The 142,422-nt window shown below is 36.6% G+C and overlaps 1 protein-coding gene across 1 annotated transcript; it reads left to right on the top strand.

Annotated features, from left to right (window-relative positions):
- Window positions 1-41,658: 41,658 nt before the first annotated feature.
- Window positions 41,659-82,119, top strand: LOC121374629 (paired mesoderm homeobox protein 2A-like). The gene is made up of 6 exons (XM_041501735.1): window positions 41,659-41,920; window positions 48,825-48,839; window positions 63,404-63,445; window positions 75,940-76,166; window positions 78,133-78,325; window positions 81,721-82,119. Exons 1-6 carry the CDS (start codon window positions 41,659-41,661, stop codon window positions 81,915-81,917), a joined length of 936 nt encoding a protein of 311 aa, XP_041357669.1. The 3' UTR covers window positions 81,918-82,119.
- Window positions 82,120-142,422: the final 60,303 nt, after the last annotated feature.

Here is a 142,422-nt window from a genome sequence, read left to right as displayed (position 1 = left end):
GTATATATATATATACCAGTTTAAGGGACTGGTTTGTAATAATAAGGCATATTTCCCACCTAAACTCTAGGTTCAACACGTAAAAATGGACACTAAGTTTGGTTAATTTACAAACCTGTAACAAATTTGGATATAACAGATTGTAACAAGAGTCTGTGATGCTGAAATACCCTAAAAAAAACAAGACTAAAACGCGACTCCATAATCATTACTTCTCAGACGCACGTTTTCAAAACTATGAAAAATTCATTTTGTGGTATTAGAAACACCAGGATGACCAGAAACACTTCGGTTGTACGGAAATGGATAATCTAAACAATAAAATATAAGTAATGTTTGATTTCAATGATCATAAAGGGGCGGGACGAAAGCGTTCGCTTGATGTGCGGTGTCGGTCGGGGATCGATCCCCGTCGGTGGGCCCATTGGGTTATTTCTCGCTCTAGCCAGTGCACCACGACTGGTATATCAAAGGCCGTGGTATGTGTTATCCTGTCTGTGGGATGGTGCATATAAAAGATCCCTTGCTGCTAATCGAAAAGAGTAGCCCATGAAGTGGCGACAGCGGGTTTCCACTCTCAATATCTGAGTGGTCCTTAACCATATGTCCGACGCCATATAACCGTAAATAAAATGTGTTGAGTGCGTCGTTAAATAAAACATTTCCTTCCTTCAATGGTCATAAATGGCCCTAATGGTGAAAAATATGCCTTGGTGTTTAAAAACTAGCGTCTGTCCCTTTAACCATCGCTCGATATATCCAAATGACGTGTGGATATGTGTTGCTGTGTTGTTTTGAATGGGAACGACGTCGGATATCCTTACATCAAAATAAACTAGCGCATGACGTTTTTTTTATTTTCTGAACGCTGGACAACTCAAAGTGTTTTTGTTTGACGACTGTTGAATGATGCATACGTCAATTCTGAAGTGTGACCGTAGTACGTTTGCTTAAATGTCAATAAACGTAGCGCCGATACCTTGATTAATTTACACTTATCAAACTCTGAAAGTATGTGATATGAAAAATATTTATTTATATATTTATTTGTTTATTTATTTATAATTAATTATTTCGGCTTAAATTCAGGTTTGTCCGTCGTCAACTGCATAATACTTTATATGTTTGCTTCCAACATTCAAACGAAGTACCTTTTGACTGTGCATAATAAACCCTCTTGAGTTTATAATAAAGGTCCATCCTGAGTTTGTAGCCATATTATCAAGTTGTCGGCTAGTTTAATCTCTTATAAATAAACTGTACATGTTTCTTAGGCTACATATTCTTGCTTCAAATATAAATATCTGTATATGCAATATAAATACATTTCTGGCCCATTCTCAGGTCAATAGCAACCGAGTGGCCGGGTCAGGGGACTGTACCCCTACTTTTAACTACTTTATATAAATCCGTTTTAAAATATGGCTTGTGCTCCTCCCTCCCCCCCCCCCCTCCCCACACACACACTAGACTGTGTCCCTCCACTACAGATTGTGACCTCCTCCCTCAACTCCAGATATCGATCCTACGGGCCTGATTCTAATGTTTTATAGTAGCTCAAATTCCATACGTAATCATTTCATTTTTCTTCCAAATACTGAACAAAATTTTAAATAAATCCCGACAAAAGTCCAGAAAGTAGTTATCCGTATGATGCTTTATAAATCTTTAAATCACTTTAATTACGATAAATATCTGCATACATACATACACGCGCGCACATGCACACACATTATTATTATTTCAGCTCATATCCGGTATTTATTGTGTACGAATCCGAACCGATGATTTCTCGGGCGTTAACAACAAAATATTGGGGTTTTTTTTCGTGATAAGCAATAATACACAAACGTCTCCAATAAGTATTTGTTGGATGTTTACAGACGTTTTGGGTTCCTAATGATATAATAATTAATTAGAGAGCTAATTGACTTTCCTATTGTGTGGCCTCCCATTGTCAGTGCCCCGTCCCCTCCCAATTTGTAAACAGGGCTATTTTTAAGAGATCTCGCGTGAGTTTACGGTTAGCGTCTATGAGTTGCACCGCTACGCGCACACGCGCAGTGGAATACGAAAGAGGTCTATTAGTCATTGAGTAAAATACACTAAACTTCGCATGATTGAAATTACAATCATCACATATAGATACTTGTTACAACATATGTATCTACACAAAAATAGGACAAAAAACTACTACAACAACAATAACAACAACAACGCAAACAAACAAAACATCACATAAGAAATGTGAATATTAGAAACAAAAATGTAATAATGTTATTATCAAGATTTAATATTTAATAGTTCTTGTTTATTCAGTTCTTACATACATACATATATACATACATGCTTACGCGCAAACGTATGTACATATAAACACACCTAGAGATACAGTACTATATAATTAAAACAGTTTTATTTGAACCAATATAATGCACTAGACAACACAAGAAATGCAAATATTAAGTTAAAGGCATATTGTCACAGACAACTGGCCTATTTAATGGTCCAACAAAGTATTACCTGAACAAAAATAATTTGATTTGTCCCTAAATGTACTTTATTCAATCATCTTCGTAACCACCATATTCCATTTATTAATGACATTTTGTAAAAATAATTGAATTATGGCAATGGTCCATAATTCAAAAACTAAAACTGCTGAGAGGGATGACATGAATTTCACTCCATCATGGTTCAGTTAAGGTGATGCGATAGCTAGATTTGGTTTCCAACAATTAATGTGATTTTTATTTATTATCCATTTTTAGAGAAATAAGGTCCTTAAATCCGTGACAGTATGCCTTTAATTTTGTTTAATTTTATTTAAAATTACACTGTTTGAATTCGTTTAAATATATTGGTTTTGTATTGTGAACATTCTAGGCCCACTGGAACACACTATTCACCAACTTATTTATCATGACAATAACATGTTCGCGTTTCTTTTGATGTTCCGTATATTTAAAGCGAATTTCTCTCTTGTATCGATTTGCATCTTGACTTGCCCAAGTTGGCTATGTCTATAAATGTTTTTAGCTGTCCACAGCGGGATCAGCTCTGTATTTTTGAGAGCCGATCGCGTCCTCTGATTCATGGAGGCGGAGTGGGTCCCCCAGCACCAATATATGTGTAATATGCGGCGATGAAATCATTATTTCCGCTCTATGTTTAAAGTCCGGTGTGTAATTTGATGGAAACTATCCACTTTGATAAAGCAACCCATCAATTCATGATCGTGCCGTTTGGCGGTCTTTGGGCAATCGTCTGCTCTGACAAATTGTTTAATCAGACGATCTCCAGGAATCTGTCCAAACGGACGCCAAATTGCCACGGAAACTTTTCGACCACCAGTCCAGGGCGGGTCCTAGTCGTACCTGTTATTAATTTTTGCCAACAAATGTCACATTTCCCGGACAATGATTGACGGCAATCCAGTAAATCGCTTTGTGGAGGAAAATAAACTGTCTTTCGTGGCGGGAAAGCTTGGAGGCTGCACGCGCTTCACATCGGTCAAGACCTGTTAACGTCGTCTGCGTAGTATCGAAGGCGTTGCCGTTCTGTCAAAACAATGGATGGCTCTCCGCATTACGTTCTTTGAACTGTTTTCTTCATCTTAGAAGAGAAGAAAGGAGACAGACAGACAGACAGAGAAAAAGAGAGAGAGAAGAGAGAGAGAGAGAGAGAGAGAGAGAGAGAGAGAGAGAGAGAGAGAGAGAGAGCGCGTGGATCCATTCAGCTGATTGGGTTTTACTAGTTCCAACCAGTGCACCACCACAACGAGACAAAGGCCGTAGTATGTTGTTTCCTGTCTGTGGGAGTATAACCGTAAATAAAAAGTGTTGAGCGTCGTTAAATAAACATTAAAATTTAAAACCCTGTCTGTGGGAAAGTGCATATAAAAGATCCCTTTCTGCATTAGGAAAAATGTAGCGGGTTTCCTCTGATGACTACGAAAGAGATTAATCAATGTGCTCCAGTGATGTCGTTAAACAAAATAAACTTTAACTTTAAAAATTATTCCGTTGCTTTCAGTTTTCGCACCTTCCTTGTATTTGTGTTGAATTGTTTTCTTGTGAAGCAGAAGGTAAACGTATTTTTGTCACACAGAAACTAATAGGGGAGAAATGGTGGTGGGGGGGGGGGGGTGAAAATATTGGGACAGAACTAACAGACTTAAAGAAAAACGGGGGGGGAAATAATTCAAAAGAAAAACTGTTGGCAAAGTGCTAAAAATATACAGAAAAAGCTAATAATGAGAGAGAGAGAGAGAGAGAGAGAGAGAGAGAGAGAGAGAGAGAGAGAGAGAGAGAGAGAGAGAGAGAGAGAGCGTGTGTGAAAGAGAGAAATGTCATGTGTGTGTGTGTGTATAATATAAATATTACTAAAAATATGTTGATATCTCAGTGAAATAGAAAAGAAATACATACAAAGGTATACTAATGTAATTAATAAATTAATAGTTTGCCATCGATGCTATTAGTGAGTGTGTGTTGGGGCGGGGGGCACGGGCCATGCCCCACAAATCAAAGTTTGGTTTTTTACTGTATTAAATTTTATAAAATCATACATACATGCATGCATACATACATACATACATACATACATACATAAATTTTATTATTTTTGCAGCAGACGATCAATCTATGGTACCGTGCAAGAATCGCTTGAAAGACTCTACTTAACAAACGGCGTGGCGAGGGCAACAAATCTGGGTAAAGAATGAAAATAAAAAAGTAAAAAAAAAAAAACGAAAGAGAAAAAAAAACAGAGACTAACTGTGCATGAATATTTCAGTTACATCTTAGGATATTTTTGCAGCAGACGACCAGTCTATGGTACTGTGCAAGTTTGGTTTTTTACTGTATTAAATTTTATAAAATCATACATATATGCATGCATACATACATACATACATACATACATACATACATACATACATGCATACATGCATGCATACATACATACATGCATACATACATACATACATACATACATAGTGTGGATTGGCCCTCCAATAGTGGGTTCCCCACAATCTAAAATCCTGTTTACGCGAGTGGATGTCATGTTACTGAATTTATTGCCATACACATTACATGCACATGTAACAACTCCATAGTTTCACCAGTGCCCAATAAACCAGTTTATTACCTACAAGGCAAGCTGAAAGGGAGGGACATAAACGTCGGTTGACCCATGTGTAATATCATGTCTCGCGCCAACTTTCTCTGCACTGCGATTGGTGCAAACTGATACTGTTTCAGTACTATATGTGTTTTAACTACGCACTAATGTCCCAACTAAGAATTACGGTACCCATTTTACAAGAACAATCGCACATAACGTGCACACGTGCATAATGGAAAGTAAAGTTTTCATACTTAAGTCATCAGGATGATTAAAACCGCAAACCGTGTGTATGTATGTAGTGTGTGTGTGTAGTGTGTGTGTGTGTGTGTATGTGTGTTTGTATGTGTGTAGTATGTATGTGTGTGTAGTGTGTATGTGTGTGTGTATGTGTGTAGTATGTATGTGTGTTTGTATGTGTGTAGTATGTATGTGTGTAGTATGTATGTGTGTAGTATGTATGTGTGTGTAGTGTGTATATGTGTGTATGTGTGTAGTATGTATGTGTGTTTGTGTGTGTGTGTGTGTGTGTGTGTGCGCGCGAGAAAGCGCGTATGTATGTGCGGTGTGTGAATGTATGTGTGGTGTCTGTATGTATGTTGTGTGTGTAGTGCGTGGTGTGTGTGTGTATGTATGTGTGTGGTGTCTGTAGTCTGTATGTATGTGGTGTGTGTGTGTAGTGTGTGTGCGTATGTATGTATGGTGTGTGTGTATATGTAGTGTGTGTATGTATGTATGTATGTATGTATGTATGTAGGAGCCTAGTGTGTATGTATGTGTGTGGTGTGTGCGTATGTATGTGTGGTGTGTGTATATATGTAGTGTGTGTATGTATGTATGTAGGAGCCTAGTGTGTATATATGTGTGTGGTGTGTGCGTATGTATGTTGTGTGTATATATGTAGTGTGTATGTGTGTGTGTGTGTGTGTGTGTGTGTGTGTGTGTGTGTGTGTGTGAATTCACGTATTTTAATTAGTTATATCAATTTGGCTAGGGTAATTTTAAAATAATATTTATTGTTTTTATTTGTTTACACACATATAGCCTTCTCGTTAAGCATTATAAAAAATACTATACTACATGTACCTTTAATGGGCTTACTATTAGTATCTATTTTATTTTATTTTATTATTTATATTTTTTAATTTGATTAATTCCCAATATTTAGATTTCGTTTCTAAACTTTGTTTGGCTAAACGTTTGTAAAAATAGAACAGTAAAATTATTATTATTTATTGTTATCAGAAAGCACCGAACCTTTAATACAAATATATATTTAAAATTAAGGCAATACATTTTTTTTTTAATTCAAAATGTACATTAACTTAAAAATAATTATAATGATTATAACATAATTATAATATAATTATAATTATAATTATATAATAATAATGATAATGATAATGATAATGATAATAATAATAACAACAATAATAGAGAACAATAATAACCATAATAATAATATTTAAATTTTTAAAATTAATTAATTAAAACAAGTAAATATAACTGCACACACAAATACACACATACACGTACGCACGCGCGCACGCACACACACAAATACTTTAATTAAAAAATTTGGCCACATTACTAATTCGTGAACATTAAAAGGATCACGAATCAGCTATAGCTATAACTTAGATCAGTGGGATTAGGTAACCCGATTGTTTTTAGAAAAACAATGTGGCTGCAAATTTAAAATTCCTTAAGTTGTCTATTTCCCTGTAGGAAGACTTGTTTTATATTTAACCCTACCCCCTAAAAAAAAAAAAAAAAAAAAAAAAAAACCCTCCCCAAAAATCCCACTAAAAATCCCAAGAACAAACAAACAATCAACAACAAAAACAACAACAAACAAAACAAATACTACAAAACCCACAGCAACAAACAAATAAATAAATAAAATAAATAAATTAAAAATAAATAAATAAATAAATAAATAAAAATGAATGAATGAATAAATAAAAAGATAAACGCAAACAAAATTTCACTTTCATTTTTAATACATGTATGTGTTGCCTTGAAAACCGTCAGACGAAGAAGAAGAGCTAATAAACTAAATGCATTCTGAATTAGCTAAAATGATATTTTAATAAACTGACATTTTATGTGGCCATATTAGTCTAATTCAACATCAAAATAATTTCTCTTCTAACTCGATCAAAAATGAAGCAAAATCTAATATAACGTATCTCTTTTTTTCGTAACACTGTGTGCAGCATGCAATTTCAATCAGTTAAACGTAGCCTTGTTAACACATAATTGTTGATGACAACCCCAAAAAACTTAAGCACAACAATTGAATCTTGCGCTGGCACCATGACATTTATTCTTGTAAATAACTTTGGTAATCGCGTTATTTGAATTAAATGACGTTTAGTTTGCTTTCCGGTATACATTTTGATGCTAACTAAATGGAACGCTACGTTCCCAAAACACCACTGACGAGGAAGAGAATATGGATATAATTTTATTATTTTTGCAGCAGACGATCAATCTATGGTACCGTGCAAGAATCGCTTGGAAGACTCTACTTAACAAACGGCGTGGCGAGGGCAACAAATCTGGGTAAAGAATGAAAATAAAAAAGTAAAAAAAAAAAAACGAAAGAGAAAAAAAACAGAGACTAACAGTGCATGAATATTTCAGTTACATCTTAGGATATTTTTGCAGCAGACGACCAGTCTATGGTACTGTGCAAGAATCGCTTGAAAGACTGCTTAACAAACAGCGTGGCGAGGGCAACAAATCTGGGTAAAGAATGAAAAAAAAAAACCCCCAACACAACCCCAGAGAGAGAAAAAAAGAGACTAACAGTGCATGAATATTTCAGTTACATCTTAGGACATAATCTCGTATTAGAGATGTTTTCTTAATTAATAGTTGTACATGTGATTGTAGTATATGGTTTGGATTAATTGATGAAGACACCTTCACTGTCACACCGGGGTGTCTGTTAAGCAATTGCTATAGCCGTTTTTTTTATGCGTGTGTGTGTCATTGTGTGTGTGTGTGTCTCTCTCTCTCTCTCTCTCTCTCTCTCTCTCTCTCTCTCTCTCTCTCTCTCTGTGTGTGTGTGTCTCTCTCTGTGTGTGTGTGGTCTCTCTCTCTCTCTCTCTCTCTCTCTCTCTCTCTCTCTCTCTCTCTCTCTCTCTCTCTCTCTCTCTCTCTCTCTCTCTCTCTCTCGCTCTATGTGTGTGTGTGTTTGTGTGGTAAAGAACCTAACTTCAAAGCATTTTAATAGCATCTAAATACACAAAATAGTTAGAAACAACTCAACAATGTCATTTTGATTACAATCTATTAGTGGTAAAGCGCTTGGCCGATGCGCAGTCGGTCTAGGGTCGAGGGGAGGGGGAGGGGTGCATTTATCATTGCAACCAGTGCACCAAGACTGGTATATCAAAGACCGTGGGATATGATATCCTGTTTGGTGGATGGTCCTTTTAAAAGATCCCTTTCTGCTAATTAAAAAATGTAGCGAGTTTCCTCTCTAAGACTATACCTAAAAATTCCTAAATGTTATCCATCCACTAGCCGATGATTAATAAATCGATGTGCTCTGGTGGTGTCGTTAAACAAAAAAACCCTCTAACTTTTAACTTTAAAAAAACTTATTGTCAACCCTTTTTTCCTTTTAGAAATGTCAGTTTACGTCTTTGATCCATTTTATGTTATTTTCTAATTCCATTTTATATAAGGTAGCATAAGAAAACGTATTATAAATGTACATGGCAGAATGTTACATATCCTTCTTTTTCTTACCTTGATTTTTGTATTGTACATACTTTTAAAGTATACTTACTTTGATATTTGTATTGTATTGTATTGTACGTTCCCCACATCTCTTTACACTGTGTTTTTACATATATAATTGTACAAGTTTTATTTTTAATGCCCATAATTATATTGATGTACTTACTTTTGTTTGATACCTAATATCTGATCTATATTTTCGTGCTGGGGTGTCGTTAAACATTCATTCATCCATTTATTTTTTCATACATTAATTTTTTCATTCATTCATTCTTTCATTCATTCATTCATTCATTCATTCATTCATTCATTCATTCATTATTCATTCATTCATTCATTCATTCATTCATTTTTTCTTTTGATTCAGTTTCGTTGACTTTAGAACGTCTCAACCGAGATATATTATAACTTGATGTTTGACAAGTACACTTGCGCGTGAGCAGGAACTGTAGCAGGAAGAAGACGGGGGTCTAGACTGTCGCGAGCGAAGGTTATACGGTGGGCCGAGACATGAGCCCCCGGAAAATGTATTGAAAAAAAGAAGAAAGAAAAGAAAACATTTTCTCGAGCATAAACGCCTGATATATCACCAATTAAATTCAGGGTGGCACAGCATTTAACTTACTAAATGACCCAACTAAACATTACCTTAAAATGTACACATTTAAAACGTGCCCCAAAAGTAAGTTATTCAGCAGCAGCTACATATTCGTTATTTTCCTGTCCCAACCAGTGTATCAAACGCCGAAAAATGTGCTGTCCTGTTTATGGATATGACAAGGAAAAGTGTAAAGAATTTCCTCTGAAGAATACGCGCCAGAATGACCCAAAGTGTTTGACATCCAATAGCGAATGATTAATAATAAATCAGTGTGTACACTTATCAATATTTTGGTGTATACTTGAATTAACGCTTCGAAGTCATAAAGAAGAAGAAGAAGAAGAAGAAGAAGAATAAGAGCCACCCACTTCAGAAGCACAGTTAGTTAATCAGGCGTGGATCCAGGAAATATGTTGACATAGGCGTACGGGATCCAATTTTTGCAGGCTGGCTTTTTTTCCGAATTAAACGAAAATGCCCGAATCTGGATAACAACATTTATTCATAATAACATAAGTACCAAACAGCTACATGGGGTTGCAAACAAATCACTACGCATTTTTACATGCATTACAATTAACTTTAAGGGTAGAATGATGAAAATGCATGGTAAAAAGGTCTCAGGTTAACACATTTTGCCCGAATATCTGTATAAATTTTGCCCGAATTTGAGGTTTTACTCCAACACGGGGGGGGGGGGGGGGGGGGGGGGGGCGCGCAATGCCCCCTGTCTCGTACGCTTATGTATGTTGATGGGGACTAACCGGAAAAGGAAACACGACCAACTCATCAAAAGGGCATGCCAATAGTATACAAACATTAAAAGGGGTGAAAAATCAGGGGGAGGGGGCGCACTTTAATAATTTTTGTTTAGGGTTCGGGTCCCCTAATCTCCCTGGATCTGCCTCTGTTAACGTTAGCTGTTTGAAATTTGGAATTTAAATTATGTTGACAATAGATGTTATATTATTATTAAAGAAAGAATATGCGACACATTTAAGCAACTCTATTATAGCAGGACAATTACAACATCCAAGGGATATTTTTACCAGCATTTATTAAACGAGTTCAAATTACAGTCTTACCTTAAATTACCAATAGATGAACGATATTTAAAGGAAATATGCAGAATCAGAATATATGCTCATAAACTAAATATAGAATCTGGCCGATATCGTAACATCGAAAGATCAGAAAGAAAGTGTACAATTTGTAATACAAATGTTATAGAAGATGAATACCATTTAATAATGCAATACCCACGATACAAAGATTTGCGAAATAAGTACATAAAAATGTATTATCACAGGCGGCCAAGTGTTTTTCTATTTATACAGTTGTTAACTACAAGTAACAAAAAAGAACTTAATAACCTAGGAAAATATCTAGTACAAGCAAACAAAATTAGAGATCCGCTATTACAGTAAGTAAGTAAAACTTCTTTTTTTTTTTTTTTTTAGTATCCCTAATTACTTTTAAGAAAACGATACCCACCATTTTTGTGCACATGTATATATTGTATATATATATATATTTGTTTTGTATTATGTTTTGTATATATGCTGATGAGTTGTAAAACTTAAAGCTAATAAAGAATTGAATTGAATTGAAATGTTTGTAAATGAACAGCGGTCGTTAACTGAAGTGTATATTTCAAGTCACGTAAGCCGTGCGACTCTTGAGACTGTTTTTAGTAGTCAGCCCCTAGCAATCTTTTCGAACCACCTCGGTAGATCCATTCAACTTATTGTTGTTGTTTTTCTCGTCACAACCAGTGCACCACAACTGGTCAAAGGCCGTGATATGTGCTTTCCTGTTTGTGTGAAATTGCATATAAAAGATCCCTTGCTGCATTAGGAAAACATGTAGCGGGTTTCCTCTGATGACTACGAGTTAGAATTACTAAATGTTTGACATCCAATAGCTGATGATTAATTAATCAATGTGCTCCAGTGGTGTCGTTAAACAAAACAAACTTCCTAGCGATCTCTAAACTTTCCATTCAGTCACTGACGATAACACATGACCAATAAGTTAAACAGATATATGAGGGATGTAACCCGCGACTGTAATAATTAAATATTCACTCTTAAACCGTCTTGCGATCCGTTACGACGCGTAAATGGAGCTCGTCGCTGAACGCCAAGAGAAACACCTTTTAAACGTCACTCGGTGCTTCAAATAAATGCTCCACTCAAAAGTATTACAAATATCGGTACCCCAAGGACCCGGATGCTCTCGAAGCGAGTACGACGAGCGACCAGTATGAGCAGTCCCGGGTCCAGATGCGGCCTTTCAACCCGTCCATTGTGGCCAAGTCTCGTCCTGCTGCGCCCAGTCCATCAAATTACGAATGCCCATTCACACCAAGCCGGGCGTGAAACAATCAGTAAAAGACCAGCCCGAGACAGCTCGCGCTGGGGTCGGTATTCCCAAATTGTTTCTCTTTCCGTTCGCGATCACACTATCGGATATCAAGGTTTAATCATAATTAATTTTCTCTCTGTTTTCGTTGTGTCTGGTGTTCTGGAAGTTATATGCAATGAAAACCCCTACAACAATGCGTGGGGCGGAACCGGGAGTTTAACCCAGCGAATGGTTTATTCCTAGTTCGCGGTGCAGACGACTTTCGTTTACGGGTAGCTTGTTGAAGCATTTTAATTCAACCAAACCAGCATTAACCACCTAATGCGGTGTCGTAACCTGCAGATGTGCTTATAAAAGTGTAGAGGCTAAACTCAAGACTTTAATCTAATTGTTTTAGTCTAGACTATACAAAAAACTGCATCTTGTTAAAGTCTTGGGTCTCTACATTAAACTCTCTTTAAAAAAATAAAAATAAACACGAATCCTGGTTTCTTAGATAAATGACTATTTAATGACGGTGTGTGTGTGGGTGTGGGTGTGTATTTGTGGAACTCTTTCCTGATTCAGCAATGATATTGTCCTACTTCTGAGTAAACTGGCCTTCTGTCATTAGCGTAGCCAGTATAAATTTAATGTTTTATTTTATTTTATTTTATTTTATTAATATTTATTTTTATTTTTATTTATTATTATTATTATTATAATTATTATTATATTTTTTATATTTTTTTGAGGGGGGTGGGGTGGGGTGGGGGGCAACCACACTCTCTTTATGTCGTGTTATGGGGAGACAGGAAAATATAAAATATAGTGGGGGATGTGTGGCTGAAGATGGGGGTGGGGGCATGGCCTCATTGTTGACCCTCTAGCTACGCCAGTGTTTTGTTTTTTAACAATTCGTTTCAATCATGGCATAGATACAAAACACACTGAATATCCCAGAACACAGAAGAGTGGGATGTGTTCCAGCGATAAAGCCTCGCCTGATGCCGGTCGGTCTAGGATCGATCCTCGTCAGGTATGTCTCAATCAAGCCAGTGCTCCACAACTGATGTAACAAAGGTCGTGATATGTATTATCCTGTCAGTAGGATGCTGCATATAAAATATCCCTTACTGCTAATCAGAAAAGAGTACCCCATTGCGTGGCGGCAGCGGGTTATTTATGTGTTAATATAACCATTATAACCATATTATGTTCGACGCCATATAACCTTAAAGGCATACTGTCACAGATTTAAGGACCTTATTTCTCTAAAAATGTGAGTGAAATCCATGTGAACCCTCTCGGCAATTTTAGCTTTTGAATTATGAACCATTGCCATAATTCAATTATTTTTACAAAATATCATTAAAAAGTGGAGTATGGTGGCTATAAAGATGGTTGAATATAGTACATTTAGGGACAAATCAAATTATTGTTTGCTCAGGTAATACTTTGTTAGACCATTAAATAGGTCAGTGGTCTGTGACAGTATGCCTTTAATTAAAATGTGTTTAACATTCCTTCTTTCCTTCCAATATTGCAGGCATCTGAACATTTCTTGGGGCGGAACATAGCCCAGTGGTAAAGCGTTCGCTTGATGCGCGGTCGGTCTAAGATCGATCCCCGTCGGTGGACCCATTGGACTATTTCTCGTTCCAGCCAGTGCTCCACAACTGGTGTAACAAAGGCCGTGGTATGTACTATCCTGTCTGTGGGATGGTGCATATAAAAAATCCCTTCCTGCTAATCGAGGGAAGTGGCGACAGCGGGTTTCCTCTCTCAATATCTGTGTCTGACGCCATATAACCGTATATAAAATGTGTTGAGTGCGTCGTTAAATCAAACATTTCCTTCCTGAACATTTCTCGAGCGATCGTTTTGTTCGTGCAGATCTAAGTTTAGTTGAAATGAAATGGATAACCTGAAATTTCAGTTCTCAGAAGCCTTCCATATACAGTCCCATTTATTTTCTGTAAGATACTGACCGGTTATAAAACATTGGTTTGTAAACACATACGAATAATTTTGTACTTTAGCTTATTAGTGGCGAGTTCTGAAACTGACCATTCTCCTATTTTTGTAGGCGGACAGGCCGATTTTTTTTCCCCGAATTAAACAAAAGTGCCCGAATCTGGATTACAACGTTTATTCATATTCATATTAGCACTACTACTAAACAGCTATATAGGTTTGCAAACGAATCGCCACGCATTTTTACAACTGATATTTTGGGTAGAATAATGAAAGTACATGATGAAAAGTGTTCAGGCCAGCCCATTTTGCCCGAATTTCTCTATTGTTTTTGCCCCTGCGCGTGCTGTAACCTCACCGTGGTGCAGGGGTGTAACATTCTCTTTGAGAATGGCCAATACAGCACAAATTGAAGTTTAGAGTAAAATTCGGTGTCCGTAAAATTCTGTGATATTTGTATTTGTATTTTTGCACAGTTCTTTACACTGTTTTTGTTTAAACCTTGAATTTTTATATTGATGTTGATCATCACTTTATTTATTTGCATTACCATAGTTTGACACCCAATAGCCGATGTATTTTTCGTGCTGGGGTGTCGTTAAACATTCATTCATTCATTCATTCATTGTTTTTGCCAGAATTTAAGGATTTTCTCCAGGACTGTGTGTGTGTGTGTGTGTGTGTGTGTGTGTGTGTGTGTGTGTGTGTGTGTGTCTCGTACACTTATGACCATTCTGCTGTTATAACTATCGCAATTATAACCGTATGTTGAGTACCAAACAATTATAGTTTAAAATGCGCTGTCATTGTAACACGTGTTCGACTAACAGATCCTTTTTAACGACTAAACTTACATATAAAATACATTTTATTGCTTACAATATGAGGGAGCGGGATGTAGCCTAGTGGCAAAACGCTCACCTAATGTGCGGACGGTCTGGGATCGATCCCCGTCGGTGAGCACATTGGGTTATTGCTCGTTCCAGCCAGTGCACCACGACTGGCATTTCAAAAGCCGTGACATGTGCTATTCTGTTTGTGAGATGGTGCGTATAAAAGATCCCTTGCTACTACTGGAAAAATGTAGCGGGTTTCCTACTACAGTGTATCATGTACATACATGTATGTAATATGTTCCAAATATGTTTGTATTATGTTCTCAACAATCTATATAAAGAGTTTACACTTTAATTTGGTTATTGTTGGTTTTAAAATACAATTTAACACACGTGTTCACGTTGATTATATAAATAGTAAATGTAAAAATAGTTGCAAAGGCTATGTCTTTAAACCTCAGTAAACCGAACACCCCTCTAAACCGGATATTTTATTCGGTCAAAAGGGTATTCGGTTTAAAGGAGTTTCACTCTATAATAAAAATAACAAAATGACCAAATGTTTGACATTCAATAACCGATGAGTAATAAATCAATGTGCTCTAGTGGTGTCGTTAAACAAAACAAATGTTAACTTTATATATTTATACAACGTGTCTCATGTCGTTCTAATGTTTGTACAATCTGATTAAAATTAGCTCTACTGGTCTACCAGTAGATCTAACAGCATTCCGTGGACTCCCGCGTCCAGGTGACATTTAATCTATAAATAATAATTTAAATATCGACCAATTACACTTCTTCTTTTATAGAGTTATTTGGGAGCATGCAAATTCTAAAAATATCGGGCGATACTATTTATACAATAGGCGAACTTGTTGGTCTATTTCAACATTAAAAAATGGGGGCGGGGGAGTGCAGTAATAAACTCTGGATTGTACACTAGTATAAATAGATTTTATGCCAATATCATCACGGTTTGTTTTTCGTCCTGAAACAAAAGTTCAACATTAAAAATTTATATTGAAATTAGTTTCCGGCATACTTCGTAATTCACTCGAATCACTTCGTATACCCTCGGCATAATTCCGAATGTTTTTAAATTCTTTTTAAATCACTGGCATGATTTTGCAAGTAAGGTTTTGATTGGTCGAATGAAAGGTCAACTGGACATGAGCTCCAACGGGGTGCTGTTAGATCCACAGGTAATAGTAATTAACCAGTGGAGATAATTTTAATTAGATTGATATTTGTAGTAATCCAAAATTGATTTTACATCAAAATAATTTCTTACATAACCCTTAACATCAAATTTCAATAATTGAAATGCTTTATTAGTCAGGAATATCTTATAAACTCAAGACCGTCTTTAAGGGGAATGTCCTAAATTATAATCATTATAACAATTACTTTTGGCCAATATTTTTTTAAAATTAATTGTTAAAATTATAATATAATATCATGCTCGCGGGGAAAAAAAGTTCCTTTGCTCCAAATAAAATGGTCTCAAACAATTTGCAAATTTTGGAAAATAGTTAAAAATTTACTAAATTGATGACATAAACATAATATACCTGTAAACACTGTCTTGCTAAAACATTAGTATTTGAATAATCCAATGCATTTTCTAATCGTCCTAATGTTCGTAGTAGCTTACTATTTACTTTTGAATACAAATACAGTAAAGTACTCTTATAACGAAGCGGAAGTTGGTTATTAATGTGTAGGGAGATAAACGGGACTTTACGATCAGTTCGTTCTATGCAGTTGTTCGTTGTGCACATTTGCGTAAGTTGGCTATTCATGTATAGGGAGATAAACGGGACTTTACGATCAGTTCGTTCTATGCAGTTGTTCGTTGTGCACATTTGCGTAAGTTGGTTATTAATGTGTAGGGAGATAAACGGGACTTTACGATCAGTTCGTTCTATGCAGTTGTTCGTTGTGCACATTTGCGTAAGTTGGCTATTCATATATAGGGAGATAAACGGGACTTTACGATCAGTTCGTTCTCTGCAGTTGTTCGTTGTGCACATTTGCGTAATTTGGCTATTCATATATAGGGAGATAAACGGGACTTTACGATCAGTTCGTTCTATGCAGTTGTTCGTTGTGCACATTTGCGTAAGTTGGCTATTCATGTATAGGGAGATAAAATGAGACTTTACGATCAGTTCGTTCTATGTAGTAGTTCGTTCTAAACATGTTCGTTATAAGTGTACTTTACTATACAATTATTTGGTATATGTCAATTTAATTGGTCATGGTGTAAATGTTATTCTGAATGTATTTACGGATATTACGCTTTGTATTCAAACCTTTTTTTGTAGGTTTTATTACCCAGATGTATTCATATGAGCAGATCAATCTAGTTAAATGACTACAAATTCTATTGTTTTTTTCTCAAATTTCTGTTAGTAACGGAGGACTGAGAAAATCTTGCTTACACAACATTTTCAAGTGTTTGATTCTTTGAAGGATAATAAACGAGTTTTCGTGTGTTACTAAGTGTTTTTTGTTTTTCTTCTTCTGTAGTTTTCGTGTGTATTCTGTCTATCTCTTTGTTTTGATTTGGTTTATACGTTTCATTCATTCCACGCTCTTTTCTGCTTCTCTCTCTCTCTCTCTCTCTCTCTCTCTCTCTCTCTCTCTCTCTCTCTCTCTCTCATTATTAGCATTTTCTGTATATTTTTAGCACTTTGCCAACAGTTTTCTTTTGAATTATTTTCCCCCCGTTTTTTCTTTAAGTCTGTTAGTTCTGTCCCAATATTTTCACCCCACCCCACCATTTCTCCCCTATTAGTTCTGTGTGACAAAAATACGTTTACCTTCTGCTTCACAAGAAAACAATTCAACACAAATACAAGGAAGGTGCGAAAACTGAAAGCAACGGAATAATTTTTAAAGTTAAAGTTTATTTTGTTTAACGACATCGCTGGAGCACATTGATTAATTAATCATCGGCTATTGGATGTCAAACATTTGGTAATTCTGACTCGTAGTCATCAGAGGAAACCCGCTACATTTTTCCTAATGCAGAAAGGGATCTTTTATATGCACTTTCCCACAGACAGGGTTTTAAATTTTAATGTTTATTTAACGACGCACTCAACACTTTTTATTTACAGTTATATTCCCACAGACAGGAAAGCACATACAACGGCCTTTGTCTAGTTGTGGTGGTGCACTGGTTGGAACTAGTAAAACCCAATCAGCTGAATGGATCCACCGAGGTGGTTCGATTCTGCGACGCAAGCACCTCAAGCGAGCACTCAACCGACTGAGCTAAATCCATTAAATCACGGCTCTATTTGGTGATCAGCATATGGCTATTTTGTCACTAAGTCTTGTTCTAGCTCAGTCGGTAGAGCGCTCACCTAAGGTGCCTACGTTGTAGGTTCGAATCCTCTTGTAGACTCGTTTTCTGATTGTTGTTTTTTTCGTCCCAACCAGTAACTCTCGACTGGTATATCACAGGCCGTGGTATGTGTTATCCTGTCTTTGAGAAAATGCATATAAAAGATCCCTTGCTGCTAATGCAAAAATGTAGCGGGTCTCCTCTAAAACTACGTATAAACAGTTATCACATGTTTGACATCCAATAGCTGATGATTAATAAATCAATGTGATCTAGGTGTAACGTTAAACAAAACCAAAAAACATGTTCTAAGAGAACGAGCGAGAAAACAACTCAGCCACTGACTATTCCTACCAGATAGCAGCAAGGTATCTTTTATACCGGTATGTATTTTCCCAAAGCAAAAATCACGGCTTTTGATGTACAGACAATGGGACACCTGGTTGGAACCGGGGAAAATCTGACCTATCCACTAAAGGCGTTCGATCCTACGATCCCTCGCATTTCAGGCGACCACTCTACCACTGAACTACATCCACTTGCAATCTGTCATCAAAAATTGAAAACATTCTCAATGACCATTGTACTATCTCTTCCTATCTACTTGTGCTATGAGATTTTAATTAGTCGTCGATGAAAACACCTTTTATTAAAGGGTCCGAGTTCACGGGTCTTTCGTTTGAGGAGTGTATCGTCGCAGCGGCGCGCTATACCATAGGGTCGCGATCCCTAACAGGGCTTTATCACAGGGGATTTCAGTGCGATATGAATGAACTTCCACGGAGACTAAATTAGTTGATGCTGTCTTATTGAAAGAGCCATCTGTAACGTGAAAAGAACATTGTTGGAAGGGTGAAAAGAGATTAGTAGTTTGGAGTTTGATATGTGACAGACAGAAGGCTGTAGAATAACGCCCATGACGAACAGACCAGACGCGGTTCCAGGACGTCTGGTGTAGGCTCGCAGGAACCATATCGCGGGAGTGGGGGGGGGGGGGGGGGGGGGGTGGGGGGGGGGGGGGGGGGGGGGGGGGGGGGGGGGGGGGGGTGGGGGGGGGGGTGGGGGGGGGGGGGGGGGGGGGGGGGGGGGGGGGGGGAGAGATGCATATCTCTTGTGGGGAGTTTACAGCCTTTAGATTAAAGGGGGGGCGGGGGGGGGGGGAGAGACACAGTCATTTTTTAACCTTTTAATTATATAGAGTAGGACAGAACCGTAAATTTTCCCCCAAAAGCGCGCGTGTGTGTGTGTGTGTGTGTGTGGATATGTTCCCGACCACCGGTTCCTATGCGTCTGAGGTGGGGTTGGGTTGGAGTCGGGGTGAGGTGAAAACAATAACCCAATGATTCTGTTTATTTATTTCTGTATTTCGCTTGCAAATAAAAATTAAGTGACTCAGCCCTCGAAATTTGCATCGGCAATCAGCAGTGCCGCCGTAAAAATATTTTGCAAAGTTTATCTGAAAAGGCATTTTTATCATTGGGTATTTACTGTTATTATTTGTATTAAATAATCGTCACAAGATGATCTGAATTTTGAGGGCTGCAAGTGTCACAAAGTAAAATGTATATTGTAAGAATTACTGTATGTATTGTACTGATGTATTATGGTACCGTTGTTGTACACCAGCGGAAAAGGCTCAATAGAAAACAGAAGTTTGTTTTGTTTAACGACATCACTAGAGCACATTGATTTATTAATAATCGGCTGTTGGATGTCAAACATTAAGTAATTTTTTTTACATATAGTCTTAGAGAAGAAACCCGCTATATTTTTCCATTAGTAGCAAGGGATCTGTTATATGGACTATCCCATAAACAGGATAGCAGATACCACGGCTTTGATATACCAGTCGTGGTGCACTGGCTGGAACGAGAAATAATAGCTCAATGGGCCCACCGACAGGGATCGATCCTAGACCGTCCCGTCCCGTCCCGTATGCTCAATAAAGAATCACAAACAGCTGTTTCTATGAATGTTTTACATATGGTTGTTAAACACCAAAATATGTTGAGATTTTATAATAATACTGAAAGGGTTATACTATAGTGACAGCTAAACTTCACTGAAAACTAATTCTCTAACTGAATTTGTTTAAGAAACATTCATTATATTCACTGGGGAATATTAGGAATTTCAAAATCTCACCTTGTCACTAACATGACTGCTATAACTACCAAATGTACCAGTTGACATTTGTTTTGTAAATCTAAATTGTATTAAAATTAACGAGTATAAGACAAAATAAATAATGTATTGCCAAATAAATAAATGATTACATTGTTCAGTTGGAAAAGAAACATTCTATTTTCCTTTTCTTCTCGTATGAACTTAAAATATGCTATTTTAATTCCTTTAATAGCTAAAATATATAAACAAAGAAGTCATTAAAATAATAATTATGAATACAAATTAGCAAATTATATCTCCCTAATGGATTCTTTTATTGGAGGTACTTAAAAAAAAATCAACAAAAATCATCAAACCATTAAGAAATTAGGCTGTTGTTTTCCCGATGAAATCTTGCACTGAACGTAATGAAGAAAAATGCAGTCGAAAAAGAGAAAACTATTCACGCACATCATAAAACAAATACCACGACAAAAGACAAGCAAACAGTTAAACCCACGAAGGAGTAATTAAAAAGGAATGATACAAAACAAATCAGATTAACCTAACTGTCAAAGTTGTGTGTGATGATGATGATGATGACAGAGAGGGAGGGAGGGGGTGAGTAAGAGAAGGAGCGAGAGCCGAGAGAGAGAGAGAGAGATAGAGAGAGAGAAGGAGAAGATAGAGAGAGAGAAGAGAGAGAGAGAGATGGAGAGAGAGAGAGATAAGAAGAGAGAGAGAACAGAAAGTAAACTCACAGAAAGCCAGAATGGCATAGACAGCTCCAGGTGAAGACAGAGAGAGAGAGAGAGAGATAAGAGAGAGAGATAGAGTAGAGGAGAGAGAGAGAGAGAGAAGAGATAGAAGTATGACACAGAAAGAGTAAACGAAAAGACAGAAGGGCAGTACAGACATTAAGACAGAGAGAGAGAGAGATGAGGAGAGAGAGAGAGCTGTATCAAGTAGAGAGAGAGAGAATGATACACAAAATATTAAACGAAAGACAGAAGGGCAGACCAGAGTACTGAAGACAGAGAGAGAGAGAGAGAGAGAGGAGAGAGAGAGAGAGAGAGTAGAGAGAGAGAATGAGACACAGAAAGAGTAAACGAAAAGACAGAACTAAGGAGGTTGGGCATCGGGACAGAGTAGAGACAGGAAAGAGAGAGAGAGTGAGAGAGTGTGATATAGAGAGAGAGAGAGAGGAGAGAGAGAGAGAGAGAGAGAGAGAGAGACAGTCAAATCGGGAATGGGAGAGAAAAAACAGAGAGTATGTATAGACGTTTACCGTTTACCTCAGTGGGTGTAATGCTCATAATAATGTTTCTTACAACTAACAGTTAAACATGCATTAACAGAAGATCGATACATTGACGCAATTATTGAAAAAAAGACAAGGCAAACAACTTAGCCTATTTTTATTTAACATTATTGGGGGATTAAATTTTAACGACGAAATTTAATGCTTATAGAGATATTTTTGGGACGTTGGATCCTTGTGCTACGTTGCGCCCTCCCATGTTTTCTACGACACTGGTGAAATGTAAATACAATCAGAAGGCAAACAGAAACGGTCGGCCAATACATTGAAGGCCTTTAATAATTACAAGCTCAAACAAATCCCTTTGTGCAGCATTGCATAGAAACATCATTATATTTCCTGTATTACAGTCGGCGCCAAATGCCTCTGTTTGTCGGGTTTCATTCAGAGTCCATCTTCACCGATCCTTCTTTTCTCTTTTGGTCATTCCCGTTGGGCAACTAACCGGTCGCGCCACGCGCTCTTGTTTAAGTTTGCACGAGCTAGATAAACAAGAGAATTCTTCAGCGCTGGAGGGGCGATTCTTCATTGCAGGAAGTGACTCCATTTCTCACTTCTGGTGGTGCTCGAGATCCGCTGAATTCCCCGCGCTACTCCAATCTCACTTCTGAATGTGTGATTGCAAAATACTTCTAAAATGGCCATTTGTTCGAGGTGAGAGGCGCGATTGAAAATTATTATAGCATGCATCCGCGGCTTCAGGCTGATCAATACTTAATAAGTGCGCCGTTTAATTTTTCAAATCGCAATTGGATGGTGGTGGTCGGTCTTAAAGTGGGACATGCAATTAGGAAGATTAAACCGATATAAAAACTGGGCATCCGGAATTCTCATAATTGTAAATCAAAGATTCACATCAACAAATGTTAGGCTTCGGAGTTTGAATAATGTTAAATGAATTACATCAATTATGCCATCGATTCAGATGTAAAAAGTGAATTAGTCGATTGTCTTTTCGGGCAAACAATTGCTCTCCGTTGCTCCCGTGTGCCTTGGGACTTCTGGCGATTATTCCATTTGCCGTCCCGTCGAGGCAGACGGCTACCGACACTAATTAATATTTGGGGAAAGCGTCCGTTCCGCATGCACTGACGTGAGCAATAACCGGCAAACCGAAGCCAGTTTCTTTAGTTATTATAGGAACTTCAGAAATACAAATCATGATTGCAATGAGGATAGTGATGATCATCTACAAGCCAGTAAATCTGCCACTTTAATTATCGTTAAACCGTTGAAAGTTTAATTTTAATTTATGTTCGTGTTTATATTGTAATGGGATTCAAGCTCGTAGTCCTGTTTAAGCTGTGTTTTCAGGATAGTGGGTAATAGTTAATAATGGTTTGCAATTTGTATAATGGCTCTAGGCATACACATCACTAGTGTGCTATACACCCACTGAGGTTCAAAGCCACACACCAGGACACAAATACAGCGGTTAGAGACTTAAGTGGTGAGTTCAACAAACCAACATCCTCAGACATATATTTTGTTTTATAAATACAATTATACACATTAATGTAAACGACAGACATTACTATTAGGTGTCCAACGAATATCTGCACCATATAAAGAGAGAGAGAGAGAGAGAGAGAGAGAGAGAGAGAGAGAGAGCAAACGTAGTTTAACTTTTTGAGGGGTCGTTAAATCCTCACCATTGCTCCATCTATTTGTAATAAATAAAAAATAAATCATACTATATTGTTATTTTCAATGTGGAAATTACTGACGAAACAGGATCGTCTCTTCCCTAACCAAACAAGAGTCAAAAGAAAAATAAGCAATCAATGTTCAGCAACAAAAAACAAAAAAGCCAAGAGAAGATTTGGTTGATGGGGACAGATGGGCGTTTGACTCGTCGCAGACCAGAGTCAAGGAGAATGGCCAACAAGCCCCGAAAACCAATAACTGAACACAAACAGAATTTGGTTCTCAAAACACGCTTGTCCTGTCGCCGGAATATTGGATATCGCCGCAGCGAGGCGATCGCGGCGTCGCGTGTTTGCTCACTAAAACAGATCTGATATGGAGGCTTTGAGGCGCTCTCCAAGTTAAACAACCCATCTTGAAGGGAATCAACTCACTAATAAGTCTCCGTCTGAAGACCGAGTCTTCATTTACCGCCATGTTCCCCCAGACAGGTGCGCCATGTTTGCAGCAACGCCAGCGCGCGCGTCGAACGTGCCTAATGTAAATATTTGCGCGCGCGATGATGTAGTAACAAGTTCATCGTTTGACCATTTCTGCCCGCGGTTCTAATTGCTTCTTTTACATTCAGTATGACCGAACAAGTTTGCTTAAGGTCTTGCTTTGCATTTGACATTGTGGCGGAAGGGCCTCCCCCGACACCGTAATGTGTTTATGGAGATTTTAAAAGGGTCATTTCATTTGCAGTGTTAAGCTGCGCATATTTTAATGCCGGACATATCTCTTTGAATTGTGGCACTAATGGACATCGCACTTGCAGAAATTAACACCCGAGTCTGCGAATAACGCTAGCAGTGTTTGCAAACGAAACCATCTGAAAGTTCCAATTACTTTCTGTGTGTGCTTGCAATTTCAACCCCAGTCTGTTCAACAACAAACAAAAAAAACGTTATGTGAAATGATTTTTTAGTATAGCAGATTATTACCATTAGTTAAGCGCAGTTATGAGTTTGAATACTATCACAAGGATGGTCGTGATGGTGATGATGATGGTGATGGTGATGATGATGATGCTCTTCAACATGCTAGTGATACTTGTAAGATTTTAACGACACATTAAATACTGCTGCTACGTCAGTAACTACTATTGTTATTGTTGTTGATACTGCTGCTACTGCTATTTTCACTGCTGCCGCTGTTGTTAGTATTGATACTGCTACTGCCGCTGCTAATCTGTTGCTGTTACATGCTATAAATTAAAGAAAATCGTGGAATGTTGGAAAGTACATATTAAATACTTCTCGTTCATAACCGAAACAAGTAATTGACAGCGGATTACCTCTAGACCGGTGATATATTTTCGGGAAACTGAAGAATGTGTACTGTATTAGCCACTCACGAGGAAAACCTACACGGAAGCTGCACAGGGATTGAGCTATCAGGTTCAAAGCTGGCAGGGTCTGGGTTCGGATCTCGGGATGAGCTTCAGCCAAGACTGACTGCATAGCTTTGTGTGGAAGTACGAGGCTCACTAACCACTATTAATAACTATTCTGCAGGACAGAACAAAACAGAATAGAATAGAATATATGAAGAGTTTAGGCGCAAAACGCGATATATCAACAAAAAAAATTCATTTTCAGCAAAAGTGATTGTTTTAATTGGCGTATATCGCGTTTTGATAACAATTTCATAAGGATCAATCGCATTTTGCGGCAAATCAGCGGGCCTACAATTAGCAATACTGACATACAATAATGGCTTTAACTAAAAAAAGAAGAAAGAAAATGGTTTATATCGCGTTTTGCGCCTGAATTCTTCATATACTTAACGACACACCAGCACGAAAAATACATCGGCTATTGGGTAACAAACTATGGTAAAGGCAAAACATTAAGAACAAAACAGTTAAAAAGTTTAACGACACAATAGACATAACACTACATACCACAGTCTTTGATATACCAGTCATGGGGCACTGGTTGGGAGAACGTGTCTACTGAGGTGGTTCGATTCTACGACTCAAGTACCTCAGTTCCCACACCCCCACCCCGAACCGAACAGAACTGATTCACTTTAACGCCATCGGTGCTCCATTTAAGGTGATTAACAAACACTGCGATAGAAAGTACGCTACACATGCAGTGAACTCTGTCTAAACCTGTAAACCATATTTCTACCGCCAAGATCTCAAAGTCCTGTCCAGTAACAATAGCTTGGGTAACCCCTGTCTAATCCAGCACTCTGTGTATACCGGCCGCTCATTTCGTCAGTCCCACCTGAAATATAGTTTAGACAAGAATCCACTGTACGTATAAAATATTGAACGCCATTGAAAATGCAGCACCCAGTTTTCAGTTGTTATTGAAATGGCGTATGTGAAGTTGCTATAAAGCGCACAGTAACCCTGATCTTTGTTTAGAACTTTTGGGGTTATTTATTGCCTACCAGAATACATCCTGTTCTACAAAGTCAGTTAAAACTCGTTGTTTGAAAACGTATCAAACTCGCTTTCCTTCGTTAGATACATTTTAAAACAACTCGTTGTGAGATAAATGGTATCTAACGGCCACTCATGTATTATTCTCTATTTAACACCTATGGACAGATAGTCAATGTACGCAAAGGACAGCGTACCTAAACCTTCATTGCATATAAACATAAAAGTAAGCTGAAATAAATGATATAAAGTTTCCTATGAAGTGACCACAGGTCACCTATATGGAACAAATACTGTAATTTGACATCAACATGGACATGTAGTTTGTTATTTCACTTGCCTAGTATTGTTCTAGACTGAAACGTGAATAGGGGATCCCAGCATGTTTTAGTAATACACCTGTTATAACCGGTAAATACTCAAAAAAATGATTTTTTATCAATATCACAAAATTATACGAAACATCAAACAGTAAAAGATTCGTTGGTTGTTGTTAAAATTTTGTTAAAACACCACTAAAGCACATTGTTTTATTAATCATCGGCTATTGGATGTCAAACATTTGGTAATTTTGACATTTAGTCTTAGAGAAGAAACTCGCTACATTTTTCCATTAGTAGCAAGGGATCTTTTATATGCATGATCCCACAGACAGGATAGTACATACTACGGCCTTTGATATACCAGTCGTGGTGCACTGGCTGAAACGAGAAATAGCCCAAATAGGCCCTCCGACGGGGATCGATCCTAGACCGACATCGCATAAAGCGAGCGCTTTACCCCTGGCTATGTTCCGCCCCCAATCATCAATCAGTTCAGTTCACCTCGTCACAATGTGACAACCGGTAGAAAATACGATATTTCCAGGAGGAATAGCCTGTTACACATGAACAATCTGAGTTATGCAACTATTGAGATCATATACATGTACATGTATTTTCAAAAAAGAAAAAAAAGAGAACCCCCCCCCCCCCCCGAACCCCCATCCTTAAAAAAGAAAAAGAAAAGAAACAGAAACCAAAACACCAACAACAACACAACGGATAAACAAAAGTTAAAGTTAGTTTTGTTTAACGACACCACAAGAGCACATTGATTTATTAATCATCGACTATTGGATGTCAAACAGCTCATTGTTTAATCGGACTCTTTCGATATCTGGCATACAGTAAAGTGACACAGTACGATAACAGCAAAGGGTCTTTTATATGCAATTTCCTTACAAAAAGAAAAGCACATACAACAATCTTTTGCAAACTTTCATGGAATGAAAAATAACCCAATTTTCACAGAGAAAGTTGGAGAGGGGGGTTCAATCCTGTGCCCCAAAACAAAAGAAAAATATCATTTATTATAGTTCATAATGAACCATGTTCTTTTATTTATAAATCTAGTCTGTGTTTTTGTTCAAAAAGAGAAACCATCTATGATTAGTAGTGTATTTTGAAGAAGTTTTCCTTTAAACTATTCATAGCTTTTCAGAAATCTCAAAAGAAAGAAACAACCACAACCATAACAACAAAAACAGCCACAAAAAACATCAACAACAACAAGACAACTTAATCAAATCAAATCCCACAGACGACATTACTAAGCTGCTACATGCAACCCTCCAGCACATACCTTATGCAGTTTTAACTATTCTTCATGCATTTGATATCAAAGACTTGAAGGTTTCGTGAAAAATGTACTTAGTTTCGTTTGTTTAACGACACCACTAGAGCACATTAATTTATGAACCATCGGCTATTGGATGTCAAGCATTTGGTAATTTTTGACATATAGTCTTAGAGAGGAAACCCGCTACAATTTTCCATTAGTAGCAAGGGATCTTTATATGCACCATCCCATAGACAGGGTATCACATACCACGGTCTTTGATATGCCAGTCGTGGTGCATTGGCTGGAACGAGAAATAGCCCAGTGGACCCACCGACAGGGATCGACCCCAGACCGACCGCACATCAAGCGAACGCTTTACCACTGGGCTACGTCCCGCCCCACATGTCCTCAAATGCATTACGTAAGATTTCACAACCCCGATTCTCTCCGATTCCAGTCGAACCTAAAAATTAAATTGTTCTCTGTTATTTGTTTTCTTCTCCATTTTCGCATTTAAGCGAACATAAAGACTCAAAGTCTCTTTCTTTACTTTAAAGAAGCAACACCGACAACAACAACATTTAGTGCATGCCATCTCATTAAAATAATGCCACTGAATTAATCTTAAAATATGTTTTGTTTTGACGAGACAAAACTGAAAATCTATTAATTTGCTGTGTTTGACCTCAAGTGGCCCGAATCTATCATAACGGGTTTTACTGAGGGGCGGTTCAGTTGCACCGGCGATATCTAACAGATGTGAAACTCTGAACAATGGAAGGGACTGACAGGGGCGGGGTTAGTACAACAGCGAGACCGTGTCGGTCGTGTGCCGCACATTGATCGTGTGTTTCACCTTATAATTGTCAAATTAGAGTGAATTACGGCGTGTTTACTCACGCAATGCTATCGAATACTGAACCATGGTTGCATTGTGTTGTTACATTGTGTAACATGACAGTAGAGTTAAAAGTTAAAACGAACTAAAAGGCCAGCCAGCAAACCAGCCGACTAACCAACCAGACAGCCAGTTATCCATCAGTCAGTCCGCCAGTCAGTCAGTCCGCCAGTCAGTAAGCAAGTCCGCCAGTCAGTCAGTAAGTAAGCCAGTCCGCAAGCCAGTCCGTCCGTCCGTCAGTCAGTAAATCAGTCCGCGAGTCAGTCAGTCAGTAAGCCAGTCATTCCGCCAGTCAATCAGTCAGTCAGCCAGCCAGCCAGCTAGTCGTCAGCCACCCAGTCAGTCAGTCAGTCAGCCAGCCATCTAGCCATCCAGTCACCCAGTCAGTCAGCAAGCCAGTTTTGTCGCTAACTACAATATTTTTAACACCAAAAGAAACGCGAGTATAATTTTGGGTTGTAACATTAAATTTAGTTTGTTTTTTGAAAAAAAGAATTACATGCACTGAGATTCAGAATAATTACAGGTTGATATACCGTTTATCATTTACAGGCTGGGACACTTGCAAACTAATCATAACCCTGACTTCTGGTTCCCGTTGGTGTTCTTTATATAAATAATTCACAGAGGTTAAGACGGAAGAACTAACTGATTAACAAACTGACCCATTGACAAACTGACGAAAATGAACTTTTTTAAAAATCGAAAAAGAAGAGATATATAGATCCGTAGATAGATGGATGGATACATGGATGGAAAGATGAAAAGATCGAGAGATAGATAGGTAGAAAAAGAAAAAAAAGAAAAAAAAAAGAAAAGAATAAAAGATGAACATAAAAATGGTTCTTTTGTGTGACACAAAGATCGTTTGCTGCAATGTGTAAGATGTTATCGACTAACAGAGACTTTTTAACGATTGAAATTACATCAAATATATTTTTCTGCATAATATATTAGTGGATGTATATTAAACGTGTTTCTGATCGTTCTAATATTTGTACTAAATTAAATTTCATTTTATTTCTTAATATATATTTTTCGTACGTACGAAATTATTTGAAGACAAACATCCAGTTTGGGCTTTTTACAAATATTTAGACGACCAGAAACACATTAAATATAGAGACACTGATATTCTAGACAAGAAAATATATTTAATATGTAAGTTTAATCGTAGAAATATTTTATTAGTCGGAAACATCTTACAATGTAGCAAACTCAGGAATGTCTCTTTCAGTGTAACACCATATACGAAAGAAAGAAATGTTTTATTTAACGACGCACTCAACACATTTTTTTACGGTTATATGGCGTCAGACATATGGTTAAGGACCACACAGATTTTGAGAGGAAACCCACTGTCGCCACTACATGGGCTACTCTTTCCGATTAGCTGCAAGGGATCTTTTATATGCACCATCCCGTAGACAGGATAGCACATACCACGAGAAATAGCCCAATGGGCCCACTGACGGGGATCGATCCCAAACCGACCGCGCACCAAGCGAACGTTTTACCACTGGGCTACGTCTCACTCCCACATTATTAAAGATGGAGTCTGGACGATTAAATTGTTTATAAGCACGGGCCTGATATCTACGTCTCACTCCCACATCGTTAAAGATGGAGTCTGGACTATTAAATTGTTTATAAGCACGGGCCTGATATCTACGTCTCTCTCTCACATCGTTAAAGATGGAGTCTGGACTATTAAATTGTTTATAAGCACGGGCCTGATATCTACGTCTCACTCCCACATCGTTAAAGATGGAGTCTGGACTATTAAATTGTTTATAAGCACGGGCCTGATATCTACGTCTCACTCCCACATCGTTAAAGATGGAGTCTGGACTATTAAATTGTTTATAAGCACGGGCCTGATATCTACGTCTCACTCCCACATCGTTAAAGATGGAGTCTGGACTATTAAATTGTTTATAAGCACGGGCCTGATATCTACGTCTCACTCTCACATCGTTAAAGATGGAGTCTGGACTATTAAATTGTTTATAAGATGGAGTCTGGACTTTTAAATTGTTTATAAGCACGGGCCTGATATCTACGTCTCTCTCTCACATCGTTAAAGATGGAGTCTGGACTATTAAATTGTTTATAAGCACGGGCCTGATATCTACGTCTCACTCTCACATCGTTAAAGATGGAGTCTGGACTATTAAATTGTTTATAAGCACGGGCCTGATATCTACGTCTCACTCCCACATCGTTAAAGATGGAGTCTGGACTATTAAATTGTTTATAAGCACGGGCCTGATATCTACGTCTCACTCTCACATCGTTAAAGATGGAGTCTGGACTATTAAATTGTTTATAAGCACGGGCCTGATATCTACGTCTCACTCCCACATCGTTAAAGATGGAGTCTGGACTATTAAATTGTTTATAAGCACGGGCCTGATATCTACGTCTCTCTCTCACATCGTTAAAGATGGAGTCTGGACTATTAAATTGTTTATAAGCACGGGCCTGATATCTACGTCTCACTCCCACATTGTTAAAGATGGAGTCTGGACTATTAAATTGTTTATAAGCACGGGCCTGATATCTACGTCTCACTCTCACATCGTTAAAGATGGAGTCTGGACTATTAAATTGTTTATAAGCACGGGCCTGATATCTACGTCTCTCTCTCACATCATTAAAGATGGAGTCTGGACTATTAAATTGTTTATAAGCACGGGCCTGATATCTACGTCTCTCTCTCACATCATTAAAGATGGAGTCTGGACTATTAAATTGTTTATAAGCACGGGCCTGATATCTACGTCTCACGTCTCTCTCTCACATCGTTAAAGATGGAGTCTGGACTATTAAATTGTTTATAAGCACGGGCCTGATATCTACGTCTCTCTCTCACATCGTTAAAGATGGAGTCTGGACTATTAAATTGTTTATAAGCACGGGCCTGATATCTACGTCTCTCTCTCACATCGTTAAAGATGGAGTCTGGACTATTAAATTGTTTATAAGCACGGGCCTGATATCTACGTCTCACTCTCACATCGTTAAAGATGGAGTCTGGACTATTAAATTGTTTATAAGCACGGGCCTGATATCTACGTCTCACTCTCACATCGTTAAAGATGGAGTCTGGACTATTAAATTGTTTATAAGCACGGGCCTGATATCTACGTCTCACTATCGTTAAGATGGAGTCTGGACTTTTAAATTGTTTATAAGCACGGGCCTGATATCTACGTCTCTCTCTCACATCGTTAAAGATGGAGTCTGGACTATTAAATTGTTTATAAGCACGGGCCTGATATCTACGTCTCACTCTCACATCGTTAAAGATGGAGTCTGGACTATTAAATTGTTTATAAGCACGGGCCTGATATCTACGTCTCTCTCTCACATCGTTAAAGATGGAGTCTGGACTATTAAATTGTTTATAAGCACGGGCCTGATATCTACGTCTCTCTCTCACATCGTTAAAGATGGAGTCTGGACTATTAAATTGTTTATAAGCACGGGCCTGATATCTACGTCTCTCTCTCACATCGTTAAAGATGGAGTCTGGACTATTAAATTGTTTATAAGCACGGGCCTGATATCTACGTCTCTCTCACATCGTTAAAGATGGAGTCTGGACTATTAAATTGTTTATAAGCACGGGCCTGATATCTACGTCTCTCTCATCGTTAAAGATGGAGTCTGGACTATTAAATTGTTTATAAGCACGGGCCTGATATCTACGTCTCTCTTATCGTTAAAGATGGAGTCTGGACTATTAAATTGTTTATAAGCACGGGCCTGATATCTACGTCTCTCTCTCACATCGTTAAAGATGGAGTCTGGACTATTAAATTGTTTATAAGCTATTAAATTGTTTATAAGCACGGGCCTGATATCTACGTCTCACTCTCACATCGTTAAAGATGGAGTCTGGACTATTAAATTGTTTATAAGCACGGGCCTGATATCTACGTCTCTCTCTCACATCGTTAAAGATGGAGTCTGGACTATTAAATTGTTTATAAGCACGGGCCTGATATCTACGTCTCACTCTCACATCGTTAAAGATGGAGTCTGGACTATTAAATTGTTTATAAGCACGGGCCTGATATCTACGTCTCTCTCTCCACATCGTTAAAGATGGAGTCTGGACTATTAAATTGTTTATAAGCACGGGCCTGATATCTACGTCTCACTCCCACATCGTTAAAGATGGAGTCTGGACTATTAAATTGTTTATAAGCACGGGCCTGATATCTACGTCTCACTCCCACATCGTTAAAGATGGAGTCTGGACTATTAAATTGTTTATAAGCACGGGCCTGATATCTACGTCTCTCTCTCACATCGTTAAAGATGGAGTCTGGACTATTAAATTGTTTATAAGCACGGGCCTGATATCTACGTCTCACTCTCACATCGTTAAAGATGGAGTCTGGACTATTAAAGTCTTGTTTATAAGCACGGGCCTGATATCTACGTCTCACTCCCACATCGTTAAAGATGGAGTCTGGACTATTAAATTGTTTATAAGCACGGGCCTGATATCTACGTCTCTCTCTCACATCGTTAAAGATGGAGTCTGGACTATTAAATTGTTTATAAGCACGGGCCTGATATCTACGTCTCACTCTCACATCGTTAAAGATGGAGTCTGGACTATTAAATTGTTTATAAGCACGGGCCTGATATCTACGTCTCACTCTCACATCGTTAAAGATGGAGTCTGGACTATTAAATTGTTTATAAGCACGGGCCTGATATCTACGTCTCTACTCTCACATCGTTAAAGATGGAGTCTGGACTATTAAATTGTTTATAAGCACGGGCCTGATATCTACGTCTCACTCTCACATCGTTAAAGATGGAGTCTGGACTATTAAATTGTTTATAAGCACGGGCCTGATATCTACGTCTCTCTCCACACATCGTTAAAGATGGAGTCTGGACTATTAAATTGTTTATAAGCACGGGCCTGATATCTACGTCTCACTCTCACATCGTTAAAGATGGAGTCTGGACTATTAAATTGTTTATAAGCACGGGCCTGATATCTACGTCTCTCTCTCACATCGTTAAAGATGGAGTCTGGACTATTAAATTGTTTATAAGCACGGGCCTGATATCTACGTCTCTCTCTCACATCGTTAAAGATGGAGTCTGGACTATTAAATTGTTTATAAGCACGGGCCTGATATCTACGTCTCTCTCTCACATCGTTAAAGATGGAGTCTGGACTATTAAATTGTTTATAAGCACGGGCCTGATATCTACGTCTCACTCTCACATCGTTAAAGATGGAGTCTGGACTATTAAATTGTTTATAAGCACGGGCCTGATATCTACGTCTCTCTCTCACATCGTTAAAGATGGAGTCTGGACTATTAAATTGTTTATAAGCACGGGCCTGATATCTACGTCATTAAAGATGGAGTCTGGACTATTAAATTGTTTATAAGCACGGGCCTGATATCTACGTCTCTCTCTCACATCGTTAAAGATGGATCGACTATTAAAGATGGAGTCTGGACTATTAAATTGTTTATAAGCACGGGCCTGATATCTACGTCTCACTCTCACATCGTTAAAGATGGAGTCTGGACTATTAAATTGTTTATAAGCACGGGCCTGATATCTACGTCTCTCTCTCACATCGTTAAAGATGGAGTCTGGACTATTAAATTGTTTATAAGCACGGGCCTGATATCTACGTCTCTCTCTCACATCGTTAAAGATGGAGTCTGGACTATTAAATTGTTTATAAGCACGGGCCTGATATCTACGTCTCTCTCTCACATCGTTAAAGATGGAGTCTGGACTATTAAATTGTTTATAAGCACGGGCCTGATATCTACGTCTCTCTCTCACATCGTTAAAGATGGAGTCTGGACTATTAAATTGTTTATAAGCACGGGCCTGATATCTACGTCTCTCTCTCACATCGTTAAAGATGGAGTCTGGACTATTAAATTGTTTATAAGCACGGGCCTGATATCTACGTCTCACTCTCACATCGTTAAAGATGGAGTCTGGACTATTAAATTGTTTATAAGCACGGGCCTGATATCTACGTCTCACTCTCACATCGTTAAAGATGGAGTCTGGACTATTAAATTGTTTATAAGCACGGGCCTGATATCTACGTCTCACTCTCACATCGTTAAAGATGGAGTCTGGACTATTAAATTGGACTATTTTATAAGCACGGGCCTGATATCTACGTCTCACTCTCACATCGTTAAAGATGGAGTCTGGACTATTAAATTGTTTATAAGCACGGGCCTGATATCTACGATATCTCTCTCTCTCACATCGTTAAAGATGGAGTCTGGACTATTAAATTGTTTATAAGCACGGGCCTGATATCTACGTCTCACTCCCACATCGTTAAAGATGGAGTCTGGACTATTAAATTGTTTATAAGCACGGGCCTGATATCTACGTCTCACTCTCACATCGTTAAAGATGGAGTCTGGACTATTAAATTGTTTATAAGCACGGGCCTGATATCTACGTCTCGTCTCTCACATCGTTAAAGATGGAGTCTGGACTATTAAATTGTTTATAAGCACGGGCCTGATATCTACGTCTCACTCTCACATCGTTAAAGATGGAGTCTGGACTATTAAATTGTTTATAAGCACGGGCCTGATATCTACGTCTCACTCTCACATCGTTAAAGATGGAGTCTGGACTATTAAATTGTTTATAAGCACGGGCCTGATATCTACGTCTCACTCCCACATCGTTAAAGATGGAGTCTGGACTATTAAATTGTTTATAAGCACGGGCCTGATATCTACGTCTCACTCCCACATCGTTAAAGATGGAGTCTGGACTATTAAATTGTTTATAAGCACGGGCCTGATATCTACGTCTCACTCCCACATCGTTAAAGATGGAGTCTGGACTATTAAATTGTAAGCACGGGCCTGGACTATTACTCCCACATTAAAGATGGAGTTTATAAGCACGGGCCTGATATCTACGTCTCACTCTCACATCGTTAAAGATGGAGTCTGGACTATTAAATTGTTTATAAGCACGGGCCCTGGTCTGATATCTACGCCACAGCACATGGAATGTTACGGAATATTATTCACCATGAATATCACAGTGCCATTTATTACGGAAACTTGTATTAATTAAATATTGTTTTAAAAACTGTATTAGCAATCTTGCAGCTTTGCTGAAAAAAACAAGAAGTAAAATATCAAGGAACAAGTGAGTTTAGATCGTTAACAAACAATGAAACCAGAACTTATATCTCTTCTCTGCTATTGTCTGTTCAAAATGAAACCAGAACTTATATCTCTTCTCTGCTATTGTCTGTTCAAAATGCAACCAGAACTTGTATTTCTTCTCAGCTATTGTCTATTCAAAATGCACTTCATCAGTAAGCTGAAAATATATAAGGACCCATTTGTAAGTATGAATAGTTCATGTTAGGATCGAGTGTGTAACATTCAGCTTCAGATATGAGTTTAGGACTTTGTATTTCAGTAATATTAAAGGGACATTCCCGAGTTTGCTGCATTGTAAGATATTTCCGACTAATACAATATTTCTGCAATTAAACTTACATATTAAATATATTTTCTTGTTTAGAATATCAGTGTCTGTATATTCCATGTGTTTCTAGTCGTCTTAATATTTGTAAGAAGCCCAAACAGGATTTTGTCTTCAAATATTTTCGTACGTACAAAAAAAACTATATTTTAGGAAATACGATGAAATTTCACCTAGTACAAATATTAGAACGATCAGAAACTCGTTTAATATACAGCCACTAATATTTTACGCAGAAAAATATATTTGATATGTAATTACAATCGTTAAAAAGTCTCCGTTAGTCGATGACATCTTCAAAATTGCAGCAAACTCGGGAATGTCCCTTTAAATAAGACTTCATAATTATAAATACATTCTGATATACAGTTTCGTTTGTAAACAAACACATTTTTTTATGTTTAGCAAAAGTGCGGGTTGCAATTAATGATAAAAGATATTTGACAAAAGAACCTCAAATAAACAAAAACTTTAGTGATTATATATAATTTATTATGCTAACATTAGGTTTTTTTGCTATTATTTGCATAACACAATGCCATAATACAAATTTTAAAACTAATCTGATAATTTTATAAATGTGGAATTTGATGCTGAACATGTTCCACTCCTGACATGACAATATATCAATCTATAAATTATTATATACTCTTAAAAAAAATAGGGAACCTGAAATATTAATGTTAATATCAACTATTAGACCGAACATACGTTTTGACCACAGAAAAGTAAAGAACATTCAGGTCTGTTTATCAACACACAGAAACACATTCCATAGTTTGCACGTGCATCACGCAGTTGCCCCGTACAAGTGCGTGGGGTGTCATTCTCGATTTTGACAATTTCCAGGAAGGTCAATTAATCACTGTGGAACATTATTTCTGTCAATCTTTTTTATTCTGTTGATCATACAGTTGTTACTGTTTTGTTTTTAGTCATTTTTATTGTTTGAATTTGCGATTTACTGATAAAAAACCCCGTCAACTTTCAAATTTCACTTCTGACCCCAATCGTCCTTCAAGATCTTTGGTGGTCAGAAAGAAAGAAAGAAAGAAATGTTTTATTAAATGACGCACTCAACACATTTTATTTACGGTTATATAGTGTCAGACATATGGTTAAGGACCACACAAATATTGAGGGAGGAAGTCCGCTGTCGCCACTTCATGGGCTACTCTTTTCGATTAGCACCAAGGGATCTTTCATATGCACCATCCCACAGACAGGGTAGTATATACCACTGCCTTTGATATACCAGTCGTGGTGCACTAGCTGGAACGAGAAATAGCCCAATGGGCCCACCGACGGGAATCGATCCCAGACCGACCGCGCATCGAGCGAGCGCTTTACCACTGGGCTACGTCCTGTCCCTCAGTCCATGTATAAAGTACGTCACGTGATATTCGCTGCTCTATCCCTACAAAAACTGATTATATGCTTTGTTTGACTATTTTTTTATTTTTTTTTCATGATAGTATAAAATAAAACAACGTAATTCAACTTCAGATATTGATATGTCATGTTCGGGTCACAATACTTACATGTGCACATTGATTTTACAACAACTACACCCCCGCAAAAAGAAGAAGAACAACAACAACTACATTAACGGAAATCCACCTATTTATCTTTGTATATTATCATGTTATTTGTTTTTGGCTAAACTTTGATTTCATATATGTGTATGTATGTATGGATGCATGTATGCATGTATGTATGTATCCTGGTATGTATGTATGTGTGTGTGTATATATATATATACATACATACATGCATGTGTGTGCGCATGTGCGTGGGCGTGCAAACCATGTTTATATCGATCGAGTTTCTATTTACTAATAATTAAACTATTGATTAAATTCCAGACAGAATCTTTATTATCAGCTGACCTTGTTTACAAAATATAAAATTTTAAAAGCGTCTACAGCCAAAAACATCACATGTAATTAATTGTTGCATAAAAGTAACATAAAATATAACTAACAAATAAATGAAAACGTTATGAACGTATGCCTCTTTTTGAGAAACTTCAACCAACGTTCTCCTACGATTGGATACAGTAGCTTCTTTAAAGGGTGGGGTGAACAATTTTTTAACTGCGATATGAACTATTATAAACTGAATATATATCTGTATTACATTTGGCAGACGATATGCATCCATGTGCTCGCTCGATGCGCGGTCGGTCTGGGATCCATCCCCGTCGGTGGGCCCATCGGGCTATTTCTCGTTCCAGCCAGTGCAACATGACTGGTATATCAAAGGCCGTAGTATGTACTACCCTGTCTATGGGATGGTGCATATAAAAGATCCCTTGCTGCTAATCGAAAAGAGTAGCCCATGAAGTGCCGACAGCGGGTTTCCTCTCTCAATCTGTGTGATCCTTAAAGGGACATTCCTGAGTTCGCTGCATTGTAAGATGTTTCCGACTAATAAAATAGTTCTACGATTAAACTTACATATTAAATATATTTTCTTGCTTAGAATATCAGTGTCTGTATATTCAGTGTGTTTCTGGTCTTAATATTTTTCAGAAGCCCAAACTGGATTTTGTCTTCAAATAATTTCGTACGTACGAAAAAACAATATTTTAGGAAATAAATGAAATTTAACCTAGTACAAATATTAGAACGATCAGAAACACGTTTAATATACAGCCACTAATATTTTATGCAGAAAAATACATTTGATATGTAATTACAATCGTTAAAAAGTCTCTGTTAGTCGATAACATCTTAAAAATTGCAGCAAACTCAGGAATGTCCCTTTAACCATATGTCTGACGCCATATAACCGTAAATAAAATGTGTCGGGTGCGTCGTTAAATAAAACATTTCTTTCTTTCCATGCACCCTTTGGATCGTCCAATGGTTTTGAATCCCCACCCCAGCACGTACGGCTTTACTGCCTTGTAGCCTATAAAACTACAGCCGAGCTCATAAATAGAAATACCAAGTTTGACCACTGTCTTTAATATGATGACCATTTACTAACCTTACTGCTTCAAGAACCGTTAGTTAGGTGTATTTTGATGAATATTCATGAAGGACAATAATTATTCTGTTCAGCTGTATATGACAATCTATTAACCAAAGTGACTAGAGGTCACCCGCGAGTTTTATCTCACATTTGTCAACGTATATGATTTACATAATTAATACTAATTTGTCTCAATGAGACATGACATGATTTGCTTCAAATCGTCTTGTAAGTAAATATTTGAGAAATAAGGATAAGGTAAAATAGAGAAAAGTGTGAGTGAGTGAGAAAAATAGAGAGATAGATAGAGATATAGATAGAGAGAATATATATATATATATATATATATATATATATATATATATATATAGAGAGAGAGAGAGAGAGAGAGAGAGAGAGAGAGAGAGAGAGAGAGAGAGAGAGAGAGAGAGAGAGAGAGAGAGAGAGAGAGAGAGAGAGAGAGAGAGAGAGAGAGAGAGAGAGAGAGAGAGAGAGAGAGAGAGAGAGAGAGAGAGAGAGAGAGAGAGACAGAGACAGAGACAGAGAGAGGGATAGATAGATAGATAAATTGAGAAAGACACACACAGAGAGAGAGAGAGAGAGAGAGAGAGAGAGAGAGAGAGAGAGAGAGAGAGAGAGAGAGAGAGAGAGAGAGAGAGAGAGAGAATCAGTCAACCAGCCAACCAACCTGCCAGACAGAGAGAAAGGTGATGGGGCACAAAAAGAGACACCAAAAAGAGAATGAGAGAATGAGTGAAAAGGTGGAGAAAAAGGGAAAAACAGGAAGAAAGAAAAGAAAAGAAAGGATAAAAATCCCACATATAATTTGAAAAATTCTGAATGAATTACATATAAAAATTAAATATCTATCACACTGAATTTAAAAGAATATACGCAACATAATATGTCCATCTTAAAAATGGTAATATTTGTATTCTTAAATATGTTTATCTTTTTCTTCCTTCATCCATTTATACCTTAATCGTTAATTAATTTATAAATTATGTATACCCGGTATATATATATATATATATATATATATATATATATATATATATATATATATATATATATAATATCATATTATATCATATAATATGTTATATTTTCAGTGCAATCAAAGTATGTGATATTTTTCAGATCACATACTTTAAGAATTTGATAACTTTGCAAATTAGATGTAAATTAATCGAGATCACGGCACTAGTTTTATTGACATTTAAGCAAACGTACTATGGTGACACTCCATAATTGACGTATGCATTCATAGTCATCAAATAAAAACATTTCAATAGTAATTTTTCACTGAAAGCTGACCAGCGTTCAGAATACAAAAACCGTTATGCACTAGTTTAATTTGATGTAAGGATATCCAAAATGACGTCATTTCGATTCAAAAAGACACCGCGATACATATTCTTACGTCATTTGAATATCTAGTAATGGCGAACTGGAATTAAAGTTGCGACAGACAGACAGACAGATATTTTATTTAAGCCTCACCATGTGTACACAGGTTTAAAAACATTAAAATACAAAAATACAAGAATAAATAATTGCGTGTACAGTTTACAAAAACACGTTTAGTATTTAGGTTGAGATTATACGATAAAGAGATTATTACCCTCGTGTGGTTCGGTATCGTCAATATCATATATTAGGAATAAAAATAATGTTACAATACAATTTTCATTCAATATATAATATTGACTATACCGAAGAACACTGATTATAACCTCTCTCTCTCTCTCTCTCTCTCTCTCTCTCTCTCTCTCTCTCTCTCTCTCTCTCTCTCTCTCTCTCTCTCTCTCTCTCTATGTTAGCTCACTGTTGCTTGTTTACATTTTAATATTTAATAATAATAAATAATAATAATAATAATAATAATAATAATAATAATAATAATAATAAAACAGTAATACTACTACTAATAATAGTAATAATATAAATACTCATACTAATAATATTAATAAAGCTTCAGTACTATTATATTAACGAAGACAGTAATATATGAGTAATTAGTATTTTAAATATAAATGACACCGATATCCTCCGTAGCACTGAATCCAATTATATCCTTAGCTTATTTAGTGTTATTTTAAAACAATACCACAAATTTAATTTTCATTTCCATGTTTTTTCAATACAAAAGTCTCTTTGAACACCCAAAGAACTGCTGTTTTAAAACTGTGGCAAAACCCGAAACCGTCTGACAAGCAATGTAAGTCGCTAATAATAAGAGCGTAAATTTGGTTAGTGTCTCATATGTGAAAGCAGCAATTCAATTACTCTTTGAAAAGAAATTAATTACGAAAATCAGCCGGTTTGTTTTGATTCCATTGCTTGGTATAATCACACCGGTTTACAAATTTCATGCTTCAGTCTGCATTGACATCACTTCGCTGAAAAATATTTTTAATGTTTATTTATTTTTATTATTTGTTTTTGTTCGATAACATTTTAAATGTTCTTTGAAACAAGCAGGCTAACATTGTGGATGAGTTAAAGCATAAACGATAGACGCTTTTTTTTTCTCTTATTTTTTTTTCTTCTCCCTTTGAATACTTTCGTGAAAATTGTCACAGGGAAAATGCCATTCCATTCCGAGAGAAAGAGGACGTTTTGTTTGGTATCGAGAATCGACTAAAGGGGGCGGTTTCAAATCGCCCCAGTCTCCATACGTCATTTCTCTCGCGCAACGAATGGGGAAACGGAAATGGCAGGAACATTTCATATCAGAATCGCATTATAATTTAATTAAGTGCGCATACATAAGCGTATCGAAGTTAGTAAATTTCTCACTTTCTAAACTTGATGATCATTTATTGGACCGAGTCTAAATTAGATAGCAGACAGATAGAATTTAGCGGAGAGCCCTCGTTTGTCCAGCTAGACTAATCTAATCTTGGGAAATAAGACACGGCTTTCCATCGTGTGCGAGAAACCGAACAATCTTTCATTTGATAAACTCCATATTCACAAAAAAAATCTCTGTATATCTTGTTTAAGTCAGAAGACTAAGACTTTAACAATTATATATATATATATATTATACATTGAGAATATATATATACATATATATAATAAACATTTGTTGTTTGTTTTCACACAAAACACCCGTTCAAATGATGGATTACTCGTATCTAAACCAGCCGTCGTTCGACGCCACGAACTGCGGTCTACCCGGGATGGAGACGTCACTTCAGAACTGTAATATTCCGTGTTCCTACGGCGACTCCGGCCCGTTCGGCCAGATGGGTCAGACGTACAGGTACAACGGGGTAAGGACATTCCCGAGTGTGACGAACCCGAATTTAGCCGGAACCGGCAGCTGCAGCATGGTTCCCCGACCCAGAGAACACCCTCAGCCTCCCGTCTTCCCGTCTGGTAAGTAAAACACGATTGTACCTTTATATTGCGAAAGCGATTCCTGACAAAATAAGATTTGGGCATGGAAAATTGTTTTAGGTGCCACTAACTAGGTTATCTCCGTCTACTTAGTGAACTGATTGCCGGCAAATCCGATTACCAAATGTGGGGATACACAGTTTGCATAATTTTTCTGCGCGCTCGAAAAATTTTCTATTTATTTACGGAACAAAATTAATATAAACAAGTAAATTGTCGGAAAATTGAATAAAAATTCCGATTGGCGACAATTTTATGCGTTTAAGCCTCTCTTTTTTTTGTACGGTATTTTCAGGGACCCGTTGCGAAAGCGACATATGTGACAAAACAATTGAAGGCATCTCTTTGTTGCGATAATCAAATTTTTAATTTCCCCTGTTCAAGCCTTATCTAATATGCATGTTATCTTATTTTCTCCAGTTTAGTCGCAGGAAATCCAGTTTGTAGATTCATGATATTCGACGGTCGGCGAAAGCTGTTGAAATAAATAGATAAAAGAAGAAAATTTGGGGTCTTTTTTCTTTCTTAACTATATAAATAATAGAGAGCTAGAGGTGTTTTGCTGAAAGTGGTTTTAATTACGTTATCCATATAGATTCTTTTAAGAAGTTTTATTCAGAATTTTGATGATTTTGAAATATACAAAGCTGGATTATAATTACAAACAATTAAATGTTTTCAAATTTAGTTAGCTAAATTCAGTAAATTGTAAGACAATTATAAAATATATTTGTCGCGCTATTTCAATTTCACATCTATTGAGCTATTGTATTTGTTTTTATATTGTTAAAAATTATGTTTCTTAATTTTACTCTACTGTACTGTTATTGTATTATTATTATTCTGTTATTATCACCATCATCGACACCATCATTATCATCATCATCATCATCATCATCATCATCATAAACAGCGTATTAAATACATGTAATATATACGTGTATTAAAAAAACACCCCACCTTTTATTAATTATTAGTTGTTTATGAAATCTTGTTAATGAAGAATATCCTCAAATTACATATATAATATGTATTTATAAAAACCATTTATCTTAAAGAAAACGATATTAATTCCGAAAATCAATATGCGTAATAATAATTAAACCAAATGTATAATATAACTGAAGAAATGTTACACACGTTACGCAAATATTGAAATAAAATCACAAAATGATACACATCGTTTGCCATTTTTTCCCAGGGCGTAACATCATATATTTTTAGTTGTCTTGTCAGACATATATACTTGTACATGTATATAAAAATAATTTCAAGTTACGTACACAATGAATGAATGAATGTTTAACGACACCCCAGCACGAAAAATACATCGGCTATTGGGTGTCACACTATGGTAAAAGCAAAACATTAAATTTTGAATCACATTACGTACACAATAACACATCCGTTCGGTGCATAACTATGAAATACAAACTGTATAATTTTTAAAAACGATCTCAAGTTGCGTTAAGCTCTTACAATTGCGATACGATCACATTTTAATATTGTTTAATTTAAAATAAAATAATTCAGAAACTGTTATTATCATATAAACCTGATCGTACCGCAGTTACATTCACTCAGTTTAAAAAAAAAAGAGTAATAGTTTCGTTACAAACGTATGATTTATGTTTTAGTATTCTACAATATATATTGAATACATAAATAAATAAATAAATAAATAAATAATAATAATAATAATAATAATAATAATAATAATTTAGTCTTATGACTATTATTTAATATATCTTTTTTTAAACAACAGCAACATGCTATTTCTCTTCATATACAATGTCATATAAGTCAATGTTAAAATATATTTTACCAGAAAAAGCAACGCCACATTATAGATAGAACAGAACATGTTTTAATATAATACTAATTTATATTGTCATCTTTTAAAAATATTATAATGTTGTTTTTTTACCTTGTTTATTCAAAAATATACTAATATTTTTGTTAAAAAAATAATATTCGTGTCTGCTGTACTTGCATGCTATAATTTATGTTATAATTGTATTAAAGGGACTGTCATGAGTTTACCGACTAACAACTACTTTCAACAACTGTAATTACATATTAAATATATGTTATAAAATATTAGTGGCTGTATATTAAATGTTTTTATGATCGTCCTGGTGTTTTTGCTAGCTCAGACCTTATTTTATGTTTTAATATAAATGTTTTCGTACTAATGAATTTAATGAATGAATGAATGTTTAACGACACCCCAGCACGAAAAATACATCGGCTATTGGGTGTCTACATATGAATTTATTTTTTCGTACGTATGAATTCGTTTTTTTTTATCGTACGTATGAATTTATTTGGAATGAATGAATAAATGTTTGACAACAACCCAGCACGACAAATACATCGGCTATTGACTGAATTTATTTGGAGACGAAATCCAGGTTAGGCTACTGACAAACATTAAAGACTACTAGAAACACAGTGTTTATACAGACACTGATATTCTAAACAAGGAAATATATTTACTATGTAATTTTAGTCGTTAAAATATTTTATAAGTCGAAAATATTTTACAATGCAGCAAACTGATAATAGTCCCTTTAATTTGTACAATATTAGGGCGGGACGTAACCCAGTGGTAAAGCGCTCGCTTGATGCGCGTTCGGTTTGGGATCGATCCCCGTCGGTGGGCCTATTGGGCTATTTCTCGTTCCAGCCAGTGCACCACGACTGGTATATCAAAGGCCGTGGCATGTGCTATCCTGTCTGTGGGACGGTGCATATAAAAGATCCCTTGCTGCTAATCGAAAAGAGTAGCCCATTAAGTGGCGACAGCGGGTTTCCTCTCTCAATATCTATGTGGTCCTTAACCATATGTCTGACGCCATATAACTGTAAATAAAATGTGTTGAGTGCGTCGTTAAATAAAACATTTCCTTCTTCGTGTACAATATCAATTTAATCTTATTTTATTAATATTAAATATAATTAAAAAATATATTATCAGAATACGATTTAAATTTTTAAAAAGTCTACATGGCTAACAAGAAAGAAACAAAATAAAAAACAAAACAACTGCTGCTGCTGCTACTACTACTACTGTTGCTGCCGCTGCTGCTACTACTACTACAACGACGACGACGACGACCACCACCACCACCACCACGAAATTAATAACAGATACAATAAATAATACAAAATTCATAATAAAAACAATAAACTGCAAGGCTTAGTTTTTCGATCTTGCCCACGAGGCACGTGGAAATCGAGCATCAATTAAAAATGTCAGATGAACAAATGTTCCCCCAAATACAAAGAGTGATAACTCCTATCCGCCGTCCCACGGGCTTTTAAACGAACAGATGAAGCGATTTGCGTTTAACCGCGGATTGTGAACGAGAAATCCATTATGATATTGCTATGTGTAAAATGAATCAGTTAATTTATCAGTAAAACACATAAGCGGTAATCAATTTCGGGACGGTGAAATGAACATATTTTCGCCCAAAACAAATGACCCGAGTCTCGAGAGAAATCAAGCTAAATGTATCGCGTTTCACAATTGCCACGGATGTCGCTTGTAACGAATAGTTTCCCGAGTATCGTGTAATTACTGACATAAACATAATTTGCGGTTGTTAAATTAACATATTTTCATAATATTTTATTTTAAAAGTGTAATTGGGAAAAAATGTCTAAGAACGCAATAGGTTATTTACATGTTAGTTGGTTGAACAAACGTGACAAATGATAACAAATACATTACTTCATATGTGATGTTTTTCAAAAACGATCAGATTTAATGGGAAAAAAACCATTTGAAAGTTATTGTATAAATGAGATAATATATTTAAAAATATATAATTTGTAATTTTAAGTTAAATAATATTTTATTTAATCTCAGAAGTGTGTAATTTTCAATTAATAAAAAAATATATTATGTCAAATTATACAATTTTCACATATTTCAAGCTTTAATTTGTAAATTAATAGTCTGAATCAAGTTTCAAATTTTAATTTGAAACACATATTTTATATTAAGTTACAAATTTGTAAGACAATTTATAACAAGTTAAAACAATAACTATCCTTTATAAAGAAACTAATATTTTATGTAAAGTTAGAAAGTTGTAATTTTCCATTAATAAAACTTTGTAGAAAAATATCAAGTAACAGATATTTTATATCAATTTAAAAATGTAACATACCGTTAAAATGAAAATAATATATATCAAGTTGGAAGAGTGTAACGTTCCATTAATAAAATACATAATAGTTCATGTCAAAGTAAAACTTTGTAAAACATGAAATTATATTAAGTAACATATATTTATCCATCAAGTTAAAAATGTAAACTTCCGTGAATACCCCCCCCCTCCCATATTTTGTATTACGTTTTTCATTAATAAAACACATAGTATTTCTAATCAAGTTAGAAATGCAAAAATATTTCAAGTTTGAACACTGCAACGTCCAGTTAATAAAATAAATGTCCTTATTAAATGCATTGCTGCTAATAGAAAACGGTAGTCGAAGACTGACGACAGCGGGTTTCCACTCTCATTGCCTGCGTGGTCCTTAGCCATATGTCTGACGCCATATAACTGTAAATAAAAATGTGTTGAGTGCGTCGATAAATAAAACTTTTTTTTCTTCTTTTCATATCATTCACGAATATTTTCAATAAAGATAACATTATAATTAAAGGCATAGCACCTAATTCAAGCTGCCACTGGTGATATTCTTAAAGCTACCATCTAGCATCCCCATCTTATAACATCGTTTACTAATACAAAATACAAACACAGCTACAGTTTTAATAAACTCCTTCCCGCTAATTAGCGGATGAATGAAAGTTGCAGAAAATCAGTAGTAAATTCAAATTATGATATTTTGTGGTTCGTTAAAGGCACTTTATGGTTTAAATTATCAATTTCCATACATTCGAAGTGTTTTTGGTCATCCTGGTGTTTTTAATATCACAAAATACATTTCTCATATTTTTAAAAACGCACGTGCATCTGAGTAACAGTTATGGAGTCGAGTTTTAATCTATTTTTAGAGGGTATTTTACCATTTCAAAGTCACAGACTCATGTTTCACTCAATTGTAACTTGATCCAAATGTGTTACAGGTTTGTAGATTAACTAAACTTAGTGTTAATTTTCACGGGTTGAAACTAGGGTCTGTCCCTTTAAGTTTACATTTAAATTATTTTCTTATATTATATCATATATTGCTTTTATGTTCACATAATGATAAACATGGATTTTAAAATAAAATAAAAAGTTTTGCAGCTAATTTGCATAATTTTACTTTTAATTTAACTTATTTTTAAACCGTAGATATTTTAATGGTGCACCCAATTATATTGTTACGCAATTAGTTATGGCGTAAAAATTAGTTTTAATTATGATTTTAACAGTGAGGTATGCATGGGCGAATACATATTTTCTAAAAGAGATGACAAAACAAAAAGGGGTTGACAGGGGCATGTGTTCACTGGACTATTGGTACTAAAATATTAACGAGAAGCAATTCTTGTTAGATGTAGATCGTCATCAATGGTATGTAAATAGGGTGCCAGTTTGATTGAAAACATCTTTTATTGCATATAGTGTGTATATACAACATATGCCTGTCGTGCTTTGATACACAGTCTATATTAATCAGTCTCTAGTATAATGTGTATGTATAATGTATGTTAAGAATACGAAATGGTAAATGTTACGTCTGCTCAAAATCAATAGGTACCCAGTGTTAGTAAACGATTTCATTATTAGTTTGTCAGTTTGCACGCGAGAAGAGGCGTCTGGCTCTTGTGCAAATTAGATATTATGACGTGCATTTAGTTTATATTATTAAAAGTAACACAGTTAGTTTAAAGTACAGACAGCGAACTGACCGTTTGAAAACATGGTATATTTTTACCAATACCACCACCCCTCCCCACCACACACACAAAAACTGTGGCCGGGCATTGATCCTTTAGGCGGACGGAAACGAAAATCTAGGATTTATTTTGTTATGGCCAAAGCTAAAAACATAATCTGGTAATGAAACCTGGAAAATATTAGCCGTCTCTAATTTTGTTAAGCTGTTGTAGTTTTTTAAATAATATTTTTGTAGCGTTGTCTTTTAAAAATAAATTAAACCGTATAGTTTAAAAGCAAAAACCATAGTTCCCTAAGAACGCGACTTTTCTGTTTCACTCAAAAGTAAAAAAAATGTATACAACTGACGATTCGGATTCAGTTCAGTTCAATTCAATTCATATCATTTCAATTGAACTCATACCATTGCATATCAATTCAGTTATATCAAATGAATTCAAAACAAATCAAATCAGATCAATTCAATAGATATCAATTCAATTCAAGTCATATCATTTCATATCAAATGAGTTAAAATGAATCAATTCAATTAAAATCGATGCAATTTATATTATTATTTAATTCAACTCATATGTATTCAGTTCAATTTATATTAACCCAAAGCATATATATTCAATTTAATTTTAACTTTATTTCCGTATGCCTTACTGTACTTGATGACAAGTCAGTGCAAAAATGGTAAACATATTTGTGAACTCTGTAGAAACTATGAAACCAATTAGCAACACAACATGACACAACAGTAAATCTTAATTATTAAACAGGTACAATTAGGTTTGGTAGGGACGCTGCTAGTCTAATGGTCATCGTTTTTCTAAAACAATACAGATAAATTGAAATATGTTACGTAATGATTAAATTAGTTTAAAAACCTATGGTTTACAAACGTAATATAAATTGTATTTAATACCGAATTAATTGAATTGTGGGCATACACGTATAAAATGAAATTCATCTTCTGTATCGATCTCCTCTATCACTAAATGTAAAAACACGTTGCTTTATCTTTAACTTAGATAATTGTAAACGATGTTTTTCTAAAAGGAGTTTTCGTAAATATGTCCGAGGGTGAAAACATGTCAACTATGTGCTTACAGTGTCAGAGAATACATTTTGGAGAACTGTTAAGTACAACAAGAGATTTTGGATGAAACTGTCCTGAATATACTGTTTAAATTGACAGAGAAAAGTGTTTAAAACTAAAACATACTGACAATCCAAAGCATAAGCAAAACCATTTTTACTTAGTAATTCCTTGACATGATAAATTTAAATTAATTTACAACGCGGTTTACATTTAGGCACACGAACAGTTTCCAAACATCATATTTTTTACCTTACTCTCCAATAACGGTTTTTTTTTTCACATACAGCAACCAGTTTTGATTTACCTCTCAATCTTTATTTTTACTTGTATATAATAGAGAAGGTATAAGTATACACAAATTTATAATCATATTAATTTGCAAATCTTGTGATTTCAGAAAATAAAATTTGACCAGCTGGTTACAATGTTACAAAATAACAGTGGTTTAGCATAATCATTATCATGGCCGATGTTTTCCAGTCGAGTATAGAAATAGTGACTGGGTAAGGGTGTGTATGTTGATATTTTCAAATATATTTCCTGTATTAAAAAAACCTAAAAAATGTCATTATTATTATTAATAATATTTATAGTTTTGAAGTAGAATTTGCAAATATGTTAAAAGTAAAACTAGTAAAATTATATATTTAAAAAGGCTACAAGAATACATTGTATACTGTGAAATCATTTATTCTCGTGAATTTATACGTATTTTATATTTAAATGACAAATTGTAAGTATCATAAAACATAATTTAAAAAAAGAAAAGAGTTAAACTTTGTTTTTGTTTAACGACACCACTAGAGCACATTGATTAATCATTGGCTATTGGATGTCAAAAGTTTGGCAATTTTAACATAAAGTTTTAGAGGAAATCCGCTACATTTTTTCATTAGTATATATTTATATACACCATCCCACAGACAAGATAGCACATACCACGACCGTTGATATACCAGTCGTGGTGCACTGGCTGGAACGAGAAATAGCCCAAATTGGCCCACCGAACGCTTTACCACTGGGCTACACCCCGTCCCAGAAGAAAAGAAATACATGACGTATTTTGAATGTAACGAAATCTAAGATAACAAAAAGTGCGGTTGAGGACTTTTGTTTTTTTACATGCCCCTATCCTTAATAATCACGCACATTCGGAAAATTTGCTAATAGCACATTCGTAACCCAGAAACATTTACCAACTTGAGTTTTCAGTGTTATAGATAAACTATTTATATGTTTTTGGTGATTTTCCGAATAATTTATTTATATTTATTATTTTATTTTCACCGATTTTGTTAAAGATGGCAAATAATCGTGTGTGTGTGTGTGTGTGTGTGTGTGCGTGTGCGTGTCTTGGCGTATTGCGTACGAGTGTATACTTATGCTGTTATATATTGACGGCAACATCTGCGTGTTTTTGATTTTTGTGTGCGTGTGTGAACGTATGTTGGTGTATTACGTATGCCTGTCTATGTATATACATGTGTATGCGTATACGATACAGGTGTTTAGGGTCACGCCCATTTTAGCGATTTACCAACTTCTTTGTGTATATTTTGTTGTTAGGTACTGCAAAATCATTTCTTGTGTTTGTATGTGTGCGCGCATGTATATACGAGTGCGTGCTCGTGCGTTGGCGTATTGCGTGGGCGTGTCTATTATGTTATGAAGTAGGGAAATACATGTTTCCTGTATGGATGTGCGCGCGCGTGTTGGCGTATTGCGTAAGAGTGTTTATGTATATGTTTATCGATCCATCAATCCACCTAAGGAAACCTACCCATCAAACCATCTATTCACCCATACACATACACACCACTCGCGCATATATTAGATGTTCGGGACGGTTTGTTTTTTTAGTTGTTTTTTATCGTGACTGTAAAAACTGAATTAAAATAATTTAATATTGTGTATAATCTGCACCACGTAATACATAATGCATTTTTAATTGAAATTTATAATGTTTATGCAAATGTATAGGTACTATAGCATGGCTTTTACGAACAAATATATAACAAATGTGACACGCGCTCACGCGCACACCTACATCACACTAACACATAAATACACCCACGCACAATTAAAGGGACATTCCCGAGTTTGCTGTATTGTAAGATGTTTTCGACTAATAAAATATTTCTACGATTAAACTTACATATTAAATATATTTTCTTGTTTAGAATATCAGTGTCTGTATATTCAATATGTTTCTGGTTGTCTTAATATTTGTAAGACGCCCAAACTGGATTTTGTATTCAAATAATTTCGTACGCACAATTGTTTTGTTTTTTTAGGAAATAAAATGAAATTTAACCTAGTACAAATATTAGATCGATCAGAAACACGTTTAATATACAGCCACTAATATTTTATGCAGAAAAATATATTTGATATGTAATTACAGTCGTCAAAAAGTCTCTGTTAGTCGATAACATCTTAAAAATTGCAACAAACTCGGCAGTGTCCCTTTAATCGCACACAAATTCACACACGTTGCAATCTTCCTTGCTCAGAACGCCGTGACATGACTTGAAAATCGTTACAAAAAGACGGTATTAGTGGTTAAACATTCATTCACTCATTCATTCATTTCAAAATAAGGTCCTGAATGTTGATTTTGTGCAATAAATTATGAAACAAATCTGGATAAGGCTCAATTTCCAGGACTTCACAACCCTACCCACCACCCCTCAAAGCATGGGCGTCGATCGGTGGGGGACAGGATTGACGCGTCCCCCTCACTTTTCAACGCTGGGGGACAATCTATATAAGTGTCCCCCCACTTTTTCGTTTAGCAAACGCAACACCACCACCACCACCAACAAAAACAACAACAGCAACAACAAAAAAGTAAAAAAAAGAAGAAAAGTTTAACCACTAATGTGTAGCTTTATGATTTTCATTGACATTCCTTTTTCACACACACACACACACACACACACACACACACACACACACACACACACACGTCCCCCCACTTTTAAAGCCGGATTGACGCCCATGCCTCAAAAACACCAAAACAAAACTTAACAACAAAACCAAACAAAGAGTTACACCAACAGCAAACCAACCCATATAATGCATACGGGTCTATACAACAAATACCACATATTTATATTGAAACAAAAAAACCCCAAAAAACCCCAAAGAAGTTTATTTTGTTTAACGACACCACTAGAACACATTGATTTATAAATCATCGGCTACTGGATGTCAAACATATATGGTCATTTTGACACAGTCATAGATAGGAAATCCGCTACATTTTCCCATTAGTAGCAATGGCTCTTTTATATGCACCATCCCTCAGACAGGATAGCACGCACCACAGCCTTTGATATACCAATAGTGGTGCACTCACTGGAACGAGTATACTGAAACAAATGACAAATGACAAACTGAAACAAATGACTGTAAAACTTAGAAACATTTCATTTCATTTCAACTTATTTTTGTGCTTATATCAAATTGAGGTTCAAGCACGCTGTCCTGGGAAGACAATTTAGAAACGGGAGAAGTAGCGGCATACGTTTCAGCTAAATGATTAATTCTGAAATCCACACCTCACCAGTGGGAAATTTAAAAACTAGAAAGAGAGAGAGAAAAAAGAGAACAATTTCGCCGAAGAGCCTATATAATTGTCGAATCGTTTAGACGACCAAATTAAATGGTTTACAAGATCAACGGGACGCTGATTAAATGTAGAAAAAAACGTTCACACGCCAAGTAAATTAGTTAATTGAATATATTCATCAATTCTTACCAATTCAATTCCGAGAGCCCCAGCTAGAATGACGAGCCACGTTTAAGTAATTCACTTAAAGCACGCTCTTGGCGGGCGTGCTTGGCGCTAAATGTTTGTACACAGCTATAACATTAGCTTAGTGTGACGGAACGCCAGGTTAGAAAAAAACCCTCTTGTTTTCACATCTCCGTCTAAATTATAAATATTTAACTTGATGCGTAAACAAGAGTTTTTGAAAATTAATTTAGGTTAGAAAGTTGAGTACGTCTAGTTAGGTATATACTTTTCTTTTACGTTTTAATTCTAAATATAGAATCTAATGCTTCACCTTACTTAGAGGCATTTAAAAGCACATTAAAGGGACATTCCTGAGTTTGCTGCATTGTAAGATGTTTCCTACTAATAAAATATTTCTACGATTAAACTTACATATTAAATATATTTTCTTGTTTAGAATATTAGTGTCTGTATATTCAATGTGTTTCTGGTCGTCTTAATATTTGTAAGAAGCCCAAACTGTTTTTGTGTTCAAATAATTTCGTACACGTACGAAAAAATATATTTTAGGAAATAAAATAAAATTAAACTAGTACAAATATTAGAACGACCAGAAACACATTTAATATACAGCCACTAATATTTTATGCAGAAAAATATATTTGATATGTAATTACAATCGTTAAAAAGTCTCTGTTAGTCGATAACATCTTAAAAATTGCATCAAACGCAAGAATGTCCCTTTAAGAAGCGGGGTAAAATAGTTGGTGATCGTCCCCTCCCACGCACTCAAACAGGCCCTGCAAAAGATTTTTTGAACCATGTATTTTCAAGTTGTAATCCACTACCACCACCACCATTATACTTCAAGAACTAAAGGCGTTGTAAAACATTTATGAAAATAGGACTTTCCCTCTGATATTACATCTGAAATCTGAACGACAAAAGTGTTATCCACGACCAAGACCGCATCTTTGTACAATGCAGAGTCGAAAGGGCATTTGGCAAAATTGTGGTTAATTTCATGAGTCTCTTATCTAGTGCCTCGACAAAAGGACAACTGCTTCAAAGAAGATCCTTCACTAGACATTACATCCTTCCTGCAAAGCTCATGAGGCCTGCTACTACCAGGCTAGACTAACTACCAACATAGGCATACGGGCTCCCATTTTAGTAGGAACAAGCGGGATTTTACCTGAATTAAACAAAAATTCACAAATCTGCATAACAGCATTTATGCATATTACTATTACCGCCAAACAACTATAAAGGGTTGCAAACGAATCACTACGCATTTTTTTTTTTTACATGGATTACAACTAATTTTGAGGGTAGAATGATGGGAATATAATGGTAAAAAAAGGTTTCAAGTTAGCACATTTTCCCCGAATATCTGTATAATTTTTGCCCGAATTTGAGGTTTTGCTCCAGCACTGGGGTGTACGCTTATGACTACTAACACGGAGAAAGGCTTCCTGTGGCCCAGTTCTTGCATTGTACAGTGTGTTCCACTTAAATATAATACAGACCCCCCCCCCCCCCAACATATTTTTGAGAAAACAAATCCCGCTTACCAGCTAGGAAAATTATGTGGCCTTACTTACAATTTCCTGATTAAATCATTAGTTTGAATATGTTTATGGCCATCCTGGTGTTTGTATTAACTCTATACAATTGTTTTGTGAAACAGAAAAAGTACATACAGGTCTAATAAACTAGAGCCAGTGGGTCTGGACCATTAAACAATTTTTTTTAGATAATTTAAAAATATTTAAAAGAAAGTTTGCTTAATAAAAGCATGACACTTAATGATTAAAATGTAGCTAATTTCGAATGATCTGTGTTTAAATGTTTTTAATATATTTACCCTCATACATGGATATTATAAGGATTATTTTGCATGATTTGTAAGAACATTGTTACAATATTTATTTACCGTTTACTAGTACAAAAATATTAAAAGGATAAACAATTTACGTCTATTATTCATGACAATTTACATATATGTTGAATTGACAAGTTTTGTGAAAACGAAAAACACCCGAAATTCGTTGTGGGTGATTATTTGTTTTCGCATTTGTAAGATTTCCATCTAAGCTTTCATTAATTCTTTATCGACTGTAACTCATCTCGAAATAAAATGAATATTTTGATGCTTTTCATGCTTCCATTTTTTTCCAGCAATAGAATACCTCGCTACAACATTAAAATATAATCACCATGTTTGAAAACGTTAATGTAAATAGTATGTAAGTCAAATTCTTAGATTTTATATATGAATGTGTTGGATGATGGGCGTGGGGAATTGAGATTTGTGGGGAGGAGGAGTAAGGAGTTTCCTATACATGTATTTTAAAAGCAAAGGCAAGAATAATAACATTTACTTTGAAATGTTTTAGAAAAAGTTTTTATTAAATTAATATGCTGTGTTCTTCTTTTGTTTTTCGTTTTAGCGATGCGATATATTTAATATAAAGAATAGCTCAAATGAAATAATTTCATAAACAGAATACCAACTTATATTATTAAATTTAAGGTAGCCTTTGACAGATTATAAAATATTCCTCGCTATTTTAAAAACGAATGCGCATAAAAAATTCGCATGGCAAAACTGTTAAAAAACGTTCTTCACTTTCCTTGTTTTATTTGTACAAGTAATCTCAAGATCATTGCAAAGCATATGTAGGAAAAATAGACAAGAAAATAAAGAAGAAGCAATAAATGTTTTGTTTTGTTTAACGACACCACTAGAACACATTGATTTATTAACCATAGGCTATTGAATGTCCAACATTTGGTAATTTTGACGTCTAGTCTTAGAAAGGAATCCGCTATATTTTTCTATTATTAGCAAGGGATCATTTATATGCACCATCCCAGACAGGATAGCATATACCATGGCCTTTGATTGTTTTGTTCAACGACACACCTAGAACACATTGGTTTATTAACCATCCATCGGTTATTGGATGTCAAACATTTGGTAATTCTGACATGTAATTCGTACACGAAACCCACTACATTTTTTTTCAATAGCACAAGGGATCTTTTACGATTATATGCATATTCCCATAGACAGAACAGCACGGATTTTGATTTACCAAGATGAAGAAGATTCATTAAAAAATTCAGAACAACGTGTGTACATGTCATACAAATATAGCATTTCAGCTAAAACAATAACAGGAAAAATGAACTCATATACCAGTCGTGGATCACTAGTTGGAATGTGAAATACCGAGATGTATCTATAAGGGAAGGGGGAGGGGAGTCGATCCTCCGATTCACTGCACCTCAAGACGAAGTTTTACCAATGAACTACACCCCGTTTCCTGCAATAAGACGGACGTCTTGTTTAAGTCAGCGTTGTGATTACAGAAAGCTGAAGTGCAATTCGCAATAATAAGCAAACAGAAGGACCTGGGCGGAAACGATACGGCTTCGGGTGGGGTTCGGTATCACATGGGCTGGCCGAGGGCATGCGCGCCGCAGTCTTTACGTCACGCAGGGGGTCGCGCGCGATCTCGATATGGACGCAAAAAGACCAACTTAATCCCGCTAATGTACCGGGGAGACTTTGCAGTCTAATTAATATTATTGAGCCAACACGCCTTCTGCCTTGTGATCACTTACCGAAGATTAATCAGAATTACCGATGAGATAGAGACGATTGAATTTTGCTTTCATGTGTGAAAACACGGCTTGGTCTAGCTGCTCATCTCGCCGTGCCGCTGGCCCGTACAAAACGGCCATTTTGAAAACGATTAGGCGCGCGCCAGACACGGCAAATGGCGCGTGGTCGCGTGCCACGACAATCCCGCACCCGTGTTTAAGGAATCGTCGTCTCGTTAACAAAACTTTAATCTAATTGATTTCCGAACGAGTCCTACGGTCCACTGGTTCGGCGTGGTGGCGAATCAAAACGTAAAATTATGAAAAACCAGTCGAGTATACCAATTTTTATTTTTTTGGGCTCGGTTACGTTTTGGTTTTTGACGTTTGGAAAATTAATGTCACGTGGACACCACCTTGCGTGAAAAAGGAAAAAAGAAAAAGAAAGGGGAAAACAGAACAATACTATGGTCAGACAAACCACATGCGAGGTTTTATACTTCAGTAACCAAACAGAAATAAAATAAATCAAAAATTAGAACTGGAGGACTAGCTGAATAGCTCATAAAACACCAGTGTATTTTTTTTCCCCAACGTGAATGCAAATCGGAGTATCTCACACTGGCTGCACGTGCACCACGCGGAAACTTTTGACTTTCATGTTGACACAGCACGTGCTTATTTGCCGTGCACTAAAAACAGAAACGAAGACATGTGTGTGGTCGCGTGCACATTGACAACATCCGACAAAACAATTTAAACAAATAACTAAGTCTCCATAAAGTTAACCGTTAGGTGACGTGTTATATTATAGATCATACGGGCCTAGGTCATATTTTTTTAGAAGCGGTGCACGTGTTGGGGTTACACTACTACAATTACTCTTGCGCGTTTTGAAAACCGGACATCTGGCCGGACTAGTTGCTTTGGTATAGATTCACCGACACAAATGCATTTTGTTTATATATGTTCTTGTTATTACGCACAGTGCGCAACGTGGTGGTTTATGTCAAATACGGATTTTGATTCGCTGTTATATAAAAGAAAATTGATATTTGATATTGTATTACTATCCTCGATGGAGAAGTGGTTAAGTCATTGACTGTTCGCATGCCAGTACCAGCTCCAACCCAAAAATGAGTTCACAATTCAGATGGAACAAAGAACATACATACATACAGACAGACCAGGACCGTACCGGGAAGGGAGGGGGGGGGGGGGGGGGGGGGGGGGGGCACTACTTTTTATAAACAAATGAAACACTATACAAATTAAACCCTGAGATGTGTATGCTATTTTTCTGGAGTAAAAAAAAAAAGATGGGGCAATTGCCTCCCTGCCCCCCGAAGGGTACGGCCCTGCAGACGGACAGACAAGCCATTGCAACATAATAAAAAGCAACATACATACAAGCAATGAGAAAGAAAGAAATGTTTTATTTAACGACGCACTCAACACATTTTATTTACGGTTAGGCCTATATGGCGTCAGACATATGGTTAAGGATCACACAGATATTGAGAGGAAACCCGCTGTCCCCACTTTATGGGCTACTCTTTTCGATTAGCAGCAAGGGATATTTTATATGCACCATCCCTAGACAGGACAGCGCATACCACGGCCTTTAATATACCAGTCGTTGTGCACTGGCTGACAATCAATGAGAGACATACGCCGTAGATGCTTTTTACTCCATACATATTTGACGATGCACCACTAACATCCCTGATTTAGTCCAAGACAAAATGTGCTTGTTAGTTATTTGGTAGAAACAAAACTAAAAAATCCATAAAGTGAAAATCATGTAATGTATTAGGTAGATAGGTTACACAATTATCATGAATATTTGGACAGATTTAAATGTATTGACAACCCTGCTTCATAAATAAAAAAAGTACTATATTATATGCAGGGATGCTGTGGGAATATGGATATAAACAGTTAAGGGAACTTAATCAGTTGATGGTACCTTAAGTATAGAATTGCATTTCTTTTTTCGTCTTTGTTCCAAGGTATAATTAATTGATGCATAAACACCCCATATCGTTAGTAAATTTCAGGAAGAAATTACAAAAAATATATACAGGTTTTGAAAGTGGGGTAAAGAGCGCAAACATATCTTTTCCTCCCAGTGTGCACCCCCCCCCCCCCCTCCCCCGCTTCATAGCCAGTGATTTGTAGCCATATTAACCATTATTAATTCAAGCTTTGTTATTACACCGCGCATGTATACATATCAAATCCACGTTCTGAAAAGATAATAAAAAGGCATACTTTACAATATGACCAAAAACATATCAAGAGCTGTTAACAACGTGTATACTCAACAAAATTAATTAAGGGCCAGTAAATATTTTCATAGTTTTTCTTTAAATATGATAAAACCTCTAGATTCTTCCGTTGTAAGATGTCGGCGTTGTGACATGTTCTTAAACTGAATGATTTAAACAACGATTTGGAGCTGACACGTGTATCTTTATTAAGGCAACGTTTAACAAGTACTAGCCATGCACACACTAGTATTTATGTAGTTTACATAAACACACCTACAGTGAGCAAAATTATTGCTTGTATTATGGGTACAATAAATATTATTACTGAAACAATGTTTTAAAGTCATCTGTGAATAAAACTAGCTAAAACAATATGACCATAAGAAAGATTTACTAAAAGTATACCGTCCTTTAATTAATTTTGTTCAGTATATAAAACTTTTGATATCGAAGTATTTACGTACAAAATGCATATACAAAAATAGATTAGAACGTACTATTTATAATGCCAGTAACAAATAAACGGATACCAATAAATACAAATTTGATATTGCTAGTATTTCGAGATATTCGCTTTAACAAAAAGAGGCGAAAACGCTTGTCTTACAATATCTGTTAGAAATAACCACTGACATTGAGACTATTAATATTGAGATATTCACGCCTTAAAGGGAATACAACGCACAAGGAACAATAATTGTAACAAATGACTGTTAACTATAAAAAATTCGATATTAGATCGAGGTCGATGACATGTTTCTAAACATTAATCATTAGTGAGATGATAGCGGAGCGACGTGACAATAAAACCAGTCACTTTATTACAATGAGCCACGCCCACCAATACGTGGCCAGATGGGAGCGCGAAAAGCGATCCGGCCCGGCGTCTAGCGGGCCTCCCATGAATTGATATGTCTGCTAATAATTATCTCTTGCCGCTTTAACCGCGGGCATTAATTCTACCATTACAGTTCAAGTGTCAATGGACGACTCTCGTGGTCACGTGACTAATGGCGCGATACTCTCGACTGACACTTCAGGGAATTTGTTTAATTTTCCGAACCTCCCATTTTTTTTTTTTTTAATGTCATGTAGTTTCTTTTGGTCTTTTTTTTTTTTTTTTCTTTGAAAAAAAAGTTAATCACTAGCGGATTAATATGATTGCTTACGACAGTATACGTTTTGTCAATTTTAAAATGAAAATACATCCGTTCAACCCGATTGATTGCCGCCCCTCGCCATCTTGGCCACGGTTGTTTAACGCGCGTGCGTAGCAGGGGGCAAATTGGTTAAGTAGGAAATTGGGATTGATGCACAATACGAACGTGGATTTTTATCAGTGAGCGATAATTGAAATATTGGGTGTGTGGAGTGCTCGGTGAATCGGTTGAATGAATCTCAGTGGTTTAAATACAACATTTGTATTGGTAATAATTAATTAATAATTTGAAAATGCACGTTTAGATTTGTAACTGCATTAAGAAAAGGCCATTAACAATGCAACACGTAGTGGATATAAAGCTAATTATAACAACACTACCGTATGCTGGCATGCACCTGTACTTTGAAAAGTAAACAACAACAACAACCACAAAAACCACAAAAACCACAACAGCATCAACAACAATAACAATAACAACAACAACAACTGCAACAGTCAATAATAATAATAATAACATCTACAACAACAGCCATATACACACATTATCCCAAACCAACAAATTACAACAAACTACAAAACACAAAGAAAAATAAAACTAAACTTAAAAACCCCCAACAAAACAACATCCACACCAGAGACAACAGAAATAGAACGAAACACACAACAAATAATTCAATACTAAATAAATCTACCCAAAGCAACACACAAGAAATCCCTCGCAACAACAACAACAACAACAACAACAAAATATATGTCTACCTCCAAACAAAAATAAGAAAAAGGAAAATCCGACCAAAAATCTTATACAAACACTAACAATGCCTCATCATTATGAAATACCCAAATAATAATGTTTACAATAACAACAACAAACATATTTTAACTAAATTAATAATGAATATAAATAAATAAGTAAATAAACAAATAAATAATAATAAAAAATAAAAATAAATAAGGACAATCTGTAATAACTATCAGCAAAAATATAAACTGTGGTTTAAATTTTTTCCATAAGATATATACATGTATTTTGCTCTACCCAGCCCTGAATAGTTATCGCCAAAATAGAATTTCCTTAAACAGCCCCAGTAAAGACACATTTTTATTAGATGTATGGAAGGAAATAGTGTTTATATTAATATATCCGATAGTTACTTTTAAAAAAACGCGACCCGTTTTTTAATAGTAATTTTTTTCTGAAACGCCTCGACGAAAAACTCTGTCAGATGCAGTGGGCTATTTTTAGCCTATGACGCACACAGAGGGGTTATCCCAGAGTGCAAAGATTATGTTACAAAAAGACTACTTTTATTAACTGTCTAAATGGTAGGCCAATATTAGACAATGCTTATCAGAGAAGAGCCAATCTACAAACAAACATCAGTATATGTAGTCCTGCGCTAGGAAACTGATAACAAATTTACATAAACTTTATCTTTGAAAGTAATTCATATAGTACACCATTTTGTGAATAGTTGCAAACATTGTTTGAAATGAACAGACTCGATTCTACCAAACACTAAATTCACTAAACTCTCGCAACTTTGCGATCTCGCAGTGCAATGCTAAAAGACTTGCAAAGAGGATGCTTTGTTGTCTAGCAGAGGCTAAGAGACCTTTGTGAATAAGGCCTCAGTTATACAGAGTTGCAAACGAATATCTACATGGATTACAGTTGATTTTGATGGTAGAATGATGGAAATACATGGTAAAAAGGTCTCAGGTTAGCACATTTTGTCCGGATATCTCTAAACATTTTGCCAGAATTTGAGGCTTTGCTTCCTCTCTCGTACGCTTATGTGCTGCTACACGTTACGTTTATTTATAAGCCCCTGCGCGTGCTGTAACCTCACCGTGGTGCAGGGGTGTAACATTCTCTTTGAGAATGGCCAATACAGCACAATTGAAATTTAGAGTAAAAGTCAGCATCTATCTGTGATATTTGTATTTTTGCACAGTTCTTTACCCTGTTTTTGTTTGGGTCTTGAGTTGTTGTATTGATGTTGATCATCACTTTATTTGTTTGCATTACCACAGTTTGACGCCCAATAGCCGATGTATTTTTCGTGCTGGGGTGTCGTTAAACATTCATTCATTCATTCATTCATTCATTCATTCATTCATTTATTTATAAGAGACATTATTTTCCTCAGTTGCCAGGAATCAATACGAAATGTATGAACAAAAATGTTAGACAGACGAGTTCGGTCATGTACAGGTCCAAATCGAAATCTGTGTTAAGTCAAAATAAAAGCTAAACTGTTTTTGATTCAGTTTGAAGTTTACATTAAGACAAAATTATTTTAAATAATTTTATTTTAACATGATTCTGTTCGACCGAAGATGCTAAATAATAAAAAAAATCACACTGACATTTTCCTTGTTTAGTTTACAACTTTGCAGTTACTTTAAATAAATAAATGAATGAACGAACGGACGAGTTAGTCAATGAATGAATGAATGAATGATTAAAACGATTAAATGCAATTATGAGTGAATGGATGTATTAACGGATAATAACTGAATTAATAAAATAAAAGATAAAGAATAAAAAAAAATGAACTGAATGATAACCTTCATGCATACTTGTCCAATATATAAACAAAATTAAAGTACATTGATATATTTTTTTTTTTACCTCATTAAATTCGTGAAGCTTTTATTATACATCCTACCCAAAACAAAACAAAAACCAAGAACAAAACTCTCCATAAAACCCCACCTCCCCACCCACCAAAATCCCTCATACAGATAAACAATATAAAACGATTATAAAAAACCCCACACGAACAAAGCTAAACAAAAATCCAGTAAAAACAATACAAAGAAACAACATTAATAACTGTTAATTTAATGTTGAAATAAATATTACAAATAATTATCATTTGCGGGAAAACATTCCGTAAACATGTTTCTGATAATAGAAAGGGTAAAACAACAATAACAACAACAAACCCCCTCAAAAACCCAACAAACAAAACAAAAGAAATAACAATAATAAAAAACAAACAAAACAGAAACCTAAGACTAAAAGACAAAGTGGTTACTATTTTCCCCACGAATTTTCATCTGTTTCTTTAACCATATTTATGTCTGTTTTCACTTTTCACTGTGTTTATGTTTTATATATTTTTGCTTTTTAAAGCCGCTGACCGTAGTTTCCAAGGTACGTACGTTTTTGTTTTTCCAATAATTAATTTTGAATTAAAACTAAACATTAAACACCAAGGCGATCAGAAAGATACTGGATTTGTGAAAATTGATAACTTGAGGGAAAATATTATATAATGAGTAATTTAACGGCAAAAAGCTATAATAGCCTAAAACCTTGTGTCAGCGGTCCTTAACGAATTTAAAATTATATTCTCATTTGTTTTGACTTTCGTGGACAATACACAAGAAACAATTTTCGCCAATACATTATAAATTGTATATGTATTTAGACTCACGTGGCCGTTTTAACATAATTATATCTCCTGTTTCTTATGTTTTACAGAAGAAAAAAGAAAGAAAAAAGGACAAATCTTTTTTGTTCACTTAAAACATAAAACAATAAACGTAAAATGAAACCCCAACAATCACCCAAAGTCAAATACAAATCGTTACACCACTCCCACCCCCATAAACACACCAACATACAAATAAAACAATAGTCATTCAAAAACAAACCAAAACCAACCAACCAACTGTACCGAGTAACCACACTAACAGACAGACAGACAGACAGACAGACACAACACAGACAAACAAGCACACTTCGTGTAAATAGTTTAATTCGTCCACTTTTAACAACACTGCCAAGCCTTAAGTGAAAATCGGTATCTGTCCACGAGGAGCAGAAAGTTTCATAGGTAATTTATAAAATTTCGTTAAAGTTCACATGCTGCACGGGACCCATAATTGAATTTCTCACCAGCGAAACAAACGTCTGAAAAGGAAAAGTCAAGTTTAGCTTTGATGTCTTGTTGAGAAATACCACTGCCTGTTTATCAAAGATGAACACGGAACCAATTGAATTGCAGTGACACGATTTTGCCAGGGTGAAAAGGTTTGCTCTTAGCTACGGATCGAACCCTGGCTGCCTTTATTCGATTACGGGCAAATTTAGTGTTAAAGAGGTGCCAATGTTGAATATACGCGCACACTCAAATTTCATCACGATTGATTGTAGGTTTTCAGCTGGATCAGGAATAGGGTTCTGGACGGAGTCAGCGGAAGGCTTGGACGCGACGAGACTGAGAGGCGGATGGAGCCGAGGGGAGGTCTGATAGCTTCTGGATATTGTAAATTCAGTTTCCCTAGTCCTGTAAACATCTTGATTGCATTACTGGAAAATATCAACGACTTTCATTCTGATAGATTAGGTGTCATCCGTTTGGCGAGTAATTGGAAATTTATTTAATCAAACCTTAGCCAGGCATTGTGCGCCGAGTTTTAAGGTCCAACGAAAAGGAACAAGTGGCCGTTTAATTTTCCTTCCTCAATCTCAGAAGAGTTCCATATAGCATCGCTTCCGCGGACAATTACATGGTTTTATATTGAAACGCTCTCCAAGAAAATCTAATTATTTGAATATAAAACTAATATCAATATGCGAGACCCAATTTACGTCACAGTCAGTGATTCGGACCTTTTCTTAACAAAATTATAGTTCCCCTACGGGATTCGGCGGTGAAATATGGTACATTTATGCAATAAAGAGTCTGAAAAATAATTAGCATGGAGATCCGCAATGGTAGAAGGATGGCAGCGTTGTGCAAAGGCAAGTCCAGCATACACATCAAGATAAATGTCTCGTACTGCACGCTGTCTCCAGGGTTTTATCGAATTCAGCGCAGGCAGACACCAGCAGACCTGTTTCAGGCGCGCCGGCTCACTGAAATGCGCAGACTAATACAGCGACTTGGAAGAAGTGAAATAGGGATTGCTTCCTTTTAAAAAAACTACCCTAATCTTGAACGCATTTTCTTGGGAACTTAAAACTTTTTAGCGGGTGTAATCACGCGTCAGGTGGTTGGACGATTGATTGATTGATTGATTGATTGATTGCCATGAATTTGTTGCAAGAAATTATGATAATGAACAATGTTTTGAGAATTTAATATAAACTGCGAAATATATTGTCATATTTTAGAAACGTAATTATTGCTACCAAGATAGCTGCCTTTACAAACAAATCCAACAAATATCCAACAAATATTTATTTTAAAAGCTATTCTCTTTCATTCCAAGAAATGATATAATCCCGGCAATACACCTATATTTTAATGTTCTAGAAATATTAGAAAATGTTCAAAATTCAATTGGTTTACTCTTTTTCTACCCCAAAATACAACCTGAATAGCTGTTTTAAAATAAATCTACATGTAAATAATACATTTGGTTTAAAATTTAAAATAAAAACCGTACATAGAGGCTATTTCATGGGTTTTTTCGAATACAATTTTTATGTCAATGTATGATGTGTGAAAACCATATTTTCACGAATTGCGAAGCAATGAGTGAAACTATGGTTTTCACACGTCATACATTGACATAAAAATTATATTCGGAAAAAACACCATGAAATGGTCTATTTATTATATACATCTTTCCTAATTTTTGACAATATCTTTCTCTTTTTGGTAATATTTTTCGCTTATCCTATCGAAAACATGTAACGCCATGATATATTTCCAGAAAATTTACTTGACCATAGACTTTTAGAAAGAAATTTAAATAAAAATTATCTTTATTAACATTTATTTAATAATACTGCTGTACAAACATACCTGACAAAGCGATCCTCCAAAAACTAATCGAACGTCATTAATTTCTTACACTTACACTCAATGACACTACATTGTGTCATCATTATTTAGCTTCGTATTCAATTAGTTTTAGATATTTTATCGTAATTGCACTTCGTATCCCTTTTTTTTATAGGTACAGTTGTTTATTTTTCAAATACGATCAGATGCATTGATAATCATCAAATTTAACTACGAAGAAACGAGACAAAGGGAGATAATTTAATCATGCACTTTTACAAAAAAGTAAATACGATTTCTATATTTTCACTGTAGCTAAAATACAGTGAAAATATGACTTTTCACCGGATATCACTTTTATGGTTTCCGTAAATCTATATATTTCATTGCTATGTATATAGTAAAATATAATACGTTTTAATATTCTAGAAATATTATGGAATTAGTTTGTTTTATTTATTTGCTAGACTAAAATATAACTGGTACTGTTACCATGAAACATAACATAACATAGCGTATATAATATAATATTACATAATGAAAATGTATCTGTATTCTTACTGGTCGAGAATCATTCAATGACCTTTCCTAAATTAGTAATATTGCCCTGAGACAGTCCATCAAAAGAGATATTGCCACGGGAGATTTAACCAATGAAAATAAAGATGAAACAAAATTCTATCCAATTAATGACTAGGAAACGTAATTGAACGTCAACTGCTAGTTCTAATGTAAACAAGCACAGACTTGTGACAAAACGCTTTGCTGTCCTTCAACAAAAAGATAACATCTTTATTCATACGAGTTTAATTCCGCAAATACGACAAAAAACAAGGTCAGTAATCGTCAAATTGTGTAAGGAATATCTCGCAGAAACGTACATGATACATCAAAATGCAGTTGGAATCGGTACTCAGGATTTTATGTTACAAATTAAAATATGCATTTAGAGGTAATTAGGTAACTGTTCGGTATAACTGTATGTTCAGATTTATCACATTTTGTGTTTTATTTTGCTACTAATATGATTTTGACACTTCTTGCTGGTTATAATGTCTCGAATTAGATTTTTGTCTTGGTAATGTTTCAACTGTTTATTTCCGCATTCCTCTGCGTATCATACAACGTCATAGGATTACGTGACGTCACTAAATCCCATCAGTTTTAACACATTGCGGGGGAAATGTAAGCATTGGGTTATTTCGATTCTGACCAACAAAGCAGGAATGTACGAGTCTTATGGATGACATTATGTAATAAAACAATTATTGACCACATTTCGGGCAATATCTTGTTTTATGGACCGAAGAAATTGATACTGACCTCGGCCCTTGGCCTCGGTCAATATCAATTTGTTCGGTTCATAAAACATTATATTGCCCCAATGACGGTCAATAATTGATAAATATAATATAATATAATATAATATAATATAATATATAAAGGCTATTTCATGGTTTTTTTCGAATACGATTTTTATGTCAACGAGTGATATGTGAAAATATGGTTTTCACACACATCACGAGTTGACATAAAAATCGTATTAGAAAAAAACCCACACTCCATAAAATGGTATATTTATTATATACATCTTTCCTAGTTTTTGACAATATCTTTCGCTTTTTTTTTGTTAATATCTTTCGCTGATTCTATCGAAAACACGTAACGCCATAATATAGTTCTTCCAGTTGAACTGTTGTTGAAAATTTACTTGACCATGGAATTTTAAAAATAAATACTAATAAAAAGTATTTTTATTTAATTACTAAATTTTTAATTACTTAATAATACTGATGTGCAAACATACCTGATAAAACAGTCCTCCAAAACCCCCCACAAAAACAAAACGAATCGAACGGCAAGTTAAAAAACTTACACCCAACGACTGAATATTGTGTCATTATTATTTAGAATGAATGAATGAATGAATGAATGTTCAACGACACCCCAGCACGAAAAATACATCGGCTATTGGGTGTCAAACTATGGTAATGCAAACAAATAAAGTGATGATCAACATCAATATAAAAATTCAAGATTTAAAGAAAAACAGTGTAAAGAACTGTGCAAAAATACAAATATCACAGACAGATACTGACTTTTACTCAAAACTTCAATTTTGTGCTGTATTGGCCATTCTCAAAGAGAATGTTACACTCCTGCACCACGGTGAGGTTACAGCACGCGCAGGGGATCATTATTATGAATCGTATTCAATCAGTTTTAGATATTTTATTGTAATTTTTATAGGTACAATTGTTTAAATTAAATTAATTTATTTTTCAAATATGACCTGATGCATTGATAATCATCAAACTTAAACGCGTAATGATTTACAAGGGAGATAACCGATTATTGAAAGTTCATAAAAATATAAATATGATTTCTATATTTTCACTGTAACTAAACTACAGTGAAAATACGACTTTTCACCGAATATCACTTTTATGGTTTCTGTAAATCAGTATATTTCATTGCTATGTATATAATAGCATATTAAATCATATTTAGTATCATTTTGACAAATTGTAATATTTTACGTAATAATAAAAAAAGAACTTGCAAATTGCAAGCAGGAAAGGAAAGGAAAGGAAATGCGTTATTTAACGACGCACTCAACACATTTTATTTACGGTTATATGGCGTCAGACATATGGTTAAGGACCACACAGCTATTGAGAGAGGAAACCCGCTGTCGCCACTTCATGGGCTACTCTTTTCAATTAGCAGCAAGGGATCTTTTATATGCACCATCCCATAGACAGGATAACACATACCACGGCCTTTGATATACCAGTAGTGGTGTACTGGCTGGAGCTAGAAATAGCCCAATGGGCCCACCGACGGGGATCGAGCCCAGACCGACCGCGCGTCAAGCGAGCGCTTTACCACTGGGCTACGTGCTGCCCCCTGAAATTTTATATCTTTTATATATTAAATAATAAAAAAAAGAGTTTTGTTTTAAACTTTACATAAAGAAAAAGAAAACGTAACACCCTCACCCAGCCAACCCCCCGAAGAATTCAATCCCCCAAACCCCCGAAACAAAAACCATAAACAAGAAGTAGAAGATACTGATGGCCAGATGGGGAATCTGCTTTTATGAAAATAAAAATGTTTAGGCATGAAATGTTTCCACATTAACGTCTACAAGGACAAAAAGAAGAACGAGAGAGAGAGAGAGAGAGAGAGAGAGAGAGAGAGAGAGAGAGAGAGAGAGAGAGAGAGAGAGAGAGAGAGAGAGAGAGAGAGAGACCCGAAATAAATAAATGAAACGAAGATGAAAAGAAGGAAGAGAATAATAAAAAATATAGAGGGTGGATAAAAGTCACTCAATTCTGGTTTCAGATATGAATTATTAGCATATTCAAGTTTACAAGAACACGTACAAATGATGAAAAAAAGAAGAAGAAGAAGAAGAAGAAGATGAAAATGGTGGGGATGAACATTCTAACTTGAAAGATACGATATTTGTTACATAGGAATTATTTACATATTCAAGTTTAAGACAAAAAGAATACATGAAAGAAAAAAAGAAGAAGAAGAAGAAAAAAGACGAATAATAAAAAGAAGAAAAGCAGAAGATGAGGAGGATAAACATTCAAATACTTTTTTTTGGAGTAATAACGCTGTTTAGATATGAATTAGTTCCAAAGTAGATGTAACCGAAGAAGAAAAGAAGGAGAAAGAAAGATAACGATGAAAAAAAAAATCCCCGAAGAAAGAAAAAAAAAAAAAAAATGGCCAAGAACAATCTCGCTAAGACAATTTGGTTTTAAAAATTGAACGCATCTCACACATAAGGAGAAAATAATGAAAAATAAAAGAATAATGGTATAACCATGATCAGATTCAACCATTTTGTTCCGGCCTCATTGTAGTATAACGTTCTGTATAATTATACATGTGTAAACTAAAGTAAAGTTAATTTTAACCGAAAACCCTGTTAAACGAACTGCATTTAGCTAAATGTTCGGTAAATCGTTAACGCCGAAACCGCGCAACCATCGCATGTTTACAGTGTTTAATTTCGGTAATCCTATCTATTTATAATTAGTTACTCAAACTTGGTAAATGTTTCCAAACAACGAGTTCTGGTATTTCATGGCGGATCGATTTTGCTTTAGCTTTAATGAAAGCCACATGGCTGATTCTAATTACAGCGTGTCACAAGACTCCGCTTTAACGTTTGATGAAATTCGACAAGTGCAGTTTATTTTCCATTCTTCGCACGGTTTTCTGTTTGAAATACAGCGAAAAAAAAGACCCACCCAAACCTAAACAAATCCACGTACAGTTATTAAATAAGAGGACACAATTAGTTTGGTTTAATATATCAAGTAATGAGATAGGAAATATAAATTACATAGTAGACTTAACATCTGTTACAGCTATATTACAAAATCATTATCATCTGAAGTAAGATAAAACAAGAAAACGTATAGATTTTATTATTATTATTATTATTATTTAATATCTGTCTATCTAATAGCTGTAAATTATATATTTGTGTAATATGCAAACGTATAATTGTGTGTAAATTAGTCTGTTTGATTAGATGTTAATATTTAAAGAATTATATTGTTTTTAGGAGTAAGTTATCAAAAGAAGCAGCCAAAATTATTATTGCGCAATCACAGACAGAACTTAAGTAGAGCTTAAAGGAAAGATTAGCTATTTAGAACGATGTTTTTCTTTTAACATTTTGCCTAGTAATTATGAAAAAATTATATTAAAGAAAAGAGCCAAAATTGTGACTGCGTATTAGCAGAAGTTGTATATCGCTAAAGGTAAAGTAGATTTAATACTGACACACTAATGATTGTTTGTAAAGATGTTATAAATGAAGGGAGAATAATACAAATAAATAAAATTGAACAGAATAGAACTGTGCGGACAGGACAGGACAGGACAACTGGTATAAGCATGGAGTGACGTGGCAAGGAGTGGAGTGGCATGCATAACAGAACAGTACGGTAAATCTAAGGACATTTGTTTAACGACACCTCAGCACATGTTAAACTAAGACTATGTGGTGTCCAACATACGGGTATTTCCATACTTTGTCGAGAGAAAGAGAAATAAACCTAAACCCACCGCCACCGCCACCGCCACCGCCACACAGGCTACACCTATCAATAGTGTAGCAAGGGATCTTTTATATGTACTTTTCTACAGACACGACTTTACATACTACGTCCTTTGATATACCAGTCGTGGGGTAAGAATGGAACAGAGTAGAACAAAACAACAACAATAACACCGCCCCCCCCCCACCCTAAAAACCCCAACAACAACAACAACAAAAAACCCAACACCCAACTGAAATAGAATGAATAGCAAGGAACACAACATATAAAAATTGTTTGTCACCTTTTGTGAATTTATCGATGCTACGCGATTTTATGCTAAATTTGTGACTGTTATACATCGATAAATTCACAAAATGACAAACAATTTTTATAATTACGCAATTTTATACAATTTGTGACTGTTATGCATCGATAAATTCACCAAAAAGTGACAAACCATTCTATATCACACTACATAACGTAACATAACATAACATAACATAACATAACATAACATAACATAACATAATAACATAACATAACATAATATAACATACATAACATAACATAACATAACGGAACAGAAAACTATTTTTAAAAATTAAGCCAACACCTGAACAAAGAATGCATGTGAAATAAGAAAGTGAATGAGAATAGCATAGCACAGTGCAGCAGAACACAACACAGCACAGCAACAGCACAGAGTGGAATAGGTATACGATAAAATAATACTGAAATAGATTGAAAAGGAATACAACGAATTGAATATAACAGAGCAATATTAAAAAAGAACCCGCAGGAGCTTGGGACGAAATACTTAATCATTAGAATAAGAACAGAACAGATCAGAACAGAAGAAGAAAACACAATAACAAAGAGCAGAAAAAAACCCCCACATAACAGAAACGAATAAAACATAATGGAAAAAGATAATATATTAAAATTAAATTAAAACAGAAATAGAGAACAGACACAATATAAAAATAAGACTCATCTGAAATCTGCAAGTTTTTACATGTTCTTGAACAATGAAATAATAATAATGATAATGATAATGATAATAATAATGATGATGATGATGATGATGATGATGATGATGATGATGATAATAATAATAATAATAATGATAATGATAGTGATAATGATAATAATAATGATGATGATGATGATGATATGATGATGATGATGATAATAATAATAATAATGATAATGATAGTGATAATGATAATGATAAAAATAATAAAACATTGATACGAAATCAAATAAAAATATAAATTGAAAATAGAATAAAACAGAAAAAGAACTCAGCACAGAATAAAATAAAATACATACACAATAGAAAATATTGTTATCAAATTGAATCAAATAAGAGCAATAAAATTAACTACAACTGAAATAAGATCAGAATAATATGTAGATAAAAAAATTACAGAAAAGAAAGGAATTGAAAATAAAGGTACTTCTACTCTACAAGCCCACCGATTATAATAATATTACTAATACCACTATAACTACTACCACTATTACCATCACCGCCTACTACCGCTACTGCTGCTGCTACTACCACCACTACCACCACTATTACCACTACTACTACTACTTCTACTCCTTCTACTACTACTGCTACTGCTACTGCTGCTACTACTACTACTACTACTACTACTACTACTACTACTACTGCTGCTGCTGCTGCTGCTGCTGCTACTACTACTGCTACTACTCCTACTACTGCTATTACAGCTACTACTGTTACTTCTACTGCTACTGCTGCTGCTACTACTGCTACTACTACTACTACTACCACTACTACTACTACTACTCCTTCTACTACTACTGCTACTACTACTACTACTACTACTACTACTACTACTACTACTACTACTGCTGCTGCTGCTGCTGCTACTACTACTACTGCTGCTGCTGCTACTACTACTGCTACTACTCCTACTACTGCTATTACAGCTACTACTGTTACTTCTACTGCTACTGCTGCTGCTACTACTGCTACTACTACTACTACTACCACCACCACTACTACTACTACTACTACTACTACTACTACTACTACTACTACTACTACTACTACTACCACTACTACCACCACCACCACCACCACCACTACTACTACTACTACCACTACTGCTACCACCACCACCACTACTACTACTACTACTACTACTACCACTATTACTACTACTAAAATTACTACTGCTACTGCTTCTACTACTGCTACTACTTCTACTACTACTACTACTACTACTACTACTACTACTACTACTACTACGATAACAAGTACAACAACTATTACTACTACTACTACTACTACTACTACTACTAACTACTACTACTATTACTTCTACTACTACTAAAATTACTACTACAATTACTTCTACTACTACAACTACTACAATTACTACTGCTACTGCTCCTACTACTGCTACAACAACAACTACAACAACAACAACAACAACAACTATTACTACTACTACTACTACAACAACAACTACTACTAGTCGAGGTCATGGTAATATTATTACTAGAACCACATGTTCTATGATAACCATTACTTTTGTATACAAAATAAATTACTGAATGGATAAAATAAATGAATGAATGAATGAATTTATTGAATGAATGCTACACGCTAGCTAAAAATAATATACTGGTTATTGAATGTCAAACACAGGTAATATGAACAAACAGATGATCAACATCAATGTACATATTCAGTAGTTTTTATAGAACACTGTGTCAAAATTACAAATGTCTAGATCTTGTTTTGATATATATATACCCACTAAACGTTGGCATGTCATGTAACAAAATGCAACATGAAGTAAAATGTCTGTATCATTTTCCATCAATTATTGAGGACACAGGAAAACACAATCATTATTTCCGACACAGCAGACGATAATAGCTACCGATGCTGTAACAAATATATAATAAACACTGGCTCTCGTCAACTTTATTAATGATCTGCGTTTTATAAACTGAAACGCGTTAAACAGATTACGAACGATACCATCGCCTCGCAAACTTTACTAAGAGTCGTTGAACGGGGGAAAATAAAAAGACCTGTTTTTAGTAGAAGCAAAATTCAATTGTTTTCGATGGTATCGACAAAAACCAGATGTCCTTCCTCAAATTATCTAATTTTCCCGGGGTCGTCAAATCGTTCCATTTCTGCAATTTTCGTCCCACGAATAAAGAGAAACAGACGATGTTGGGGGAATTTGTTTGATAAATGGACGATAAATAAATAACCGGGATTGTCGATCATGTATTGATTGTGTAAGAACCGACATTTTTGGTGAAATAAATCCCTCTGGTGCTCATCCGTTTGGAATACTAATCGCAAATGCTCGAAGGCAAATAGCATCTGTTTCCTGCGAAAATGGATGACCAAGTTTCAAAAATAATATGTCATAGTAGTAATTGGAAGGCAGCGTTACATGATTTTTTGTTTTAAATATTTGGAGAGCATATTATGTGAAAGGTTTAATTTGTGTTGAAGTTATGAAGTATATGCGAATACGAAAACACATTATATATATAATATGAATAGATATTCATCATCATCATCATCATCATCATCATCATCACTACCACCACCACCATCATCATCGTCATCATCATCATCTTATTATTATTATTATTATTATAATTATTATTATTTACTACTACTACTACCAATTTAACCTTTTACAGCATATTTAATGTGGTATCAGTGAAAACATTTTTCAGAATAGTATTTCAAAATGAACATCAGTTACAGAAATCCATTTGAAACACTATTGCCGAATACACGTAATGTTAAGAAACCATTTCCTACCCGTTGAAACTGGACGCTGGAATAACATACCTAAAAGAAGAATTTGTACATTATATAATGTAACAGACAGCTTCCATTATATTTTCATTTGCTATGGGATTTTTTTTATAATTCAAGAGTCCAGTTTCTACATCCATATTATTATAAGCAGCCAAGTCACTTATAAATTTAAAGAACTAACGGGCAATAAATGAATCAGTACACCATCTATATTAAGGTTGCAAACAAATGACATGTTAGTAACAACTGTAACTGAAAGAAGATATTGTTCAAATTGAGAATTTTAAATAATAAAATGTGGTTTTAAACAAAAAACACAGCTTGTTTGTTTGGCAAAGAAACAACAGTTTTTTAACATTACTTGCCGTGCAATATTAAAACGAGACAGAAAACACAAAACATTGTTGCTTTTATAGGGAGACGAGAGCAGGCAATGCACATGCAAAACGATTTTCATATGCAATGCTGTGTTATTGCAATAAGCACCCAAGTTATGCTTTTTGCTGAAAACTCATTTTATTCAATTGTTTTCTGATTTGAACAAAATCTTCTTTCATTTACAGTTGCTACCAATATGTCATTTGTCCGCATACCCAATATATATGATTTGACAATTCTATAAGAAAATATTCAGTGAAATACTCATTGCGTTATTTATGACTTTCAGTATATATATATTAAAAGACATTCACAAAATTAGTTTTTAATTATTACATTAAAGACTTTCTGAAGTCTACTTAAAAATTAATGCTGGATTATATATCGAGGTAATTCAATTTTTCAGGTATATTCGGACAAGGGGATCAAACACGGGCAGGCCATATTAGAGGTGAGTTTTAGAATTTATCTACCTACCTACCTACCTACCTACCTACCTACCTACCTCTGTTGTACTTCTGTCATTCTTCTTTTCCCCTTTCTTTTTGTTTTTTCTTCATCTCTCGATATCATAACATTTGTGTTTGTTTCAGCTTTATTTGTTTCTTTTTGAATATGTTTAACTTGTTCTGTTATATTAAAACACTGACACAGATGATCAGCTTGATTAAAATTAACCGTAATTAAAATGTACTGAGTGCGTCGTTAAATAAAACATTCCTTCTTCCATTTATTTTCCCATCCTATTGTTTTTTGTTCGTTTTACCTATATATATATATATATATACATGTATATCAAAATGGCTGTTGTCGATATTATAATATTATATCATTTCTGAATTAGGATAACTGGTGCCCAATCCATTTGTATATAAAAACATTATATGCAATAAATGTGTTTTCATTAAAAAAAATCCCCATCAAAAACAACAACAACAAAAACAAACAAACAAAATGAACATTAAGAACAACAACAACAACAAAACAACAACAACATCAACAACAACACCATTAACCACTGCAAAACGAACGCCAAAAGCCACAAAGAAACCCATCCCTTCCTTGTTAATAGTTTATTATATTTCAAACAATTCATGTCCATACATTCTTTTTAATATCTTTAACCCGTCTATATACTAGTATAATGTTTTATACATTGCCATACTTCTATTAAAATTCTATTCAATGTTGATACGAACTTAGAATATTTTCATTCCCAGATGGTGACTCTCTCCTGTTATTGTCAGGTCTCCCCTACAAAATGTACCAGCACGCGCACGAAGCATCCGTCAACCCAGAGAAGCGGAAACAACGAAGGATCAGAACTACTTTCACAAGCGCACAACTTAAAGAGTTGGAAAAAGCTTTCGCCGAAACACACTATCCGGATATTTATACGCGGGAAGAAATAGCAATGAAAACGGACCTGACAGAAGCACGTGTTCAGGTGAGATCCAAATAAATGTGATATAAATACATAATATTGTAAGATATGTGACTTGGTCTCCATACCGTTGAGGTCATGACATCGGATTTAAGGCTGGTAGGGAGTGACAGTCCTCCCACGGGCAGTGCAAGCGGGGGTGAAAGATACCGTTACGTATCTCCTAGAGGAGTGGCGGTCCTCCTAAGGACGAGCACTTGCTAGTGGATCATGGAAGCAATCACGACTTTGTCTATCGTCCTTTCGACTCTGCCTTGTGCAAAGATATGATTTTGATATCTGAATACGGCTTTGTCGTTCAGATTAAAGGGACATTCCTGAGTTTGCTGCACTTTTTTTTATGATGTTATCGACTAACAGCGACGTTTTGACGATTGTAATTACATAGCAAATATGGTTTTTCTGCATAAAATATTAGTGGCTGTATATTAAAAGTGTTTCTGATCGTTGTAATATTTGTACTAGATTAAATTTCATTTTATTTTCTAAAATAGATTTTTTCGTACGTACGAAATTATTTGAAGACAAAATCCAGTTTGGGCTTCTTACAAATACTAAGATGACCAGAAACACATTGAATATACAGACACTAATATTCTAAACAAGAAACTATATATAATATGTAAGTTTAATCATAGAAATATTTTATTAGTCGAAAACATCTTACAATGCAGCAAACTCAGGAATGTCCCTTTAATATAATACAATATTACAAATGTTGTATTCAATTCACGGTTTCGGTTACACATGTGCTGGATTCGGTTTTGTAGAAAGAAATTACTTCAGATATGCTAACGGCCCAAGTGATTATACGTGATTATGACTCTTGGTGATACCAACATATGGGATTCAGAAATACTTCATGTTAATTATGTAAAAGTATCAAAACTTTCATTATGAAAACCAGCCTCACCATATTATAAACCCTTTTATTGGCAAAATACAAACTGAATCGCTGCCTTCATATAACATAAAAAGTCTGTCGCCACAATTTTAATACTTTATTACACCCTTCAACCCCCCTAAACAAACAATCAAAGAAACAAAAACAACAACCCCTTCAACCAAAAGGAAAACCCCCCAACCCATCCCCCCAAAACAAACAACAAAACAAAACAACTCAAAACACAGAAACAACAACAACAACAACACAAATAAAAATAAACAGTGTAAAAGCACAAGGTTTCTGAGTGTTGAAATGAGAATGACACATTTTTATGAGAACTGAGTTAGCTAGTAATTGTATATACAAAACGTAATGACACATTTTTATGAGAACTGAGTTAGCTAGTAATTGTATATACAAAACGTAATGACACATTTTTATGAGAACTGAGTTAGCTGGTAATTGTATATACAAAACGTAATGACACATTTTTATGAGAACTGAGTTAGCTGGTAATTGTATATACAAAACGTAATGACACATTTTTATGAGAACTGAGTTAGCTGGTAATTGTATATACAAAACGTAAAGACACATTTTTATGAGAACTGAGTTAGCTAGTAATTGTATATACAAAACGTAATGGCACATTTTTATGAGAACTGAGTTAGCTGGTAATTGTATATACAAAACGTAATGGCACATTTTTTTATGTGAACTCAGCTAATACATGTATATACAAAAAGTAATGACACATTTTTACGTGTACTCGATTAGCGTGTATAGCCATAACGTACTAAAGAACTGCAATGTGGTCGGTCAATTCTAAAGAAGAAGAAGAGGAAGAATAAGAAGAATTAGTAGTACTAGAAGAAGAAGTAGAAGAAAAATTAAATTAAATAAAGAAGAAAAAAGAAGAAATAAGAATGAAAGAAAATAAACACATCCCCCTGAAACACCCCCACACGCACCCACCCAACAACAATAACAATATCCATCAACAAACTCACGCGAGACTGCTATTAAAAACAAAATCCCCTATCGCTCCCTGATTCACGTGTTGTTTGTGTTTTTAATTTGCAGGTGTGGTTTCAAAATCGCCGAGCGAAATTCCGAAAGATGGAACGAATGAAACAGCAGCAGACGTCACAACAAAACGGAACGACTAAAGAATCCAACAGCAACAACAGCACGAGCAACAACAACAACAACAACAATAACAATAACAACAACAACATAAACAAAGACAAATCAAAACCTCTGGAAGAAACAACAGGTGAGTGATCATTCTGTAGATTTAGGAGTGTCTGAATAGGTAGTCCAGTAGCTTAGTTGATTGATGGGGACAGGGCGGATAAAAGCACCAATTTGTTTTTGCTGTTTCTGTACGTCCTATGAGCCAACCTGTCAGTGCTTTGGGACAAATTATATCTTGATTTCAAGATGGCCGCCATTTACGAGATGGTTTTGTCAATATTTTGACTTCTAAGTGCTGTCAGACCATAATTCAAACTGTTATATCCATATTTTATTAATGTGTATGATGTATCCGTGATATATCTGACAAACTGTATCTTGATTTCAAATATGTCGCTAAGCTACTGGACTAATGTGTGTTTCTGTGAAGTGCTTAACCATATGTCTGACGCCATATAACCGTAAATACAATGTGTTGAGTGCGTTGTTAAATAAAACATTTCTTTCTTTCTTTCTGTGTCTCTCTGTGTCACGGTTGTATATGATTGTGTGTGTGTGTGTGTGTGTGTGTGTGTGTGTGTGTGTGTGTGTGTGTGTGTGTGTGTGTGTTGTGTGTGTGTGTGTGTGTGTGTGTGTGTGTGTGTGTGTGTGTAAACGTGTAAAAGTATGAATGTGAAAATTTTAAATGTGTCAATGTATAAATTTGCGAACGTCTGAACGTATATATGTGTGAACGTGTGATTGTGTAAATGTGCGAGTATGTAAATGCGTATGTGTATGTGTTCGTGCGTATATTTATTTAGGTACGTATGTGTGTATATATGCTATATGTATGTGTACAGTTACATGGTCTGTGCATCTGTCTTTTTATTTGTATGTTTATGATGCGTGCATACTTTGTATATCGATTGTGTGTGTGTGTGTGTGTGTGTGTGTGTGTGTGTGTGTGTGTGTGTGTGTGCACATGCGCGTGTGTGTTTAAAATTAAGTAAATACTTGCTGTAATTTTAATTTTTACCCAAATCTGAAAACAAAAATAAACCTGAAAAAAATTAAGAATATTGCTGTTGTTGTCACTGGTAACAAAAACATATTAAGTCAAGTCTTAATATACATTTAGTTATTAATATTATTGTTATTATTATTATTATTATTATTATTATTATTGCGACATTACATTTTAATTAAATATTAATTCATATATACTATTTTGTATACATGTATTATGTTTTTATTAATATTACGCATCGTAATAACGTATTATTATTCAGCCGACACCCGACAGTGGTGTAGGAAATAAAGTAATGAAGCTATGTTTTCGTAAAACATAAACATATTCTTATTACATCGGTGGCAGCCAACACAATAGAGACCTCGAATGTAGTATTTGACGGTCATAGATTTCGATAATAACTTAGTTAACATATTCGTGTGAATATTTCATGAAATGTATGAAAAGTATTACTTTCGATTGTTCTTAGTCACAAACTTGTTTCGTAACTTTCGCATTATACACAGTAATATTTTCTATGTACAAAGACAAAATAAGATATTACTTCTTTATAATCAACGTCATATCTACCATAATTATACAATGTACCTCAGACTACATTTTCGTTTCGACGAAACAGATTCTGTGCCAGAAATTAAGAAACGCTTGCTTGCACCAGACACGTAATTTTACTTTTTTGGATGATATAATTAATGTATTAATAGCTCGAAGAGTGCCAGGAAGCATGAAAAGATTAGTTATTGCGATAATTATATAACATAAATCTTGTTACGCTAAATGTTTACAAAAATAATCATATACATATATATCTGTATATATTTGGAAAATCATTTAATGAAATTAAGGCTTTCTGCTATAAAATATTTTGAGGGTATAAATATAAAACAGATTACCAGTGCCCCTATTAGGTGCTTATTAGTTTGAAATATTTTGAAATTGGACACTGCATTTAGTGTAATTTAACAAATTTTAAACAGCAGTTCTCTTACTATAATTTATCTAAAAATTATAAAACTATATCCATTAATTTTCAAGACTTTAGAATACGTAAATTTACCCTTTGTACCCTCTGGCAGAAACCCTGGCAAATCGAGAAACCTTGATGTTGGAAAAAAAAACCCCCAACCTTCCCAACCAAAATGAAATATGATAATATTGTTGGGAAGAAGAGTTTTAAATCTGCACCAATATTACAGCACTTGTGTGTAATCCACAACATAACATTAGTGGTAGTTGTTTCATCAAATCTGCACATTTCTCTGTTTAGATTAATATAATTTCTTCTAAGTTTGAGTAAATTTTAATTTTGCAGAATTGAAACTGGCTATGCTATGATGTCTGTAGTAAGGTAACTTTATAATAGTTTATTAGCACGCTTTTCATTTCATAGTTTATACACCTCTTTTGTTTCTCTGCCACTGCAAGCGCATTTGTGTGTATCTCTATAATGGTGTCATTTTGTGTTACTTTACATTTAAAGTTTTTTTTTCTATTAAACTGTCTTTATTATCTTTCTAAACTCATAAAACTTTAGCAAATAAATCATATATGTTTGACGTTGTTGATAAGGCCATTGACCTAACCAAATTTGAAAATAAACTACATTCTTCTAAAAAAATATTTTCTTGTTTCCAGCATGTGTGTGGTAAATCTCACTCTTGATTTTTATTTGTTTTATTTTGTTATTTTCTTTCACCTCATTATTTCCTTTCGCTCACTGATCAAAATATACATATCCACTAACCATTAAATACTAAACAAAGCTAACAACACTTGTTCAAAATCCAACAAAATATATCTTTAAATAGAATAGCTAAAAACATAATGTGTGATCGAAATAAAACAATAGAACATTATACACAAGTACCAGTGAATGTTGGCGTCATAATCAATTCCAGAAGCGTTGTATTTAATACCTACATAAACGTCCACCATGCTATTGCAATTGAACGCGAAAGGTCCATACGGCAGATGCGCGTACAAATTGTAGGACCGAATACAAGTATACTTCATCTTTTTTCTGTTTTGTTTTATCAAAAACCACATCTGGTGCCACCATGGCTATGACTAATGAATGTTCCACATAATTATATCCATCGGTTTTTCAGTGTACTGATTACTGGCCAAACTTATTAAATGATTACACAGAAAATTGCTATAACAACACAAGTTAAAAAAAATTAAAAAATTATGACGGCTCTTGTCTAGGGTTGGGTGATAGTAAAACAAAAGAATGAAAAGAAAACTAGAACACAGTAATATTTGGTCTTTTGCAGCCGAAGAAAAAGATAATTTTGAAACTTAAAACGTCACTTTTAATATTTGTTATGCAGGAAGAAACTGTTTCCTGCCTTCCTTTTAGTTTTGGTTCAGTATATCGGTTGGTAATTTACTTTAATTTCTATATTAAGAATGTTTATTTTTGTTTATTAATTCTCACGGTTGTCTCCTTCACATTGCAGTAAAGAATGAGGCACCGAAGTGGAACAGCCCACCCCCTCCCGCCATCAACAAAACCAGCAACCAAATTCAACACCAGACGACACCGCCATCTTTGCACGGACCTTATTCCGGGGTGCTCGGCCCATCAGAGGCTCATTATAACCAGGTCACCTCAATGGACAAACCCGGTCACGTGGCATCTGGATTGCTCTTCTGAAAAAAAGATAGAAAACCATGAAAAAAGAAAAAAGAAAACAAACAAAAACTTAAATATCAATGAACATGAGAGAATGGCATGGCCAGTTGTGCTAAATGGATTGAATGAACTGTGAATTATTTCAGACTGCTGGAAATATGGTTTAAGGACAATTTCGTCTCAGCTTAGCTAAGATTTATTGATATGTTACAGCACTGAATAAATATGGACAACTTTTACAGCATTATACAAATATGGACGAAATATGGAAAGAAAAAACTTTAGTGTTTGTGTTATCATGTAATGTTGTAGTTAGGCTGTCAAAATAGCAAATTAACTTTACAAAAAAGGGGGAAAACACTTCACCCAGCTTCCGTGCCCGTGTAGACTAACATTTTCAGTGATGGTCCAGATTGGAAAGTTCATGTCTGGGTTATAGATGGATTATTGAATTCCACGTGTTACATGATGAACCAATGTTTGTGTGTCACAAGCTAAACTATAATTATATGGCGTACTTTTTGTACTTTCTCAACAGACCAGAGTTTTTTTTTTTTTAGGCGAGTTAATGCATTTTTATTTGACCTAGATGAACGCCTATTTCTAAGGGATATCGACGCATGACGCGTCTTTGAAAGAAAAATGATCCATGTTAACTGGCTATTAATATTAAAGCGATATTCTCGATATGCAGTTTTAACTTCGATATATTTGAGAACAGTTGTTTCAACGCCGTATACCCGTAGCTCAAAAAACAACGAAATACAGGGGCGGATTTAGAGGGTGCAGACCTATTATCGCCTCCATATTTCGCGACGAACTGCACTCCATCATACATGTCCCTCGCTCATGTTTATTATTAAAATGTCTCGTGACATAATTCTAGATCCGCCTCTGAAAAAAAAAAAAACCCTTTAACGTTTGGACAACTTTTTTGTTTTGTTTCAAATGATTTTACGAAAAATGCTAAATTAAAATATTCACGATCAACTAGGTCGATTTCAGCAAGAACTCGCTAGACTGGTTTTTAACGCTGCATGTTAGACGGAAAGACTACATCTTGAACCAGTTAAATCGTTGGCGAACGTTAGCGTCGATCACCGTTGCTGAACGCAGTACTGGTGTATATATTCTGTACGTAATTACGTTCAATGTTTCCTCTATAGAATTGATAGACAATTTCAGTTTATTGCTATTTTCGAGAGATCTCTGTGAATGCATGCTTGTGGAGATATGATGTGTTTATTTTTTGAAAATAGGCTCTTGATGTATTTTTCTTTAATTTAAACAGTGTTTTTTCGTTTTTTTTAAATGTATATTATTGGAGTAAAAACGGATGACGTGGTCAGGATCTTCCAGGAAACTACAAAATATCTCAATGCACATTATATTTGGTACCTATATGTTTCTTGGTTTTTCCAAGTTTCTCAGCATAAAGCATATTGTACATAGAAGACATTTCATATCAGTATTATTTAAGTATAGACCATCAGTATTAAAAAAGACCTTTTTCATTCAACTTGTTTTCTTATTTTGTGTTAGACTGATTGCATACGATTATATTTATTGTCATCGATCTCTTTCTTTGTTTGTGTTTTCAGTCATAGCCATGTACAAAGGATATATATAGAAATAATTTAAGTTTGTTTTGACGTAAGAAGAAAAGTAAAAGTGTTTTGGAAAAAATTAATAATACTATTTTTGTGTGCAATTTAGAACACAATCGGCTCAGAAACATACAAGCTGTAGTAAATTCCATAGTATGAAAAACGGCGTTAATTGTTGGAACGACTATAGACACCGTAGCACATTTTCAAACTAGTTTGTTTGTGTTTAACGACACCACTAGAGCACATTGATTTAGTAATCACCGGCTATTGGATTTCAAACATTTGGCAATTTTGACTTATAATTTTAGAAAGGAAACCAGCTACATATTTACATTAGTAGCAATGAATCTTTTATATGTACCATCTCACAGACAGAATAAAACTTACCATGACTTGCTATACATGTCTTGGTGCACTGGCAGGGACGAAAAATTGGGCCCACTGACGGGAATCGACTCCAGACCGGCCGTGCATCAGGCGAACGCTTTACCACTGGGCTACGTCGGCACCATTCGTAAGAGATATATCTAACGAATGGCATCAAGACGTATTTTATCACAGGATTACAACAATCCTGGCAATTAATACTTTGTGTTTTTAAATAAACTGAACCAAAATGAAAAAAACACTTCACGTGAATTATTAAGTCCATAATGTATAAAAATAAAACTTCGAAATAATGAATATGAAAATAATGTGATTGTTTTTGTTTATTAGTTTTGTTTAACGACACCACTAGAACACATTAATCATCGGCTTTTGGGTGTCAAATATTTGGTAATTTTGACATATAGTCTTAGATAGGAAACCAGCTACATGTTTCCATTAGTAGGAAGGGATCTGTTATATGTACCAAACTACAGACAGGATAGTACATACGACGGCCTTTGATATACCAGTCGTGGTGCACATGCTGGAACAAGAAATAGCCCAATGGACCCGACGACAGGGATCGATCTTAGACCGACCGAGCGTCAAGCGAGATAATTTGATTTAATAACACGTTAGGCATATAGGGTCTACTGCAAACAAGGTGAGGACTATAACAAATTACAGGTATGACCCAGATAAGACATTGCTGATAACATAAAAACGTCGAATTTGTTCCTGTGAATGGCGGCCGTTTACAAAGGTATGCAGCATGCAGTGCGCCATGTAACATGTCAACGGCAACAACAGCATCAGCTACAACAACAAGAGCAGCGGCAGCAGCAGAAGCAACAACAACAGCACCATGCGCATACCATGGTAGTGCTGAATGTATCGCGAAAATCCCTGTGTATTGGGACCGTCTTGGATGTAACTCTTTAGAAACTCGTGAAATATCTGACACCAAGGTTTAGAATTCAATTATTATTATAATACAAACCCCAGATCTGCATATAACCAGCTGATTTGGTCACCATAGCTGAGTTGATTGTAATTCTTATGTTTTAGATTAGTCTCAATTTGAATTGAAAAACCAATTATAATCTACTAGGGTTGTTCCTTGAATCTGACTTATGTCAGCTGAACGGTTTCTTACTGTCTTACACTCTGCTAAACTCTACCAGTGAAAATCCTCTTCTGCTGCCACCCCTTGCCCTTACCTCTTTCCCTTACCCTTTCCCTGCCCTACCCTGTCCTGCCCTTCCTTGCCTAATCGTGACATTAAGTCACCAATACTGGTTTGTACAACGTTTGAAATTGATGACTCACCAGTCGAATACAATAACTAAATAGGTCATTGTGGTCTAGTGCTAGTGGTGTCTTTAAAAATAACAAAATTATTATTATTGTTAATATTCACCTCTTTTTTTTACTAATATTACTATTATTATTATTATTACTACTATTATTACTACTACCACTGCTACTGCTACTACTACTACTACTACTACTACTACTACTACTACTACTACTCTTACTACTAGTAATTATTAGTATTATTATTACTAGTAATAATAATAATAATTAGTAGTAGTAATAGTAGTAATATAGTAATAATAATAGTAATAATAATAATAATAATAATAATAATAGTAGTAGTAGTAGTAGTAGTAGTAGTAGTAGTAGTAGTAGTAGTAGTAGTAGTAGTAGTAGTGGTAATAATAATAATAGTAACAGTAGTAAAAAGTATTAATATTAATAATAATAATTTGTTTTGTTTAACGACACCACTAAAGCACAATGACCTATTTAATAGTCGCTTATTGAATGTCAAACTATATTTTTTCCATTAACAGAAAGGGATATTCCGTATGCACTTTCCCACAGATAGAATAGCACATACCACAACCTTTGAAATAATACTACTATTATTAATAATAATAATAATAATAATAATAATAATAATAATAATAATAATAATAAAAGAAATAAAATAATAATAATATAATTATGATGATGGTAATAATAATAATAATAATAATCATCATCATCATACTAATTATAATAATAATAATAAAATTATTATTATTACTATTATTATTATTATTATTATTATTATTATTGTTGTTATTATTATATGGATAATAAAAACAACTCCTAAACCTAGCGCTTCAACTGAAATGGATCGATCTACCATTAAACTAGATTTCCCCTCCCACTTCTCGAAACGCAGACGAATAAATATCACGTACTGAAATGGCGTCTCGTTTATATACATCAGTTCTGCTCCGTGGTTATATGCGTCTGACCTTTAGTTTTAGAAAAGTATTATGAAAATACCCAGTCTTGTCTGATTGGAAATAAATCTAAATCAAATTGCTGCTGAAATGTTGAACTAGAACCAAAATATCCCATAACATTTCCAATACGACGCATCTCTCATATTGGATTTGATACTGGGCTGGAATGATGTCAGGGGCCAATGTTTTGGAATTATATGGCATGACACTTTCACAAACTCATGAAGATAAATAATCAACACATCTCCCATGAAATATCCTATATTACAATACTACAAAACTAATCAATAAAACAAAATCCTAAAAAACCCCAACAATCTCAGCCCCCCCAAACAGTAACAACATCAACAAGAACCACCCAAAATAACAACCCTCTCCCCAACAACACCAAAACAAACAAACAAACAAACAAATAAAACCAATGAAGAAATACTAGTAGTATTGTAACAAATCACACTGCCAAAAATGCTTAGGACAGGGGATGTCACTTGTAAATGTTTTCTCAGATTGTCACCAACCAATGCCGTCAAAAATTATAAATCGTTAAAACCCAATTCCACGACAAAGTCAAGTGCAAAACCCAAACTAACTAGCGTAGGTTTGCCATATTTACGAAGCTTAGCAATGTGCTAATATTATATTAGAAACGGCTTGTCCAAAGAAGGGGTCAATCTAATTAAAATGAGCTCCACTATTACATATGGATCTAACAGCAGCCAGTTGTAGCTCATGTCCACCAATCAAAACCTTACTTGCAGAATCCTGCCAGTGATTTAAACAATCTAATTAAAATTAGCTCCACTATTACATGTGGATCTAACAGCAGCCAGTTGTAGCTCATGTCCACCAATCAAAACCTTACTTGCAGAATCATGCCAGTGATTTGAAAATAATTTGAAAACATTCCGAATTATCCTGAGGGTATACGACATGTTTCGTGTAAATTATGAATGCCTTAAAACATGTTTTATTTTATAAAATAAATAATTTGTAATGTAAAACTGAAGACTGATTTAGTTTTTTTTTTTATAAATAAATAAATAAATTTTAATGTAAAATTGAAGACTGATAACCCATCCCGTACGTATTGGTATGGTTCGCTGTACTGCGGCCACTAAAATAGACTCGCCCGATATCTTTAGAATTTGTATGCTCACAAATAACATTATAAAAGGCGAAGTGTGATTGGTCAATATTTAAATTATTATTTACAAACGAAATGTTACCTGGACATTGGAGACTACGCAGTGTTGTTAGCAATCTGATTAAAATTAGTTCTACTGGTCTAAATAACGCATTCGTAATTCACATGAAACATATCGTATACCCTCAGAATAATTCGGAATATTTTCAAATTATTTTCAAATCACTGGCATGATTCTGCAAGTAAGGTTTTGATTGGTGGACATGAGCTGTGGACAACAGTAATAATTCAATAAATACAATATGGTTTGACCTCGGAAAAATTGCAACAAAATATTTTTTTTCGTTATATAGTACATAGGAGGTTGCCATAAGTAATATATTGAAAATAGGACAAAACTGTAGCACCGGAAACGGGCTAATTAGCGTAAAACCAATATTATGGCCATGGAAACATTTGGGACCCCATATCACCAAAACGACTGGTGTTAGATCAAATAACTTTATTGCAAATATATAGTATAACAATGTAAGAAGAAAAAAAAAGGAAAGAAAGAAAAACAAAAAGGAGAAATAAAAGAGTAACACGTATTAAGAGGAATTGGAAAATGTAACATCTCCAAATTTTGTATAACGACGCCCTATGATGTTTCAAACGTGGTATTGATGACCCTTGGTGATCTAGCAGGGCATGATCTAGCGCAGTCAGTACACCGCTCGCCTGGTGTACTTGTATAACGAAGCGCTATGATGTGTGAAACGTGGTATTGATGACCCTTGGTGATCTAGCAGGGCATGATCTAGCGCAGTTAGTACACCGCTCGCCTGGTGTACTTGTATAACGACGCGCTATGATGCTTCAAACGTGGTATTGATAATCCTTGGTGATCTAGCAGGGAAGGATCTAGCGCAGTCAATACACCGCTCGCCTCGTGTACTTGTATAACGACGCGCTATGATGCTTCAAACGTGGTATTGATAATCCTTGGTGATCTAGCAGGGCAGGATCTAGCGCAGTCAGTACACCGCTCGCCTCGAGTACTTGTATAACGACGCGCTATGATGCTTCAAACGTGGTATTGATAATCCTTGGTGATCTAGCAGGGCATGATCTAGCGCAGTCAGTACACCGCTCGCCTGGTGTACTTGTATAACGAAGCGCTATGATGTGTGAAACGTGGTATTGATGACCCTTGGTGATCTAGCAGGGCATGATCTAGCGCAGTTAGTACACCGCTCGCCTGGTGTACTTGTATAACGACGCGCTATGATGCTTCAAACGTGGTATTGATAATCCTTGGTGATCTAGCAGGGAAGGATCTAGCGCAGTCAATACACCGCTCGCCTCGTGTACTTGTATAACGACGCGCTATGATGCTTCAAACGTGGTATTGATAATCCTTGGTGATCTAGCAGGGCAGGATCTAGCGCAGTCAGTACACCGCTCGCCTCGTGTACTTGTATAACGACGCGCTATGATGCTTCAAACGTGGTATTGATAATCCTTGGTGATCTAGCAGGGCAGGATCTAGCGCAGTCAGTACACCGCTCGCCTCGAGTACTTGTATAACGACGCGCTATGATGCTTCAAACGTGGTATTGATAATCCTTGGTGATCTAGCAGGGCATGATCTAGCGCAGTCAGTACACCGCTCGCCTGGTGTACTTGTATAACGAAGCGCTATGATGTGTGAAACGTGGTATTGATGACCCTTGGTGATCTAGCAGGGCATGATCTAGCGCAGTTAGTACACCGCTCGCCTGGTGTACTTGTATAACGACGCGCTATGATGCTTCAAACGTGGTATTGATAATCCTTGGTGATCTAGCAGGGAAGGATCTAGCGCAGTCAATACACCGCTCGCCTCGTGTACTTGTATAACGACGCGCTATGATGCTTCAAACGTGGTATTGATAATCCTTGGTGATCTAGCAGGGCATGATCTAGCGCAGTCAGTACACCGCTCGCCTCGTGTACTTGTATAACGACGCGCTATGATGCTTCAAACGTGGTATTGATAATCCTTGGTGATCTAGCAGGGCAGGATCTAGCGCAGTCAGTACACCGCTCGCCTCGAGTACTTGTATAACGACGCGCTATGATGCTTCAAACGTGGTATTGATAATCCTTGGTGATCTAGCAGGGCAGGATCTAGCGCAGTCAGTACACCGCTCGCCTCGTGTACTTGTATAACGACGCGCTATGATGCTTCAAACGTGGTATTGATAATCCTTGGTGATCTAGCAGGGCATGATCTAGCGCAGTCAGTACACCGCTCGCCTCGTGTACTTGTATAACGAAGCGCTATGATGCTTCAAACGTGGTATTGATAATCCTTGGTGATCTAGCAGGGCATGATCTAGCGCCGTCAGTACACCGCTCGCCTCGAGTACTTGTATAACGAAGGAAGGAAATGTTTTATTTAACGACGCACTGAACACATTTTACTTACGGTTATATGGCGTCGGACCTATGGCTAAGGACCACACAGATATTGAGAGAGGAAATCCGCTGTTGCTACTTCATGGGCTACACTTTTCGATTAGCAGCAAGGGATCTTTTATATGCACCATCCCATAGACAGGACAACACATACCACGGCCTTTGATGTACCAGTCGTGATGCACTGGCTGGAGCGAGAAATAGCGCAATGGGCCCACCGACGAGGATCGATCCCAAACCGACCGCGCATCAAGCGAACGCTTTACCACTGGGCTACGTCTCGCCCCCACTAGTATAACGACGCGCTAAACCAAATAACTTCCGGCTGGATCAAAGTACGAGGTGCACTTAACTTTTGATAGAGAAGTTAACACCACAAGTCCAGTGGTTGGTGGTAAATGTGTGTTGGTTGTAAAAAAAATTAGTTTCATCAGGGGAAAAAAATGTATGCAATTTTATTTCATCTAATACCACGGTGTCAAGTAGCCTTGTGCTTGAAACATGTATGAGGTACCTGCAAAAAAAAGTACTCAAATTTTGTGCGGAACTAGGGTAATTATAGACGCTACGTGTTATCTCTGAAATGAACAGCTTGACTCCCAGTTATTTCTGATTCACTTTAAGGGTGAGGGATGGTAATATTTATATCCATAGTCAGTTCAGCGCTCGCCTGGTGTATTTGATACACATTAAATCAAACTGTTTTACTAATACAGTTGAATCCCGTTGATTCGAACCTCGTCGGTGCTTGAGAAAGTGTTCGACCCATCGGGTAGTTCGACCCAACCATTCGGTCAATATCGTGTGAGTGTAACTCGGGACTTCGTTTTTGGTTCAAGCGTTGCGGTGTATTCGACCCTTCCGAGTTCGACACAACGAGTTTCTACATGAGAATCTGAGGAATGAAAATCTGAAAACTGTATTTGCATTACGATGACCTGTTACTGAGATATAAACATCAGACACGGTAAACGGCATGAGTTCCTGTGTGTTCTATGGTACTGCATTGTGAAAGTGAAAAGGTCTCATCCATAAAAGCCAACATTTTAACGTTTAACGTGCATTTTATATGGCAATAGGTCATGGAAATGTTATATTTTTATTACTGATATTATATCTAATAAAAATTAACAAACAAAATAAAAAGAAACAAAAAACATAAAAAGATATTAACCCCCGCCTCAGGACCCCAACCCCCCCCCAAAATCGAAAAAAAAAATCCAACCAAACTTTGAATTCATTTTTGCTTAGTAATTTAGTAAAGGAAAAAAATAAATAAAAAAAATAAAAATAAATAGATAGATAAATAAATGAAAAAAAACAAAAAACAAAAAAAAACAATCACTGGTATTTAGTTTGCTTCAATGCATGGCAAACAGCCAAACAGTTAACGACCTTGGGTTGAATAAAAAGTGTCTAAATCTACGAACCAAGTATGGTGGTTTGCATAAATCCTACGCAAAATATAAAGTATAAAAATACTGTTATGTTAATACATGCCAGTGAATCATAGAAAAAATACATACTAAAACCAAGAAGAAAAATAAAAACATACGTCATTAGTTCGATGATTAAAACCCCCACCCCTGCGCGTGCTGTAACCTCACCGTGGTGCAGGGGTGTAACATTGTCTTTGAGAATGGCCAATACAGCACAATTGAAGTTTTGAGTAAAAGTCAGTATCTATCTGTGATATTTGTATTTTTGCACAGTTCTTTACACTGTTTTTATTTAAATCTTGAATTATTATATTGATGTTGATCATCACTTTATTTGTTTGCATTACCATGGTTTGACACCCAATAGCCGATGTATTTTTCGTGCTGGGGTGTCGTTAAACATTCATTCATTCATTCATTCATTCATTCATTAAAAAACCCAAAACATTTTTATTGATCTAAACATACATCAAACACAAGTGAGTGTCAGACATATGATGACTGTTAGACTTAAAAAAACCCCATATTGCCCAGATCAGAGTGACAGAGTCAAGGATAGGATACCCTGAATCAGTGATTTACATAGTATTTTTAACACACACATATATTTACATGTACATACATATACATAAGCTCATACATATGCATGAACAAACATATATACATACATATTTGCATATACTTTTGTTTAAATATCCCGTATTATTTTTTTCTTTCTTTCTGGTGTCTGCATAACGAAAATGAACAAGAGGCGGGGAAGAAGATGATGATGAATAATGAATGAATGAATGAATGGATGAATGAATGAATGAATGAACGAATAATGAATGAATGAAAGAATAATGAATGAATGAATGAAAGAATAATGAATGAATGAATGAATGAATGAATGAACGAATAATGAATGTATGAATAATGAATGTATGAACGAATAATGAATGAATGAAAGAATATGAATGAATGAAAGAATAATGAATGAATGAACGAATAATGAATGCATGAATAATGAATGAATAAAAGAATAATGAATGAATGAAAGAATAATGAATGAATGAATGAAAGAATAATGAATGAATGAATGAAAGAATAATTAATGAATGAATGAATGAGATTCGAGGTATGTTTTGACTGAGTAGAAAGAGAATGGTAAGACAATTTGAGCATAGTTTACAAATATAGAAGTTTCCTGGAATGTGCGTCTTACTTCTCCTTTTTAAAATAAAAATGTCAAGCCACTTGTCCTAGTAGTGGTTAACTTTGTGATGCTCGCAATTGTGGGGCTTGTTAAAATGATTTTATATGATTGTTAGACTTAGACTAGAAGTTTAGTTAGCCCTTAAACACAACGAGGGTTGCTTAGAATTGTAAAACCCAATGCTTCTGGTACTAAAAGAAATCGACCCTGTAACCCATTCCACCCCAGGCAAGTTTTATTTGTTCAACCCATTCCACCCCAGGCAAGTTTTATTTGTGCAACCCATTCCACCCCAAGGCAAGTTTTGTTTGTTCAACCCATTCCATCCCAGGCAAGTTTTATTTGTACAACCCATTCCACCCCAGGCAAGTTTTATTTATACAACCCATTCACCTCAGACAAGTTTTATTTGTACAACCCATCGCATCCCAGGCAAGTTTTATTTGTACAACCCATCGCAACTGAGGCAAGTTTTATTAGTACAATTCATCGCACCTTAGGCAAGATTTATTTCTACAATTCATCGCACCTCAGGCAAGTTTTATTTGTACAACCCATTCCACCCCAGGAAAGTTTTATTTGTATAATTCATCGCACCTCAGGCAAGTTTTATTTGTGCAATCCATCGCACCCCAGGCAAGTTTTATTTGTACAACCCATTCACCCAAGGCAAGTTTTATTTGTGCAATCCATCGCACCCCAGGCAAGTTTTATTTGTACAACCCATTCCACCCCAGGCAAGTTTTATTTATACAACCCATTCACCTCAGACAAGTTTTATTTGTACAACCCATCGCATCCCAGGCAAGTTTTATTTGTACAACCCATCGCATCCCAGGCAAGTTTTATTTGTACAACCCATCGCATCCCAGGCAAGTTTTATTTGTACAACCCATTCCACCCCAGGAAAGTTTTATTTGTATAATTCATCGCACCTCAGGCAAGTTTTATTTGTGCAATCCATCGCACCCCAGGCAAGTTTTATTTGTACAACCCATTCACCCAAGGCAAGTTTTATTTGTGCAATCCATCGCACCCCAGGCAAGTTTTATTTGTACAACCCATTCCACCCCAGGCAAGTTTTATTTATACAACCCATTCACCTCAGACAAGTTTTATTTGTACAACCCATCGCATCCCTGGCAAGTTTTATTTGTACAACCCATCGCATCCCAGGCAAGTTTTATTTGTACAACCCATCGCATCCCAGGCAAGTTTTATTTGTACAACCCATCGCAACTGAGGCAAGTTTTATTAGTACAATTTATCGCACCTTAGGCAAGATTTATTTCTACAATTCATCGCACCTCAGGCAAGTTTTATTTGTACAACCCATTCCACCCCAGGAAAGTTTTATTTGTATAATTCATCGCACCTCAGGCAAGTTTTATTTGTGCAATCCATCGCACCCCAGGCAAGTTTTATTTGTACAACCCATTCACCCAAGGCAAGTTTTATTTGTACAATTCATCACACCTCAGGCAAGTTTTATTTGTACAATTCATCGCACCTCAGGCAAGTTTTATTTGTACAACCCATTCCACCCCAGGAAAGTTTTATTTGTATAATTCATCGCACCTCAGGCAAGTTTTATTTGTGCAATCCATCGCACCCCAGGCAAGTTTTATTTGTACAACCCATTCACCCAAGGCAAGTTTTATTTGTGCAATCCATCGCACCCCAGGCAAGTTTTATTTGTACAACCCATTCCACCCCAGGCAAGTTTTATTTATACAACCCATTCACCTCAGACAAGTTTTATTTGTACAACCCATCGCATCCCAGGCAAGTTTTATTTGTACAACCCATCGCATCCCAGGCAAGTTTTATTTGTACAACCCATCGCATCCCAGGCAAGTTTTATTTGTACAACCCATCGCATCCCAGGCAAGTTTTATTTGTACAACCCATCGCAACTGAGGCAAGTTTTATTAGTACAATTCATCGCACCTTAGGCAAGATTTATTTGTGCAATCCATCGCACCCCAGGCAAGTTTTATTTGTACAACCCATTCACCCAAGGCAAGTTTTATTTGTACAATTCATCACACCTCAGGCAAGTTTTATTTGTACAATTCATCGCACCTCAGGCAAGTTTTATTTGTACAACCCATTCCACCCCAGGCAAGTTTTATTTGTACAAACCATCCACCCAAGGTAAGTTTAATTTGTACAGCCCATCGCCCCTCAGGCAAGTTTTATTCGTACAGCCCATCGCACCTCAGGCAAAATTTATTCGTACAGCCCATCGCACCTCAGGCAAGTTTTATTCGTACAGCCCATCGCACCTCAGGCAAGTTTTATTTGTACAGCCCATCGCAGCTGGGGCAAGTTTTATTTGTACAATCCATCGCACCTGAACATGTTTTACTCCGCGCCTGAAAGGTTAAGGTTCCAATGTCACTACTATTCTGAAAGTGGTTCATGAGCACATGATAGTGCAAGGCTTTATTAGATTAGCCAGGACGCGTGGTGGTCGGTGAAGTTTCGATGAATACTAATACTGGGTTATGTTTAGTGTCAACATGAGGCAGAACACAACAGCTGTAACATAATCATGTAACGCTGGGTCCTACTAGAGCTCTCTGAAAAAAAAGAGTAAAGTTTGTTTTATTTAACGACGCCACTAGAGCACATTGATTTTTTTATCTTATCATCGGCTATTGGACGTCAAACATATGGTCATTCTGACACTGTTTTTAGAGGAAACCCGCTGTCGCCACATAGGCTACTCTTTTACGACAGGCAGCAAGGGATCTTTTATATGCGCTTCCCACAGGCAGGATAGCACAAACCATGGCCTTTGTTGAACCAGTTATGGATCACTGGTCGGTGCAAGTGGTTTACACCTACCCATTGAGCCTTGCGGAGCACTCACTCAGGGTTTGGAGTCGGTATCTGGATTAAAAATCCCATGCCTCGACTGGGATCCGAACCCAGTACCTACCAGCCTGTAGACCGATGGCCTAACCACGACGCCACCGAGGCCGGTAGAGCTCTCTGAAAGGAATATTGTCTTTGCTTATTTTATGTGAGTGAGAGAATGAATGAATGACTGAATGTATAAATGAATGTATAAATGAATGAATGAATGAATGAATGAATGGAAAGATGGACGTATGGATCAATGGATAAAAAATGAATAGATTGATGAATGGATAAAAGAACGAAAGAAAGAAAGAATGAATGAATGAAAGAAAAACAGAAACAATTAATATATGAATTACAAACGTACGTTTTAAGCATGATTATTATATATTCTTTATTATATGCGGGATACTACGAATAATTGTAGAAAAGAAACCTTTCATTGCATTGTTTGATTTAGTCTTCCACTACAGTATTGTTTAACAACGCGTTTAGGAACAACAGTATGTAAAAACAAACAGTTTACCATACACACATTTTAAGGGTTAAAGTTGTGACAAATGTTACAAAGTGTCTTTCTCTGTTCCTGTTTGCACAGTCATATGGGATGATAATTTGCCTTGGTATTTTTAACTTAAAATGTGGCATCTGCCCTGAAAAAAGCGCAGTTTTTGCCCCGAAAACTTATACATTTTTCTAGTATGTTGAGAAGTGTGTGCGTGTCTCTCTCTCTCTGTGACCGTCCTCGGTGGCGTCGTGGTACGCCATCGGTCTACAGGCTGGTAGGTACTGGGTTCGGATCCCAGTCGAGGCATGGGATTTTTAATCCAGATACCGACTCCAAACCCTGAGTGAGTTATCCGCAAGGCTCAATGGGTAGGTGTAAACTACTTGCACCGACCAGTGATCCATAACTGATTCAACAAAGGCCATGGTTTGTGCTATCCTGCCTGTGGGAAGCGCAAATAAAAGATCCCTTGCTGCCAATCGGAAGAGTAGCCCATGTAGTGGCGACAGCGGGTTTCCTCTCAAAATCTGTGTGGTCCTTAACCATATGTCTGACGCCATATAACCGTAAATAAAATGTGTTGAGTGCGCCGTTAAATAAAACATTTCTTTCTTTCTTTCTCTCTGTGTGTGTGTGTGCGTGCGCGCGCGTGTGTGTGTGTGTGATTGTGTGTGTATTTTTGTTTTTATCTGAATAGGTGTGCGTATGTGAGTGTTTACATGTGTATATATCTTTGTGTATGTACATGAATGCGTGTGCGTCAGGATGTATGTGTGTGTATACATCTCTCTCTCTCTCTCTCTCTCTCTCTCTCTCTCTCTCTCTCTCTCTCTCTCTCTCTCTCTCTCTCTCTCTCTCTCTCTCTCTCTCTCTCTCTCTCTCTCTCTCTCTCTCTCTCTCTCTCTCTCTCTCTCTGTGTGTGTGTGTGTGTGTGTGTGTGTGTGTGTGTGTGTGTGGTCCTGCCCGCCCAAGAGTACCCGCCTTATACGCACACGCCTGTATTGTTAATTTATCAAATTTTTGTTTCGTTCAAATTAATCAAGTCGCAATTACCATGATTAACGACTTTCCAACGCTAATACTTAACCCATCCAGCGTTACTCCTTCCTAACATCAGACAAACAATTACTCTTTTAAATCAAATTTACAACAAACAGTTTCCGCCTCATACTTTGACTTTGACAAATTTACTGCAGGATTTTGTGAAGTGGAAATTTCATTAGTAAACAAAGCAACTTACGTCGATGATTAAAAGAACTGAAGACAGCCATATGCATGTTGTTGAAATAAAAATCAATTTATTCTATTTGGTACAAACCGAAAAATAAGGTAACAAAATCTTTGTTTAATGACACCACAGTGCATTGTTTATTTAAGAGAAAGTAACAATATATAAACATTAACAACTACAAAATATTATATTTAAATACTGCACATAAAATGAATATTTAACATAAATGTAGTTTCACCTCTAAATAATAATTTTAAAAAAAGAAGAAAAAAAAAGAAAAAAAAAAGAAAAAAAAAGAAGAAAAAAAAAAAGAAAAAGAAAATAATTAACTAACTTGAATATAAAATTCAAGGGCGGCACAGTCTTAAAAATAATAGTACGGCTCGAGGTTGCCAGACTTTCCTTTCAAATTGCCTGTGAAGGACAGTTTTTACAGAGACAACAAATATATGTAAAAACTCAATTATATAATATATAGAATATGCACAGAAGTTTATAATAGTATTAATAACAGAATACAGGCGCGTGTGCAGGATATTTAGAAGGAGGGGGTATATTGACTGTGGCAAGCGAATCGTATGGGGTGAGGGTCGAGTCATGCTCCCCTGGAAAATATATTGGAAAAAAAGGAGACAATTTGCTTGAACAGTAGGAGGTGGGTGGTTAGTCAACTCCCGGACCCCCCCCCCCCCCCCCCCACCCCCCCCCCCCCCCCCCCCCCCCCCCCCCCCCCCCCCCCCCCCCCCCCCACCGAAACACGCGCCTGGAATATACATGTTTGATCCGGAGAACGCCAATTGGCTTTGGACGATGTGTAAGACAGTGAAACGTCATAATGTCAGTAATGTATGTGTTTTATGGGACACGTAAAGGTCACCACAGATGAGTCCGGTAATTGGTTGTTAAATACATCACACTTGTTTGACCAGTCTAGGTTTGTGACAAACTGTAACTCTATAATAATTAGAAAACATATAAAACTTAAAAACTGGATTATATATTCAAAACATTCTGTAGCTGGTAAATATAATAGGTTAAAATTTGTATATTTGTCCTTCCGTCCGTTTGTTCATTCACTTACCTACGTACCTACCTATAAATAATCTTAATATATATATTTGTGTGTGTATGCGTGTGCGCATGTAAACGTAAAATTATTTATTAAATGGCTTATTTGCACAATGTAATTACTATTCTTTAAAATGTTTTTAACCTTTTCATAAAACTGTTACAAAACGCTCATTAAATATTAAATAGATTATTAATAAATGATAAATGCATAATTATATAAACAGACATCCTGTATACAATAAATCATATACATGTATTAAAAATATTATTTAAAATATATTAATACGTTAATTAAGGCGATAAATAAATTTCAATTTTAATATAGGGATTAACGCTTTGTTATTATGTCAAGGCTTTCCATAAATATATCTTAGTCTAATTTGTAAAGTGACAGGACTATGGTTTGTGGTTATTAAAAAATGAAACAAAATGTTTGTATCAAATAAATTGTAAAATCAAATTTAAAAATGATAAATCTCTAAGAAAATTTTTATATAAAATAAGAATATGATTATGGATAAATTATAGTAGGTTAAAATTAAAGTTGTGAAAACTAAACTGTATCTCAAATTTTATGGCGTAAATGTGATATCATATATTTGTCTTGCATTTTCCACATTTCATTATCCATATTTTCTAAAATAAACCAAATTATCCATATTTTCTAAAATAAACTATATTTACATAAGCCGAAAGAAGAATGTTCATTGAAGAAAGTTAATTGGCATATTTAGAAGCATTTATAAATAATGAATAGCTTACGTACTAAACGAACATAATTTTGGATTTAAATAATGGAACAATTAATCGATAGTTAGAAAAAAAAGTTTTTCTTCTTTTACTTTGATTGATTTAGACAAAATTGCGAACACACTATTTGCAAACAGCATTTAATAGAAAACGTATTACCAATCCAAACCGTTTGCATTCCATCAACTACGACCGCCTTGAACCAGATGACAGCATTTTGGCCTCTTCGGAGCCAAATTCGATTTATTTGCAATCAGTGAACAAAATATACATTCGTCCATTGTATTCGCTCACATCAAAGTATTTTTGTGAAAGCCTGGAGATTTGAATGACTCGCGATAGTTGTCTGCCGGAACAAGGGATTAATCTGCAGCACGTGCACCCGTGGGGCAAGCGCGCGCATCTCGGCGGCCTTTCCGAGAGAGTTGCGCTAGGAAAGCAGGTGGCGGGAAGCCGCCATTTTGCCCGCTATGTAAGTTTAATCATTTTTGTTGTCCACTAATCGGGTTACCATCGATCGGAATATGCCAATAATGAGGCCGAAGATTTCCCCGGCGAATTTCGCAAACACCGTTGACGAGTCTTCTGACACGATGTTTTCAAAAGCTCGTCGATTTTAAATTATCCAAGTTTTCCCGAACAAACATATATCGAAAGCGCGTAATATACGGTCCCAAATTGCACGTCTGCTCCGTGCAGAAAAAGCGACCGAAGCTGACGGCTAGTAAGTGTGAAATTTTTGTAGAATATCCCCCCGCTTTTTCTCCACTTGGTAATGAAGCAGACGACAGAAGTTAATCGGCCATGATGACGTCATAGAGTAAACTTTTGGCCTTAAGGTTAATAGATGATGATGGGTTCCTTTCCCAATACGGACTCCAAAATCAGATGAAGTTGAAAGTTCAGTGGGGAAGTTGAAGTTTTGGTTTGTTTAACAGCACCACTAGAGCACACTGATTTATTAATCATTGGCTATTGGATGTTAAACATTTGGTTAGAACGAGAAATAGCCCAATGGGCCCACCGGCGGGGATCGATGCTAGACCGACCGCACATCGAGCGAGCGCGGTACCACTGGGCTTAACATTTGTGAAAGATATAATAGTGTGAAATACATACACAATTTGTTATTAGATACACATGTCTTCTAGCCATGGTAAAGGATTACTATATGACAGAAAAAAAAAATATAACAAATAAATTTGCAAAGGGACGATCATATTTAAAAATGGTGCCTATTTGTCGCGGTATTAGAAGCCAGTGAATAAATATTGTTCTTCTTCTCAGTTTGTTTTTAATCAAGGTTGATTTAATCAGCTGGTTTTTAGTGTATGATACTATCTATAAATAATATATATAATAGATATATGCAAATATATTAATCTTGTAAAGAGGAGATCTGCTGTGAAATAACCCGTGTTTAAATACGTTATACGTTCCTGAAACATCAGCTCAAAATACTTTTTTTTCAATTACTGTCTGTATTTAAATACGTGCTGTGTGTATATTGTTTTGTTCTTTTTTCTTGTATTTTGTAATACATGTTTTGTAAACTGTACCTTTGCCAATAAAAACTAAATAAATAAAGAGTTACAAATAAAAGATAAACATGTTTTGTGTATATAGCCCCCCCCCCCCAAAAAAAAAGAAGAAAAAAAAAAGAAGAAAAAAATCCACATATACTTGCAGTAAATAGTGCATCAACTTAAATGATGAAGACTAATTTGTACCAGACGATGAACCTTAATCGTTCGATACTACCAACATCTCAGCCCACCCCCATTCTTTGCTCTGTCTTCTACGAAAACTCATACACAACGATCAAGTGTAATAAAATAAATTATTAATACTAGTACCATACTATTTCCCAGAACACTCTCTCACTATGAGAAAGGCGTCTGGAAAAGGAAATACAAAGAGAATAGGGTGCATCTGAAAGTCGAGACGCGGAAAATTACAGGTCAGTACGGTATGATCAAAGATTATGACAGAAGGACTGCAATTTAAGTTGGATGAATAATTCAAGAGCTTCTCGGCTCTTATCGTACGCGCGACTCATCCTCAAATGGACTGCCAGTCGCGGGCTACAATATCACGAGGACGACAGCACTTCCAGAGCAAACGAAAGGTGACAAACTTTATGCCGTAAATGGATTTTCTCGTTTGCCTTTTCATCGCGAGGTGTCATGGGCACCCCGGCGCTTGGCGCTCAATTTACATTCGTATGAAAACTTAATGCAGCTCCAGCGATCTCGATTCGCTTTTAGTGCTAGCTGTCTACACTTGGCTCGTTTGGTGTACGCTGGAAGACAGAGACTGATATTTTGTTGGTGTTGTTTTTTTCCCCAGAAGAAATAGTCGTGTAGATGGTGTATTTGAAAGGGATGTTTTGTTGAGCCAAATGTGTCCTAACATTCATCACAAGATGCAGATTTCGTTTTCTAACCAGTTAAACCTCGTCCCAGCCTCTACTAAAATTAAAAGAAAAGAAAAGATATTTTGGTTGATAAATTTTTTTTTCTTTTTTTATGTGCTGTTTTAATTATTCTTGACCAATTTTTTTCAACATTTCAACATACAAATATAATAGTTTTTGTTATTTTCAAATTACTTTTCCATTTTTTGACATCAAGCTAAACTGAAATTATTGACAAAAATACTTTTAGTGGAGGCTGGGACAAGGGAGTCTGGGGGTGGGGTGGGGGGTACGTAACCCAGTGGTAAAGCGTTCGCTTGATGCTCGGTTGGTCTGGGATCGATCCCCGTCAGTGGGCCATTGGGCTATTTCTAGCTCCAGCTCCACGACTGGTACAACAAATGCCGTGGTATGTTCTATCCTGTCTATGGATGAGAAATGATCAGGCATAGCTTTTGAACTCCGACTGGTGTGCATATTCATCAATATGTAATGCACATTATTGCTTAAACTATTGTTATATTTAATTAATAAAGCGGTAATCATATGAGTTGACTAAACAGTGTGGAGCGAGTTGACCATCGGCTGGGGCGAGTTGGTACGGGACGAGTTGGTTTAGGGGCGAGTGGACCTGCTCCCGATTTGAATTTTGACCTTACATGTAAGGGTGTAACCAACTGACTGGTCCCCGTTCCACCAAGCGATCTTTGCGCTAAGATCACCAAAATGCATAACCACCTTAGCGCTAAGATCCTATCGAGGAACGGGATCCAGATCTTTAGGAAAGTAAGCCACTCATATCGTTGGCAAAGACATAAGCAAACTCCCGAACATTCTAAAGGCAGGACGCTCTTGGTCCTGAACCAGCTAAATTATGACAGCTGTAAGGAGAAATAACACTGAAGGGGTGGAAGGGCTTCTGGAGGAGCTTATCATCCGACACGCGTGATGCGGTTATAATCCAGCATCCATTTTGTTTTACCACCAAAAATATTTGGTCTCAGATTAGTTATCTTCCCATCCGGAAATTTGTCCGCGCAAGTAGTCTGCTGTTTGACTGTAATTATTTCATGGAAGACAGCTTTGAAGTGGCAGCTATTTGACTGAAGTTGACAGGGGAGAGCATGTAGTTTGTAAACATGTGTAACTTGTTGACAATGAAGACTTGTTTGTGGTAATTCTGGCCCATGAAAAAGTAGTGCTTTTAGTGTAAAATGGGTGTACTCCGGCCTGGTTTAGAGGGTGTGTTTGTTTAAACCAATATCTTGGAAAAAGAGCTAGACAACAGGGATTGTCCTTTTCAGGGTATATGTCCCCCAGGCAGGTGAAGGTACATACAAAAATAAACGGGCCTGCTTATATTAATAAAAATGTTATAGCCTAAAGTCTAAAGTCTTGTCTTGTCTAGCCACTAAGGCTATATAGAAAAATATATAGCGTAATTAATTGTGGTCTGTGGCCATTTGTCATAGAATTATTTCGAGGCAATGGATAGGAGCGAGCGCTTTACTACTGGGCCATGTCGTGCTCTGCATTGATCACAGCTTAATTCTGAACATTCTTTAAAGGCGCATTCCTGAGTTTGCTTCTTTTTTAAGATGTTATCGACTAACAGAGATTTTATAACGATTGTAATTACATATCAAATATATTTTTCTGCATAAAATATTAGTGGCTGTATATTAAACGTGTTTCTGATCGTTCTAATATTTATACTAGGTTAAGTTCCATTTTATTTCCTAAAATAAAAAAATTTCGTACGTACGAAATTATTTGAATACAAAATCCAGTTTGGGCTTCTTACAAATATTAAGGCGACCAAAAACACAATGAATATACAGTCACTGATATTCTAAACTAGAAAATATATTTAATATGCAAGTTTAATCGTAGAACTATTTTATTAGTCGGAAACATCTTACAATGCAGCAAACTCAGGAATGTCCCTTTAAGTAAACTATGACTTATAATAATACATGCACAAATCTTACACCCGGTCTGTTTTCCGTGTATTCATGACAACTACAGAAATGTACATTCGTCTACGATTCGTCACATGTGTAGGGCAGGACGTACCCCAGTGGTACAGCGCTCGCCTGATTCGCGGTCAGTCTACGATCAATCCCCGTCGGTGGGCCCATTGGGCTATTTCTCGTTCCAGCCAGTAAACCACGACTGGTATAATAAAGGCTGTGGTGTGTGTTATCCTGTCTGTGGGATGGTGCATATAAAAGATCCCTTTCTAGGAATGGAAATATGTAGCGGGTTTTGTGTCTAAGACTGTAAAAATTACCAAATGTTTGACACTTTATACAAAAACACCCCTTTCGTTACACGTTTGGTTTGTTCGCTCTAAATTGTGGTTTAAATAATTAAGTTTAATAACGTGTCACAACGTCGACATCTTACACCGGAATAAGCTATATTTTATTTTACCATATTTAAAGAAAACTGCTGAAAATATCTATTGTCCCTTAATTAATTTTGTTAAATATAAAACAGTTAATATCTTTCTTTCGTTCAAAATTTAGTGAGAAAGTTTAATTTCCTGGCCCGTAACTAGCATGTCGGGTGGGTGTGTCTGGGGGGGGGGGGGGGGGGGAAGGGGGTGCGGGTCGACATTGTATCAGACGGAACTAGTGTGGAGGGCGTAGTCCAAAGAGACGAAAGCCGTAGGCGTGAAGCCCGTGACGGAGGTATGGGAATCCTATCCGAGAAATTTTTGGAATACTGACCCCTCTTTAACGCTATCTCGGGGATTTCTGCTGCTTTCAGAAGATTTTTAAAATTACGCTTTTAGGTTTCGTTAATAACATTTATTTAATTTATCCCGTGAAATGAACTGTACACATCGTAACCATTTATACTCTGTTACACAAGGAACGCCTTTTTTTTCATACTATGACAATTACAACAAGTTATTTATTTCTGAACCGACTCCTTTCTAAATTGCACATAAAAATTTTTATTATTTTCTTCTTTTTTTGTTATATCCAAAATACATTTACTTTTCTATAGGGTCAATCCATTTCAAATCAACAAATGTCCCATGTTCTTCGGTTTCAGATTCACTTGAAATTTGTACGAACAATGCGTCAGTACTCGTCATAAATAAATCTGAGTTATGGGTTACGTATTCCATGTATTTTGTAAGAAATAGATATTTTGCAAACCAAATTTAGCTCGAAAATTGCCGCCATCATTTCTATCCTATTTCAAGTCCCCTTACCCGAGGAAAATAATGCATATAGAAATCTAGCATCTTGTATAGGAATTACATATAAAGGTCATAAAGGTTTGATATATAGCAGGCTGGTAGTTTTCATTAGTTACATTGAATGCTTAGAGACAACTAAAAACTTTAAAATTACATATAAAGGTCATAAAGGTTTGATATATAGCAGGCTGGTAGTTTTTATTAGTTATATTGAATGCTTAGAGACAACTAAAACTTTAAAATTCGATTTTATTTTACAAAAACATTTAGATTCATTAGACCTACACACATTTAATTTGTTTCTAAATACATCTTAAATATTACAACTATGTGATGATTAATTATGGAACAACATCCTTCTGAAATCGGAAGCATCGTTTTGGGGGGTCTTTTCAATGAAAATAATGTGCGTAGATTTTTAAAATTCCGAAACTTGTCTCATTTTATAGCTAATGGTATGTAGTTTATATGTACCAAATTATATTATCCATACAGAATTTTTTCTCACGAACTTTATTTTTTAATTATACATGATTTTAGCACTGACGAAGCACCACTGAGGTGGACTTGACAGAGAAACAAACAAACAATAAATAAATGTGTGTAATACTGATTCTACTGAATGTAAAACAGTGTTTTTGGTGTCTAAAACAATGGCTGGTCATAACATAAAATGGTATTTTAAAGATTCTTCAATTGTCTCTAACTATCCAGTGTAACTACTAAAAACTACTAGTTTCATGTTTCTGTGTACATTATGTACTGAGATAACGGGACTTGAAATATAGTACGGACATGATGACAGTTAGATAAATGACCATTTCTCAAAATCTACTTGGAATACTGAACCCATGTGGATATCTGTGGAATATTTGTTACAAATTCAAGTGAATCGGAGACTGAAGTGCGTGGGCGACTCTAAATATTTGAGATGGATTTACCCTATACATGTTATTTTGACATACTAGATGACATAATAGAATATTGCTGTTCTTAATAGCTTCTTTTTTTTTACAAGAGACGTATCCTTTTATATGGATATTCCGCATTATGTTTCCCCTTGGAGCGGAACTCCCTTTTCCCCTGGGTTACGAGACAGATTTCGTAGTTGTACACTGCCTCACTGAACTGTGCATCCATTTTAGGTTGAACCATTAGTGGGATTTGAACTCAGCAGCTATATCATCTTTACATTTGATGACTTACCACTGCACCATGAGGCATCGAAACTGATGTCTTTCTTTTCCATGATGATTTTTATTTTATTTATTTCAACTTATTTTCGTGATTATATCCAATTAAGGTTCAAGCACGCTGTCCTGGACACACACCTCAGCTATCTGAGCTGTCTGTCCAGGACAGTGGGTTAGTGGTTAGTGAGAGAAAAGAGAGTGTAGTGTCTTACGCCTACCCATTGATTTGTTAAAACTCGCTCTGGGTGGGAGCCGGTACCGAGCTGCGAACCCAGTGCCTACCAGTCCTACGCCACCGAGGCCGGTGATTCTGCTTTTTTTTTTTAATTTCAACTTATTTTCGTGCTTATATCCAATCAAGGCTGCCTGCCCAGGACAGTGGGTTAGTTATTAGTTTGTTAGTTGTTAGTGAGAGAGAAGAGGGTGTAGTGGCCTTACACCTACCCACTGAGCCCTTAAGAACTAGCTCTGGGTTGGAGCCGGTATCGGGCTGCGAACCCACCTACCAGCCTGTAGTCCGATGGCTTAACCACTGCGCCACCGAGGCCGGTAATTCTGCTTATTTCATTCCAACTTATTTTCATGCTTATATCCAATTAAGTTTCAAGCACGCTGTCTTGGGCACGCACCTCAGCTATCTGGGATGTCTGTCCACGACAGTGGGTTGGTTGTTAATTGTTAGTTGGTTAGTGGTTAGTGAGAGAAAAGAGGATGTAGTGGCCTTACACCTACCTTAAGCACTCGCTCTGGGTTGGTACCGGTACCGGGCTACGAACTCTGTACCTACCAGTCTGTATCCCAATGGCTTAACCACTGTGCCACCGAGGCCGGCAATTCTGCTCAGAAATCGTGTGCCTAGCCAAAGGGAAGTAACCGCGACGGTAACAGTACTGAATGAATTATGTAGCATGGTATTCTCCTTTTTTAATGGCATACCGATCGATAAACTAAAGTTAAAGTTTGTTTTGTTTAACGACACTACTAAAGTACATTGATTTTTTTCATCATCGGTTACTGGAAGTCAAACATTTTATAATTTTGACATTTAGTCTTAGAGTGGAAACCGCTACATTTTTCCATCCACAATCCCACAAATAGGATAACACATACCATGGTCTTTGAAATACCAGTCGTGATGCACTGGCTGGAGCGAGAAATAGCCCAATGGTCCAGCCCGTGGGCATCGATCCTGAGCCAACCGCGCATCAGACGAGCGCTTTACCACTGGGTTACTAAACATTTCGCCAGATATACTAGCCTACTAGTAGAGTAGTGAGGGCCACGTTCTTTTTTGGTTTAATATCAGGCCCTGATGTGGTGGCCAAATGTGGTCACATGTGTTTGAAAATTACGTCACATTACGCACAGTGTAGTGCTTTTATCACAAAATACACAATTGTTATCATACTAGTATTTGGAGCTTTGTAGGCCAATCTAATTAAAATTAGCTCCACTATTACATGTGGATCTAACAGCAGCCCGTTGGAGCTCATGTCCTGTTGACCTTTCATTCGACCAATCAAAACCTTACTTGCAAAATCATGCCAGTGATTTGAAAAGAATTTGAAAACATTCGGGATTTTGCCGAGGGTATACGAAATGATTCTGGTGAATTACGAAGTATGCCGGAAACTAATTCCAATAAAAAAAAAAAATATAACATTAGTTTCATGACGAACAAAAACAACCCGTGATGGTATAGCCATAAAATCTGTTTATATTAGTATACAATCCATAGTTTATTACTGCACTTTTCCCCGTTTTTTCAATGTTGAAATAGACCAACAAGTTCGCCTATTGCATAAATAGTCTCGCCCGATATTTTTAGAATTTTTATGCTCCCGAATAACGCTATAAAAGGCGAAGTGTAATTGGTCAATATTTAAATTGTTATTTATAGATGAAATGTCACCTGGACATGGGAGTCCACGCAATGCTGTTAGATCTACTGGTAGACCCAGTAGAGCTAATTTTAATCAGATTGTTTGTAGGCCTACTAAAATATTTGATCTATGCAAATTTACAAAAAATACACCAATATTCCCTAAACTATGACCACTTTTGGGCATCCCAACAGGACTTATGTTGAACTGGATGTAATAAGCTTTCAAATAAAGAACGACGTAGCCATATGACTTTTGGGACCACTTGTCAGAAAAGAAAATTAGAAAAAGTCGGAAGAATTTTAACGTTAAATGCCTGCTTATCATAAATATTTTAATTAACTTTAAAAAAATTTTTTTTTTTAATTTTCACGATTATTGGAATTTAAAGGTTATTTGCCATCATTTAAAAACCTATGTATCATAAAACGGATTTTTAAAAAACATATATCACTATTTATTTGGAACTAAGGCATTTTAAAAATAAAATGTACCGGGGTTACGTGACGTGATTTTCCAAAAGATTTGACCACTATAAAAGGGCCCATGACAGTCTAGACAAAATAAGCTTTCAAATGAGCAAATAATTATAACGGTATGACTGTCATTTTAAAGACACTGTCGTTTATTTAATACGACACATTTTGAACTACGTCTATTTGGTGTCTAAACTATTGTTATTTTGACACGAGAGAGAGAGAGAGAGAGAGCGAGAGAGAGAGAGAGAGAGAGAGAGAGAGAGAGAGAGAGAGAGAGAGAGAGAGAGAGAGAGAGAGAGAGAGAGAGAGAGAGAGAGAGAGAGAGAGAGAGAGAGACACACACACACACACACAGAGAGAGAGAGAGAGAGAGAGAGAGAGAGAGAGAGAGAGAGAGAGAGAGAGAGAGAGAGAGAGAGAGAGAGAGAGAGAGACCACTGTCACCACCCAAGCTATTTCTACCAAAAAAGCAACGAGTTCTTTTGTATGGACTTTGCCACCGATAGGACAGCACATACCAAGAAAACAAAATCGCTGCTGCAAGGTAAGTTTCTCTGAATGAATAGCCGATGTGTATTTAAGTGCTTGGGTGACGTTAAATATTAATTTTTGTTTAATGACACCGCTAGAGCACACTGAGTTATGTAGTCTTAGAGCACACTGATACATGTAGTCTTAGAGAGAAAACCCGCTACATTTTTAAATTAGTAACAAGGGTTATTTTATATGCACCATTGCACAAACAGGATAGCACAGTCAGTCGTGGTGCACTTGTTGGAACAAGAAATAGCCTAATGTGCCCACCGACGGGGATCGATCCAGGACCGATCGCGCATCAGGCGAACACTTTACCACTGAGCCCTTCAGTATTAATTCAGTGTAATTGATTGTAATGGAAATTATTTCACTAGATACTCAACTACTGAGCCACATCTGCCGAGACGAACCAGACAGAACACATTGTATTCAGTAATTGATGTGTTTAATTTTTAATATTATCCAGCTATGTCTATTGTTGGACAGAGACATTTGTTAGGTACGGGAAGTTGATCGAGAAATGATTAATTAATTAACTGTAAATGATACCTCTTTAAAGTCTAAGACCAGAACTCGTTATATTTGGCCACGATCGATTATCATATTCAAATAACAATTAATTAATATTGAATTATATATGATAAGGTATTCAGCGCATATTTATTATTATTTTTTAATGAATAGCTTTTATTAAATGTACTATTTTAAAACAAATAGAAAACGACAAATACAAGTCCAACTATCCTAAGACATTAATTTCTATGAGTCTGTCTGTCTGTCTGAATGAATTAATGAATGTTTAACGATATCCCAGCATGAACTATTGGGTGTCAAACTATGGTAATGCAAACAAATAAGATACTGACTTTTACTCAAAATTTCAATTTGTGCTGTATTGGCCATTCTCAAAACGAATGTTACACCCCTGCACCACGATGAGGTTACAGCACGCGCAGGGGCTGTCTGTCTGTGCCAACGTAAAAAATAAACAGACCCCCCCCCCCCCCTCCGCCCTCACCCCCGAGTATTTTCCCGTCGCTACTAAAATGTAGATATATAGAAGAAATAAAATTCTCCATCATAAGCTACACATTTGGTTAATTGCAAACAGACACATTACATTGTACGTTCATTGTACTAACATGCGCTGGCATGAGTATATCAGTGTATGTATATATGGAGTGTCCTTTCTCCAAAAAGGTTACCCCTCTTTACCGATTAATAACGTGGAAAATATTTATACAGAGCTAATAACATTTCGCATCTGATATCACATGGGTATTATACAACTTGTAAGTAGTGACAGAATCAAAACCGCATATCAAAAGATGTAATGCCGGAATCGTACTGTGATGACGTCATTTAGTGAAATGTACGTGGCCTGTCAGGTTAAGTTTTGACTTATTTTCACTGGAAAGTTTATGATAATACAGATTACTGGAAAGTCTATGATAGTAGAGATGACTGGAAAGTCTACCATAGTACAGATTACTGTAAAGCTTATGATAGTACAGATTATTGGAAAGTATGATAGTACAGATTATTGGAAAGTCTATGACAGTACATATTACTGGAAAGTCTATGACAGTACAGATTACTGCAAAATCAGTTATAGTACAGATTACTGGAAAGTCTATGATAGTACAGATTATTGGAAAGTCTATGATATAACAGATTACTGGAAAGTCTATGATAGTACAGGTTACTGGAAAGTCTATGATAGTACAGATTATTGGAAAGTCTATACTAGTACAGATTACTGGAAAGTCTATGATAGTACAGATTACTGGAAAGTCTATGATAGTACAGGTTACTGGAAAGTCTATGATAGTACAGATTATTGGAAAGTCTATACTAGTACAGATTACTGGAAAGTCTATGATAGTACAGATTATTGGAAAGTCTATGATAGTACAGGTTATTGGAAAGTCTATGATAGTACAAATTATTGGAAAGTCTATACTAGTACAGATTACTGGAAAGTCTATGACACTATATATTAATGGAAAGTCTATACTAGTACAGATTACTGGAAAGTCTATGATAGTACAGATTATTGGAAAGTCTATGCTAGTACAGATTACTGGAAACTCTATGACAGTACATATTAATGGAAAGTCTATGACAGTACAGATTACTGGAAAGTTTATGATAATACAGATTACTGGAAAGTCTGTGATAGTAGAGATGACTGGAAAGTTTATGTTAATACAGATTACTGGAAAGTATGTGATTGAACATACTACTGGCAAGTCATTTATAATACAGATTACTGGCAAGTCATTTATAGTACAGATTACTGGAAAGTCGGTTATAGTACAGATTACTGGCAAGTCATTTATAGCACAGATTACTGGAAAGTCATTTATAGTACAGATTACTGGAAAGTCGGTTATAGTACAGATTACTGGAAAGTCGGTTATAGTACAGATTACTGGAAAGTCATTTATAGTACAGATTATTGGAAAGTCATTTATAGTACAGATTACTGGAAAGTCGGTTATAGTACAGATTACTGGCAAGTCGGTTATAGTACAGTTTACTGGAAAGTCGGTTATAGTACAGATTACTGGAAAGTCGGTTATAGTACAGTTTACTGGAAAGTTGATGATTGTACAGATTACTGGAAATTCTATAGCTGGAATTCTTGGAGATATCAAAGTGATACCTGTAGGGTGTCTACCACCAAATTAAATACCACAGACGACAATAGTAACATATGTGACTAAAACTCCTACCTACAGCGTATCAATCGACTTAAACACCACGATCTAAATACACAGTCACAGTGCTACATTTTAAACTTTATAACAATTACCCAGGGAGGGGGGGGGGGGGGGGGGGGGGTGGCAAATGGAAAAATGGACCCGGCATGCTGTAAAAGGTTTGCCATCATATCTACATATATCTAACATCACAACCAAGGTGGACAACCTTGCCAACAAGCTACTGGAAATTTATAGGTCACTGTTAAATATGATGCCTCTCTGCGAAATTCGCAAGTGTTTTTCACTTGCCCAGTAGTCAGTCTCGGATTTGTTCTCCTTTTGGAAAGTGTTCACTTTATTCTTGAACTTGATTTCAAATGGAATTTTTCCAAGGAATCCGTTGGTGCCAACAGAGTTTTGATACAATGTGTCCAACATGACCACAAGGACCCCCCAAAAATATATGCTGGTGGGTCAACAAGAAAACTTACTTATATATGTAAATGTTGGTCGATTTGGGGACGTTTTGCATCGATTTATATCAATTCAAGGATGGCCAATTCAATAAAATAATTTTCAAAATACAAGATGGCCGTCATACTGCTCAACATTCAAAATGGCCTCGAAAATGGTGAAATTTTCTAATGGTTTCACCAAATCCATTTCAAATCTCGTTAGAATCATTATCTGGATTTGGTAGATATATATAGCCACAGTATTGTAGCAGTTGACTGAAAAGATAGCGAAGATAAAAAATTACTGAAAATGGCTACTACAAAAATTAAATGACCATCTATACTGGCTACAGTCCTTCCAAGCCTCCATGAACATTTTCTTTGTTTTTTTGTCAATTATTTCAGTTTGATTTGACATAAGTAAAAGTGTTTTGGAAATACCCCCCCCCCCCTAATTTTGTGTGCTATTTAGAAAACAATCGGCCCAGAAATAAATAACTTGTAGTAAATACCATAGAAAGAAAATGGCGTTCCCTGTAGGAAAGGCTATAGCCGATATGGACCATATATATATATAATAATGTTACCTAAACCACAGCGACAAAATTGATATCATACGAAAGGGCATTTTGGCAGTTGTGAATCACTGTCACATGTGTGATGTATACAGGATACCTAGAATAATGTGATAATAATATGGAATAGTGTTGTAAATATAAATGTCATCTACTTTCATCACTGGACTGAGCAGTGTCTTCTGATTTCTAACTTTCACCATTGGTATCAAACTGGAATCATTATTATCTTGGCTCATCTAGTATGTCATGGTCACTGGTGTTGGCCAACTTGATATTCTAGAAACTACCTTCTAACTGTGTATTTTGGGCTTAAACAATTAACCATATCATGTGTGACAAGAATTGTATATATCAGTGAATGTTTGTCTGGAGGCAATTGCTTCATCAGTGTGAATCGCATCTTCTTCTTTTATCAGGGAATAGCATGATGTACCGACTTTTCCAGCTATGTTCCCCCCCCCCCCCCCCCCCCCCCCCCGTTTAAGTTGGTTGTATCATATCATCGTATCCGCATGTACACATGTTGACCCCAAATTATCAGTAAGAATGTTGCGTCATGACATTCTGGATCATGGAAATCAGAAACATGGAAAGCCCAAATAATGGATGGGTATAGTTGCCCCCAGTTGCCGCATGGAAAGCTGGTAGGCATTCATAGGGTTTACTGCCAATGCCTTGACATTGTGGTAGATTATCCCTCTTTTCAACGTTGATGGTCCTTGCATTTGATAGCAATAAGAAGCATGAGTATCTGTATGTACACATCAATATAATCAGCTATAATCATCTATGAGACATGTGCCTGCATACCTTGGGTCAGCCTCTTTGTGGAATTAACGAAGATCAGAGACATCTGTTTCTGGACTGCATGTATTTACAGACATATATCTATACTGAGTATCTTTTGTGATATAGATGTACTGTCGATATGCAAAAGGCCAGACAACAAACAGTCACGAAGGAGTTCTGTCTTGTCTTGGGTTGTCTGTTAGTATCAAGTCAACCCATTCTCTCAGCTATAGTAAGATTTGACTGATAAGACATCAAAGAATTTCTGTTCTCTGCTTTTGTCTGGCCATTCTTTGTACAAGTACAGCTGTCCTCTTTCTGAGCGATAGCCATCAAAAACGAGATGAAGAGTAGTATTTGGCAGTAACTTGAGGTAATTCACAATCATGTCTACCTAGGATTTGAAACTTGGAGGGTTAAAATCATTGATGGGAATTATGCATACTACTCGCATAGAACCTACAGTACTGCATTCTCTTTCCCTGCGTGGAATCGATGTTGGTGGTTGTGAGGAAAGAAGATGGATATTGTTTCTTAACAAAGACTTTGACGATATCCTGCTGAAACCTCGCTCATTATAAATAGCAGGTGCCACACCATATTAAATAGGTCACATCCAGTGATTTTTTCTCATCAAAATCAGTAAGAATTGTAGCAAACAATTATCTTCTTTTTTTTCTGTCAATTTTTAAAACATGAACTGTTATTTCGTAATAGCGTAATACCTGTCTTTTTGGATAATCTGTTGATGGGTACTTCCATGATCGGATTCAGATGTATTTCAATGTGTTTTTCACCACGCAGGGATCCATTAAAACCTTTTGTTCAAGAGACACTAATAAACAGCAGGGATTACGTTATTTTGAATGTTTCTCATCTCTTCATAGATATAACGCATATTTTTGTCAAAGTTTTGGCGATTAAAAACAAAACAGTATAATAGGAACTGGAAAACTGTTTCCTGTACGTTGGAAGTGGACCATATTTAGGAAATCCATATTTGAATGATGAGTGCGTCCATTTGGCCATATCTCCAGGATGTGGAGGAAGGAAGGAAATGATTTATTTAACGACGCACTCAACACATTTAATTACGGTTATATGGCGTCGGGCATATGGTTAAGGACCACACAGATATTGAGAGAGGAAACCCGCTGTCGCCACTTCATTGGCTACTCTTTCCGATTAGCAGCAAGGAATCTTTTATATGCACCATCCCACAGACAGGATAGCACATACCACGACCTTTAATATACCAGTCGTGGTGCATTGACTATAACGAGAAATAGCCCGATGGGCCCACCGACCGGGATCGATCCCAAACCGACCGCGCTTCAAGCGAGCGCTTTAACCACTAGGCTACGTCCCGCCCTAGGATGTGACGGTGTCAGTTTTAGTGCTTGATTGTTTACTACGTTGTCAAGCGTATCTGATACTATACTTGAAACATCGTACTTCCCGTATTGCTGAATTACCTAGTCTACTGACAAGGTGACAGAACAGGATGGGGGTTGTCGCATATCGTCTGTGCAATTTATCTAAAGTTGATCTTAGGAGTGCTTTAAAGAAATACTTGTGGTAGCGTATACCCTGGTTTACATTCCCCCCATTCAGTTCACATATCAAATTTAAGAAAAAAGGTAAAGGCAAAAAATAAATCATTATTTATTAATCGAATAGAAGAATGCATTATTTTAATTTATAAAACAACTATTAGATCGATAAACTTCCACATAAATTGTGTTCATCATGAACTATGTTTCGGTAACATTCTCAACATAAAGGCATAATTTTAACAAGTTCAGTCTTTGTATTGTGTTTCTTTGTGAACTTGTTTTACCGATTGTGTATATTAGATGCCATATCTGATAACATTTCTCTATTTGTGACGGCCATTTTGGGTTGTTTCTTTTTGTCTGACTACAAAGCTGTGGCGATAAATATACAACATAAACACATTAAAGGAATTTGAAATGCATTTGGTGAACCCTTTAGAACATTTCACCATTTTAGCGGCCATTTTGAATGTTGAGCAGTATGGCAGACATCTTGGATTAAAAAATTTATTTGATTCAATTGGCCATCCTTGAATTGATATAAATAGACACAAGAAGTATCCAAATCGACCAACATTTACATATTACATAAGTAAATTTTCAAGTTGACCCCCCAGTAGAAAAATGGGGGGGGGGGGGGTCTGATGAGTCATGATGGAATAACTTTATCGAAATTCGGTTAACACCATCGGGTTCCTTGGAAAAAAAGTCCATTTGGAATCAACTTCAAACATAAAGTGAACACTTTCCAAAATGAGACTGACTACTGGGCAAATGAAAAACAATGCGTGAATTTTATATAGGGGCATCATATTTAACAGCGAATAACACATTTCCAGTAGCTTGTTGTCAAGGTTGTCCACCTAGGTTGTGATCCTAGATATATGTCGAATGGATTTTAGGTGAGAAACCTTTTACAGCACGCCGGGCCCCTTTTTAGAGAGATAAAAAAAAGAGGTTTTGCCCCCTGGGTATTAGCAATTAGTGTAAAGCACTAATACAATAAGTTATAACCAATCAAATGTACATGTATTTTAATTGCTGTCACGGGTATTACAGACATCTTAACGAGTATTCTTGTTCCAGCCAATACACCACGACTGGTATATAAAAGGCTGTGGTATGTGCTATCATGTGTGTAGGATAGCGCATATAAAAGATCCCTTGCTGCTAATGGAAAAATGTTGCGGGTTTCCTTTCTAAGATTATATGTCAAAATTACCAAATGTTTGACATCCAATAGCCGATGATTAATAAATTAATGTGCTCTAGTGGTGTCGTTAAACAAAACAAATTTAAACACAATTTAACTTAACGAGTACACTATGACAACTCTGTTTCTAGGACAGAAATGGATGATCTGTTTTAAATGCTTAATTAAAAAATATATATATTCTACTAGTGCTGTCATCTTTGATGGATGTATATTTAAGTATGAAAACTAATAAGATCAGACTGATGCACGGCCACATTAGTTATTTATGAGTTAACAATAAGAGTCATTTTAGTTAAATTCGAATAGATATCTTTTGATTAGCTTCTAGCCATCTGATGCTGCTTAAATATAATGAGTTAATAATGCATGAGCAAAAGAAACAAATAATATAATCGTGCATTTAATGTGATGAAACGATGCGCAGAAACAGTGATTTAAATCGCTGAAAAGACTAGACATCTAGAAACTGTGAACGAAAACCCCAGACATCTGGAAACTGTGAACAAAAACCCGAGACATCTAGAAACTGTGAACGAAAACCCCAGACATCTAAAAACTGTAGAAGATGAAGTCATCATTGCTACCGTGGTTGGGTTTTCGCTTCATCTTTTACAAACAACACCCCTGCATCATTTCACTTGTAATGATTTCATTTCTGTTCGTTACGCAGCTGACGTACGCACGGACAGACAGACACCACCACAGTCTGGTTTCATGTGCCGACAACTGTATTCGACAAACTGACTGCAATTATTTTGTTTTCGACAGAATTACACACGAGTGTGGTTACGGACCGTCTGCGACAGCAGCTACTCCAGACAAGTCCGATACGAAGGGGACGTGGATCAAGATAAGACTCGGTTCCCAGAGCTCTGAAAATCAGAAGACCGATATTTTGAAATGGTCCTTCGAGCTAATAGACAATAACTGTGCTCGTCCAAAATATTTGCCAGATGTGTCTAGGACACTGTATCCAAAGCTACCGATACGGTTCGTTGTTATGGACTGCTTCCGCACATTTCTGATCAACAGTGGGGACTCGATACGCTGCTACAACAAGGGATCGTGGGACATTATCGCTAACAGATGCTATCAACAGATCGGGAGTGTCATGGCTAGATATGTAAAGATCAGAGTAAGAGGTCGGCTCCGAGTTGGGTCACAAATTAAATTTTCTGGACTAGTGATCAACAAGAAAAAATGCCAGATAAATTTGATGACTAAATACCGAAAGATTGCTTTACAGGTAAAACTGGAATTTCTACCAAATAGTACAGCGTACGTGTTTAATTCGTACGGGACGGGGCGATGGGAAGTGTCCGAAAACGGTGAGGTGACTGCGCTGAAACGTCTGGATGCGACCATCACCATATCGGCAAAGATGTACGAACTCAGGATGGATTCTGAGACAACACTTGAATACAAACACAGAGGCAACTTTCGATCAGTATATATCGTGATAGCTAACTATGAGGTTCCATTTGATCAGATTCAGATCATCTTCTAGGAATAGTCGGAAGTGAATTCTAGACATACGAGTATTAAAACATTTAACCATGTGTTATATTCAGACACCTGTATGCCGCAAACTTTTCTACTACACTACAATGTTAAAAGGAATGAACTGACCAGCATATTCTATATAGACTCCGTTGGAACTCTTTGTTCTACTCTCAATTGTCAAGTGTTTGAGATCGAATTATACTCGATGAGTAAATAAGCAATGTGCTCTGTTGCCCGGTGATGTTGTCAGAAAAGGCAAACTCTAACCCTTAGAAATCCCTAAGAACTGTGTTCCCGTGATGTCGTTAAACAAGGCAAACTCTAACCCTTAGAGGTACCCAAGAACTGTGTTCCCGTGATGTCGTTAAACAAGGCAAACTCTAACCTTTAGAGGTACCCAAGAACTGTGTCCCCGTGATGTCGTTAAACAAGGCAAACTCTAACCCATAGAGGTACCCAAGAACTGTGTTCCCGTGATGTCGTTAAACAAGACAAACTCTGACCCTTAGAGGTACCCAAGAACTGTGTTCCCGTGATGTCGTTAAAGAAGGCAAACTCTAACCATTAGAGGTACCCAAGAACTGTGTTCCCGTGATGTCGTTAAACAAGGCAAACTCTAACCCTTAGAGGTACCCAAAAACTGTGTTCCCGTGATGTCGTTAAACAAAGCAAACACTAACCCTTAAAAATCCCTAAGAACTGTGTTCCCGTGATGTCGTTAAACAAAGCAAACTCTAACCCTTAGAAATCCCTAAAAACTGTGTTCCCGTGATGTCGTTAAACAAAGCAAACTCTAACCCTTAGAGGTATCCAAGAACTGTGTTCCCGTGATCTCGTTAAACAAGGCAAACTCTGACCCTTAGAGGTAGGCAAGAACTGTGTTCCCGTGATGTTGTTAAACAAGGCAAACTATGACCATTAGAGGTACCCAAGAACTGTGTTCCCGTGATGTCGTTAAACAAGGAAAACTATGACCCTTAGATGTACCCAAGAACTGTGTTCCCGTGATGTCGTTAAACAAGGCAAACTCTGACCCTTAGAGGTACCCAAGAACTGTGTTCACGTGATGTCGTTAAACAAGGCAAACTCTGACCCTTAGAGGTACCCAAGAACTGTGTTCACGTGATGTCGTTAAACAAGGCAAACTCTGACCCTTAGAGGTACCCAAGAACTGTATTCAGGTGATGTCGTTAAACAAGGCAAACTCTGACTCTTAGATGTACCCAAGAACTGTGTTCCCGTGATGTCGTTAAACAAGGCAAACTCTGACTCTTAGATGTACCCAAGAACTGTGTTCCCATGATGTCGTTAAACAAGGCAAACTCTAAACCTTAGAGGTACCCAAGAACTGTGTTCCCGTGATGTCGTTAAACAAGTGTCACGGGGATTCTATAATACCCGTAACTGAATAAAACACGATTATCAAAATATCTCTCCTAACTGTATATCTATTAGATCTCTCTGTAACAGGCGGTTAAACCCTAGTATGGCTCGTCTAGGTATGATCAGAGATACGATCTTATATAAAGTATATATTATTATAGCACGTTAGTTCTCTAGAAACACAACAAAAACACAATACACTTTGGAATCTGTATTAATCTACGCTGACAAATGTACAGCCGTAGTAGTTAATTAATAAGAGCAATAATAACAACCCAGAACTGATCACTTATTTAGTTAATCTCTAGGTGTCTAGTTACACAATATGCGAATCACTTCACCGTTACACCACACCCACACGTGTGATAATTGAGAAACGCTTCCAGGAGAAGTTAATTAATAAAGGAATTACAACACCATTCCTAACTGGTTAATTTTTAATTAACCCTTACTACTCGTTCAGTAACGTGTGATAATTTAGGAACGCTTCTTGGGGAACTTAATTAATAAAGGAATTACAGCTCTATTCCTAACGGGTTAATTTTTAATTAACCCTAACTACTCTTTCAGTAACCTTGTGACACAGAATTAATACTGGTACCTATCACAATAAAGACAATAACCTACAGTTTACCCAGGTCGTCTAGGATGACTGGCTAAGCTTTATATTACCAAATACTCGTATAATGTTAGAACAAAAAGTCTACGATTTACTTCGTCAGATGACCGAAGACACTGTCTAAAGAATATTGGTATAATACAGTATTAAAATTTTTAAAGTCACATCAATCACATCCAGGTTATACACAGAGCAAAAATGATATTTACCAAAGTCCAAACGGACTAACGTTCCCTCGGAGCCTTCCTATTCGTTCTCCTCGGTATCTCTAAAACACTAGCTATTTATTATAAATCAGGATTTTGCCTGGGGGTACAAGGCGGTACCTCACGTATCATCTCATATTCTACATCTACTAGAGTCGGTATATTTCTCTCTGATCGTCAGTCTGGCTGTCGCCAACCGCGAGCAATCTCCTGGCCATAAACAGCACTACCGGAGATATTACGTAACTACTAGCCACATGGCCTCCGCACCTCGCTGGGTGTGTATTAGGCGTACCGATCGAAGACCGTCGCGCAGAAGTATTACGCAACAAGTTGCCCATCTGGGCTACGGGCAATAAACTGCACACGGCCCTCTAACACAATTAAAATCGCCACAGGCGAAACAAATTTAAGAGCATGTACCGTCACACCCCCCCACCTCAAAAAGGATATTTCCTCTACTCTAGGAATAGGGAAATATACTACATTAAAACAAAAGGTGCGTTAACCGACGCATACGGGCATTTATAACACATGTAATAATAAGGTGACTACCAGTAATCACACTGAGTCTCTGAGTCCCTGGTATACAAATAAAATATATATAAACAAAACAGAATAAAGAATGTCAACACATTATCATAACGTTCAACTTCGGGACAGGGCATCAGCGATTACATTGGATGTGCCCTTGATATGTTCATTGGTAATTGGGTATTCTTGCAGAAGAAGACTCCACCTCAAAACTCTCTGGTTGGTGGCTTTCATTCTGTGAATGAAAGTAAGCGGATTATGATCAGTAAAGACCACCACTTGGTGCACTGCCGATTTCACGTAGATCTGAAAATGCTTCAGAGCTTGTACCATGGCCAAAGCTTCCTTCTCTATAGTGGAATAGTTCACCTGGTGTTTGTCAAACTTTTTCGAGAAGAAACTTACAGGATGGTCCAGTCCATTTTCGTCTTCCTGGAACAGCACAGCTCCAGCTCCCACGTCACTTGCATCCACAGCTAGCTTGAACGGCATTCGGTAGCCTGGTGCTGCCATCACGGGAGACGAGGAGAGCATCTGCTTGAGACGGTTAAATGACTTCTCGCATTCAACTGTCCACTGGAACTTCGTTTCCTTCTTTAGCAGCGAGGTGATGGGGGCCGCTACCGTCGCAAATCTAGCGCAGAAACGACGATAATAACCGGCCATGCCAAGGAACCGGCGAACTTCACGACGGTTGGTCGGTGCAGGGTATTGGCTGATGCTTAGTGTCTTGGCCTGCAGTGGGGCGACGCAACCATGTCCGACAGTATGACCTAAGTAGGTCACTGAAGCTCTCACGAATTCGCATTTGCCCAGGTTCACAGTCAAGTTAGCTTTCTGTAGGCGACTGAATATTAGTTGTAACCCGGTTAAATGTTCATCCCAAGTGTCGGTGGCTAACACCACATCGTCCAGATACACACTGACGTTTTCTAAATCAGATAACACCTGGTTCATCATCCTTTGAAAGGCAGCAGGGGCAGTCTTCAAACCAAACGGCATCACTCGGAATTGGAAGAGGCCGTCAGGTGTGATGATCGCCAGAATGTCCTTAGCTTCCTCCGTTAACGGAATGGCATAAAAACCCTTCAGTAGGTCCATGTAGGTGTAGGTGATGTATTGCGCGTGTCCAACTCGGTCGATGCAATCGTCAAGGCGGGGTAGAGGGTAGGCATCTGCCTTGATGAGTTGATTCACGCGACGTAGGTCAGCGCACACCCGGAAACTGTTATCTCCCTTTTGAATCAGAATAACAGGTGATGCCCACCGACTGTTTGATGGTTCCAGAATGTCGTGTTCCAACATGTAATCTATCTCTTTTTTTAGTGCCGCACGTTTTACAGGATTTATCCGATAGGCATGCTGTCGAATCGGTGTAGCGTTGGGTTCCAAGCGCACATCCTGGATTAAAGTATTGGTAACCGTTGGAAAGTCCTGACAAATGGAAACGTTGTCTTGTATCAACGTAGTCAGCTTTGCTCGCTGGGTGCTGTCAAGGTGCTGTAGATAGGAACTCAAGTCTGCTAGAATCTGGCTGTTGGTTAATTTGATGTCCGCAGTCTTGACGTCATCACAGGAAATTGAGTGACTCTCAATTTGGACAGGCAACACTGGAACTATCGGCAGTCTGTCAAAATAACCTTTTAGCAAATTGATGTGACAATACCTACTTTTCCTAACCCTATCAGGAGTGTTTATCACATACCCTGTCTCATTAACCCGTTTGTGCACAACATAGGGACCGAAATACCTGTTCTGTAATGAACCCCGTTTAATGGGAAGGTACAGCAGCACTTTATCCCCTGGTTTAAATTCCCGACTCTTAGCCTTCCTATCAAACACTGATTTTATTTTGCTCTGAGCATAGCTCAGATGCTTCCTAGCCAGTTCGGTCGCCTGCCACAACCTATCTCTAACTCTCCCTACATAAATCAGCAGGTTTTCGGCATTATCCTTGTCTAACCAACTATCTTTTACCAATTTGAGAGGGCCTCGGGCTGAATGCCCATAGACCAACTCAAATGGGGTGAATCCTAAAGATTCTTGCTTAGCATCCCGTGCTGCGAACAACACGAAAGGAATTGTCTGGTCCCAGTCAGTACCATTGTCGAAACAATGGCAGCGGAGCATACTTTTCATGCTCTGGTGGAAACGTTCTATGGCGCCCTGGCTCTCAGGGTGGAATGCAGCAGAACGAATCTGTCGTATATCTAACATAGACAGTACTTGCTGGATTAACTTGCTCATAAAGTTCGTACCCCGGTCGCTTTGAATTTCACCTGGTAAACCTGTGTACGTAAAGTACTTAAGCAGCGCACTAGCTACAACCGACGCAGTAACCTTCCTTAAGGGAATCGCCTCTGGAAAACGCGTAGTTAAGCACATAATTGTTAACAAGAATTGGTTGCCTGAACGCGTTTTCGGTAATGGCCCCACGACATCTATCAACACTTTTGAAAAGGCTTCCCCAACTATGGGAACCTTCTGCAGGGGATAGGGAGGAATTAGCTGATTTGGTTTGCCCACAACCTGACACACATGACATGACATACAATGCTTACTGACATCTGCAAACATTCCCTTCCAATAAAACTCTGAGGCAAGTTTACTATGAGTTTTATTCCGCCCTAAGTGGCCAGCAAACACGTCCTCATGTGCTAACAGTAACAATGACGGACGGTACTTAGAGGGCACCACAATTCTACATCTTGTCACACATTCCTCACTATCAGGCACAACCTTTTCCACACTCTTATTCATTAACACTCCCATGTCCATATAATACCCTGACATCTGATCCTTCATCTCACCCTCAGTTAACAATGTAGTGCGAGCTGCCAACAAACTTGGATCAGCCCCCTGCTCTAGGATTAACTCTTGTCTATTACAAGGTAAGTCCCCCCTATCAAACACGACTGGTTCATTTCCCCTCTGCGGGAGATCAACAGGTTCCACCACATTTAATTCCTCAGTTGACTTATCTACCATATTACTGATAACCTCATCCACTCCAATTTCATGGCTAACACACGTATCAGACAAATCACAAATATCCTCTGGGTCTCGTGCTAACCTACTGGCCATAGCCCTAGTCATTACACACGCAGGATATCTAGTCTCATCAACCTCACACTCTTCTATGGGTAAAGGGCTGTCTTCAATTAACAATTGGTCACATTGCGGCTGACAACATTGACTAGTCAAATCATTACCCAACAAAACTCCTATGTTTTCAAAAGGCAAGTCCTTCACAACACCCATAATGACTGGTCCCGTCACAAACTTCGAACACAAGAAAACCTTATGTAACCTGACAACCATATTTTCTCCAGTAACCGAGGTTAAGCCCAAACTACGTCCTATGTCTGAATTTTCAATACCAGCTAAACACTCTTGCGTTATCAGACTCTGACTACACCCGGTATCTCTATAGATTGATATTGCCTTAGGACACAACTCTTGTTTCACATCACAAACCATACCAGTGGACACATACGGGTTTACTTTCTCTGCCATGGGACTAACCATTAACTCTCTCGCTAACGGAGCTGACCTCACTAAACCGACCACTTGCGCATTATCGCGTTTCCTTTTAAAACAGTCCCCGATAAGATGGTTATCCTTTTTACAGTAACTGCAATGTGGACGAAAAGTTCGTGCATTGGCTGATAATGCAGGTCTATCCTTACTTTGCCCACCAGGTGCATTCCTTGCCTGACTAGCTGACCAACTAGATGACTCTCCCCGATAGTTACTTTCCCGGGAAAAACCTGGCTGAAATTTCTTCTTATCACCCTGTTGTAAAGAGCTACCCGGTACTGCCTGAGCTTTGTGTATTAACACGTAATCATCTGCCACTATGCCTGCCTCCTCTATCCTTTTGACTTCACGATCCTCTAAGTGAATACGTAAGCTAACTGGTAATCCATTTTTAATGTCCTGTAAGATCAACAACTCCCGTAACTCGGTATATGACTCTACCTGATGAGAAACAACCCATTTATCAAACATCCCTGCCTTCTTAGCCACAAACTCACTATAAGACTGACCCTGCGTTTTTCTCAACTCGCTATACCGTAAACGATAATCCTCAGGACGTAATTCATAAGCCCTCAACACTGCAGCCTTAACTAGGTCGTACTGACTTGCTCGCTGATCACTCATTGAATTATAAGCTATACTAGCCTTCCCCTTAAACTTAGACACGGCTAACAATGTCCACTTAGACTGCGGCCAATTTAGCTGCTTAGCGGCCCGTTCAAAAAGTTGAAAGAACATGTCTACCTCCTGATCGTCAAATACAGGCACTGATCTATAAGCCTCCGACATGTTAAAACCATTTCCTGCCTCACGTCTAACTTCTTCAGTATTCAACTTTAACTCATGTTCCACTTTTAATTTTTCTAACTGGAATTCTCTATCCCTCTATCTTCTTTCTCTCTATCTCTATGTCTATCTTCTCTATCTCTCTCTTCTCTTTCTCTCTCTCTCTCTCTCTCCCTATCTTCTTTTTCTCTATCTCTATCTTCTCTTTCTCTCTCTCTCTCTCTCTATCTTCTCTATCTCTCTCTCTATCTTCTCTATCTCTCTCTCTATCTAATGCACGTTCTTCTCTTTCGTACTCAAGCTTTTTAAAAGCTAATTGTTGTTCCACACTTAATTTATTTATTTCTATCTCTGGAACAATCTCACTGTCTTCCATAACAGGACTATCACCAAAAACTTCCTGGATAATAATTGTCCTTATATCTCCTAAGGTTTTAGCTGATGTTAAATCAATTTCTCGCTCACCCGCGATTTCAACTAACTCGGCCTTACGTGCTCGCTTAATCTCCACTACACTGAGCGTAGGCCTATCCAGCAAATTCTTATCCATGTTTAGATATGACGCACTTATTATTAATTTTCTAGTGAACAACGTGCTACTTCTGGTAAATTTGTAAAAATAATTTATAAAGCCCCCATTTACAAACAATACTTTTTTAAATATGCATGTCCCGTTTCAGATCCGAGACGAGCGCCCCAATTTTCTACTCCTGTCACGGGGATTCTATAATACCCGTAACTGAATAAAACACGATTATCAAAATATCTCTCCTAACTGTATATCTATTAGATCTCTCTGTAACAGGCGGTTAAACCCTAGTATGGCTCGTCTAGGTATGATCAGAGATACGATCTTATATAAAGTATATATTATTATAGCACGTTAGTTCTCTAGAAACACAACAAAAACACAATACACTTTGGAATCTGTATTAATCTACGCTGACAAATGTACAGCCGTAGTAGTTAATTAATAAGAGCAATAATAACAACCCAGAACTGATCACTTATTTAGTTAATCTCTAGGTGTCTAGTTACACAATATGCGAATCACTTCACCGTTACACCACACCCACACGTGTGATAATTGAGAAACGCTTCCAGGAGAAGTTAATTAATAAAGGAATTACAACACCATTCCTAACTGGTTAATTTTTAATTAACCCTTACTACTCGTTCAGTAACGTGTGATAATTTAGGAACGCTTCTTGGGGAACTTAATTAATAAAGGAATTACAGCTCTATTCCTAACGGGTTAATTTTTAATTAACCCTAACTACTCATTCAGTAACCTTGTGACACAGAATTAATACTGGTACCTATCACAATAAAGACAATAACCTACAGTTTACCCAGGTCGTCTAGGATGACTGGATAAGCTTTATATTACCAAATACTCGTATAATGTTAGAACAAAAAGTCTACGATTTACTTCGTCAGATGACCGAAGACACTGTCTAAAGAATATTGGTATAATACAGTATTAAAATATTTAAAGTCACATCAATCACATCCAGGTTATACACAGAGCAAAAATGATATTTACCAAAGTCCAAACGGACTAACGTTCCCTCGGAGCCTTCCTATTCGTTCTCCTCGATATCTCTAAAACACTAGCTATTTATTATAAATCAGGATTTTGCCTGGGGGTACAAGGCGGTACCTCACGTATCATCTCATATTCCTAATCTACTAGAGTCGGTATATTTCTCTCTGATCGTCAGTCTGGCTGTCGCCAACCGCGAGCAATCTCCTGACCATAAACAGCACTACCGGAGATATTACGTAACTACTAGCCACATGGCCTCCGCACCTCGCTGGGTGTGTATTAGGCGTACCGATCGAAGACCGTCGCGCAGAAGTATTACGTAACAAGTTGCCCATCTGGGCTACGGGCAATAAACTGCACACGGCCCTCTAACACAATTAAAATCGCCACAGGCGAAACAAATTTAAGAGCATGTACCGTCACAACAAGACAAACTCTAACCCTTAGAGGTACCCAAGAACTGTGTTCCCGTTATGTCGTTAAACAAGACAAACTCTAACCCTAAGAAATCCCCAAGAACTGTGTTCCCGTGATGTCGTTAAACAAGACAAACTCTAACCCTTAGAGGTACCCAAGAACTGTTTTCCCGTGATGTCGTTAAACAAGGCAAACTCTAACCCTTAGATGTACCCAAGAACTGTGTTCCCGTGATGTCGTTAAACAAGGCAAACTCTAACCCTTAGATGTACCCAAGAACTGTCTTCACGTGATGTCGTTAAACAAGGCAAACTCTAACCCTTAGATGTACCCAAGAACTGTCTTCACGTGTTGTCGTTAAACAAGACAAACTCTAACCTTTAGAAATCCCCAAGAACTGTCTTCACGTGATGTCGTTAAAGAAGGCAAACTTTAACCTTTAGAGGTACACAAGAACTGTGTTCAAGTGATGTTGTTAAACAAGCCAAACTCTTACCTCTAGAGATACCCAAGAACTTTGTTTCCGTGATGTTGTTGAAAAAGGCAAACTCTAACCCTTAGAAATTCTCAAGAACTGTTTTCCCGTAATGTCGTTAAACAAGACTAACTCTAAACCTTAGAGGTACCCAAGAACTGTGTTCACGTGATGTCGTTAAACAAGGCAAACTCTGACCCTTAGAGGTTCCCCAAGAACTGTATTCCGGTGATGTCGTTAAACAAGGCAAACTCTGACTCTTAGATGTACCCAAGAACTGTGTTCCCGTGATGTCGTTAAACAAGGCAAACTCTGACTCTTAGATGTACCCAAGAACTGTGTTCCCGTGATGTCGTTAAACAAGGCAAACTGTAAACCTTAGAGGTACCCAAGAACTGTGTTCCCGTGATGTCGTTAAACAAGACAAACTCTAACCTTTAGAGGTACCCAAGAACTGTGTTTCCGTTATGTCGTTAAACAAGACAAACTCTAACCCTAAGAAATCCCCAAGAACTGTGTTCCCGTGATGTCGTTAAACAAGACAAACTCTAACCCTTAGAGGTACCCAAGAACTGTTTTCCCGTGATGTCGTTAAACAAGGCAAACTCTAACCCTTAGATGTACCCAAGAACTGTGTTCACGTGATGTCGTTAAACAAGGCAAACTCTGACCCTTAGATGTACCCAAGAACTGTCTTCACGTGATGTCGTTAAACAAGGCAAACTCTAACCCTTAGATGTACCCAAGAACTGTCTTCACGTGTTGTCGTTAATCAAGGCAAACTCTAACCTTTAGAAATCCCCAAGAACTGTCTTCACGTGATGTCGTTAAAGAAGGCAAACTTTAACCCTTAGAGGTACACAAGAACTGTGTTCAAGTGATGTTGTTAAACAAGCCAAACTCTTACCTCTAGAGGTACCCAAGAACTTTGTTTCCGTGATGTTGTTAAAAAAGGCAAACTCTAACCCTTAGAAATTCTCAAGAACGGTTTTCCCGTAATGTCGTTAAACAAGACTAACTCTAAACCTTAGAGGTACCCAAGAACTGTGTTCCCGTGATGTTGTCAAAAAAGGCAAACTCCAAACCTTAGAAGTCCCCAAGAACTGTTCCAGTGATGCCATTAAACCAGGCAAACTCTAAACCTTAGAGGTACCCAAGAACTGTTCCAGTGATGTCATTAAACAAGGCAAAATCTAAAGATTAGACCTCCTCAAGGAATGTATCCCAGGAAAAACAAGGGAAACTCCAATCCACTTCCCTCCTCAGTGCTGGAGTAAATCATCAAATTCGGGCTAAAACGATAGAGATATTCGTACAAAATGAGCTGGTCTGGCCAAGTATTTTCATCACTCTACCCATAATCCATGTAAAAATGCGTAGTGATTCGTTTGCAATCCTATATAACTATTTGGGAATAATTGTAATATGATTTTTTTTTTAACTATAGTCTTTTCCACAGAAATTCTTTTTTTTTTCACACTATGAAGTTTACTACATATTATTTATTTCTGAATCAATTGTTTTCTAAATTGCACTCAAAAACAGTATTGTTTTTGTTATTTCCAAAACACTTTTACTTTTCATCTTACGTCAAAACCAAACTGAAATTATTTACAAAAAAGAAAAAAAAACATTTTTGTAAGAGGATGGGTCGGACTATAGATTTGGACAAATTCGTTTAATTCGGGCAGGCCTACAACAATGGGGAACCCGTACACCTATAATCAAGCCTACGCCCTTTGTTAGTGATACAGATCCACGGAACAACTGTGACATATTTGTTTTTTGATTTAAGATGGTTTTCTATAAATAGGAACTGGAAAAAGAACAACCCAACACAACCAGAGGCGGATCTAGGGGGAATGGGGGAAGGGGGTCCGTGCCCCCCCCCCTAAATTTTGCGACAGTTATAATTTTATTATATATTGATTTTCATCCCCTCCAAACCTACCCCCAAAGTTTCCTTGGTATTCCGCCTCATGTCATTGTCCCCATCCCCCAAATGAATTTTCTGGATCCGCCACTGACAACTGTAATCATTTTATTCATAACCGGTTCTCAAATATTACTGACATTTCCAGGGACTCGTTTTATACATTTTGTTTCGAAATGTATTTTCAGTGATTATCGAATAAAAAATAGATATTTGGTAACACAACAGTGCTCATCAAATTTAAACTTGTATGGCCAATGTATTCAAATAAGTACAAACACTATTTAGAAGAAAAAAAATATATATTTGTAATAGATAACTATTGAGTAGTTCCATATATTTCCAATATCCTGAAAATTAGTACAATTTACTTGACTGAATTAAACGTATATTTGAACAGAGCCACGAATTTAAATATTTACTCTTTTGAGTACAATAGACATTTACGGCAACATGTTTCACTTACGGCAACATGTTTCACTTACGGCAACATGTTTCAGTTGAAATCTTTTCTCTTTACTTCTAGAACTGTTACATTGTTCAAATCTTGTGTTAAATTAATTTGATATGATTTTTGTTCTCTGATTGCAGTACATATTGAATAACTGACGTAATAACTGATTGGTACTAATACGAATTACATATTTGTAAATATTTATTTTTAACAAGATCAAAAGTTTTTAAGAATGCTGCTATGTTACTTATAAACCAAATTTGTTACTTCTGAATGCACACATACATAAGAGGAATTAAATTATATAATGAACTTTGATGTATTTTGCAGATGTCAAAGATGGCGGAACTAACAAATAAAACACTGAATGCCGAATAACACTCAGTACATTTGTTTTTCATAAAATTAGTTTAATTGTTTTAAATAAGAAAAATCATTAAAAAGCACTAATGCAAATCACGAACTAACATTTATTTTTTAAAAAGAAGAAAGAAACAGCGCTAACAATTATTACAATTGCTCTTTGAAGTTATCCAGACGGTCTGTATATTTTGTATTACGTGGTAAGGCCCTCCGCCATATACGAACACCGACACCCAGCCACATAGTCATTTCGTTCCGCTTAACCGGCTATCTATTATTCTGTAATTGTCATCTTAATCCTCGACAGCCCAGACCACCCGAAACAGGCGGGTTTCGTCTCTCTGACCTGATTGACAATTCATTTGACTTTAATATACTTTCGGCAAAGACAGTTTGATCAATCCACACGCGTCGAGTTTTAAAGGTGAATAATCTGTTAACTCTTTATGGCGAGACCAAAGAATTAAGTCAAGAGATCGAGTTTGTCGAGTGTTCGAAGTTTGAGTTTTCGAAGGCCATTATTACTAGTTTGTAGAGCAATTCGGCTGGGACTTTCGTCCCATTCTCACGGCTTTAGTAATATTTGACTGATATGAGATCAAATATTTTCTGTTCTCTGCTTTTGTCTGGCCATTCTTTGTGCAAGTACAGCTGTCTTCTTTCTGAGCCATAACCATCAAAAACGAGATGAAGAGTAGTATTTGGCAGTAACTTAGTAACTTAAGGTAGTTCACAATCATGTGTACCTAGGGTTTGAATGTTGGAGGGCCAAGATCATTGATGGGAATTATGTATACTACATGTTGATGGTTATGAGGAAAGAAGCTGGATATTGTTTCTTAACAAAGACTTTGACGACATCTTGCTGAAACCTCTCTCATTAAAAATAGCACGTGGCTGTTTTTTTGTGATCAGCCACACCATATTAAATAAGTCACATCCAATGTTTGTTTTTTCTCATCAAACTCAGCAAGAATTATAACAAACAATTATCATTTTGTTATTTCGTAATAGCGTAATGCCTGTCTTTTTGGATAGTCTGTTGATGGGTACTTCCATGATCGGATTCAGATGGATTTTAGTGTGTTTTTCACCACGCAGGGATCTATTAAAACCTTTTGTTTACGAGACGTTAATAAATAGCAGGGATTATGATATTTTGAATGTTTCTCATCTCTTCATAGATTTTGGCGATTAAAAACAAACAGTATAACAGGAACTGGAAAACTGTTTCCTGTACGTTGGAAGTTGACCATATTAAGGAAATCCATATTTGAATGATGTGGTGGTGTCAGTTTTAGTGCTCGATTGTTTACTACTTTATCAAGCGTATCTTATACCAAACTTGAAACGTATTGCTGAATTACCTAGTCTGCTGACAAGGTGACAGAACAGATTTGTATATTATCAAGATGGGGGTTGTCGCATATAGTCTGTGCAATCTATCTAATGTTGATCTTAGGAGTGCTTTAAACAAATGCTTGTGGTAGCATATACCCTGGTTTACATCTCCCCATTCAGGTCACATATCAAATTTAAGAAAAAAGGTAAAGCCAAAAAAGAAATCATAACTTATCAATCGAATAGTTGATCAGTTTTCCCAAAAGAACAAAAAGGAAATCTCACAAAAAGCATGCATTATTTTAATTTATAGAATAACTACTAGATCGATAAACTTCCACATAAATTGTGTTCATCATGAACTATGTTTCGGTAACATTCTCAATATAAAGGTATACTTTTAACAAGTTCAGTCTTTATATTAGGTTTCTTTGTGAACTTGTTTTACAAAGTCTGTATATTAGACGCCATATCTGATAACATTTCTCTATTTGTGACGGCCATTTTGGGTAGTTTTTTTTTGTCCGACTACAAAACTGTGGCGATAAATATACAACATAAACACAAGGAATTTGAAATGCATTTGGTGAACCCGTTAGAACATTTCACCGTTTTAACGGCCATTTTGAATGTTGAGCAGTATGGCAGACATCTTGGTTTTTAAAAATTATTTGATTCAATTGGCCATCCTTGAATTGATATAAACAGACACAAGAAGTATCCAAATCGACCAACATTTACATATATAAGTAAATATTCAAGTTGACCCCCCCCCCCCCCCCCAGTAAAAAATGGGGGATCTGATGAGTCATGATGGAATCACTTTATAAAAATTCGGATAACACCATCGGGTTCCTTGGAAAAAATCCATTTGTAATCAACTTCAAACATAAAGTGAACACTTTCCAAATTGAGACTGACTACTGGGCAAATGAAAAAACAATGCGTGAATTTCATAGACGGGCATCATATTTAACAGCAAATAACAAATTTTCAGTAGCTTGTTCGCAAGGTTGTCCACCTAGGTTGTGATCCTAGATATATGTAGATATGATTTTAGGTGACAAACTTTTTACAGCACGCCGGTCCATTTTTCGAGAGATAAAAAGTGTTTTGCCCCCTGGGTATTAGCAATTAGTGTCAAGCACTAATACAATATGTTACGAGCAGTCAAATGTATATGTATTTTAATTGTTATCACGGGTATTGCAGACATCTGAACGAAAGAAAAGAAAGAAATGTTTTATTTAATGACGCACTCAACACATTTCATTTACGGTTTTATGGCGTCGGACATATGGGTAAGGACCACACAGATATTGAGGGAGGAAACCCGCTGTCGCCACTTTATGGGCTACTCTTTTCGATTAGTAGAAAGGGATCTTTTATATGCACCATCACAACTTAACGAGTATTCTTGTTCCAGCCAATACACCACGACTGGTATATGAAAGGCCGTGGTATGTGCTATGCTGTTTGTAGGATGACACATATAAAAGATCCCTTGCTGCTATTTTACATGCTTAATTTAAAAAATATATATTCTAGTGTTGGCATCTTTGATGGATGTAAATTTAAGTATGAAAACTAGTAAGATCGGACTGATGTACGGCCACATTAGTTATTTATGAGTTAGCAATAAGACTCATTTAAGTTTAATTCTAATAGATATCTTTTATTTAGGTTCTAGCCATCCGATGCCGCTTAAATATAATGAGTTAATAATGCATGAGCAAAAGAAACGTATATTATAATCGTACATTTAATGTGATAAAACGATGCGCAGAAACAGTGATTTAAATCGCTGAAAAGACCAGACATCTAGAAACTGTGAACGAAAAGCCCAGACATCTAGGAACTGTAGAAGATGAAAACACCATTGCTGCCGTGTTTGGGTTTTCGCTTTATCTTTTACAAACAACAACCCTGCATCTTTTCGCTTGTAGTGCTTTCATTTCTGTTCGTTACGCAGCAGATGCACGCACGGACAGACAGACACCACCACAGTCTGGTTTCTTGTGCCGACAAATGTTTTCGACAAACTGACTGCAATTATTTTGTTTTCGACAGAATTGCACACGAGTGTGGTTACGGATTGTCTGCGACAGCAGCTACTTCAAACAAGTCCGGTACGAAGGGGATGTGGATCAAGATAAAACTCGGTTCCCAGAGCTCTGAAAATCAGAAGACCGATATTTTGAAATGGTCCTTCGAGCTAATAGACAATACCTGTGCTGGTCCAAAATATTTTCCAGATGAGTTTGATAAACAGTACCCAAAAGTACCGATACGGTTCACTTTTATGGAGTGCTTCCGAACATTTCTGATCAACAGTGGGGAATCGATACGCTGCTACAACAAGGGATCGTGGGACATTGTCCCTTACAGATGCTATCAACCGATGAGGAGTGTCATGGCTAAAACTGTAAATATCAAAGTAAGAGGTTGGCTCCGAGTTGGGTCACAGATTAAATTTTCTGGACTAGGGATCAACAAGAAGAAAATATGCTACATACATTTGATGACTCAACACCGAGAAAATTCTTTAGAAATAAAACTGCAATTTCTACCAAATAGTACAGCGTACGTGTTTAAGACATACATAAAAGGACGGTGGGAAGCGGCCGAAGAGGGTGTGGTGACTGCGCTGAAACGTCTGAATGCGACCATCACCATATCGGAAAAGATGTACGAACTCAGGTTGGATTCTCAGACAAAACTTGAATATAAACACAGAGGCAACTTTCGATCAGTGTATGACGTAAGAGCTGACTATGAGGTTCCATTCGATCAGATTCAGATCATCTTCTAAGAATAGTCGGAAGTGAATTCTAGACATACGAGTATTAAAACATTTAACCATGTGTTGTATTCAGACACCTATATGCAGAAAACGTTTCTGCTACACAGCAATATTAAAAGGAATGAACTGACCAGCATATTCTCTATACGTGACTGCGTTGCAACTCTTTGTTCTACTCTCAGTTGTCAAATGTTTGACATCCAATTATTATAGACGATGAGTAAATAAGCAATGCACTTTGTTGCCCCAGTGATGTCGTTAAACAAGGCAAACTATAACCCTTAGAAATCCCCAAGAACTGTATTCCCGTGATGTCGTTAACGAAGGCAAACTCTAATTCTTAGAGGTACCCAAGAACTGTGTTCCCGTGATGTCGTTAAACAAGGCAAACTCTAACCCTAAGAAATCCCCAAGAACTGTTCCTATGATGCCGTTAAACAAGGCAAACTCTCACCCTTAAAGGTACCCAAGAACTGTGTTCAAGTGATGTTGTTAAAGAAAGCACTCTAACCCTTAGAGGTACCCAAGAACTGTGTTCCCGTGATGTCGTTAAACAAGGCAAACTCTAACCCTTAGAGGTACCTAAGAACTGTGTTCCCATGATGTCGTTAAACAAGGCAAATTCTAACAGTTAGAGGTACCCAAAAAACTGTGTTCCCGTGATGTCGTTAAAGAAGGGAAACTCTAACCCTTAGAGTTACCTAAGAACTGTGTTCCCGTGATGTCTTAAAGAAGGCAAACTCTAACCCTTAGAGGTACCCAAGAACCGTTCCCGTGATGTCGTTAAACAAGGCAAACTCTAACCCATAGAGGTACCCAAGAACTGTTCCCGTGATGTCGTTAAACAAGGCAAACTAACCCTTAGAAATCCCCAAAAACTGTGTTCCCGTGATGTCATTAAACAATGCAAACTCTAAAGCTTAGAGGTACACAAGAACTGTGTTCCCTTGATGGCATTAAACAAGGCAAACTCTAAAGAATGTATACCAGGAAAAACAAGGGAAACTCCAATCCACTTCCCTCCTCAGTGCTGGAGCAAATAATTAAATTCGGGCTAAAACGATAGAGATATTCTTGCAAAATGAACTGGCCTGGCCAAGTATTTTCATCACTCTACCCATAATCAATGTAAAAATGCGTAGTGATTCGTTTGCAATCCTATATAACTATTTGCCTTGTTTAATGACAACACTGGAACAGTTCTTGGGTACCTCTAAGGTTTAGAGTTTGCCTTGTTTAATGACAACACGTGAACACAGTTCTTGGATATTTCTAAGGGTTAGAGTTTGCCTTGTTTAATGACATCACGGGAATACAGTTCTTGGATATTTCTAAGGGTTAGAGTTTGCCTTGTTTAATGACATCACGGGAATACAGTTCTTGGGTACTAACCAGACCTAAGGGTTACAGTTTGCCTTGTTTAATGATAACACGCTTGTATCCAGATTAGCACAATTCGTTGGCTATGCCGCTTCACTTGAAAGCTTAAATCTAAATGTGTATGACGTTTTGTTGTGTTTTGTTTTAGTATCAAATACAAGGTTGGGCTTTGGTTGTATAGTTGCTTTTGTAAAAACTACAACGCTAGTGCAACGTCGCTCTTATGAAAACAGTGCTGTTGATAACAATGTCGCTTTTTTAATGCTTCCATTTCCCGCTTTCCACGCCCGCACCGCGCCAAAAACCACGCACATGGAAAATTTCAAAACGAAAGGTATACTGTGTTATGTGTGTGATGTATCATTATTAAAATCTCCTACCCTAGTCGTTAAAATATTTTGGCTATTTAATGCTTATTCAGAACAACATGCCAGTTGTTTTACCACGTTGTTTATTGCACGAGTTTATAGTGTGCAAGAATATTATACCACCAGACCTCATTAAACTTTGTTAACTATATTTTGTTTTTAAATTTCTAATTATATTAAATATATGAAAGTTTCTTGTTCTACTTATTTTTGTTTAACTGTCCTGTACGCATTGTTTTGCATAATAAAGATATACTGTTTATGTGTTTTCTTTTTAGGTATGTTAGTTATGTATTTATATTTGTATTCTTGTTTTACACTAAGTGCGTGTTGTTGAACAAATTTTGAAACAAAATCTGCAACAAGTACAATACGGTTTGTACATTGTAGCTTTAAACCGGCCTCGGTGGCGCACAGGCTTTTAGGTACAGGGTTCGCAGCCCGGTACCGGCTCCAACCCAGAACGAGTTCTTAAGGGCTCAATGGGTAGGTGTAAGGCCACTACACCCTCTTCTCTCTCACTAACCATTAACAACTAACCCACTGTCCTGGACAGCTAGCCCATATAGCTGAGGTGTGTGCCCAGGACAGCGTGCTCAAACCTTAACTGGATATAAGCACGAAAATAAGTTGAAATGAATAAATGTAGCTTTAATGTTATAAGCTTGTTAACTAATAAAAGTTAATATACATCGGGGTTTATTTTTTTTATTTTTTTATTTTTATCCCACTGCCCCCTTTTCTTCTCCTATCTTTCAACTTCTTTCGCTGTCCACCTCCACATCCCAGTCCCTGTCTCTCCAACCGCGACAGGTGCTTGTCTCTTGTGGCTATCTGTGCCACACACATGTTTATCATGGATGATTTAAAAAAAAGAAACTTGTAATAATGTCACAGGTGAAAAAAATAATAGTTATCAAATACTCTCAACGCAGATAATGGATTGTTTTCTTTCGTGGCCCAAACCAGGAAAACCCCCAAAACAAAACAAAAATCCAAAACAAAAACACCATCATTGAACACCCCCCCCAAAAAAAAACCCCACACAACAAAACAAACCCAAACAAAACAAAACAAACAAAAAGAAAATGTTTTATTTAATGAAGCACTCAACACATTTTATTTACGGTTATATGGCGTCAGACATATGGTTAAGGACCAAACAGATATTGAGAGAGGAAACCCGCCGTCGTCACTTCATGGGCTACTCTTTTCGATTAGCAGCGAGAGATATTTTATATACACCATCCCACAGACAGGATAGCATATACCACAGCCTTTGTTACACCATTTGTGGAGCACTGGCTGGAACGAGAAATAGCCCAATAGGTCCACCGACGGGGATCGATCCTAGACCGACCGCGCATCAAGCGAACGCTTTACCACTGGGCTACGTCCCACCCGTCTGTATTAAAGAAAGAAAGAAAGAAATGTTTTATTTAACGACGCACTCAACACATTTTATTTACGGTTATATGGCGTCAGACATATGGTTAAGAACCACACAGATTTTGAGAGGAAACCCGCTGTCGCCATTACATGGGCTACTCTTCCGATTAGCAGCAAGGGATCTTTTATTTGCGCTTCCCACAGGCAGGATAGCACAAACCATGGCCTTTGTTGAACCAGTTATGGATCACTGGTCGGTGCAAGTGGTTTACACCTACCCATTGAGCCTTGCGGAGCACTCACTCAAGGTTTGGAGTCGGTATCTGGATTAAAAAATCCCATGCCTCGACTGGGATCCGAACCCAGTACCTACCAGCCTGTAGACCGATAGCCTGCCACGACGCCACCGAGGCCGGTCCGTCTGTATTAATTCAGTGCAAGTGATTGAAATGAACATTATTTCAGAAGGTCAACCTATTGATACTCAACTACTGAGCCACATCTGCCGAGACGAACCAGACAGAACACATTGTATTCAGTAATTAATGTTTTTAATTTTTAATATTATCCAGCTATGCCTATTGTTGGACAGAGACATTTGTTAGGTACGGGAAGTTGATCAAGAAATTATTGATTATCATATTCAAATAACAATTAATTAATATTGAATGAATTATATATGATAGGGTATTCATTCTATATTTAACTTTTTTTTAATTAATAGCTTTTATTAAATGTACTATTTATGTACAAAAAAAGCCCGAAACAAATACTACAAAAACAAGGAAACAAATCCTTGAACGATTTTTTGTACAACTGCAGTGCGACTAAAACATCGTACAGCCGTGCGATTCCTATACGAATTACCTAGTTTTTTCCCCCGCGCAGTCTCACTTGTGAAACTGCCATGCGACTGCCTTTCTGTACCGGGCTCGCATGAGATTGGTACAGGTTGCACGGCAGTTGCACGGCAGTCTGATGGATGTCGCACCGGAGTCGCAAGGGGTCCGCTGGGAGTCGCACGGATCGGCTCCCTTCAGACTCCTATGCGACCTATCAGACTGCCGTACGATTTATCTACAACCTCTATGCGACCAATGCGAACTGTGCGAACCTAGAGACAGCCGTACGGTAATTTTAAACATTTGAAAAATGTCGCACCGGCATGCGACATGTCCGAAATACACACGACACCCCTACAACGTGTGCGAATCATCAACATACTGCCGTACGACTCCCGCACGCCCTGTACGATTTGGTGGTCGCACGGAATTCGCGTAGAAAATCGTTCAAGTGAGAACGGGGTTTAAGAGAATAAACGGGACCATGCTAATCGTCAAGTTGCAAGCGTAGCGCCGCATTGACATAGTACTTAGCCATAGGCTTCGAGGATCATAAATATTCAGTTCCCACTCCCACCTGAGTGAGTTTAATAGCTCAATGAAAAATCGAGTTGAAACGGAGTATCAAAGGCCATGGTATGTGCTATCTTGTCTCTGTGGGAGAAGTACATTTAAAAGATCGCTTGCTGGTAAAGGAAAATATTGCGGGTTACCTCTGAAGGCTACGTGCCACAATTAGCAAATGACGTTATATTAAACAAAACAAAACTTTTAACTTTCTCAAAGAAAGTAGACAGAAATCGCGCGAACAAGTTCACAGAAAACGTTATTTCTCGAAATGTTGATGAAGTACATTTGATTTACGGTCTATGATATAAGAAGTTGGTGTGGGCAATAAACATTGTTTTTAAATAGAGGTGGCGTTTTTGTAGAGAGAGAGAGAGAGAGAGAGAGAGAGAGAGAGAGAGAGAGAGAGAGAGAGAGAGAGAGAGAGAGAGAGAGAGAGAGAGAGAGTACAACTAATATTGTGTGTAGAATGGTCAAAACGTTTCAGGGCAGCTAATTTTGTTCGAATATCTCTATCGCTTTTGCCCGAATTTGAGGATTTGCTCCAGCAATTGGGAGAGGGAGGGCAAATATGTTCTTCTACCTTTTCTTGCTATCCGAACTCTTGGAAGCGATTCAGTTAGCCTTTGATGCCTCGCATTTGAACATTATACATTTTATTCAACTTTAATTATTCTGTCTTTAAACGGTATCGGAATTTAAAATACGTTATGGTACAAGAACAAAAAATAGAACCGTTTAAATTCGAAATATCTATACTTTGGACATTTTAGATTGTGAACAATATATGAAACTTATTGGTTTTGGCAACAAACAAAAAAAAGACATCGAGCAGGCATTAAAAGTTCAGGATCTAAAGTTGTGAAAACGTCAATAGTACATCAAGTTTTTTAAAGGTCAATTTTAAGTGTTGTATACGTGTCGTGTTCACGGTAATTAAATCAACATACAACCTGATCCCTGACGGTTATATCCTCATTTATTATTGACGCCGTCTGGGCGTACACCAGACTGATCTAAATGGACATCATTCATCGTATCAACAAATCAGATGTTCTTCAATTTGAGAAGCCATATTAAAGCACATTAATAAGACATAGAAAACGAAATTGATCTAGTAGTTAATGTGTTCAAACAAATCTCGCAGACGGTTATTCAGACCACCAACGAGTTCATATAGCCAGACTCAGGTGAAGAATGAAACCACCTGTACTGCTGTTGTTTGCTTTCAGCTGCACGTGCACACAACCATGCTTCTTTTCATTAGGATTGATTTCATTTCTGTCCGCGACGCACCAGACGTCTGCACAGACGGACAAAGGCCGTCAAAGTCTGATTCAGTGTGCTGTTAATTGTATACGACTACCTGACTGTAGTCATTTCACGTTCAACGGAACTGCCTTTGTGTGTTACTACGGATCGTCTACAGACCTTCAGACAAACGCTTCTTTGGACAAGTCCAACTCGGTGCCGAGATGGAACAAGTTTCTTATCGACTCTCAAACGTCGCAAAACGAATATAGTTTTGTCTTTAAAAGGTCTTCTGAATTAAACAAAGTTGAACCATGTCCACCTCCAGAACAAATTCCAGATGCATTTGTTAAATACTATCAACAATACCCATCTTGGTTTGACTCTATGAACTGTGCTTTGTCTTCTCCAGGAACCAATAGCGACTCAATTATCTGCTTCAATAATGGATCTTGGAGTTCCATCAACGACAGATGTTACGAAGAGGTCTGGGATTGTCCATCAAGTTTAATAAAACTCAACTTTGGAAGTCAACGACTTAAAGTTGGTTCAGTAATTTATTTTTCTGGACCAATGACGAATCGACAAACCTGCGAGTTACATTTGATAACAGGAAATGAGGACACCGTTTTTCAACTAACATTGTCGATGTTTTCAGAAACCAGTCAAACAAAGTACACCTGTAGTCAAGGACAGGATGGAAAGTGGCAACAGCAAGGGCAAGGTGTCGTGACCAGCTCGAGGTCATACCTCAACGTCACGATAACCGTACTGGAAACGAATTACAAGATACGGCTCTATTGTCAGACAACTCAGGCATGCAACCACGCCCTTCGATTCCAGTCGGTGCAGCAATTGGAACTTGGGAGCCAGGAGCCCTTTGATGAAGTGAAGATCATCTTCTAAAAGAGTCTATTGTGAATTAAGGCTGATGTAATATATAACATTAAAGGCAATGCCAACCTGAATGTAAATTTTTGTTTTAAATCATACCTATGCACAAGACAGAATCCAGGGGAAGTTTTATCAAGCTTGTGACTGCTACTATGCATGACGTTACACGATTCATATAACAATGTGTGTTTTCCTCATGAAGATGGCTATAATTATTAAATTCTGGATTCGTCTTTGATTGCTTTCAACTTATTTTAGTGCTTATATCCAATTAAGGTTCAAACAAGCTGTCCTGGACACACACCTCAGCTATCTGGGCTGTCTGTCCAGGACAGTGGGTTAGTTTTTAGTTGGTTAGTCGTTAGTGAGAGAGAAGAAGGTATAGTTGCCTTACACCTACCCACTGAGCTGCGAACCCTGTACCTACTAACCTGTAGTCCGATAGCTTAACCACTGGGCCACCGAGGCCGTTGACTCGTCTTTGATTTATGTAATGTATTATTATTTTGTAAACACATAAGCTTTTGTATGTGTGTAACTTACGCACATTGTGCATCATAACTAAATTATTGAATGTGTTATAATCTGTCTGTCTGTCTGTACAAAATCAACCAGTCGCGTTTTCTTTATGAACAACAAATAACTGTACAATACGGGCATTCAGAATATAATTATTTTATTGTCTGTAATAGTAAAAATACATCACATACAATATAAGTAATGATGTGAACTACTAACACACAAACATATTTACTTATGTCATGTACTAATGTGCAACCTTATCACACGAAAAAAGGGCGGGATTTAGCTCAGGTTGAGTTCTCGCTTGAGGTGCTTGTGTCGCAGAATCAAATCACCTCGGTAGATCCATTCAGCTGATTGGGTTTTCTCTCGTTCCAACCAGTGCACCACACCTGGACAAAGGCCGTGGTATGTGCTTTCCTGTCTGTGGGAAAGTGCGTATAAAAAATCCCTTGCTGCATAAGGAAAATTGCAGCGAGTTTCCTCTGGCGACTACAAGTCAGAATTACCAAATGTATGACATCCAATAGCCGATGACTAATTAATCAATGTGCTCCAGTGGTGCCGTTAAACAAAACAAACTTTCTTTATTACACCAAAATGTCTTTAAATGTAAAACCTCGAATGAACAGTTACCACGGTATTCAAGTACAACAATATGACAGAAAATAGTTATGAAAGTGACAAACACTAGTTTTTAAACACTAAAACATATGGGTTTTTAAAAAAATATATAATTAGAGCCGTTTTTAATAACTGAAATCAGCCATTACTAAGATTTTATTGTTTAGATTATCCATCAGAAGTGTTTCTGGTCATCCTGGCGTTTCTAATATCACAAGATGCATTTTTCATATTTTTAAAAATGCACGTGCGTTTGAAAAGTAGTTATGTAGCCACATTTTAGTCTATTTTTAAGGGTATTTTTACATCACAGACTGTTATTTCACTCTGTTGCATCCTAATTTGATACAGGTTTGTAAATTAACCAAACTGGGTCTGGGTGAAAAATATACCTTAGTGTTTAAAAACTAGTGTCTGTCCTTTTAAAGTGATAGACCCTAGTTTTTTTAAACTCTTAGATATTTTAATTATTTTTCCCCAAATAGAGCTGTTTTTAATAACTAAAATCAGCCATTACTAAGATTTTATTGTTTAGATTATCCATTTCCATACATCGAAATGTTTCTGGTGTTTTTAATATCACAAAATGCATGTTTCATATTTTTAAAAACGCACGTGCGTCTGAAAAGAAACGATTATGGAGTGAAGTTTTAGTCTGTTTTTAGGGTATTTAATCCTGTGAACGTCATTGACTCTGGTTTCACTCTGCTGTAAACGTATCCAAATGTGGTATAACTTCGTAGATTTAACTAAACTTAGTGTCTATTTTCACGGGCTGAAACTAGGGTCTGCGTCTTTAAATCACTAATTATAGCAGCCACCTATTTTG

Source organism: Gigantopelta aegis, chromosome 6 (genome assembly GCF_016097555.1).
Source record: "Gigantopelta aegis isolate Gae_Host chromosome 6, Gae_host_genome, whole genome shotgun sequence".
Lineage (NCBI taxonomy): Eukaryota > Metazoa > Mollusca > Gastropoda > Neomphalida > Peltospiridae > Gigantopelta > Gigantopelta aegis.
Note: the sequence above shows the minus strand (reverse complement) of the source record. Positions and strands in the feature narration are given on the sequence as shown.

Bases quoted from the DNA above. Each gene is read 5' to 3' on its own strand.
- LOC121374629 (XM_041501735.1), top strand. From the start codon at position 41,659: ATGATGGATTACTCGTATCTAAACCAGCCGTCGTTCGACGCCACGAAC. The intron at 76,167-78,132 runs GTGAGATCCAAA...TTTAATTTGCAG, and splicing joins TGACAGAAGCACGTGTTCAG to GTGTGGTTTCAAAATCGCCG. The intron at 78,326-81,720 runs GTGAGTGATCAT...TTCACATTGCAG, and splicing joins ACCTCTGGAAGAAACAACAG to TAAAGAATGAGGCACCGAAG.